Below are 144,179 nucleotides of genomic sequence, written 5' to 3'. Positions count from 1 at the left end.
TCATGTGGTTTTTTTTTCTCTCTCGTTTCTTTTAAGAATTTAAGTATTTTAGTACCTTGTCAAGTTCGAATGAAATTTGATGCGATGATTTTGTAAAAAGATTTCGCAATCAATTATTTATATTTAAGGAAAATTATTGAAAGAAATTGTGAAAATACCAAATTTTCCTTAGCTTTTTTGCTTAATCGCATCTTTTCTCATTTTATTTAATAATATTTATTTTTTTGGCTATCACATATTATTTGATTAGATCGCAAAAGATTTAACATAAACTTGAATAAGTACTAAAATATTATTACGAAAGAAGGTCATCAAGAACAATACGCCCTTGAATAAGTAATATTAGAAAGTTTTTGAATAGCGCTGTCAGAACTCAGCATAATTTTCTAAAAAATATCAGATTCCGCAAGAGATATGAGTACAGATAACAAATCTATTATTGCAAAAATTACCATATATATTTTTACCGACCGTATTGTGTATACAATAGGTAGGTTATGTGATGGCAACAAATTTTGCATTTAGAGTTTTCGGTGGGAATGCACTTCTCCATAGTAGGGAACTGTAAATAAACTATTTTTAGCAACCTGTCGGTCTGTGTGTGCACGCGTGTATCTCAAGTTCTGCTGAACCGATTTTGATGAAATTTTATATGTAAGTTTATTTCCACCATGACACGGATTGATAAACTTTTGGGATATATCATTTTTTTCTGACCGACATGCCAGAGAACCGACATTTTTCTCTGACCGACTTATCTGTTTTACATTTTTGAACATTTTAAAGAAAATATTCAACCGATTTACTTGAAATTTCATATATGAGCTTTGCTCGACCGTACGCTAAAATTACTAACTTTTGGAAGAAATCAGGCATCAGCAACTTGGCATTTACTACGGGCCAAATATACATTTTTGCGTATATAAAGAAAAATAATCAACCGATTTCATTGAAATTTAATATTTGAATTCCTCGTATTAAAACAATGAACATGTAAATTTTTTGGAGAGACCAGGGCTCGAAAACTGATCTGCGGGCCGATTTTACATTTTTTGCCATATCTACAGAACGAATTGATGGAATTTCTTGAAATTTGATATTTGAGTTCTGGTTGTTACCGAAACTAACTGGCGATCATTTCAGGGAATTCGGGTAGTACAAAGCGAAACTCTACTAAGAGCCAAATTTACATTTTTCTAAGTATATGTTAACTATAAGCTTACTAACGTCCTAAAAATTGGAAAGAAGTATTTAACAGACATTGTTATAATATTCTTTAACACTTTCACTTAACTAGACAATACACATTGCGGTCGGTTATGTGCTGACCACATCAGATTTTTTTTTTTCAAAAATACCAACCAATGCAACACAATAATTCAGTAGGACCGATTAAAACCAAATCAATTTCAACATATGTATGTTTTTTTTTTTAAATTTATAAATGTTATTTGTTGTTGTATTTAAATAAACTCCCATAAAGAAATACAAACCCTTTTTGAAATTTTTTTATTTCCAATAATTTATAAGTACTTTAATTTGAAAGTCGTCGTCTTTTTTTTTTGTACCATATAATTTACAAGTGAAGAAATCGTAGAGTATTATAAATTTATACTTCTATCTCCAACGTTGATAAAGTTTGCTATAAATCAATTAAATGAATTTAAATAAGAAGTATAATACTCGCTTATTAATAAGCGGTATATGAAGGCACAGCACAAAATATAATAAGATGGGACAACAGTATATGTCTAGAAGTCGATAACATAAGTTGTTTCAGAACATTTCAGAAATGTGACCAGTTTAAGCCTAAGTTTTTTAAATAATATTATCACTGATTTAATAGTTTTTAATAATTTTTTCAACATGTCAGGAGATATTGAAACCTATGGGAAGATCAAAAACTGGTGTGTGTTTGTAGAATCTATTGAATAGAATGCATAGGTAATACAAAACCCGTTTTGAATTTGGTAGCTTCTACTTCGAATACATAATTCAACCTGAATTTTTAAATTATATCATATTTATTTTTGGATGAAAACGAATAAACTATTTTGGTTGGGTTCAAAATGTTTCCGTTTCAAATTGCATTTGATTTGTCATTAAAGACAAAATTCACAAAATCTGTTTAATTTAATATCCTATAGTTGTTATCAGTTTTAGTATGAATTTGTTTATTTTATGTACTTTTATTACAAAAGTTTTTCTTTAATATAAATGGAATTTTTTTAACTTTTTTGTTTTTTTTTTTTTGTGACATTTTTAAGAATATAAACTTTTTGAAAGAATTTTTCATTATTGTACAACATATTTTTGAAATTGTTTATTTTTTGTTTCCTTTGAATTTGGAGAAATTTATTTAATTTTAAAACAATTAAATATAATTGATTTGCTAAATTTAGTCTTGAGGCTAAAATTTTAACAATATTTTATTATGTACGTACTATAAAATGATTCAAGATTTAAGAAATATGTACTCCAATAATACGTATGTATGTGTGTATATGCATAAAATTAAATCGTAACTTTAACTTTTATAAAATTGCTTTATGAGACTTTTATGGTGTGTCATTATTTTTAATTGTAGTCGAACATTTTTCTTGAGGCTACTTAAAAGAAAGCTAGTTGTGATCTCTAACAACTACCTGAGGCACTCAGAACATTAGTGGTCTATCAAACATATTTGTAAAAATGAGTTATAATGGCATAAAGAATTGTTCTATATTGTCAAAAAGCTTAGTTTACTCCTCTTTTCACTCCATTTTGACATAAGTTCGTTTTAGCCTCTTAAAAATTTTCTTAAAAATTAAATGTTTAAATATTTTAGTCGCAATTTACTCGTTATGTCATTTTTAGCAAGTAGGTCTCTAATGTTCTGAGCGCCTCACTTGACCAGAAATTTTTTATGAAAAATTTTAATTTCGAACGCTTAAAATCGGATTTTGGCATCAGAATATTACAATTCTTTTTGATATTAATTTATCAAGGACAAGGATCTAAAGAAAAAACAATAGGAAAATCTAATAAAGGTCTTGAAACCAAAATAATATCGTAAGTAAAATTTTATGCATTTTCCGACTAAAAGACGTCCCATTTTCACGAAATTCAATTTTTTTTTTCATTTTTAATTTGTTTACTTTTCCTAATCCCACAAGTGAAAATGCGTCTGTACCACATAATTTTAATTTAGTTATATAAGTAAGTGACATATTTTTTAAGCAATAATGCACTGCGTACGTACATATAAATGTTTCAAAGAACGCTGTCATACAACAAAAAAAAAAAATCTGATGTGGTCAGCACATAACCGACCGCATTTTGTATTGTCTAGTTAAATGAAAGTGTTACAGAATATTATAAAAATGTCTGTTAAATACTTCTTTCCAATTTTTAGGACATTAGTAAGCTTATAGTTAACATACTTAGAAAAATGTAAATTTGGCTCTTAGTAGAGTTTCGCTTTGTGCTACCCGAATTCCCTGAAATGCTCGCCAGTTAGTTTCGCTAACAACCAGAACTCAAATATCAAATTTCAAGAAATTCCATCAATTTGTTCTGTGGATATGGTGAAAAATGTAAAATCGGCCCGCAAATCAGTTCTCGAGCCCTGATCTTTCCAAAAAAGTTATATGTTCATTGCTTTAATATGAGGAATTCATATATTAAATTTCAATGAAATCGGTTGATTATTTCTCTTTATATACACAAAAGTGTATGTTTGGCCCGTAGTAAACGTCTAGTTGCCGATGCCTGATCTTTCCAAAAAATTTACATGTTCATTGTTTTAATACGGGGAATTCATATATTAAATTTCAATGAAATCGGTTGATTATTTCTCTTTATATACACAAAAATGTATATTTGGCCCGTAGTAAACGCCCAGTTGCTGATGCCTGATTTCTTCCAAAAGTTAGGAATTTTTGCGTATGATCGAGCAAAGCTTATATATGAAATTTCAAGTAAATCGGTTGAATACTTTCTTCAAAATGGTGAAAAATGTAAAATCGGCCCGCAAATCCGTTTTCGAGCCCTGATCTTTTCAAAAAATTTACATGTTCATTGCTTTAATACGAGGAGTTCATATATTAAATTTCAATGAAATCGGTTGATTATTTCTCTTTATATACATAAAAATGTATATTTGGCCCGTAGTAAACGTCTAGTTACCGATGCCTGATTTCTTCCAAAACACACGAATTTTTGCGGACGGTCGAGCTGAGCTTATATATAAAATTTCAAGTAAATCGGTTGAATATTTTCTTCAAAATGTTCAAAAATGTAAAACAGGCCCGCTAAAAAGTGCAGTTCCCGAGGCCTGATATATACCAAAAGTTGATCGATCCGTGCCATGGTGGAAACAAACTTACATATAAAATTTCATCAAAATCGGTTCAGCCGAACTTGAGATACACGCGTGCACACACAGACCGACAGACCGACAGACCGACAGACGGACAGACCGACAGACCGACAGACCGACAGGTTGCTAAAAATAGTTTATTTACACTTCCCTACTATGGAGAAGTACGTTCCCACCGAAAACTCGATATGCAAAATTTGTTGCCATCACATAACCTACCTATTGTTTACACAATACGGTCGGTAAATATTGCATACTTACAGGACAGGTAATCATATTTTTTTAAGGCAAAACATTTATCGGTAAGTTTCTTCTTTTATAGAAATTTTGGAAAGCTTAAAGTTTCTGAAACTCAAATTAGCGCCAAAAAGTGAAATTTTACTAATAGCAAAGTTTTGAGCAATTTTTGTTGAAAATTTTTATGCGAAATAAATTGTTTATTTATGTTTACGGGTTTGAGATAACGGTTGGTTTCAACGGCCATTTGGCCTTTGCAATGTTCACCTATAAGCTATTTTGCAGTAGAAAAAGTGTGTCGCTACCATTTAATGTTTATTGAATTAATAAAATGAAATTTTTAGAGCTTTGAGGGGGATACAACTTTTACAAGAGAGAGTTTGGTTTAGAATACGCTCTTACCTATTAGTTTTACAATCATTTTAACCTCATATGCTAATGTTTCAAAAAGAAGAAAAAACACGCAAACATACCATTAACAAAATTTGTTATTCCCACTTTATATTACTCAACATAACTGTATTGTACCTTTAAATATGCTATCAAATGTTAATTTAATATTAAATGAAAATAATATTGTTTCACCACATTTTAATAAATAGAGAAAATCCGAAACATTGTAAACTTGCAGTAAATTAAATTGCAACTGAACCAATAAACATAACTTGGCATAATATACATATTTTAACAGACAATTTAAAATAATATTAAAATCATATATAAAATATCCTTATACCCTTTAATAGGAACATTAAAACAATATACGGGAATAACAGTAAACAATGTTGTAATAAATTAATTTGACTTTACAATATAAATGCCACTAAGTTTTTTATATCTGTGCGCGTATAACATTCTTTAATATCAATTTGCATTTCTGATATCAACAAAATTTTTGTTAAAATAGTCAGACTACTGAGTTAAACTGAAAGTATTAACAGTAAGAAAATTCAAATTTTTATATTTTAATACTCACATTTTTTTATTTTACTTTTCCTCTTTCCATGTTCTACCTTTTAAAACCAATATGTAAAGTTGTCTTTCAAAGTTGGAACATTTAAGTAATTGAAAAGAATTAAATGACACGATTCGAGCACAATTTTCTGACACGGGCAAGCCAAATTTCCAAAAATTGTCTAATGAGTGTCCGTTTTTTCTGCCAAAAATGAAAACAGTTATACTATCCCTCAAACTACTGAAATCTTATAAACACCAATTTACGATCAGTTAAATCTCCGAAAATAACAAATTTATCAATATTCTCCAAAATTCAAATGATCGGAAAATTTAATAATCGCAAATTACATTCTTTTAAAGCTTCAATTAATTAACTGGCAGTCTAATACCCTTTTATTCCTCCTCCTAAACGTATGCAAATGCAACAAGATATCAGAATTAAATATTATTTCAGAAACCATTAGCGTTTCAGTCCTTTTAATATTAAAATTCCATTAGCGTATCTAAAAATATTAGTTTAAAATTATTAAATACGATGCCACAATCACGATGCTTAACTAATACAACAATCTTTTTTTAATCAGGGCTTAATTATAGTTTGTGGAACGATAATAATTCAATTTTCATTGTATATTATGGTGCAACATGAATTTACTTTCAATTAATTAATATTTTTACACCAACCTACAATCTTTCTAAACTGAATCACAATATTCTTAAACTTGTAAGTTACTTAAAATGGAAGATGATTGATTTTATTCCAGGTTTCTCACAGGCTACCTACATATACATATATTATAGTTTACAATATTAAACATTCGACTAGCTAAATAAAATTTTAAAAAACAAAGAACCGAACTCTTTCGATACTTTCAATATGTTCAATAAAAATATACACAATATAGGTTTTAAGATCATAAATCACATTTAAATGCAAATATTTGAACAACAAGTACTGAAACAATTTCAGAATGCTATCCTCTTGAAAATGCTGAAATTCGGTCCAATAACCTAAATTTTTTTCTCTCTCTTTCGACTTCGAAATCAAAAGTTTCAGAAATGTATTTTTTAATTAAAATGCGTCGTTTTTTTTTAATAATCGTGCAAGAATTTTGCAAACACAAACCTGTCAATTTATCCAAAATAAAATTGACTGAATTTTAGCTGAACTTTGTGTATTTTTTGAGAAAAGGTGAGATGCGTAATACGACAAACACTTCTTATATAAATTTCATTAATTAGAATATCTAATTCACACTCTTATTTTCTTCCAATCTGGTGAAGATCCAGAATTACGCCCATAAAAAAAGTTCACGAGTTAGAAATTTTCCTATAAAGCAGCGAACAATGTTTATGAATGTGCAAACGCTGTCTAAGAATTTTTCCATATTGTTTCCTTAAATAAATTTTAAAATTAAATATCAAAAAATAAATCGAATATATAGACACAGATTAACCTATTTGTTACACACTGTATGTGTTTTATTTAGATTTTGGGGTTTAATACGAAGCAAAGTTACTTCTACTTACTTAGTACACCATAAAATATCAACTTAAGAATAATAAGTTGTGATCAACCACTGCATTGTTTCACAAATGTTTGTTTTCTTTGTTTCATAATACCCCAATAGTGATTACTGTATGTATTGGCTCCTGTGTAACTATATAAAAATGTATTTTATATATATTTATACCATAGTATGCTCAACAAATAAAACAAGAAATCTGCAAACATAATTTCAATTTTATGTTTTAAATTTCCGGTAGACAACCTACTTTCATACTATATATTTGCATTCAAAACAAATAATATGAAAAAATGCATTTATTTTTATTCTTTCTTTTTTTTAAATTTTGTAATAAATATGTATGTAGCTCCCTTTTGTACTTGTACGGATCATATGCAATTACATCATATCCAAAATATAAGAGTAATGTACACAAAATCCAAGAGATTCTACATACTTTACATATGTATATAGTAAAAATTATTTACACAAAATATTGCAAGGACATTAATGGAAAATGCCAAAAAAAAAACCAAAAAAATCAATTTTTGCTTTCAAAATTTAAATAAAAACTTTTTATCAGAAGACTGTTATGTGTTTGTATATATATACAAGTACATAAAGTATTGTTAAGGAAGAAGTAAATATATAACATTGTATGTAGAAGCAAGAACTTATGAAAAAGTAATTTTGAACATTAAAATTGGATTTTAAGCAAAGGGTCTTTAAAAATTGAAGAGTGGTGCAGTTATATACGAAAAACATTTCAATAACTAATAAAATTGAAGCGTTATAAACCTGATTTATACGTGTCGGAAATATGATTTATTAAAAAGATTAACTTGTATCTTAAATTACAAAATGCTTTTTAAGGACGCCACCATTGAAGTCTTAAAAATCCACAAATACTTCTCTCTATTAGACTCGGGAGCATATTAATAGTATTTTTGGATATGAACTTTACCTAAAATTCATAAAATATTGCATCTTTTACGGCGCCATTACTCCCAGTTTCTGCAAAATAATTGATTGTGTAATATTTCTTCAACACAACCGAAAATTAATTAGTTAAAGTAAATTATGTAAGTTAAGACGAACTTAAGGCATTAGTTTCATAAAATGTTATTAGTTCACTTTTACGGACCATTATTAATAAGATTCATATTTTAATAGTCAGAGCAGTTTTCATAGTAAGATTACAAAACATTCATGAAATATACATAGCTTCTAAAATCATTTTCAAATTTATTAAAACTTGAACTTTTACAATATTATTTATGTTATAAATCAAGGATGCATACACAATACATCAAGAGAATAAACGTTTATTAAACAATTTATCAATTCCTTCGATTTCTTTCAAATTTTTTTTAAATTTTCCAATAAATTGTATGAAAATAAGCGATTCAAACTTTCAAAATATGTGGTACGTATATATTTTAGCAATCATAATGATTTTTTCTTTCTTTCATTACTCTTTCTTCTATGTGGACTATGTACACATTTAATACAACTATAATGCGTGTCATTAGAAGAAAATGTAAGGAAATTTTACGTGAAAAATTCTAAAGAAAGAAGAAATACATGATTGTGTGCTTGACCAATATGGTGATGTCTATTTTATGTTAATAAAATAATCGATCAGAGAGAATAAAATATCCAAGTCTGAAGCTTGTAAATGCATAGCTTTAGATAAAAATGATGATAAACTATCTATTAGAATAATTCCTTATAAATTCCTATACAGTTTTGAATTATTTAAGAAGAAATCTTGGAATGAAAATTTGAAAAAAATACCAATAATATATGTATTACATACTCGTATATATACCAATAAATACAAAAATTAAACTGTATTGGTATAATTAATTTATTTAAGGCAAATGTGGTATACTCATCGATAATAACTCGGGAGTTGCAAAAAATTCAAAAAATTTTATTGTAATAAAATAATTTGAGATTTTTCATTCTCTCCATCAATTTGAGATTTTGTTTAAGAATTTTGAATAGTGTCCTTCATGACATGATCATATAATCTAAAAATTGAACCATATTCAAAACTTCGTATTGATGACACACGAACATACCGAAATTATTTTGTGATTTAAAATAACATTTTATATCAGTATTTTTTTAAATGCAATAAAAATGCAAAAATTTAGAACTAAAAACATTTTTTGCAGTACAACAAATTACCTCTACAAAAATTTCAAATTTGACGTTTATGGAAAAAAAAGGAAGATGTTCGCGGCGTAAAATTGAAACTACAAACTTGCAACTGAAATCCCATTGTTCCAAATAATTTCAGTGAAAACCAATGCTGCCTCAAACTTGTATTTTCAAACCTAATTGATACTTCGTGCAGTATTCGTAAAAGTCCAATCTATTTTAAACGGAACATTTAAAACAAACTATAAAATTGAATTGTAAAAAAAAACACCCCAATGTAAGTCTAATAATTTATTATGCTCTATAAGAAGCTCAAGTTAATTCAAATACGTTACAGCTAGTACACACTAGTCCCAAATAAATTACGATTTAAAAGTTAAAATTTATATTTTTAAATTATTTACGCGAACTTCATTATATGATTTATTCGGTATAATACCTAAACTTTTAAATATACAAAGCATGCACCTATAACGGATACCATTCGTTAGAAAAGTTTTTATATTTTTGTTAGTTTCCTTCTATGTACACATTATGCATTAAATCAAAAACTTACTCAATCGAATTTATTTTTTTTTTTTATTTTATTTGAAAATTTTTTTTCAATAAATTCCCAAAGAATGTGAACTAAAAAAAAATGAAAACTGAGAAAAAAAAAACCAATTTACCTTTAATCTAATTTTAAAATTTTTGTCACCTTCTTCACTGTTATACAACCACCCTAAGTTAAAAAGGTGAACCTTTCTCATTCCATTTGCAAACATTTTTTATACTTTTTGTATGGTCGTGTTTACATTATTTTTTTTCTTCTTTCTATTTGCGATTTACATATTTTTCGGCTGAAAAAATAAAAGTCACTTCAATCTACATGTACCTACATTTTTTATTTCATTTCGTATTTCTTGAAGAAAACTAACAAAAGACAGCATTAAAATTTTTGTTTAAAAGAAGATACAGAATGAAAGAGAAAAATAAAGACGTGATTTAAAACACGTTTATGTGTGAGGTATAGTTCGTTGTTAAGAAGAATAAAGTTGGGTCAAACCAATGGTTTGTATTGTAGCACTTTTCCCTTCAACAAGTGAAAATTCTGCTTTTAAATACAGTCTGTGTATACCTACCACTCTTAAAATTATTTTCATTCATATACAAAACTATTTCTAGGATTGCATATATTTAGGATGACGCATATATGCAGTCTTTGAAATAAAGCAAAAATTAATATAAAAAGGGGTTAACATAATGCTCGATTTTAAGGGTTAATTGTGTGAGTTAAGAAAAATAATTATATTTTTTAATTTCAATTAATTTACCGTTAGCTTTTTGCGTTTATAAAAATTTGGAAAAGCTTGCGGTTTCGGAAATATAAGGTGTCAAAAATTCAAATTTTACAAATTTCAAGAGGCGATAACTTGAGAGGAGGTGGAGATGGAAAAAAATTTTCTTCTAACGAAATGAACTATTTGTTAATGTCTAAAAGCTCCTAAAATTTTAAGCTTCTACAGGCTGGGGTCTAGAAAAAAAACGACATCAAAAATTTGGAAAAAAAGGACTTTAGATAACGGTAAATTTCGACGGCCATTTTGTTTTTCTAAAGCTTAACTGTAATATACCGCGCTAGAGGAAGGAACCAACTGCCTTTCTGCGTTTGAAAAATTTCAAAAATGCTTACGGTTTCATTGCAACAAATATTTAAAAAAGGCCATTTTTAGGGTTTTGGGGGGGTATAACTTCTAGAGGGGGGGAGATAGGTAAAAATTTTGTTCTACGGAAGTAAGTTTCTAGTAAAGATCTATGTACATATAAAATTTCAGCTTTCTATCTTCAAGGGTGTAGAAGTTTTGTAAACAAAAAAAGTGTCCACGGACGGACGGACGGACGGACGGACGGACAGAGTGAAACTAATAAGCACTTTTTTCAAAAATTTTTTTGGAAAAGTGCTAAAAAAGAGCACTAATACTGTAAACATTAAAAGACAATCACCAGTAGTGGAGAGCAGCGTTACCATATTAATTTCACAGAAAATCTGGAAAATTTTGCAAAAAATTTGAAAAACTGAAAACATAGAAAAAGAAAACTGGTACAAAATCTAATAAAAAAAACAGCTTTTATATTTATTTTGATATTGTCATATAGCTTATATTTTTCATGAAATATTCTTTTTAGAATTAAATTTTCAAGAAAAATTTGAATTAAATAGAATAAAAAAAAGCTCTAAATAGAAAAAATTAATTATTTTGTTGATTAATTATTTAAAAAAAATAATTATACTTAATTTTTTTAACCAATTCAGCACCAATTCAGTAAGGTATCAGTACAAAACTGCACTTAAAATGAAGTTTATGTCTTGTATGCTTGTAATAAAATCAACCCTACTTTACATACAATATCAAAATATCAAAATCAGTACTCAATTAGTCAACTAGACAGTAGCCGTCTACCAGAATTCATAATAATATAATTATTACCCAGCTTACGCGTCACCTATGTGTCAATTCATTTGAAAATTAAATTTTTTTAAATATTAATTTTTGAAATACTGGATTACCGTTTGAGTAATAATAATTCACAAAACAAGAAAAAAAAATTGACTTGTCAGATTTTTCCCAAGTGAAAAATTTGGTAAAATTGAAAAAATCTGGCATTTTGGATAAGAAGTCCTTTAAAAATTCTGAAAAATCAGATAATTCTGGCAACATGAGAACGCTGGTGTAGAGATGTGAAAATGGAAGGAGAAATGTAATTGTCAAAATGTGAGTAACGAATATAAAGAGGGATGGAGTAAAAATTATCAAATTTTATATTTGTGTTAAAAATATAAAATTTCTGTTGAAATTGTTTTTTTTTCCTTTCTTTCATTTTCAAATGTAAATTTAAATCTATTTAACGACTTCAATCACATTAAAGTTTAAGGCTTTAGCAAGGTTTTAAATAAAAAGTAACCAGACTCTTTTAAAATTTTTTTCTAAAACCTCTTTGTTCGGATTTAATTTTTAAATTATGTACTAAATACAATAATTTCTTTTATTCTTTTCTACTCCCTTTGCAAACATTAGAGTATTTTGAAAGGCCCTTCATTTTATTCGACTTGGTGCAAGAGCTTTATTTATAGCTAGGTCTTGCAACTTTTTTCAATTTCATCCTACACTACGTTATTTTCGGTATTCTCACTTTCCTTTTACGCTGACAATCAACATGTACATTGTATTCCGAAGTTTTTCCCGATGATCTCTTTTCATACCTGGGTCTATAGTTATTACATTACCATAGACAAAGGAACTTGAAGATATTCTCTATTTTGAAAATTATCAAATTCTTTTTTAATATGTTTTTTATAAATTTAATATTTACAATTATTTGGAGACCGAATCTCAGTGTCTCTTTTTTTCTAACTCGTATCTTCTTCGCGTATCTTACGAAGTAAACATATCTTCTTGTATATCTTGCAAATAAAGCATGTTATTCGTATATTCGACGCTATCTTCATATTTTCCTTTTTCCGACTTTTTAAAAGCAAAATTCACATAACCATAGAATTTTATAATAATTTGAATATAGATCTGTAGTAAGAGTGTCTAATGGGGTCTGGTCACTCTAATAACGAGAATCAATACTAAAGTATAAAATGAAATCATATGAAAATGAGATGAGATTTTTAAAGAAAAGGAATAATAATTATTTTTGCAATACTTTTAGATTTATTTTATAATTTCTTCTATTATTATTTCGTTACGCAGAAATTATAATACATATGATAAAATTAAAATTTTGAAATCTCGCATTTTTGGGTATGTTTCTTGCATGAAAATCATAGAAATTTTAAACTCTTCTCTCAATAAATTATTAATAATAATTAACTTTAGATTTTGCTTTGAATTAAATAACAATATTATTTTTTGCATTATAAACTGATTTGGGCAACGTCCTGAAGTTTAAGTCTATGGATTTTTTTTTTTAAATTAAGTTATATTATACATTTAATTGCATACACCATTAAAAATTCTTGTCTATGCTTATATTTGTTTTAATAATTTTTGTTTTATTTATTTCTCCAGTGTTCATCCTTACTCAATAGTTATACTGCAACCACAAGCCAAAACGTCTTAATTTTTGATTTAAACCAAAAAACTATCGTTAAAAAGCTCGGATAACATCAAAATATGCCTCAAAATTCATGAGTTCTCTTAATAATGCCTTTCTCACTTGAAAAAAATGTTAAGTTTATTTGTGGCTCCTCTCTTTGTCGAGCTACTTCTCCTCAAAAATTTGCAACATGGGCAATTTTTAGCTGATTATTGATATAATTGTAGTAGCCACCCCGTGTCAATAATGAGAATTCAGCGAATATTCAATCAATAATTGACATCCCCACTTTATAGGTATTTAATAATTTTTTTTTAATTTTAATTATAAATTCAAAGCTGAGCAATATTTTTAAGTTTACTATATAATAAACCGAGAATAAAAAAAGGCAAATAATGAGAATCCATAATTATTTTTTGGGATTAAAAATTATAAATACTCGAAAATCAGGGTATTAATAATTGTACGGAATTATCAGATTGTCAATAGTTGTACCCATTACGGTAAATAGTCCCATTTTTCTCTGAAAAACTAAATACATATTATTACCCTACGATATGGCACAATTGATAGAATTATGGAGATCTCGATTTCGAGTATTTATGTTAATTAATTACAAAAATTAATTACTAGCTAACTATAATCTATGTTATGCAATTATTTAAATACCCCTGCACGTATACTTTAATTTTTCAACAATAGCTAGCTAGTTAGCTATTAAATTAATTACTAATGTCCTGTTGTAGCTAACTAATTTTAATATTACTTCAACGCTATTCCTCCAATATTCTATTCTGACATATTTGTAAATGTGATTTTAATTTGAAATCCTATGTAGCCAGCTATATACTAAAATGTGTAAATAAATTAACATTACAAAAAAAAAACAAAAAACAAAATGTTAAACAAATTCTTATGAAAATTCTTTTCATTTCCCAACAAATCTTCAACTAACATAATATAATAGCAATTCATTTCCAATTATGAAGAAACAAAATGTAAAACTTTTATGTGTCAACATATGTCTAATGATTTCTCTACATTTTATATGAATAAAGAATATTTTTTTCGAATTTTTTATTCTTGTGTGAATACTTTAGAATAAACTTTTATTTATTTTTTTTTTTTTACAAAAAACTTCATTGAAATTTCAAAAAGGGTACATATACAATACACAACAGCTAATTTAAATCTAATATTCAATAAGCCAAATAAATAATAAACAAAGAGAACAATCTAAAATCTGTACATGCTCATCGTAGTAAGAAAATTACTTCTAGATTACAACATAAAAATCACATCTGCATGACTGAATCAACTTTAAATCGACTTTTTTTTGGGTTTTAGGTATAGTAAAGGAAAAAAGAAACAAAATATTGAACTAAAGAAAATTCTTATATACTAAGATATTTTCATATTAAACTTTTATACTACTCACGCCTTACCAATTTAAAAGAAATAAACTAGAAAATTTACATTTACTTAACTTTTTGTTTTTTTTACTGACGACAGCATGAAGTAATAAGAGAAGTATTGTTTTCGAAGTGAATGCATTCCCCTGTATTAGAAAAACGAAAATATTGTTCTTAACGAAATGTCTTTTTTAAAACTGAATAAAAATTAGAAGTAAGACACTTTCTAAGATATTAGAATTTGAATTTTATGTTTAGCAAGGTCAAGCGTTTTTGTTCTTGAAAGTGAACCTTACCTAAGAGCCAATTTAATTTCATTTTCCTAATAAGATATTTTATAACACCTTTTCTAAACCATGCTATCGGATATACGTTGACCCCATCCAATATTTTTCCAGTGTATATAGGTAAATAAAAAAATCTGATGTGGTCAGCACATAACCGACCGCATTGTGTATTGTCTAGTTAAATGAAAGTGTTACAGAATATTATAAAAATGTCTGTTAAATACTTCTTTCCAATTTTTAGGACATTAGTAAGCTTATAGTTAACATACCTAGAAAAATGTAAGTTTGGCTCTTAGTAGAGTTTCGCCTTGTGCTACCCGAATTCCCTGAAATGCTCGTCAGTTAGTTTCGGTAACAACAAGAACTCAAATATCAAATTTCAAGAAATTCCATCAATTCGTTCTGTAGATATGGCAAAAAATGTAAAATCGGCCCGCAGATCAGTTTTCGAGCTCTGGTCTCTCATTGTTTTAATACAAGGAATTCAAATATTAAATTTCAATGAAATCGGTTGATTATTTCTCTTTATATACACAAAAATGTATATTTGGCCCGTAGTAAACGTCCAGTTGCTGATGCCTGATTTGTTCCAAAAGCTATGAATTTTCACGGACGGTCGAGTAAAGCTCATATATGAAATTTCTAGTAAATCGGTTGAATATTTTCTTCAAAATGGTGAAAAATGTAAAATCGGCCCGCAAATCCGTTTTCGAGTCCTGATCTTTCCAAAAAATTTATATGTTCATTGTTTTAATACGAGAAATTCATATATGTATTAAATTTCAATGAAATCGGTTGATTATTTCTCTTTATATACACAAAAATGTATATTTGGCCCGTAGTAAACGTCTAGTTGCCGATGTCTGATTTCTTCCAAAATATAGGAATTTTTGCGGACGGTCGAGCTGAGCTTATATATAAAATTTCAAGTAAATCGGTTAAATACTTTCTTCAAAATATTCAAAAATGTAAAACAGGCCCGCTAAAAAGTGCAGTTCCCGAGACCGGATATATACCAAAAGTTGATCAATCCGTGCCATGGTGGAAATAAACTTACATATAAAATTTCATCAAAATCGGTTCAGCCGAACTTGAGATACACGCGTGCATACAGACCGACAGACCGACGGACCGACAGGTTGCTAAAAATAATTTACTTGCACTTCCCTACTATGGAGAAGTAAGTTCCCACCGAAAACTCGATATGCAAAAATTGTTGCCATCAAATAACCTACCTATTGTTTACACAATACGGTCGGTAAAACAATAAGCTCTTTTCTAAAAAAAAAAACAAGAAAAACTAAAATAAAAATCAATATTCAAAAATAACTTTAAAAAAAAAATACCAAAAACCACAGAAAGAAAAAAAAAGTCAATCTTAACATCAAAATAAACTCACTTGGTAATAAATTGCTTATTCAAAGAAGAAGAACAAAAAATAAAGTTGGGTCAAACCAATGGTTTGTATTGTAGCACTTTTCCCTTCAGCAAGTGAAAATTCTGCTTTTAAATACAGTCAATGTATACCTATCAAACTATTAAAATTATTTTCATTCATATACAAAACTATTTCTAGAATTGCATATATTTAGGATGACGCATATATGCAGTGTTTGAAATAAAGCAAAAATTAATATAAAAAGGGGTTAACATAATGCTCGATTTTAAGGTTTAATTATGTGAGTTAAGAAAAATAATTATATTTTTTAATTTTATGGAATTTACCGTTAGCTTTTTATGTTTATAGAAATTTGAAAAAGCTTGCGGTTTCGGAAATATAAGGTGTCAAAAATTCAAATTTTACAAATTTCAAGAGGCCATAACTTGAGAGGGGAAGGAGATGGAAAAAAATTTTCTTCTAACGAAATGAACTATTTGTTAATGTCTAAAAGCCCATAAAATTTCAAGCTTCTACAGGCTGGGGTCTAGAAAATAAACGACATCAAAAATTTGGAAAAAACGGACTTTAGATAGCGGTAAATTTGAGCGGCCATTTTGTTTTTCTAAAGTTAACCTTTAGTATACCCCGCTAGGGGAAGTAAGCCACTGCCTTTCTGCGTTTGCAAAATTTGAAAAATCCTTATGGTTTCATTGCACTAAATAGTTAAAGAATGGCATTTTTAGGGTTTTGGGGGGGTATAACTTCTAAAGGGGGGGAGATAGGTAAAAATTTTGTTCCACGAAAATAAGTTTCTAGTAAAAATCTATGTACGTACAAAATTTCAGCTTTCTATCTTCAAGGGTGTAGAAGTTTTGTAAACAGACACACGGACGGACGGACGGACGGACGGACGGACGGACGGACGGACGGACGGACGGACGGACGGACGGACGGACAGAGTGAAACTAATAAGCACTTTTTTTTCAAAAATTTTTTGGAAAAGTGCTAAAAAGAGATCCTTTCTTTGTGTTTACATTTATTAGAGTCATGCCTAGAATACAATATACACACACGCACATACGATAAAAACCTATACTCGTATATGAAAAATTGTTTTATCGTTTTGTATTTTTGTTATTTAAGGTTACCTTTGTGGTTAACATGTAAAAACCTAAAATATATTTTATGGTAAAAAAGGTGAACAAAATTTTCAAATTTAAGAATTTTTTTTTTTAATAAAATTTTAGTTTAAATTTAATTTAATTTAAATAAAAATATATATAGGTAAGAATTTAGAAATAAAACAACACAGTTAAAAAATTATTAATTTTTAAACATAATTGAAAAAAATCGAACTGTACAAAAATATAAAGGATTTTTAAGGAAATGAAAAACAGAAATGGCAAATATTAAGTACTATTGCTAGAAAATTATTGTTCTATCTACAAGAGTAGTTACGTTTCAAAAATTTTAAAAAGTTTTAAACATTTAGATTTATTAGAAACTTTTTCTATAAAATTAATTAAAAACTGTTATATGAACATTTGTTATAATAACTGATAAAACCACAATGTTAAAAAATTGAGGTTCCAAAGCAACTCTCAGAAAATTTATTATAAAATTATTTGCTACACCAGAGTGAATTTCACAAGAACTGGTTTAAAAATTTTGAAGTAAAAGCATAATAAACCTTACCGTTACTAATTCCTACATCATCCTTCACTTACTATAGCAAATATAGATGAAATTCTTATAAAAGTATACCTGGTAAACCGTCTGCGGAAAACATATTTTTATTAGAAAAAATTTATTAATTATTTATTATTTTAACAAATAATCTTACGTTATTAAACTTATAATAAAAGAGAATGATTTCATTATTAAATTTAATTACATTTCTTAATTATCCATTGAGACAAAGTGTTCATTTACAAAGTTTTGTATTCGGAAAAATTTTAGCAAAAACTAAAACAGATTTGTATTCATTTTAGCAGTATTCATTGAAAAATAGTACTTTATGCTTCTATTATTTTTGAGGATTAAAATTGTAATGAAATTCTTATTTGAATTGTACAGCCAATTATAATAAATGAAGCAAAAATCTTAGAATTTTCGAAATGGTTCCTGATAATCTGTTTTTTTTTTTTCAAACACAAATCATACAGAATTACGATAATTTTATTTAATTTGTTACAGGGCTTTTTTTTAAACATTTTTCTTACACCATTGCAAATAAACAAATAAAAAAATAAAAAATCAGTTGGTTAATTTCAACCTATTTAAAAAATAATAATTACTGTATAATAGTTAAATTTTTTTCTGTTATTGGTCTAATTACAATCAGTAAAATTCCAATTCTAATCAAATTCCATTTAATGCTAGTACTGACCAAATATATTACAAATAAATTATTGAGGTTATGTATTTACATTTAAATTGTAAATTTCAATTATTGTATTTTATTATTAGTAAAATATTTGACTGTATAATTGCCTATAATGATGGTATACAAAATTAAATCCACATTTGCATGCAATAATTATACAACATAAAAATATTGCATTCAAAAAATTGAATAAACATAATAACCAAAAAATGGTTATTAAAGATAAATTGGTGTTAGATTTAAATATGCGGAACTATTGAAAGTAATAAACTGAAAAATTAAATGTAGAAGCCTTCCTCCTAGAAAATCTAAAAAGTTATACAATATATTATTATTATAATTTAGGTCAGTATTTGAAATACAATTGGATTTTGGTGGTTTAGCCTTCAAATTTTAATTTAATTGGAATTTTAAAAACAAAAATTTGAATAATTGCACTATGAAATTTTCATCATTTACAAATTTTGGTACATTAAAATCAAAATTCACAATTAATTTACCAAACCAAAAGAAAATTAGATTTTAACTTTATACTTATTTTAAAAGTTAAATAAGAGTTAATGAAAACTTTACGGACCACAGTTTCTCAACAGCAAAATCAAAGTACAAAATCAAAATATTTTAAATAAAATATTCAGAAAAACAAAAAAAAAACGATAGATAAACTTTTACTCTTTAAGTACCCACAGGAATTTTTAATTAAATATTATTATAAATAAATTACCTTTGAAAAAATTATTTGATAATTAATTAATTAAATAAAATTTAATAAAAATATATGTGGGTAAACATTAAATAGAAAAAAAAATCATGTAGATGATTGTTTTAAAGCTATATGTGTAAGTATATACCTATACGACTATATCCACTGTTAACTGAGGCGTAAAGAAATATTTGCAAAATAAAAAAATTTTAATTGCATATATTTAGGCGCTAATGCTACTACGTTATTCCTTCTTCTCGAGCTTAGCTTATTTTCGTATTAGCTACTAAGAACAAAACTATATTCTGAAAAATTCACAATTTAATTTCAATGACAAAAATGAAACTAAATGAAAATATTTGAAATATCGAAGGTAAAAGAAAACTCCTTATTAATTTTATTATTGATTCAAAACGACATAAAGAGAGACAACGGACAAAATTAAAATTATAATAGTACATTTTCATATATTATTGAAAAATAAGATTTTAAAAACATAAAAAAATGTAAGAGTTTCAAGTTAAGAATGCCCTTCGGGATGAAGAATACTGAAGTGATCATTTTTCTTACTCAATAATTAATTTGATATCTACAATCTTATTTAAAATAATTAATTAAAATAATTTAAAAGTATAAATTTTTAGGGAATTTCAAAACAGGAATTTCTTTTCAATTTAATAATTGTGAAGGCACTTTAATTGGCAATTTTACAAAATATTAATAAGGACAAAGCCCATTATGTCATATACCATTTCTTCTCAAAAACAAACCCATAATATGAAATTCTACAATACATGTAGCAATATTTTTAGCATTGGGTTCAGAATTTTTGATATTCCATTACTTTTTACAATTTTCAATTAAATTTTCATCTAAAATTCGAAAAATTTAAATTTCTTTTTCAATTTTGCAAAATTCCAAAAATGCATTTAGATAAAAATTACAAAATTTCAGTAACATTTTGTAATGCATGAATAATTTTTTTCTTTTTCATTTTACTTCTTTTCCTATTTATTTTAAAATTATTTTAATATTATTAATAAAATAAAAACAGCTATATTAAAATATAATATTGGAAAATGAGCCAACCACATTATCCTTGTATCATAAATTTTATTCTTGACTTAATGTTCCCACATCACGAAATTCAATTTTAGTTTTAAAGAGCTTTTCAGTTTAGCGCCCCTTCCTTCTTTTAATTTTCTTTTTATTTTATTTTCATTTTTATTTGTTCGTTTTATCCTTAAATTTTTTTTTAACAATAAGAGAAAAATATTTTGCATCCTTTCTTAACACATTTTAACTTTCTTAACACATTTGCATTTATAAATTTTATACCAAATATTACAATAAAATTTTATTTTACATAAATAAATAGAAAATTGTTCATGAATTTATTCTTTTACAGAAAATGTTAATAATTTAGATTATGTGTTAGTATATCATTTATTACATAATGATGTACATATAAGCCAGCGATGAAATAAGGTATAATATAGCAGGCTTTTAAAGTGTACACTACAATGATTCTTTATAACATTTAACAAATATTTATCGAAAAAATTCGCGAAACATAAAATAGACTTGCACACACGCTTTAATTTGAACACAGTTATTACGGCGTTAGCTATTTTATTTGAACCAGAAACTTAGCAAATACATAGTTACATATATAATGAGGCAGAGTTCGATTACAAATTCTAGATTAAAATGTTCGACCCAAAAAAATTTCAATATTTACGATCAAAAATCAAAGTTAAATAAATCATTCTGCATTCTGTTGTGTAATTTGAAGAAGTGATTTAAAAATATTACAATTTCTGCTGAAGAGATTCCCCACTGAAATAAGGTGTGCAATAAAAATACACACATAAAAAACAAAAGCAAAGCTGCGAACTTTGATCGACAAATACAATCAGTGGCAAGTAAATCATTTCAATAAAGTTAAAAATTTATTATTTGATATGTACAAATTTTATTCATACTACACATAAAAATTTACCAGATGAAATTACACATGAAATTTAGCTTTAAGATGTATATATTGTAAGCTTCAAGATGTAGATATTGTATTTTTTATAGATATCACTAAAATTTAAGGTATAAGAGCTGTAAAAGGTATAACAAAATAATAAATATAAGATATAAGAGCACTCTCTTATCGCTCGCCCAGAGGATACTATGGAAGTTGAAACAATACCTAACTCTCGACTTATCTCCATTTTAATAACTCGTTTCATATCATCAAATATCTATTAAGCGTCAAAAAATAGTGAATTGATTTTATGTTAACTACAAAATTCTACTGGTTCTACCAGATTGTACTGCTGTATTTGTTTTCTTCCTAAAAGTATGCAATAATAAGGCATTTTTTATACATTTTGTTTTCACATTTATTATAACAGAAAGTGTGTGTTTATATGTAAATTTGCTTTTATTAAAAAAAGAGAATTACAAAAAGCAAATACCTTTATTTTGAAGCTTCCAACCGACACAGAAACTGATTATGTTATAAATCTCTTCTCCAAATATAAATACCTTAATAATTTGCAATTCTTCTTATATCTCTATGCACAAATTAATTTTTCAATATACTAACAGATTAATGTTAATTCTAGAACTGCCCCTGACTTTAAACACAAGTCAATGATTTTATATTCTATAAAAACATACTAAAAATGTTTACACAATAAAAAGAATTTTTTAAACATAGCAAAATATTATCAAATATTTTTACCCTTAAATATGAAATTAGTAAATATATTCTTTTTATATTAAACACGCGGTTGGTATATTACAACACACACATATTATACATGTGTACATACATAATGCAATTTATGCTTTGAATAAAAAGTGTAACTTTTCGTCGATTTTTTCCTTGAAAAGTCATTTTCACATATAATTTAAACAAAAAAAAAAAAAAAACCAACCAACGAAGAACAAAATGCACTAGAATTTCAGATCAAAACCTTAAAACAAAAATAGAAACAAAAACAAAGAAAAAGGATAATATGGTGAAACAGAATTAAAATAGGGTAAAAAGTATACGGTAATACAAGTAAAACCAAGGCATAACATTTTATTTCTACGGTATCGCTTTTACCGTATTAAAAGGATTTTCTCTAAAACTCAATTTTCAATTTTTCCTTTTCTTTTTTATTCTCTTTTCTTTTATATATATATAATGTATGCATGTACTTACACATATTTTTTTTTTTTTGATATTTTCCACATTTCTGTTCTAATTTCGAAAAATCCTTGTAACTTAAGAGAAATTCCGATGGGACTGCATAGAATATATGTAAGTACACCATACACAATGTTACGTTTTCATTATATATAAATATATATTGCATTTCTCATATATACTCGTATATCTATGCATTATATATGAAACATCATTCTTAATACTCTCTATATAGCAAATAAAGGGTAACCAATATTGAAGAATAAAAAAAGGAATTATTTATATTTAGATAATATTAAATAAATATTATTTTATATAAAATAAAAGGATATATTCATAATGATATATATATATATATATATATATATATATATATATATATATATACATATATATATGCACTATATACTAAATTTAATACCCACGATATGTAAGTATGGTGTAAAAGTTTTATAATATTTTCTGATATATATGACGTATATATATAATATATGGAAAATATGAAGTGAATTAGTATTCTATACCTACGCTTAAAGTTATTTCGTCTTGACTGCATCATGTATTATAATATTATAAATATACGTATTACATATAGCACACATCTACACAAATATATTATTTTGTATTACTCAAGGATTAACTAGTAACCATAATTAGGCAGGATATGTCATTTATTAGTGATATATTATTTTAAGCATTATATAATAAAATCTTAAGAATTAAATTAAAAAATTTCAAACTTCTAGTATATATATACATAATAACGTATATAGGTATGTATGTAGATTGGTTTGATCAAATCAAGGAATTGAAATTCAAGAAATTTTCATGCAGTAATACTTCTAATACTATTATAAATACTTGTAGCGTATAATATTATTATTAAAGGAGATCTTTACAAAAATATTGTCATTCCTTTTATAACATAATATAATAAAACAAAATTATAATATTAAATTTATGGAAATTCTTTAATTTATGGAATTTCTCTCAACTGTTAATATTATTATTACTTCTAAATTATTTTAATTAAGCACATAAAAAGGAATGTCAAACAATAAAATTCGATCAGATGTATAAGAATTTGTTCGCAATTTTCAAATATGCCTGGTTCTTTTGTTAAATTTCATATTGATTTTATATTGTTTTAATTATCTAGGAAATTATCCTACATGTATCAGTATGTATAACAAATTCAATGACTATATAATTAAAAGCTATTATTAATTATTATAGTAATTTCATTTCATTCAAAAAATCCAAGATCAAAATTAATCGTTTACTATTGCTAATGCTACAAGTTGTTTTTACAATTTTACAAGATTCTCTTTAGAATTTTATTAAAACAATTGATAGTTTTTTTAAATAAATTTCGTTCAAAATTTCCATGTACACCATTGAACTTGTAAATAAAATAAAATCTTGATAAATCGTAGAGTTTCTTTTTTTTTCATACGAGAGCTCTCATTTTTGTTCAATTCCAATATATCAATACCAATATATATATAGGAATAGGAATATGTACAAAAAATTTCAAAATATAATTTGCTAGGCAATTTGAAAATATGATAGAATTTGTAGAATTTGCATGAAGATAATAAAAAGACATTACTATTTTAAATTATATTGCAATAAATTTCAAAATGGCTCAATAAGGTACTGAAATAAGTTCTATGTTATTGTTTTAATTTATTTATTCATCTCAAAATTTTTTTAATCGCATATTTCATAAATTAATTAAAACTATTATGACAATTCACAATATCTCAAAAATTTGCAGATTTTTCATTTGAAAAGCTTGGAAAAAATAATTGTGATTTCCTATAGTACAGTTTTTATACCCGTAAAAACCAATTTTACCATTCCATTTTTAACGCTATCCAGAAATATCCGCCCCAATGACACGATTTACTCTATATACTTTAATATCTCGTTTAATTTTGTTTTATTAGTACAAAATTTTCACTTTAGCACCACCCAATATTGGACAGCGATAATTTGATAATTTGGAGTTCATTTTGAACATGTCCCAAATTTAAAACTGAATTCGAATAAAGTAATTATACGTTACTTACGTGTAACTTATGCCACTTACATATCAATTTACTTTTATGTTTAACTTACAACTTGTATATTATAAGCTGTTCAAGGTAACTGAAAAATTTCCAATATTAATATAATTAAAACAACTAATTTAAATTGGCACAATAAGTATTCACTCTCTAGTAATATACACTTTTTGTACGAATTGTAAAGAGTGTCACAATAATGGCACCATATTCAGTTGCAGCAAATCATATTGAAATTTAATTCACTTACGAGTACATTGCTGTTTTAGATTATATTGCTTTAATTCAGTTTACCTTTACACATTTAATATTACAAATTATTACAAAATTAACTTAAAAAAAAAAATTGACTTTATTTATGTAATGTGAAAATAAAATTTTTATTCAACTAATATTCTGTTCAAGGATGCTATCATCCATTCACTTAACTTTAAAAATATTGTGTATGAAAGCGAATATTACACCATCAATTCAAATTTAAAACTATATATTTAAATATTAAAGAAAACTTTCACTGAACATAATATCCTTTTACAAATTTACATTGTTTGCAAAAAGATTAGACAAGGGATATGTTAGGCTAACACATGCACAATTGTATTATTTTAATATATCACCTTATATAATAAACACTTCTTAATTTTTTAAGCAAAAAACGCTTTGCAACGAACTAAACACAAACACATACACATGGATGATAGTATAGTTATAAAAGCAATTTTTTTAAAGAAATTTACTTTAGTAAACTTTACTATTAACCCTTAAAATAAACATGTTGCCATTACATAAATTCTTCAATGCGATAAGGATTAAAGTTTTTAAAAGAAAGTTATTTAAATTTAAAATTAACTTTAATGTTTGTAAATTGTGTTTATAAAAAAATTTCAAAAAATTACAGTAAATTATGCAATTAGAAATTAAAAATTAGAAAGGTCTACAACCTCAATTTCTTTTATAAAAATCTTTAACTGAAAACCTAGAATATGGTAGAATAGTGTTTCCTCTGAAATTCAATTCGAATCACAATGTAATTGGTTTTTCTATTAAAGAAATTCCGTGGCTTAACAGTTAGAAGAAGAGACAATTGAAGAAAACACAAAATAATGGGGAAGTGATACAGAAAACTTAATAAAAAAATTAAGCAAAAGTTTCATTGTTTCAAATCGAAAATTTTCTGAATTTTTCCGAAATTTTAAATCAATTTTTCGAATTTCCCATACTTTATTAACTATATTTCTTTTTTTATTAACAAATGAATCTTAATGTAAATTTTATATGTGAATATTGTTGATACCTTTAGTAACATTTCAATTAAATTGAGTCTCTAAATAGAATTGATTGAATTCACTTAAAAAAGAGGATATTCAACTACTGAATTCTTATTTCGAAAGTGACCCGTTTGTAATTTCATCTCTGTTATTTTTTCAGTCAGTTATTTTATAATTATGATTAACTAAACCTTGGAGTCTAACATCAAAAATTAATTTATTCAGTAAATATAAGAGAACTAACAAACCGCACTTAGCCTCTATACATTGCCTATACTACTATTAACTTATATTTAGATTAAATTTAAATTTATTATAGTATTACAGAATAATATAAAAATTATCTTTAATTTAATTAAGTGTATTTAATTTCATCCAAGGTAATTGATATCGTTTGAAATTTATTAATAAATTAATTTATTTTTTTCTTTCATAAATAATTCTGTTAAGTCAAAAGATTACTATATAGTTGATTGCTAATGTAAGGAACAGCTTGAAGATAAAATTTTCTAATTAAAATAAATATTTTAAAGTATCATTATATGTAAAACAAGAATTATCAACTAATTTATAAATTAAATATATGCCAAATAATAAATTACAAAAAAATACATTTACAACACAGAAGATATATTTTACAAAAATTAATATTTTTATGATATTTTTGGAAATATTGAGTGAAAAAAAATGATTTTTATTTATTTTTATAATATGGAAATAAGCCCTATACTCAAAAATCATAAATATTGAGTTATACAAATAAAAGAGTTATACAAATAAAAATTAGATAAAACAAATGGTAATGATTTGCTTAGTAGCACTTTTCCCTTGAACAAGTGAAGGCTTTAAAAGTTAAATGTTTATATTCAATTTGAATATACAAAATTAACACACACTACATATTATGTTGGACGTACATGACACACATATTTTATTTGATACACATTATTGTGGAGTAATTTGTATAACAGTTTTTTTTTCTTTTTTGTAAAAAGTTATTATACGAGTAATCTTTTGGATTTTATCAAAATTTTTTAGTGTACTTTGATATTTTTCTTAAATTACAGTATAAAGCAATTTTCTATTTTAAATGATTGAAGATTATATTAGATGAAGATCTTGAATAATCTTGGAATTTCGTAAGTATTGCAAATAGTTGCACATTATTAATTAAGTCTATATATTTGTAATTAACAGCCTAATTGTGTATCTGGCTCTTTTGCTCAGTTTTTATACACTTTTAAATCAGAATTCTACATTTTTCTAATTTATATTTCACTTTTCCAATAAGATTGCTCATTTGTTCAATTGTATTTTTGCATCTTATCTCAAATTATCGACTGAACCTCTCAATTTTTCAAAAACAATGTTAATAAATACATTTTAGAAAAAAAAAAATAGATATTTCAATACCGATTAATTCTTCTCACTCGAAAATTACATTATACAAATACGTTATATGACAGTTACTCACTTTCTTCTCACTTGCCGAGTAAAATACCGAGATAGACAATCAAGCTCTTAAGCAAATAATATTAAATTCACATTAATATATGTGAAAATATTTATGAACAATTCGTAATTTCTTAAATATTCAGGAGACACTGAAAACTGTTTAATTATGTCATTTTTCGTTGTTCCTGGTATTTTATCATCGTTTTGAGTCCGTTTCAGTAAAAATACAAATTTTGAAAAATATAATAGTTATGCGTGGTGTGGTATTATATTCGCACCACGATGATTATTTTCTTCGTTAGTTTTTATTTTTCATACATTTTTTATAAAAAATGATTTTATTGTTATAACTTCATTTCATTTTTATTTCTCTATACTGAATTAAATCCATCAGAATTTTGTTATATTTTTGTAAAAAATAATTGATTAAAATCATGAATACAAAATAAAGAATTTGTTGCAATGTCTCAAAAAAAAAAACCTCTTTTATCGTAATTCTTTAAGTAGAGATCATAAAATTTAATTCTTAAAAAAAATTCTCCAATGTTTAGTGCACATTTAATTCAATTCAATATTCAATGATTAAGAAATAAAATAGAGAATGCAATTTATATTCTGTTTTTGACTTTGTGTTATTAACATTTTTTTTTTGTTTTTTTTTGCTTCTCAAAATCAATGATGGTACTTTAAAATGCCCTACAACCATCTTAAAATTTAATTAAAAGCACTCGTGCCAACTATATATTATACTATTATATAGATACAATAAAGTTTCCCTTGAATTTTTCTTATTTCTGTTATTATTTTCCTTTCCAATTAATTCTGATTTAATATATTCAAAAATTCTTCAGACTTATATGTATATATGTTATTATATAAATCGCCTACGGTGAAAATATAATTGAGATATGTGTACATTCATCTAAGTAGATATATAATGTAAGAACAATAAGAAGGAAAAAAAAGAAGAAAAACAAAAAGAAGGAAAATCAAAAGAAAAATTTTTTCTACTTAGGCGACCCCCTTCCAATTAAGAAAACTTATATAATTTCTGCGATAAAACTAAAACGAATTTTCATTTTCTTTTATAATAAATCTAGATAAGTATACGCAATATAAGGTACACATATGTAAGTAAATTAACGAACTTGACTTAAATTCATATTTATATACTTATATTTTTGATTTTAATAAAAGAAAAATTTTATAATAACCAAACATAGTATAAGAAAATGACCTGATTCCCATAAAATTGTAAAAATTTTAATCAATCACCATAATGTATATAACATACCATATAATCAGGGTTCACTTATAAATGGGATGAATGAATTCAATTTAAAAATTTTCTGTTCGCAATTAATTTAACAGAATTAATTAATTATACAATAATTATGAAATAACAATGCGTATATGGGAATGTATAGAAAATAATAATAAACAAAAAAGAAGAGCAAAAATAACATAATTGAATCCCACCATTTACAAAGAAACTTTAATTTTTATACCATCACACATAGATTTTTCAGGTCTCCTATGTAAAGAAATGAAATATTATTCAATTAAATTGTTAAAATTTGAAATGATTAGAGGCTTAAAATGAAACAATTTAGAGATTATTAAGTGTTTTTGTTTTTTAATAATAAATTTTTAATGAATAAAAAACAATACCCTGACATCCAAAATGCAAATAATTGCAATAAAATTAAAAATATTTTGTTTTTTTTTTCTTTAAAACACAAACAAAGTAAAAATATTAATATTTTGGTTTTTGTCAAAATTGAATATCGTAATACTTTTATACGAACAAGGAAATCCACTTTTATTACAAAAATATTTCTCCTAAATTTATGCAAAATACATAATATCGTGTAATAGATCTGTCTGTTTCAATAGAACGTTTTCATTACTTAGGCTTAAAGAAAGGTAAAAATATAAGCTCTAAACTTAAATCATGTGATATTTTTCAGGTAATAAGTACAACTGACCACTCTTTTTTGATATAACAAAATAATAATTTTATTATTATGTCAAAATATTGTCTGGTTTTTCAAAAATTTAGTCTACAAAAAAAAATTAATTACCACCATTTTTTTTTACTTATTTAATATGAATACAAAATTATTCATTTTCTTGCGTTTTAAATTCTGTGGTACAATACAGTTTTTAAACAGTATCTTGGATGTCAGTGATCATGTGTAGTCTATGAATTTCTAGAATTATTTATTTGTATATTCATTTGTAACGAAGTTATTTACAGGCTAAAAAATAAACTTCATAAAGGGAAAATGAAAGAGAAGAAAACAAAAACATGCAAAAAAATTATGACAATTAATGTAGATAAATAAAATCACAAATTTTAATTAAATAAAAAAAAAAATTATATTAAAAAAATGAAATTTTGAAAATGCGTACGAATATCAAAACTTACTCTAATTTAATATTTACATGAGATTTATTGAGAAAACAGAGAATCAGAGAAAATAGTAAATAAGTAATGTCATATAATTGCAGAATTTAAATAGTGAATGGTACTACCCAATTGATCAATGTTCATAGAGATGATTTAAGTGCTAAGTGCATAGAGAATTTATGTGTATTAAGAATTAATAATTAATATTATAAATATATATATAGAGACTTATCAAAAACACAATATACGAGTATGTAGAAGCAAATAGTAATACAATAATTTACAATAATTATTTAAACTCAAATTAAATGAATAGGTGTTTTAGCCTATTTTATACATTATAAATACATTTATTTGCTAATCGAACATTAAACTTAGCTATTGTAATTTCTAAACATATTCACAATAAACATTGTGTAAATGTAGTATGAACTAGTTACAGAATATTTCATTCTTTCAATAGATTTAATAGTTTTGTGAGATAAAATTTCATACAGAACATACATACATATGATACACTTTGAGCGCCAAAATGAAAAAAAATTTTTTTTTTTAATTTAAAATTTCATCAACACATACATATACATACATACATAAAGAAGACATCAAAATCTACATATTTTATAAAATTTTCACGACCTAACTTAATATATTACTTTCTGTTTTATAATAAGTATTTATGCATACATATATACATACTAAACACACGTTCTAAATAAAGGAAAATCATGTAAATTAATTAATAATGGACCTATTTTGATAAGTTCCATTATTATTAAATATGTTTTGTATTCTGTAAATATCGCACGCATTAACAAATGGCTGAAAATTTTTTTTTTAATTTTTTACACAATTAATAAGTATATTACGCTTTTTACTTTTGTTCAATATACATTTGGAGAATCTAGATATTATGTGGGGTAGCCAATATTCTAGTCCCAATTTAATAGTCTATATGATAAAAATGAGAGATGAAAATCGCAAAGTAAACAAAATTAATTTTCTATTTAGTAAAATATAAAAATTAATCCTATTATATGACAAAGTTCTACTAACAATATCTAACTTGGACTATCTTATTTTACTTAAATTTAAAACCGAAAACCAGAATTAAAATAAATAAGAAAATTTTTTTAAATATGTAAAAGAAAGTATATTTGATCATAGTTTTCGAAAAAATAATTGAATTTGAAAAATTTTCTAATTTAATCAGAGTAAATTGCAATTAATAAAAATAATTTGTTAAGAGAAAAGTTTTCTAGACCTATTTAAAAATTTACGATACTTAGCTATTTCTATACTTAATTTCTATTTAAAAATTTACGATACTTAGCTCTAAATTAATTGTGTTAAAAATTTAATTTCTCTCTACCTGAAACATGGTATAGATTTAATTTTCTACATACGTTACAGAAATTTTAAAATTTTTAAGCACTTATAGTAAAATAAAACTGGCAAATAAAATATCTACTCCAAAGAAATAAGTTCAGAAATTGCAGTTGAGCCTAAATGTCTAAGCAATTTTTTAAAAATTAATTTACTTATCAAGCACATTTTTTTTCTAATTTCTTTCTTCAAAAACAAATATTTTTCGTTTTTTAGAATAGCCCCTCACTATTTCTAAAAAATTCGTATATTCAATTATAAATTATACAATGTTAAATTATAAGTTCTTAATTAAAAAATATTTCAAAATATTTTCAAGTGTGTTACTTCAAAACTTTTATACATATTATAGATAAGTTGATATATTTTTATTAATTGGAAGAGGTTATATATAGTATATTACAATACTTAGAATTTGTATTTTTTTTTGAATATGTAAAAGATTTTGTACTGGGTAAGGGAATTAATTACAAATAATACCGACACACAATGAAGCAGAATAATATCTGCTTTCGAGTAAATTGGGTTCAAATAATAGTTTTAGCTGTATAAATCATCTTTTCAATTACTTTAAATGTTACTTTCCCTCTATTTTCACTATTTCAGAAATAGTTTTACACTTGAATTTCACCATACTCATGCATTTATTATTGAGTAATTTTTTTTTCGAGTCTTTTAAACAAAATATACTTTCTTTTTAATTTTAGATCTTTATCCTTACGCTCCCATATTTTCGTAGGTGCAGCTTGCTAAAACAATTAATCCAAATTTTAACGTTAAAGATTCGTTCAATGCTTGGATGTTGTATGTTTCTATTAAGATACATTTAGTATCTTAATAGAAACATACAACATCCATCATGTATCATATAAACATCTACGTAAACTTGAACTTTACTCACAAATATTGAAACTCGTTTTTAGTTTTGAAGCACAGAATCCTCATTTTGTAGTTGAAATACATTTATATTTTAGTATAATTAATATTCTCTAGGAATAGTCAACTATATTGGTATTCTAAACTTAAAACTTTTAAAAAAGGAGATCTATTCCTCTAATACAAACATTACGATGGTATATAAGTATAAAAATGTAAACAAATATGTACTGAAAATATACAGGTGACTTCAAAAATACAGTACAAAAAACATGTATGGTGAAAACTGCACTATATTAAATTATTAAATTAGGAATTTTTTTACAAAATTAACTGTATAAATTAAATTAATTAATTTAAAAAAAAAACAGATTCCCAATCAATTTTATTATTATCATTATTCATAAATTTTATTCGTAATATTATCAAATTGTCATGGTTTTAGCTACAGGAGCTTAAATTAACATTTGCAGTTCTAACAAAGATCTGGAGTGGGAATAACATGTAGTAAGGCCATGAATTTTTAAAAAAACATTTTTGAACATGACACATCGTAAAATTTTACAAATTTCGTGGTTTTACTGACAATCAAAGACAATTTCGAGAAAATAGAAATATAATAAGAGTTTGTGATGCAAGTCTAATGATATCATTCCCCTCCCTAAAAACCAAATACATAAATGCGTCTATATTTTTTTATTTTCTTCTTTCTTTATTTTGTATTACATACTTAAGCACATTACAACATGAATTTAACGAATACATATTTTATGCATGAAATTATGCTTGGATTTTTTTTTTTTAAATTTGTTTCTTTAACAAATTTTATTTATGATCAAATCAGTCAATTAACGGATTTGTATCAGACCGTATCGTATTTTAAATTATTATAGTTCCGATTCTTAAGTAAAAAATAAATAATACAATATAAAATAAATAAATAATTAAAATAAGAAATTATTAATTTTCATAATGTTTTAGCACTTTAAATAATGAAATAAATTTGAATTTAATAATTGATTCGCGTATCAGAAATAATAAGAAAAATATAACTGCAAATCTGGAATTTTGGCGAATTTATATTTATATCATTGATATGATGTCAACAGAAGAACGGAAATCTCGACTATCTGTTTTAAAATTTATGGAATTGGTTCGAAAATTTATTCTATTAGTATATCCTTTTTCGTGTTTTTTTTTTGCGATCTTCGTAAACATTATATATTAATCGGGACATAATTTTTTTTTCTTTATTTCAATGCATTTGCATATTTTTAGGCTTTCTCAATAACTTGTTTAACATTACATTTTTATAGTTACAATGATGGTGATATTATGACTTCATTTTTAGCAACTGGAACATTTACTGGATTTATTTTAATAGTGCTTGGTGTTTTTGCAGGTATTTAATGCTAATATTGTAATATTTAATGATCTTAGGATTAATAATACTAAATTTAATTTTTCTGTATAAACCAATTGTGTAATTTAAGTTTTAGGAATTAATAACTCGCCAATTAACGACTTCAATAAGTTTATAACAACATAATATGCTCAATATAATGTAAAAAGAAGTTCATGGTCTCATTTTTTCTGGATATTTTATAGAAAAATAAGAAATCGTGAAATAATTTGGAGTTTAATAAACGCCTAAAATTAAGAAACGTTTTCGATGAATTATTAAAATGGCAGTATTGTCATTGCAAGGGGTCAGAGTTAGCAAATTTTCTTTTAGATAAATGAAACTAGAGCTCTTTGTATATAAAGCTTCAGCTTTACTCTACAAGTGGTGTTCAGCTTTCTTAATGAAAGAGAATTTGAATTGTTTCTTAATATAATATATTTTAATATACACATTACAAGTTCTTGAGGAAAGACAACAAAATTTTCTTAAATTTTCCAAAAACCCGATTCTTTTGTATTAAAAGAAAAAAGTATCAAGTTTCTTAGAAAGTTTAAGGAAATACTATTGTCTCTTCTAAATGACTTGTACGCGACATATAGGGCTACCAAATTTTACAAATTTCATAAATTTGTTAATACAATCGGTGATAATTTTCGATTATAAGAAATTTCTTATTTGTTATAAGATGACTTACAATATTAAAAGCTGGTATAATACAATATCTGCTTAATACAAATATAACTTATGTACGGATATGTACAGTAGAAATTTATTATGGTGAAATAACAATTGTTGGTTGGAAAAGCGTTATCTAAACAAGTTTTATTTATATAAATATATAGATACAAATATACATATGATATATAGGGAGGGTGGCGCAAAAAGAACGATATGGTTTGAATTCTTGATAACTTTTTTATTTAAATGAAAATATTAATTTTGTATAATACATACATATTAACGAATTTATTATAAAGAAAATCGTCTGTAACTTTCACTTATGTTAACGGCTTGAGTATATTATTTTACTTATTTTAAATTATTAATACCCGTATTCTGTTAGCCGTATCACATAGGGTGATGGGATATTATTGGAAGAATTTTGTACTTCAGTATAGAATTTCAAATTTTGCAATTGATTTTATTCAGGAAATCCCAATATTTTTGAATAATAACCCATCAATTCAAGTGATTCGACTAAAAGAAAATGAGTGTTAAAATTAATATTAAAATGTACGTATATGTAAACCTTTAATTATTTTTAAAAATACAAGTAGGTATAATATAATATAAGTATGTCATAATATTTTTTTCTATTTGCAGGCGTATTAATGAAAGCTCCAATTCACAAAAGGATAGATGTATTTTTTAGTGTAGTCGGATGTTCATTGTTCATTTGTTCTGGTGTTTTATTAATTGAAGCTTGGGAAAATGCGTTTAGAACGAGAACAAGAGATTTAGCCATGATTAAAGCATCATTATCAATTATTAATGGCGTTTTATTTGGATTTGATGCAATGTTTACATTTCGAGATAAATAATATAACTAAATTCATATATATTATATAACAAAATATGCACTATGGTTATGCACTATTAAGTGCCTCTATGGCTTCTATTATTTTGATATACATATATATGTAAATTATAAAAACGAATATTGTTATTTCCTACAATTCAAAAATGTTTTTTTTTTAAATTTCAATAAAAATGATTCGAAACTCCTTAAATAAACCAATGTCTTAATTTATTTAAAGTTCAAAATTTTTTCCTAGCGAATTTAATTGTTCACGTACCATAATATGATTTTGGCGAATATTCAAGTAAATTATTCGCTCATGGTAACACTATTTATATAGCGAAAAAATGTAAGTTTTAACTTAATTTATTTTTTAATTATATATTCAGTATTTTATGGTATATTTAGTAAATTTTGAAAATACAAAACAAAAATTGCCGACAGAATTTAACTTTTGCGAATATTCAAGTGTCCCTACTACTTGACACTTCAAGTTTGCAGCGCTTCCCTAAATGCATATTTTTTTGCAAACACATTGTCAAATTTTGTGCAAATCAGTATAAGTCAATAAAGTGACTTAAACCGAATAAGGAACCAGGTTTGATAACTGCTGAGATATTAAGAAAATTTCGCCGCTACCATATCGGAAGTTTTTTAAAATTTATTGTTAACAAGGTTGAAGGTGATAACAGAAAATAAGAAATTGGTTCCAAACCATCTGTTTGGTTTTAGAACAAAGCATGCATCAGAACAAGAAATATTGTGGAAACGCCGTTAAAAGAAAGGCAGATATATTCCACAATATTCCTATACATCGCCCATAAGTTCGATAAGATTTGCCAGATTTAGAGGGTATTACGTTACTATGGCTATATTTGTCGATGATACAGCAATATTGGCAGTAGGAGAATGTTAAAGAATCGACAAAAAAATACAGTATTAGTAAATGTACAAATACATGAAAAATAAAGCTAATTGAAAGTAAATCTATATAAGTAAATTTCACAAACAAAAATTTGGTAAACCACCATATTTGAATTTGAATGGTGTTAGTATCAATCCAAAACATAGTGAAATATCTAGGTATGATTTTGAATTGCAAGTGCAAATTGAAAGAACATATAAAAAAGAAGAAAAGAATATAATTAGGAAACAAATTATTTAATTTATTTAATTAGTTATTTATGGCACTATTTATATGACAAGGTATAAGAAAAGAGTGCTCGATTTTTTCGATACTCGATTTACTTTTATTTTACGTCTCCACCACGTATAAAACGCATTTAGGAAAAATGTACAATGTCAAGAGCTTTTACTAAACTTTTTGGAACTTGATACTTTGTAAAATTTACGTCGTGAGTGCATTATTGAAGCCACGGGTTAAAGTTGAATGCATAGGATCAAATATCAAATTCCACAAATTAAAATTGTGAAATACGGATCTACTATTTAAAAAAAATATGTTGTAAGTTCAACGCACTTTGATAAACCGTACTTATAAAATTATAGAAGTTTATTTTAAAATAATAATTATACACATCCATATACATATTTTTTATGCAAAATTCTTCAATTCTTAAAATTCACAAATTGGTACTGATATTTTTATCAGTACCAACTGAAAAAAACAAAACAATTAAAAAATATAGTTATGTATGCATGCACATACAATCATAAATGTTGAAAATATAGGAATATGAATCTGGCGACATTTTACATTGTTGAAAAATTACGAACATCCTGGCAACATTTTTTAGATTTAATTTTTATATCGCTCTGCCCAAAGCTTAACTTTATCCGCATATGACATAGCTTCCAAATCTGTTTGGTTATTAAAAGCACCAACAGTCTGTGAAAAATTAGAACCATTCCTAATTTTAGGATCTGATAAATGAATTTGAGATTGGCTACTTATTTGATGAGTGTAATGAGCATTTCCCCTGTAATTATCCCTGTATTCAGTAGCATACATTTCATCATTACGTTGATTTGAAGCGCTTTCAATTTTTTTTCTTTTTTCTTCTGGTGGCGTTAGCGAAATGGGTTCCTATTTTCAAAAAGAAATATGATCTTTTACGTTATTATAACTTTATTGTAATACTCACAGAAAAAACTTGTTGGTAATGAAGTCCTTTTATGAATTCAAATAAGTTGTTCCTTTTTTCGTAATACTGACTAAATTGTGTTAAATACTTAAAAAGGAGTCCTACGTTTATATTACTTTCTATTAAAAACTTGTGCATAGAATCAATTCCTTTTTTTTGTGGATTATTTCCAAAAGTAAAAAAAAACAATGATCTTTTCGTTACTGCACATGCCATTAATTGAAGAAGTACTTTCAAATCAGCATCTCCACCAAATGCACCGCATCCCCAGTTACCACTAGCAACAGGCAAAACCCTGCTGGATTTGTTATAAAAACCAACATATGCTTTATTTAATTCTCTGATAATGGATTGTTTCTCGTATTGTTGTGCAAAATCTGAGAGCTCGATAGCATCGATTGCAACTATAAATGACTTACGACGTTTACTACTATCAATTTCCAAATCATCTTGAAAATGTTTATTGATAAATTTAAAAGAATCCCCATACCCTTCGTAACAATTAAATCTTTCAGCACCATATACGATCAAAGCCTCATTATCCTGCAAACATTCCGTGAAAAGCCTGCTTATAATAAGTTCGGGGTGAATCAAAAATTGAATTTCTTCTTGAAGACATCCTCGACTAAGAACGCCACCTCCAACATATTTGTTGGCAAAATCAACTCGTAAAAATTTTTTCCCATTATCTTCAATACTACCTTTATGGTTTACAGCAATATTTATACTTGAAAAAGCATCTTCTCTACAGTCCCATCTTGGAAAATCACTCTTTGAAATAGAACGACGTGTAAATGTAACAACATTATCAGGTGTGCGACTACAAACTCGTCTAAAGTAATTTAATATACATAAAAGTTTTTCTTTAGCTTTAGGAGTGTCTAGCTCAAAAAGTCTAAAAATATAAGAAAAATCAATATGTAAATTTAATTTTTAACTTTTTATAGTGCGAACCTATTGAAATTTATATCCGGATATCGATCTGAAAAATTTCTTTTAGGAAATGTGCATAAAAAAGCATTCGCAAGCAATGAAGAAATTTGCTGTTGACTTAAGCTTATGGAAAAATCCAAAGTTTGTTCAGGTGAACCTTTTCTTAAAAATGGCACTCCAGTTTTTATTAAATTGGGCAATTCTAAGGCCAGTTTTTTAATTCTTAACAAAACATCGAAAAAATCTTCTAAACCTGGAGTGTGTTTATTTAAATAATTATGAAGTAATGCAAAATTTCCGATTCCATTACTATATTTTCTTATTGCGTTTTCAAAATCACTACTAGACTTTATTGGTTTTGATAATGACTCATGTATAACATTCCACAATTGCTGCTTGAATACCCCACCGCCTTGCTAAAAATAATATGTAAAAAGTCATATCATTTTATTATTAAATCTTAAATTTAACAAATCTACATAGTTTTCTTTGATTGAACAATCTGGTGAAAAAGGTAAGAGAACAAAGTCATTATTCCGGGAAATCCCATTTTTTCCGTCAAATGGTTTTGGTGGACCTCTGGTTTTAAATGGTAATTCATATAAAACTTTATGAAATTTTGATGCTGCAATAGGTTCACATTCCTGCGGATATTGGTTTCCTGTATATTCTTGGCCTAAAAATTATTAACAGTAACTTAAATAAATGCACTTTTGTACCACTACATACATATGTACGTACTTCATAAGTATATGTTTTGTAAAACTAAATACATGCGTATGTAGATAAGTACGCAATTTATCAAAACACCTTACCTGCCATTAATATTTTTTGCACTTTATCAAAAACAAAAACTATCCACTTCGTAACTGTAGCCTTACAAGAATTAATCGTAAACAACCAATAAAAATGTAAGTTTGTAGTTCCGATCAAACTCAAATCCCGATCAAACTTCAAATTGTAATTCTGAACTTCTCAAGACAAAATAAGTGTAAGAAATAGAAAAAAAATAAAGATGGGATGACAATGAAATTAAATGTTTCTTTTATTTTTCGGTAAATTCCCATTTTTTAATCACTTATCAATTTCGATGACGAAATGAAATGTTATCTACATAAATGTTAGTGATGGGAACTATCGAATATCCACTATTGAATTATTCGAACTGTTACGAAATATTTATTCATTTTAGACATTTAAATCGGTAAGATTGAATTTATTCAACATATTCGATACTGTTTATTCTATCAAATATTTTTAATTTTTTTCTTTTGTTAAAAGAGATTTGTTTTTTTCCTTAAACATTTTTAGTTTTCTTTATGTAAACTCGCACGAAACAACACGATAATATAAACATAAAAACATCACAAAAAGATAAAAGTTGTCAACTCAAATTGACATTATTCTCGAATATGCAAATCAAAGTAGCACTCCTCTAAAAGGAACTTCACACCGAAAGTTTTTTTTGTTTTTGTATATGTCTGAAAAAACGCGTATCGCGTATAACTACTTTTTATACGCTAATACGTTGATATTCCGACAATATAAAAATTATTTATTGAATAAGAAAAACCAAAATTTCAAAAAATAAAAAAAAAAAAACTTTTCACACCACACCTTGTTAGCTTTTAAATTTCAAAAATCCAACGTACAATATAATGCATATTTCGCACGTTGGAATTCTCATTTGAATATACATATTGAATATACAGATTGAACACTGTAACAAGACAGAAAGCATATAGTATAAATCTGTGAAATTTAAAATTTCTGATAAATTTGCAAAAAAAAAAACGTGACAATCTCAAATTAATAAGTATACTTTATTGTACAATATCAAATATACCTTATATTACATCAAAAATGTAACTTATCCTAATTAAATTATCACGTTTGTTTTAGTTATCCTAATTAAATTTATACTATATACCCATTATGTCGTATATAATATCTATTATAAAGAAACAAATTCATTACAAATATTGTTCGATATATTCGATACTGAAATATAATCAATATTCGTTTCTTTGATAGTGACAACTATTCAATATTCAAACATTCGATCCAAATCGTGCTCATCATACATAAGTGTAAACATTGTACTTCATATTATTTATGATTCAGGGTTGCCGTTTTAAAATATCACAGAATAGAATATTATGCAAAAAAATGCATTCTAGTTTAAAATGAACGGCAACCAGACTGATATACTTATTATGCTGAAAATATTGTAATTTGCGCAAATTTTTTAAAGACATTACTGTTGTTGTATTATAATAAATTTTTACCGATATTTTATTTCAACAATTCGATTGACTTTTCAAAGTCAAGTGATATACTTACATCTCAGAAAAGGAATACTAGACATTTATATATGAAATTAACTGCAATTTTTTTACTTTGCAATGGAAATTTTGCATTTGTTCGTTCACGTTGTTTTTACAAATATTAGCAATAAAATTTAACATTGTTACATTTACGTGCAAAGCCCTTGATATTCTGATACTTCGATTTAAACGTAAGAACTTTGCGATGAATCATGTTTCAATACCTGCTGTTAAATATTACAAAATATGAAAAAAAATTGTTTTATTATTACATAAAAACAAATTATTAATATACAACCAAATAATCAAACCCATATGGACCTACGGTATTCAATTACATTACAAGTACTACAAAATAGGGTACTGAGAAATATAACAGCAGCGCCGTGGTACGTTCGTAACAATATGATCCACCGCGATCTAAAAATAAATTTAGTAACAGAAGAAATAAAAATCCAGGCAATTAAACACAAAGATAGAACACTTCGCCATCCAAATATTGAAGTTAGGAGCTTAGTTCAGACTCCAAATCACAAAAGAAGATTAAAAAGACTGAAGCCGTTTGATTTGATTGAATAAATCAAGTTCAGAATAAACAACTAAATTAATTAAGGGGTTTGTCCACTGGGTATTACTCCCCTTCCTCCTCAACGTATCAGAACATAAAATTGCTAGATAGGTTACATTAACTTAGTTGCAATATAATATTGAAATAAAAAAAAAAAAAAAAATTTTTTTTATGAAAAGTGTTGCCAGAAATGGTTTGAAAATATAGTTAGGAAATATGAATATAGTTAGAAATTGATGTGAATTATTTTTTCAACAAAAAATTTATAACATTTCAGCAATGTATACATATTTCTATTTATAGACAAACATAATTATTTCTTCAAAATTAAAACAAATTATGTTTACTTAATATTTCTGTTCATTATTGCTTATGTGCATTACATTAAATTTTTGACCGGAAAACAAAATAGTTTTCGTTAGATGTTCGCTAATATATATTTTTTTTTTAAATCTAATGTTAAACAATTTCCTTCATGATAAAATCTAATTTTTACGTAATCAGATGTTATAATTCTTATTAAACTTAATCTCTAATTATATAAAATATCCAAATTGTGAACGTAATATTTTCAAAACTTTAAAAAAATTAAATGAAAGGGATTACGGAATAAAGTCACTGTGTATGGCGTGATATAAGTCGCCTCAAAAACGCTATAATTTTTATACATTTTTTTTTATATTTAAATATTTAAAATTACTTTCAATATCGAGTTTTATGAATATTCATATTTTATATATATAAAAAATACTTGTATACTAATTTGTTATTTTTATAATGTATTGTATATTGAAGCTATAATATTGAATATAACTCTTATAGTGACCTGACCGGGGTTTGAACCCGAGACGCTTCTGTTAAAGGACCGGTGCAATAACCACTGTACCAATGGTCAGGCCAATTTGTATATATAAGCTAGTGTAATAAAACATACTCATTGAATATTTGAATTTCGTTTACAGTTACATCAGGGTCTTGGAAGTACAGTATATCACAAAATGCTTAAATCATAACTGCCTTAAATGAATTGTTGTTGCGATTATTTCCTATTTAGCAAACAAAACAAACAAGTTACCTTTAAGAAATTATTTTTGCATCTACGTGTAGAATTATAAGCTATCTGTAAAGGGAATTATATCATCTAATAAGCTTTCCATTTTTAAGAAACATATATGAATTCAATCGCATAGTTTTGTGGTTATTTATCGTTGTTGTTAAATATTTTTAAAATATTTGTTTGCTTAGTCTATTAACAGGTAAAGTTTTAAAAGGAGAAATTTAATGTGTGTACAACAATAGATAACTTTAAAAATATTTAAAGCAAAATATTAGATTATTTACTGGTAAATCCAAGTTCGTGATTTTACCACAAAGTAAAAATTAATTTTTCCAGAAAATCTTCCTAATATTCGCAAAAAATGTAAATATTTTGAAATAAAGCCTCCACTTTGGCTGCATTAAAAGCAAGACACTTTGGTAACGCTAATATTTGCTAAAACATAAATTTGACGTAAAGGTACAGTGCGTTTTATTGCAGATATTCACGTATTATATTATCAATGGAATTTTTCATCATATTCAAACACAACAAAAACATTTCTGTACTATAAAGCAAAAAACATCACGGAAGTTATGAATTCAAGAATAAGCTTGGATATAAAATATTCATTATTAAAAGGAGCTTTTTGCATCCATAATTTACAATTTTCTTAATTTACCATTAAAAGAAATAAATATGTTTTTGTTCTTTCGTTTTAATGTTGATTTCAAGTTTCAAATCGAAATTTTCATAAAAATTATTTAAACTTATGCGCCAACACTGCATTTGTTTATATGTACATAATATTATGTTGACAAAAAAACATGTGATACCTTGGTGATTACCATGTAGCCGTGTGTTTATCCAAAGTTTTTGCTGTACAATTCAGGTTAAAGATGGATTTTATACGAAAACATCATATAGTTTTTAATCTGGAAATGTAACTTTGTAATACTGGATAACCTCTTTTTCAATATTATCTTGAACGGAGAGTCGAACTATTTATAAAATAGATTTACTTTGTCTAAGTTAAATTCAACATAAATTTGCGTGAAAAGGAATCAATATTTGTCGATTGTTCAAAAAAAATTGTAGGTACATACCATTTTTGAACTTAAACTTGAAATCTTAAAAGCCTGCACTCATTAGAAATGACAAATTCCAAAAAAAAAAAAAAAATAGTGATGTGTTTTAGACTTGAAATTACAAAAAATCTGTATTTCTGTCAGCCCTGGTTAAGTGGAACAGACAATGTTTTTAAATGGCTATGTACGTATATTTCATTTGTATGGTGGATTGAGTTATAAACTTCTATAATATAAATATGTCTGTGATCGAGTATTTGACTTGAATTTTCTATTTGCATACATACATAGGCATATACTGTACAAATTGAAATAATAGTTCTGTTCAAAATATATAATTGCAAAAACATTTGCAAAACATGTTTCATTATAATACATTATTCATTTCAACTACTTACGGAGGCCACAAGAGATCCCAAGTGAAAATATGATTTGCTCAATTTGAGGAAAATAAATAAGGTTTAATATAATACGGCTCTTAACATCATTAAAATGTTAAAGGTTATTTGGGTGTTTTTGACAATGCAGTTAAGTTTTTAAAGCTTCATGTACAAAGTAAATGTAGAGGTAGTAAAGCTTTGCAAATCTAGCCTTAGAAGCTGCATTTCATCAAAAACACGCTTTCTTTATATTTTTCGCATTGGTAAAAATTAGCAACCATAATATAAAATTGTCTACTACTACATGTGTATGTACATAAAGTACTTTAAATTTTAGAAAAATTCAAGGCGAAGAATTATTGTTAAATATTTATTTGAACGGGAAAGTTGAACTACATGTACATTATCTTTGGAGACACAGCATTGTTAGTAAAAAATATAATCGCAAATTTCGTTATCTTACAAATTTTTTTTATTACAATTTATTTTTATTTCAATACTATTAATTTACAATTAGTATGTACATACATACATATACCTTAAAACAAATGCATATAGGTATATAACGATATTTCAAAGTAATAAAGATAAAAAAAAATTTAACTTGATTGACAATTTTTAGATGAATTATTTTTGTAAGAAAATATTTTCCATTGTCCCGCTTCTAGTCGGGTTGTAAAACTTATTAAGCTATACTAGTACAAAATTTACAAAATATAAACCTGTAAATAACAAAAATTCAAAAAGAAATATGTAATAATTATGTTCAATAAATTTTCTAACGATCTACTTATGTTAGAATATTTTTAAAGAAAATCTAAGATGATCGACCATAACTGTGAACCTGTACGACTTCTGACTTTGTGTTTTTGCTAAGATTCTTATTAGGTTTTGCGCTCGTTGACGCTGTGTTTTGTCCAATAATTTCATTTTCAGATTTAAATCTTTTACTATCACTTTGTATCAAAAAATTATTTTCATTGTCTTGTGCTGATTCTGGATAAGTTTTGTGATCTGATAATTTTAAATCATTGGAAATAGATTTAGTAGATTCGCATTGTGATTCATAAAAATCTTTTTGCTGTAAGTTTTCATTATAACATTTTTCTTGATCAGTTGAAGAGGGAATAGGCCATGGATCCTGAATCTCATTGTTCAATACTGTTTCTTGGATTAATTTTATTTCCGAAGGCGATAAATCATTTTCCATTTCAGTTTTATTGATTTCGTTGTCAGTATGTGATTTGGTGTTTTGCTCATTTTTCCTATTGCACGACTGCTGTAAAATAAGTTCTGCATTAAATTTTTTGAAATACATATACATATAAGCAACAATGTATTTTTAAAAAATTTCTCTTAATGTGAATTTGGTCTAGTATTAATTTTTTGATTTAAAAAAAAAAAAAAAAGAAGTTTAATTTCAGCCAAATAAATACATATGTATATGGCTTGGAATAAGCAATATCCTTTATTCCTATAAAAAAATCATTTAACAAATAAATTCAATATCAAAATTTTGTAAAACAAATTGAAAATTAGATTAATTAGAATAAAAAGATTTTTATTTAATTTACAAAACTTTTGAGATTTTTGGTAAAATTACTTCTTAGTATGTGTACGTATTAGGTAGGTATGTCTGGGATAAAACTTGAAACTACTTTAAGAAGAATAATCATGAAATTTCTCGCAAAAAGAAAAAAAAATTTCACTTAAAGAGAAAATAAAAACTTAAAAACTTTATAAATAGGGTGATAAACATAAAATTTCAAAGTATTTATCAAATGTAAACAAATATTTTTTGGTTATACCAAACCGAAACCAGGAAGGTCTATTAATTTATAGAAAATTATTTACTTAATGTATGTAAGTGTTATTATATGTACTAGTATTACTTTAAAAAACTTTAACCAATAGTTATTAATTAATGAATTTTAACTTATATATGAGGATAATTTAAATTTATAATTAGATATTAATATAAAACATATAAAAAAGTATAAAAGTATAAAAGAAAAAAAAAGCAATCCATTATAAAAATGCAGCCAAACTAATCCAACTTTTCACGAATACTGGGTTATTGTATAATTTGTATGATGATATTGTTCTACATTATAATGTTCTGCAAACAGTGAATCTGATTATCATTTTTAAAGTAAATGAAACATCTACATACTTTAAAAATAACAATCCAATTTATAGCAATCTCCACTTTTATAATAAATTACATTGATAAAAATTATAAAGTTTATTTAAATCTAGGTATATGCATGTACATATGTGTATATTTATATGTAAGTAGTTTGTTTTTGCATACTCACATTGATCACTTTTCAAAAATGAATAGTTTGTTCTCGTGTTTCAAATTTAAAAAAAATAATTTTTAACTAATAAATAATTAAAAAATATAAATTTGTAGTACTTGTTTTATAACAAAAACTCATATTGGAAAAATTTTATATTCAAAATAAACATGCAAGACATAATTGTGATGGCTGAAGAGCATATTAATATTCTACAGTTTAGCTAGACAACCTAGTATCTAAAAAAAAGAATAATTATAAAAAAAAATATAAAACAAAAATTAATCGGAAATAAACATATTATAATTATAATATATTAATCTTATGTAAAAAACTGAATTAATTACCTACTTAATTTAAAAAATTGTTTTTGAATCACCTATTAAGACCCATTTTATAAAAACGTTATAATTCTATAAGTATTTAAAGTGATGCGGGTCATGCAGACTTATATAAATTATCGAACAATATTCAAGAACGACAACCTCATTGAATTTTAATAACTTAATTTTTCAAGTATATATTTTAATTATATATTATATATACATTATATTTTTGATATTTATATATTTACTTATTAAATACATATATAAAAATTGTATATTTTGCATGTTATATAAAATTTTTCTATATTTATTTTCAATAAAAGTCTATTTATGTTACATTTGAATGAACGGGTTCGCAAAACAAATTTGATTTTGAAAATGTCCTTTCGTCCGAAAAAGTTTGCTGACTCCGGATAAATTTTAAAGAATATCAATTTCAAAACAACAGTGATAATATCCCTTTACCTTAAAATAATAATCTTAACTTTTACCCACATAAATTCATTATGTACTTAAAAAGGTTTATAGAGTTTTAGAAATATTGGCATAATTAAAAGAATATTCAAAAATGTATTTAAAAGAATTTATGCTATACAACTTTATTACTCAATTAAAAAAAATAATTATTTTAATAATTTTTAGAAAATATATACTTGTTTCAAATTCATTTAATAATTCTAAAATACATAATTAAAATATTTTACAAGACTATGAACAATTTTTACATAATTTTTTTAAATAATATTATTTTTTCATAAAAATTTTTTATCTTACTATAAAGTCTACTAAATAGTCATACTAAAAATTAAATTCCCTATTTTTTAAATTTTTGAATTGAAGATTTTGCTTTTTCTTTTTTGTTATATAGGAAAAGTAAAAATAAATACATTTATAAAACACATCGGACAAATGGTGAAAAAATTTATTTTAATGGAGAAATTGTTACATTATGTATTTTTTTTATGTATTTTAAATATACATATGAAATTTATTCCATACTGCTTTTACATTTTTCGACCCAATAACTTAATTTACAAACAATTTAGTTTAATTTTTTTATTATGTAAATAAGAATTATGTTTTTTAATAATTTCACCTAAAATAATTTACGCATTCAAGCTAATAAAAACTTATATATTTTAAAATTTAAATATTTTAGAAAAAAAAAACAAAGTTAATTGTTATACTTATTAGGTGCATCTGCTCGAATTACTTAAGAAAATTAATTGCAAATATTTTTTTATGAAATACTTCGATTTTCACATCCTTTACTCATTAAAAATAGCAGCAATTCTTAATAAAGAAACGGCTTTCGACTTTTATATGAAATTATTTACGCTTTCGCTTCTTTTTGGCACTTTTTTTATTACAATTGACATCTTTTGATCGTATATCAGAGCCCCATTGTCCCCTCTAAGAAATTTTAAATTATTTTGAATAATAAGATAATATTAAAGTTACATTAAGTTTATTAAGTTACATTAAGACAGCGAAACAGATTAATTATAATGAAGTTTGTTTTAGTTTTTTTTAAATTTAATTATATGTATGAATCTGTTTTATTTTATTTTTTGAATTATTATTTTTATTTTATGGTTTTAATTTTAAAACAAAATCTGAATTTTAGTTTTGAGTTGAAATATATGTTATTTCTTATTAAATATGTATTTTATTTTGTAAAAAAACTTATTGGAACATAACCCCCAAATTTATATGAAAACTAAGTCTTATATAACGCGAATCACATAACGCGGAATTTCCCTGGAACGTAACTATCGCGTTATACAAGGGATACCTGTATGTAAATTTTATTTTTCCTACCTATTTTCACTTAATGTAACTTTTACCTCGTTTTACGTAATTTTAAAATAATTTAATATGCAATAATCTATTTTTTTTTCATTTAAATTTCTTTCTTTACCAACAGACAACTTACTAGTTTAGACAAATATCAAGTACATACATACATATTAGTCATATTAGTTTAGTTGGACCTCCTTTAATGTAATTTCACTTAACGTAAAAATTTTTCGGTCCCAAAAATTACGTTATAGGAGGGATTGCTGTACTTAAAATACATGAGTAGGAAATATGGTTTGCATTATTGTGATAGAAACTAATATTACAAGACCAATTTTCGAATTTGCAAAAAAAAAGTTTTAAATTTAAAATTATTTTTTCAATATGCGTCAATACCTACATATATAGTAAAATTATAAGTGTGATTATAATTAACCAAAAAATTTTTTAAACAATTTAACCTATTATAAATTTTTTATTAATTGTCTATGTGCGTCACTTGTAGGTTACTTATATGTTAAAAGAAATAGAATTTAAAAAATTTATTTGTTTTTGAAGGGAAATTATTTTGAAAGTGTGCTGAAATAACTGCTGACAGAAAATACCTACTAAAATATTTCGATTACATATAATCTAATTTCGATTCCGCAATAAATTAACTAAATATTTAATTAACTAACTTAACAACTATAAAATATTAGATTAAAATCAATAAAAACAAAAAAAAAACCATTTAAATTCAATTTATTTTCATTGCATCAAATTTACAAAAATTTTGTCAAAACAAATAAAATGAAATTAAATTAAAATGAAGTAAAAACAATAATTATGTATATTTTCTGAATTTGCAAACAAAATAAAATGTAAATGCTGAAGAAAAAGTCTAAATTACCAAATTTTTCTTTTTTCTCTCATTTTTTTGAAATGAGAATTGCTCAAATGGATTTCGTTTTCTTGGAAAATTTTCAATTTTTATTTTATTTGGTAATGCATATTCATAATTTTTTATTTCATTGTACCGCGGTACTCTATAACTACTATTAAGAAGTAAAGCTATGATTAGTAGTGCACTAAACCCCAATACAAAAGATGTTAATCCAAGATATTTTGCTAAAGTTTTGATTTCACTAAAACAAAAACTTTTGAATTTTTTACTTACATAATTACAAAATGAACTATTATCTTCCTGGTGCCTCCTCCTTATAAATGCATACAAATTTTCGGCTTGCTTCGCTTGTTCGATATACTCGCATAAATAATTAAATAATTGTCGAACGTTTATATTATTGTCAATTAAGAATACATACATTTCATGGATTTCTTTACTCAATTTTTTATCTCCAAATGTAAAGTACAATAAGGGTCTATTTGTTATTGTGCAGACCATTAATTGAATTAAAGCTTTTAATTGCGAATCCCCACCAAATGCACCACAACCCCAGTTTCCTGTTGCAACACCCGGTGGTAATAAAGCGGCATTCGAATGGAAAAAACCAACAAATGCTTTATTTAACTCTCTTTTAATAAAACGAGGTTCATATTGACGAGATGAATTTGGAAAATAACAGGCATCAATGGCAACAATATGGGTTAAACGACGTCTATTTTTTTGATTAATTTCAATATTATCCTTATGATCTTTAGAAAATTTAAAAGAATATCCATAACCAGTGTAACTACTAAACTGTTCTGCTCCAACCATAAATAGCGCTTCATTATCTTTTAAAAATTCTGTAAATAATCTGCTAACTATAAGTTCAGGGCAAATCACAAACCTTATTTCTTCTTGAACACAACCTCCTCCAAGAACACCACCACCAATATATTTATTCGCAAAGTCTACTTGAAGCAAACCGACTCCATTATCTTCAATTGTTCCAGCAGACGTTATGTGTATAACAGCCCTTGAAAATGGTTCTTTTATAGTACTCCAATTCGGAAAATCTGCAGATCTTCTTGAACGTCGTGAAAATGTTAAAACCCCGGTAGGAGGTTTTATGCAAACCCTTCGAAAGTAATTTATAAGGCATTCAATTTTCGATAAAACTTGGGGGCCCCTTGACTCGAAAAGCCTAATGAAAAATGCATAAACATTTTATTTTTAAAATTGAAAAATGCATTTTACCTATTAAAATTTATTTCCGGACAATTCTGCTCTTGAAGCCTTCTACTTGGAAAGGTACATAAGAATGCATTAGCCAATAAAGAAGCAATTTGTTGTTGACTTAAACTTATAGACTGATTATGACCTTGCTTTAATAAAGGTATGCCAGTTTTAATATGATGAGGCAAATCCAAAGCTAACGAAATAATTCTTTTTAATAGGACTTTGAAAAAGTACGTTGATGTTTCATAATTTTCACTAAAATATTCATGGAGTGAATAAAGCGTCCCAATTCTGTTATTATAAGACTTAATCGCTTCTTCCAATTCCCAACTTGAATCAAAATCTCTTGATTCTAAAGCTAATAAAATTTTCATCCAAAGCAATTCTCGCGTAGTTTTACCTTCTGTCTATAAAACAAAAGAGAACAAGAATGCAAATTGAATATCATTTAAGGGAAATTTATATTTCTTAACCATTTTTTTAATAAATATACATATGTATGTATGTATAATACAAAAACAGTCCAATATAAGCTTACGTCTTCAATTTGAATGACTGAAGTTTGGTAAAATGGTAACCGCACACCGTCTTTGTCTTCATGTTCTTTTTTTCTGCCATATGGCTGTGGTATTACTGAATCGCCAAAAGGATATTGGAATAAAACCGCATGATTTTTCCAAGGCCTTATATCCTCAATATGATCAAATTCATGTAAATAAGCTGCTTTTCTGTAAATCTCCTCTATTGAACTCCCAAAATAATTATCTAAAAACATTAACTAAATTTAACAAGAAATTATGAATTGCATTCTAAGCTGTTTACCTCCCATTTTTGGCTAAGTGAATTCTATTGAACACAAATTTTATAACTAAAGTTGATAAGACTTTTTTGATAAAAGGTGAAATCCCGTTTTCAGATATTCTGTTTAATTATAAATTTGATTGTTTTGATTTTTGATAATTCAGATGATGACTCAAATGTCAATTCAATGCTAAGTGGTAGCATTTTATATAACATTAACAGGGTTATGCCATTCCCGATTACTTCTTTAATGTTATTATCAAATCTGTTGGTTAATTTGTGAGTAAACGTAAATCGTTTTGCTACTTTCATTGACAGTCGAAAATTTTTACTTTTATTTAAAACTGTGTAAGAATTGTGTTTCCTTTAGGCTTACCCAGCATTTACACATACAAGTTACATGCAAGCAAGTTTGTATAATATTAATTGTCAATTAGTTTTCGAAATGTCAAATTACTTGCTATTATGACGTAGGCGTTTAGCAAGTTAATTTTTGAAAATGTCTTTGAGAAGAAAACAACTAGCAATATATATAATTGTTTATAAATTTTAGAAACCATAAGTTTGCTAAGTTTAATTTTTTCAAAACAAAATTCAAAAATTTTAAATTAAAAAAAAAAAAAATCAAAACAACATATTTTTTTTTGTGAATTTCTCAATATGTCAAATTACTTGCTCAAATTACTGGCAGCAAAATTTTCTTGCAAGTTGAACTGCAAGTAAACAAGCAAGTAGAAATATTTCAATGTGTTATTAAAATTTTTGTATGTATTGCAACTTTCTTGCAAGTAACTTGTACGTGTAAATGCTGGGTTAATGCATATAATATGCAAAATTTAGTTTCACAAAAAAATACTATTTCTGCACATAAGCATATGACTTTTTCTGCGGGATTTAAAGCCTACTAAAAAGTATTAATATAAGAAAAAAGGTCGAAATAAGTCTTACAACAAGGTCAAAATGCGTCAGGCCTGCTTATTTATTGAAGAACAATAATGCATTAAATATGCTTATTATTTGAAGTTCATTTAAGAGATCAACACCAATGGATGCGTTGCACTTACTAGGTAGATAGGAAGATACGTATATACGCATAACCTAACCGAATTAAGCACGTCGCGTAGTCTAACGTTTATGTATTATATTCTTAAATTTTTGGGTTTTTAAAATTCAATATTGTTTTCTCAAAGAAGTTAATATTGCTAAATTTTAGGTTCGTTACTTATGAGAATTGATAATGTAAGCAGTACTAAGAATGTAAGCAGTACTAAAGTAGAAAAAATTGAATGTTAACTTTTCTTATTAAAAATTTCGAAAAAATTGATCTTGTGGGAGATTTGTGATTATAAAAGTGCCCTCTATGGCTTCCATAAAAATATATGTAAATTTCTATTTTTATCAGCTTTGTAAAGCTTTTACTTCTAAAAAGTTTCTAATTTCTAAATTAAATAGGGCTTATAAAGGGGGAAGAATAGAGAGTAATAATGCTCAAACAACACAAATGTGCAAAGACCCAATAAGCAGATCATTGACATTGAAAAAAAAAACAGAGAAAAAATGTTTGTCAAAATCAATAAATCCAATACGCTGAGTATGCGCATAGGTCATTTAAAATCTATACATATCTGTACATTTAAAATGTACGTCCTTTTACGTTGATGCCTAAAGTTGAAAACAGAAAAAGAGTTATTTTGCGCGGTGAAATGTCAGAATTCATATAGAATACACATATTTAAATGGGACTGACTGCCCAGAATCAAGATACCGCCAATTTATTTATTAAAATAAGCTAAATTACTATTTTACCGCTTGCGAGTTTTTTTTGATATTATTTGTTTCCACAGTTTGACACAGTTGATTTTGAAGTACCGCTGTTGTTTTAAGTAAACAGCGAACATCGTCGTTGATTATATTTTTTAATGCCCACCAAGGTAACATGTTGAAATTATTTTTAGAAACAAGAAATTTACAATCAAGTATATCAATTAATTCCAATTTCCAGGAATAATACTCTAAAAAATTGACCAAAAATCTCATAAAACTCTCATACCACACTCGAATACACTCATAATTTTTTTTCTTTTTATGCAACTCTCGTAAGGTTCTTACAATAACGACTTAGCACTTGTATTGTTAAAAATTCAGCCACTCTCATAGCAGAACTACTTTCAGCAAACCATAAAAAATTTTAATTCTCATAAAGTATTTTTTATAAGATGTCAAATCTTATAGAATTTTGTTTTTAAAAGAATTCCTTTATAATTCTAGTTGTTAGGCACGGTCATTTTAGTATTGTAATTTTTCCTTATCTAAATTTTAAACCTTAATTGACTGAGAATTGTTTTTTTGGAAAGAAATCCGAAAAATATTTATTGTACTGAAATTATTAAATTAAAGTTAATGAAATGCAAATTTATAGTTTTATTTGAATATAATAAAGCTTTAGTTGCAACTTTTGTACATTAGTATATTTATTTTTTGTTTAACAATTCTTAAATTTTAAAATTTATGTAAAAAAAAAAAGAAACAAGATATTATAGGGTTAAAAAATATGCATAAAAATTTTTTAAATTTTTAAGTTGGCGTTTTTTTTTTTCGAAGTACAATATCAACTTTTATCAATAAAATTTTAATGCCAGCAACTTTTTTATTTATAATCATGGCAAAAAAATTATTTTAATTTCCCATATTTATAATTTTATATTATTAAATTTTTGAATACAAATATTTATTGATTACATATCATATACGTAAACATATGTACATTTTGCTTCATTTTTGTTAAAAAAATAATTATTAAAAATGGAACAGATATATTTTTTATAAAATTTGAAGTTAGACCGACAATATTTTTCTACAATATGTTGCTTTCTCCTTCTAGTAACACTATTACAAAAGGCTTGTAAGAGTTTTTGTAGCTCTCATACTAGTTTTGGTATGAGAGTTATATGCTTTAAAAACTCTTTTGATGGGAGCTTAACTCTCATTACAAGAATTAATAACTCTAGTAAATGAGCTCTTTTGTTCTTATAAAGATCTCACTAGGGCCTTTTAGTGTTCTACTACAGGGATGGCAAATAGGGTTTGATCAAAGTGCCAACATTTGGGGAAATTTATTGTCACACTTTTTCCCGTGCCAGCACAGTACCAAGTACAGGTATGGTTAGGTAAATACAATATTATGACAAGTTGTAATAATATTTATTTATACATATTATAGTTCAAGGTATAAAAATTAATAAATACAGATAGAAAAAATATTAATTTAATTTTTTATCAGAAACTTTTTGTTTCATATTACTTGCAAGAGTTTTTATGTCGGGCTGGTACATTGTTGACTGCAGAGTAATACATGCTGCCGAATCTTCCTCTGTTAATCTGTTTCTAGTCTTTGAATGTACATGATTCAAAACGGAAAAAAGACTTTCGCAAGAGTAAGTGGAAGAGAAAATCGTTAACAACGAGATTGCTAATTTTTTGACAGAATAAAAGGTATCTGGCATACTATTCCAAGCTTCTAAAATTTTACTTTCCATGAAACATTCTGATTCCACATTTTGGGATCGATGGCTTTCTAAATCTTCAACAAGCTTCCGCATATTCACAAATTTATTTACCCAAATTGGATTGGATTGCAGATCAATAATTTGCATTTCTAAATTATCTAATCGCATCCAATTAAGGAGGTTATTGTTACAATCTTGCATATCAAATAAATTTGGGTAATTAATAATTTTTAAAATATTTTCGATCCTTTTAAAATCGAGAAATCTTTGTGCAAACTGTTGCTTAATAGAAACAAGAATATTTGTAAATTCATAGGTGAAATTCCAATTAGTTTTTTCAAAAATGTGTATTTCATCAAAAAAAATTTTTAGTTTTCGGAAATATTCAAATTTTCCAGATTCGATATCTCTAATGAAAATATCTAGTTTAACTTCAAACCCCTTTATAAGTCCAAACATAACTTCAATCGTCTTCCCACGCCCTTGCAATTTTTTATTTAGAGAGTTTAAATGTAATGTTAAATCAGTGAAAAACATTAATTTTGTTAGCCATTCTATGTCATCAAGTTCTTTAAAATCGACCCTATTGTTTTCACGCAAAAACAGACGTATTTTATCCAAGCAGCTCACAAATCTTTCTAACGATATGGCCCGGCTCAGCCAACGCACGTAATTGCACATTAAAAGAGTGTCATATCCACAATCGACATCATTTAAAAGTTTTTTAAATTGTCTTTTGTGCATATCACGTGCAACAATAAAGTTTATAATTTTATTAACTTTTTCTGAAACTTCTTTTAAATCGCTAGTACCTACTTTTGCACAAAGCATTTGCTGGTGAATGATGCAATGAAATCTTATAATCGGATGTCCAACATGTTTTTGAAATAAATTAACAAACCCTGTTGCCGGACCAGTCATATTAGGTGCTCCATCCGTTGTAATAGAAACAATTTTTTTTAAATTGAGATTAAGGCTTTTTAATTCATTAACAACAACTTCACAAATATCTGCACCTCTTGTTCTTTCCGGTATATTTGCTAATTTCAACAGCTCCTCGCGTATTTCATTCCCTTTTGAATAACGTGCAAAAATTGCTAATCGGGCAGACGAGTTTATGTCAGTTGTTTCATCCAAACAAATTGAGAAGAAATCGCAACTATTAATATCGGTTTGAAGTTGTTCGGAAATATTAATGCTCATTTTTAAAATTCTTTGTTTAATAGTATTTCTACTCATCTGTAATTCTTGTATTCTTTGGAGAATTTTTTCCTTATTATTGAAATCTTGGAACAAACTGGAAGCAGCTTTTAACATAAGTGTTTTTATAAACGTTCCGTCAGAAAATGGTTTCGAGTGTTTAGCAATCAAATAAGAAATTTCAAAACTCGCTTCTGTTATATTATTAGGAGTTTTCACAAATCTTGAAAACAAATTTGATTGTTTTTCAACATCTTTTAATCGTTGTGATATTAATTCTCTTCTTTCGGCAATATTTTTTTCAGAAATTTCCATGTGATTAGTTTCAAAATGTCGTTTAATAGAAGATGTTCGACATACAATAACTTCGGAACACAGACCACAACGACTCTTATCTCCATGTTTAATAAAGCCGTAATCAATTGTCCAAGATGGTAAAAAACTGCGAACATCCTGTAGTTTTTGTTTTTTTATTGGTGACATGTTAATGGGGTAAATAATTAAATCTAAAATTACACGATAAAAATTATATATATTTAAATAATGTTTATTTGTTAAATTAGTTCATTACCGAAATCAAGTTTACAGCTGTAAAAATATTTAGCATTAGAAATTGGTCGATGTTTTTCATTCACTTTCTATTAGAAGTATTTTCAATTAAAAATAACGGTAAAAAACTAAACACGACACGTGTTGTGTAAACTCAGAAAAACAATTATGACATTCACTCTTGCTAACTTCGCTCCAAATGAAATATGGATAATTTTTCATACCCTAAAAACCACAACTTTTTTGTTTTAAAAAGAAAACTTCAAAGTTTACTATGTTTTTTCTTTTTTGAAATTTTTGAATACTCAATGCATTTTCAAAGCGGTTTGAATTTTTTTTCGTTTTCAATTTTTTTTCAATACTTTACTTAGTGAAGTGAAAAAAAAACAAAAATAAAAAGAATATAACATTTGAATATGTTTGGTTTTGAATATTTGTCATTTCGCTATTAGGAAATTATCATTTTTAGGAAATTTTTCATTCAATCAATTTTTCAACGAGTTTTTAGATTTTTTATTAGAAAAAAAATCTATATAAAAATTTGTCGAGGCACAACTATAACGTGCCATCAAATTTTTTTTCCGTGCCAAGTTTGGCACGCGTGCCCTTTAATTGCCATCCATGTTCTACTAGACTGAAATTATAAGAGTAATATTTTTTAAGAATTCTCAATATATCTTCAAGAGTCTTATGAGATAGCAATTGTTACCCAAGTAATTCCTTAACTTATATTTTTTATAAAGTTTTAATGATTGAGATTGATAAAAATATTAAAGATTAAACATGTAAACATCATCGATCAATCATTTTTAGCAAACTTATCATTTTTAGCAAACTTTTGATCAAAGAAAAAATAGATATCGGTTTTGTATCTGTCAATTATTTTTGACAGGATATAAACTGCGAATGGCTGTATTAATGTTTTTTCGATTTGTTGCGGTTTTTTATTTGATAGTGGAGTGGCAGTTTTTTAAATTTTTAATTTTAAAGTCAAATAAAAAGATTAACAAAGATTGATTGCAATGTAAACGTAAACTCATCTTCATCATTCACAATCATCATTTTCAATATCTTATTGTCATATAAACGCTGCCTAAAAGTGAAATTCAATACAATGTTCAGACTTTCGGAAAATTGTATTATTATACAGTTAAGGGAATAAAAATGTCGATATCCGAAAACTTGCTGGCACAATGACGTACATATATATTTTTATCATACACAAACAAAAATTTGTCAAATGTATATGTTGTGTATTTTTTTCAGCGATAACTTTGACATGATATCTTATAGGAGTTTATGCTTTAAGCCATAAAGCTTTTTAATGTGCTGAACATATTCAAAGTTCAACGTGTAAATTATGCTCAAAAGATGTTGGTTTTATGTCAGTTTCAAATGTCATTTTCTAAGTAGGTGAAAAATTGAATTTAAATTTAAAAAATAGGATGCGTTAATAAAGTTGCTTTTGTACTATTTTATTTTGCTTACAAAGAAATTTTCATAAAATTTTAAGACGAAATTTGTGATTTTGTAAATGGCCAAACATTGATATTGACGAAAATTTTGCAATATGGATAATTTAATAGACTTTGATACAAGCCCATTGCAGATTAATGAAAATCGTGAGAAATCAACCTTAAATAAATTTCAAAGTTTTTCAGATAAATTGAAAGAGTGTGATGTTGAAAAGGGTCTTTTTAACTCAGATGAATTCGAGAAACTACTTACTTTTCCTATTGAAACACAGCTAATAGAAAGTTCACAAAGCAGGTTGATAGCAACAGAGAGATTATATTTAAATAGTAATTATGGAGCGAATGATTTAAAAACATCAGAAAACAAATTCAAAATCGTTTGGAATTCCAAGTCTGAAAATAGTAGTAAATCAAAAGTAAAATTTTTTGATGAAGAGAGTAAAGATAGTAATCCGATCAGTTTGAATAAAACATACGGTAAAATTTTTAAATTTATAAATTTAAATTATTAAATATAAAAATATGCTTTAGATAATCAGCAAAAACAAGTCAAGCAGTCATTAAATTTTGAGGATAAGTGTGAAGATGCGTTGTTAATAGATTTTGAAGAAAAAACTTCACCCCCAAAAGATTATCAAAAAGATACAAATAGTAGCGCCTTAAATATTGAGAAAAATAGTCCACGAAGTAAAATTAATAAGGGTGATATGAAAAATCGTTTACTAAAGTTGAGCATTTCAAACGCCTTAATTCAATCACCGGTGAGTAGAAGAAACTCATTAGAGGATAAAACATCCTCAGAGCGTCTTATTTTTAATGAAGCTGCCAAAATTGCTAAACAATTATCCCAAACCAGTTTAAGTACACTTGATTCTTCACCTAAAGAGCGTTCGGATGATTCATGCGAAGATTTAATGCAAATCAACCCAAAATGGGTAGATTCTATGTCAGAGAGTGATATCTCAAAAGATCTTGAATTACTGAAAATACCTATGTTAGATAAAATATCAGAAGATCTTAAAAAAAAGGAATTGTCCGCAGCAGCAGAATTAAGTTTTATGAAACCAGATGCTGAGAAATTTGGCATAAGTGTTTTGAAAGAAAAGTTAAAGAACAAAGAAAATAAAAAATCAGCTGAAAATGTTGATCAATTGATATTTAACCTTAAAAACTATGTTATTAATAGCGAAACAGATCTTGAAAAAAAAAATGAAGCGCAAAAACTTTTAGATTCTTTAAGTTGCCTTTTAAAAAACGAAAATGGTCTCGGTAAAAGTGAAATCATTGAAGTGACAGAAACTAAAAATTTAGACAATTCAAGGCCTGTTAACGCTTTTGTTCGGCAAGCTACTTTTAATTATGATAGAGAAAGTAATATTTGCGAAACTAAAAAAAATGGAGAACGTGAAGTTCTTGATATAGAAATTCAAACAGGTATGCATATAATTATCTACGACTATTCGTCGCTAATAAATTTGCTTATATAACGTTACAGAGGAACAAGAGGATAAATGTGTACAGTCCGAGACACCGAATGAAATTAATTATATGGTTAAGCAAATAAGTAGAATGTTAGAGCAGAATCAAAATGATAGTATTGAACAAGTCGAATTAAAAAGCTCTTTGTCATCTATGACTTCAAAACCAACTATAATTGTTATGATGCGTAAGTTAAATCTTTTACATAGCAGTTAGTATAATGGTTTCACAAATAATTATAATTAATAATTCAACGAAATTTTAGCTTCCCCTAATCAAAAAGAATTTCGTAGACGTAGTTGCTCTTTGACCTTGATTGATAATAAAAATTTGCGGTTACTTAAAAGTAACAGTCATTCAAAAGAAAACATAAACCATTCGAGGGATCACAATTTTTTCAAAACACCTACTAGAAGTTATTTAAGTAGACGTAATTCCGTTTCAAGTGTAACTCCGCATAGCGATATGAAAAATTTGCGTCTTCGACGATCTATTTATGAAAATATTAATACTAATATTGAAAAATCAAATGAGAACGCTAATGTATTTGATAATATTCCAATAACATCTAAAATAAATTCTACTGGAGCTTCAAAAAATACCGGAACAAAATATATTTCTTCAAGAAGTGAGTTTAATGCAAAAAACTTACGATTAAAGTCTAGTGAAAATATACCAGTAAAAGGTCCAATCAAGGCGACTTTTCAGATAAACACTGTTAAATCCAGTACAAAGGTACTTCATTCAACACCAATTCAAAATTCTAATATAAGAAGAAAAAGTGTGTTCGGTACGAATTCGTTTTCGTTAAATACCGGAAATTGCATTATAAAAAATCCTCCAATAGCCTGTTCTACACCAATGAATGGATCTCCAACAAGCTCTCCTGTTAATAAAAAAGTAAATGCTCAACGTCTTTCAGTAACACCAAATTCGAAAACTCAGTCAAATTCTTTAAATGTATCAGGCAATTTCCCACGAAATCGAAGAAATTCCTTTTCAGGTTCTTCAAAATTGACAGGAAAATCCAGAAGTATTGTTCAGACTTCTCCTGGTTCAAAAGTGTCAATGGAAGCTCCAAAAATAATAAATAGACTAAAAAAAGTAAATTATTAAATACTGTTTTTGGATTAATTTAATAACTCTATTAATTTTAGCCTTCAACACCCACTCGATTTGCTGCTCTTAAAAAAGAAAATGTTGAACCAAAAAAGTAAGATAGAACAGTATAATAAACAACAAATACTTTAATACAAATAATTCTTCAAAATTCCTTCCATTTTTTTTTTGTTGAAATACAGAACAAACATTTTGATATTGAATTTGAAAATTTTTATGATAAAAAAATATGTTAAAAAAGTACTGATATACATATATAGTTCTTTTTCCTTTTTCCTAAAAATAAAATATTTTTTTTATTTCATATTTTATGGTTTTAAATTTCCCTTAAAATTGTAAATATTTACTAATAATGTAAAGAAATAAGACTCAGCTTTTTTTGAACCTTTTTGGGCGAACAATCAATATAAAAAGTAAAATATTTTTTCATAAATTTACGATCATATTATTAATATACTATTTTTGTAGTAAAAAGTTTAAAAATTTTATCTTATACATAATAACTATGTTTTCATTGAAGATACCGAACAATTTATTTTATTCGATACGCTGTACATCACATTTTTAAATTTGTTTTTGCAAATCTTCAAAGTTTTAAGAACTAGAGGCGAGAGTTTCTGGAAGTACTTGGGAAGGACGTGAAAGCTAATGTGCTTAATGTTTGATATCATTGAAGTTTATTCAAAAATTGTAAATACATAATTCATCACAGTATTTTAAAAACATTAAGTTGCATATAAGTTGTATTTAAACATTGCATATAAGTTGTATTTAACAAGTTTAGTTATGTTATGCTATGTTACGTATGGGGCGAATTTAATCAGCATCTTGGCCATAAAGGTCTTTTGTGCATCCCCGCGCCAGATCATTAGAACTCAAGAAATATTTTATCAGGTCCACCATGCACAACAATTCATGAGAATCCAAGGCCCGGAGAAATCTATATCTAGAGCGGGCCAAGGCATCTCACATCCAAGGACATGAAAGGAGTCCTCCGTGCCCCGATCGCAGAATCTACATCACTGCGTACATGATCTGCCAATTTTTTGTAAATATGAGCTAAAGAGCAAATGTCCAGTTACAAACCACGATAGAACTCTGAATGAAGAGCGACTCCGCCTTAAAATGTAAGTAATCTCCCTAATGATCAAAGAAGTCTTTGGATCGCGGCAGCCCCGCTTGGGAGCACTGCAGCTCCGAAGCGTGCCTTTTCACCCAGGCAGCCACCACCTGATTAAGATAGCTCATAGAATGGCCCACGCTCGAACCAGGCCCAATGAAGAAGGCGTTTGCTTCCAACTTCGTCAGATAATCGGCCTCCTTATTTCCAGGTATTCCTGTATGGCCAGAAGCCCACATAAGAGTGACTTTGTCACGTTAGTTAAATCAGGAGTAAATATTTACATCTTTTCTGCTGATATTGTATATCACTGATTGTGCTTTACAATATACTTTCTAAAAAATTTGGAAGTATATATACATATTTATTTTATTATAAAATTTTCTGAGTTCGTCTGAATTCTCTGGTTTCCAATCGATAAATGGTTTCAACTGAATAGTATGAAGAAAAAACATTATTTAATGTTAAAATATCTATATTTTCCATAATATTCCTTATTAAATTTTTTAAAAAAACTAGTGCCACCATATTTATTATTTTCCTATTCATATATTTAAATTAGTTAGTAAAGCTATTTATAATTCATTTTAATTTTAGTTTTTATGAATATATGTTCAATCTTAACGAAATTTGATTTCCCTAATTTTAATTCATTAATATAAATATCATATCACAATATTTTCTTTCGGTTTTGGTATAAAAAAACCAAAAAAAGCAGCTATAAGTAGAGAACAACCAGATATGTAAAATACCATCCTACAATTTACATTTAAAAGAAAACCGACCATATTTGATCCTGCTACACTTCCTAAACGTCCAAACATTAATGATATGGAAACAGCCATTGCTCTATTTTTAAAAATACAAATACATATTACAAATTTTTATATATTAAAATAACTTTGTACATTCTAACTTGTAATATTGTATCATTTATTCAAATAATACTTAATATATTATATAATATACGTACCTTAAATTTGTTGGATATAAGTCAACTGTGGCAGCATTAACAACTGGGACTGTTATTCCACCAGCTAATAAAATTGTATAAAAATAACCTGATATAGTAGGAGATGTTATAAAATTGCATAATAGTCCAGATATACCACATATTGATAAAATTATTACTATAGCAATAATAATTATTAGTAATATTGAAACATAACAAATTTATTTTTCGCTCACATAAAATATAAGTTTTTCCTATGATATTGATCGAAAAACCAATAACCGTAAAACCAACTACATAAAAAATTTCTAGTATAAGTGAAGTAATATAAGTTTTAATTTCAAAATCTTCCTGACATTTTATTTCTGAATCTTTCTGAAAAATCAAGAAAATGTTATTAAATTTTGAATAAAAAATGTACATATATGTATATGCATATATTTGAATTGCAGCTAATTAAATAAACAAAAAGTTGATTTTTTGAGAACTTTAAAGGTACAGATTTTAAAATAATGGTCTCTGTCATCATTGTCACAAAAAAGTGAATGATGAAAGGTTGTATCGCTCATTTTTTTAATGATGAGTGACAACTATTCATTTTTGATGTTGACATATGTTTTTCTTTTGAAACTATGTTGCTAGTAGTATTATGATCACATGCATTCTTCTCCGTAGATATGTACGTGTCCATTATTAATTATGCTTTTTAAATTAGTTTTTCGTTTGAAACAACATAGTTCGAAATTATTTTGCTTTGTTCTAATTTTTAAAATATAATGACAAAACTTAATTACCTGATATCCGTTAAAGATGATCTTATTCTCTTTAAAAGACATTATTTCACAAATTAATGATGAATTATTTGGATTAATTTTTTCAAACTCATTCAAAGTATTTAAAATGTATGGATACCAAACATATAAGCCTTGCATTGTAAAGAATATTATAAATTGCATAGTGGATGCAAGTAAAGTTGATTTTAAATATTTAATTGAAAATAATGGTGTAGTTTGACTTTGAATTATTTTAAGCAATTTAATTACTGGATTTAATGAGGGCGGTAGTTTTTTTATTGTGTGATTTTTTTCAAAGCATCTTTCTAATGTATTAACCTAAAAAAAAAAAAATAAAAAAGCAAAAATTAAGTTTTTAAAAATGGGTTTTAAACCATAACCGTGTAGCTACTTGTGTTTTGGTTTTTGCACAATGCTATCAGCTATATGTAAATTTTATACTAATAACTAATTATGTACATATATATGAAACGTATGTATACAAAGCATGAGGAAAATAGTTGGCCGAGGAAAATTGGCAATATTAAAATTTTACCTTAAAATTTGAGATTTTTTAATGTTATTAAAATTATTACAGTTCAAATTTCATACCCGGAAAAAATTATGTATAGAACCAAAAAAAAAAACATAGCCAGATTAACATGGTTGAAATTATTAATTTTAATTATATTGATAAAAAGTTTTAAACAAAATAAAACTTACTGGAAAATCATGTTTACTTTTTCCTGTATTAAAACTATACATTGTCCTTAATACACTTAAAGTTTCTTCCTTTTTGCCAATTGATAAAAGGAATTTCGGGCTTTCAGGTAATATCCATAAAAGAATTGAACAAATTAAATCTGGTATTGCATATATTATAATAAGTAATCTCCATGGTTTATACGTAATGTTAATTGCATCAATTTCGATGGACCATTTTTCATTTAAAATTAACCATGGCAATAATGGTAAACAAGTAGCTCCTATACCAAATAATGTTGATGCAGCCATAATTGCTTTACTTCGCAATTTATTACAATGAAATTCTCCAACATAAGCGTATATTGTAGCAGATCCCGCTGATATACTTAAATTTATTCATTTAAAGATTTTATTATTAAAGCATTTTAATAATTCCTCAGCTTTTTTATTGTATTTTTGTCAAATATTCTTTTAAAAAATATTGGGGCTTATTAATTTGAATATTAAACCAAACCAATATTAAATAAATTTAAAAAAGAAAAATTAATTTTCAACTGTTTACTATAGTGTTTCAATTATAATTACCCTGCGTACGCTTTAGTGCTGGTTCATTAGAACTAAATTAGTATCTTTGACTTTAAATTAAAACGATTTTGATTTTCTCTAATCTATTAAATTCTTTTTTTTTTCACCCTTCTTTTCAAACTATTTATTAACATTCGTTTTCTCGAACTTTTCCTTTTTACAGCGTAAATAAAAGTATGTATACTTTTATTTTCCGGTTGAAGGATTTAATTAGTGAAAAAACTCTTAATTAAAACCAGAGCGCCTATATATAAGCGTTCACTAAAGCAAAAATTGTTTAAAAACTAAAGTTTTAGTTGAAAATTAACATTATACATAAATGATTCGGATTAATTTCTTAGGTATTAATAAAATATAAGTTTTGGTTTCGAATACTCGTATACCTACATTAAAATCGGACTTTGATATTATAGACACCATGAATTTTAATTGTATTAAATAATGGTTAAATTTTAATTTCAAAGTCCAATTTGTTAATATTTTAATTTTTATATTCGAGTATATACATGTATGCGAAACCGTCTATTATTTAAAATATATATAATATATGTATGTGTAATTTTTAAATATTCTTACAAAAAACATGTGAAAAATCTGAATATAATTAGCATCCAAAAATTTGTACAAAAACTGGATATAACAGCAAAAATAAATGCACTAAATAAAGCTGGTGCCATAATTTTACGTCTACCAGATGTATCAGCTAAAAATCCCCAAAAATGTGAACTTATTATTATACCAATAAAACCAATTGATTTAATTAATCCTTTTTCAGTTGTTGTTAACATTATATCACAATTTGAAACTGGTAATACATAACTTATACCAAGAGTTTCTATTAAAGTAGTTGCCAAAACAAGTCCTGATACAATTATCACAACATAATTAAATTTTCCCAATTCTGTTATTCAGAAATAATTAATTTTTTTTTTAATTTTTAATTATGTAATTCTAAACAATAATACAGAGTGTAACATCAAAATAGTGTGAAAAAAAAATTTAAGGCAAAAAATTGAAACCAAATAACTTAATTGAAAGTTTTTTTAAATGTATTTGTATGTACATATACATAAGTACAAGTATATTATATTTGTATTAGGTATTGTTATGAAAAATATTATATAGATATATATAGCTTTTTTTAAAGTTTAAAAAAAAATCGCTTATAATGGTATAAATTTTTAATAATTTTAAATTGTTAATTGAAAGGCAAAACTTATTAAGTATAACATTTTCCAAATAGCTTCAAGGAACCTGATTTAAGGAATTCTAAGAAGGTTTAATGAATTTTCTAAACGATATATGTATACAAAAAATAATGTCTAATCAGGACGTTCAACTGAATTTTTGTAAAAATTGTAATTAATGAGTTTTACCTTTAAGCCGACACACATATTATCATGAAAATAAAAGAAATTACGTATGTATGTATGTATATGTGTTAAATTTGTAACTGTAAAGTCGATTAGTAAAAAAATTATATACTTTATAAAAAGATCTTACTTGTCTCTGCTAAGACATCTTCAAAATTAATTGACGATGAAGTTTGAGTAGGTAATTCAGCATCATTAATTTGCTTCACCGGAATGGTCATACTTTGTTTTAAAATTTGAACATAAATGAAGATTCGTTCCTGGAATATATAAACAATAAAAATATTATTTAGCTTGGCCGAACAAAGAGACAAATTTAAAAAGAATAAAATGCTTAAATGTTAACGGAATTTAGTATATTTTTTGAGAAAAAAAAAACAATAAACACTCTTCTAACTTGAAAATTATATTACGCATACAAATAAGTGATACTCACTAATTTTCCTCTCACCCGGCGAGTAAAAACGGAACATAAACAATTGAGCTTATTGGCTATTTATTTCTTATAGATTAGTGTAGTTTATAGCACTTTTCCAAAAAATTGAAAAAAGTGCTTATTTCCGTCCGTCTGTCCGTGTGTCTGTTTGCAAAACTTCTACATTCTTAAAGATAGGAAGCCGAAATTTAATACGTACATAGATCTTTACTAGAAACTTATTTTCGTGGAACAAAATTTTTACCTATCTCCCCCCTTTAGAAGTTACACCCCCCCCCCCCCCCCCCCCACCCAAAACACTAAAAATGGCTTACTTTAACTATTTGTTGCAATGAAACCATAAGCATTTTTGAAATTTTGCGAACGCAGAAAGGCAGTGGCTTGCTTCCCCTAGCGTGGTATACTATAGTTAAACTTTAGAAAAACAAAATGGCCGTTCAAATTTACCGTTATCTAAAGTCCTTTTTTTCCAAATTTTTGATGTCATTTTTCTTCTAGACCTCAGCCTGTAGAAGCTTGAAATTTTAGGGGCTTTTAGATACTAATAAATGCTTCATTTCGTTAGAAGAAAATTTTTTTCCATCTCCACCCCCTCTCAAGTTATCGCCTCTTGAAATTTATAAAATTTGAATTTTTGACACCTTATATTTCCGAAACCGCAAGCTTTTTCAGATTTCTATAAACGCAAAAAGCTAACGGTAAATTCCATGACATTAAAAAATATAATTATTTTTCTTAACTCACGCAACTAACCCTTAAAATTGAGCATTATGTTATATTAATCTCTTTATCTTAATCCCTCTTTATATTAATTTTTGCTTTATTTTAAAGACTGCATAAATGGTTCATCCTAAATATATGCAATCCTTGAAATAGTTTCGTTTATGAATGAAAATAATTTTAATAGAGTGGTGGATATACATAGATTGTTTTTAAATGCAGTATTTTCACTTGTGGAAGGGAAAAGTGCTACAATACAAACCATTGGTTTAACCCAACATTATTTATTGTTTTTAACCATATGCAAAATTAATTTTCTGTTGCAGATAGAAAATTACGGTTAAAACTAATCTTTGGGTATTGATTAATTTTAAAATAAATTTAAATCTAAAATTGAATAAACTTTCAAATAAATTATTGGTAAAATTTATTTTCTTAAAATTTTTTCTTTTTTAGAAATTTTTCTCTTATTTACATTATATTATATTTTTATAAAATTTTTTTAATAATAAAACATAATGTTACGAAAAAATGTTTAATGTTTCAAATACATATTTTAGAAAACGTCTGAAATTTGTCATATATGTATAAATGCAGTATATCACGATATAGTGAAAATTGTGCTATATTTATGTTTACAAGCAAATGGTCCAAACCTAACCTGTTTATAAACATTGCTAAATTTTTACTTTGTACCGAAATTAGTAGAAGTAGGGCAGTTAAATCATATAAACTGTTTTAATTTTATAAAATAGTCAAAAATATATTGCATATTCATCACATTATGTTTTTGCAGTATTGCACTTCGTATAGTTATGTTTTGCGTATATGAAAATCTCTCTTGTTTTCTGTTGTATTTGTTAAGTTTTTGATATTACGAAAAATAGTGGGTATATGCTTGTATATACATATATGGTTATCATAATTTTTACTTTATTCTAATAATTTTTTTTTGGTTAAATAATTATATTTTATAAATTTCTTATTAATCAATATGAAAACAAAAACAATTTTTACATTAAACCTGACAAAACTTTTTATATTTCCAGTGATTGTTCTTCAGTGAAGAATAAATTAAAACTGAATATACTTAATGAAATATTTGAATAACAGATAAATTAAGAAAATATATGTATGTATATATGTATAAATTTAAATTTAATAGTTTACGCTTCAAAGAGAATTTTGAGAACACATTTTAATAAAAACTGAATGATAAAAATATTTTATAGTAATTAAGAATAAATTGATGACATTTTTATAATGTTTTTTATTTTCTATTGTTTTTCTTCTCTTTTCTATATTTGTAAAGATTACAGTCTTGTACATAAATACAAAATGTTTTTTTTTTATAAATGTAACCCCTTTTATAACGTTTACCATTACTACCGTTTCCTCATTAACTAAACGTTTTTTTTACGACGTTCAACGTGCATGACTGTGTTTTTTCAAGAAAATAAAATTATTGAAGTTAGGAGAATCATTTAGTTAAATTACTTCAAAGGTTGAAATATTTCAAAAATATGAAACTATGTTTCAGAAAGATCCCAAAATGTTGTAATCAATATTTGGAATTGTATCAAAGAATACCAGAGTCATTCGAGTTTTTGCCCACCTGATTTTATTGATTGTTTTGTGTTAACAAATAATAAATTTGAAGAGAATAGACCTATATCTAGTATCTATGATTGATTTCCTAAAATTTTTTTGAAAAATTTTAACAATCGCAATCAAATATAATTTTGTTCTTGCGAGCAGAATGATAGGCTACATTTTAAAGTTGAATAGGCCGCATGTTGTCCATAGTCAGTACTTTACCCACTGCTAGAGGATTATTTTTTATCTTAAAATGCTAATGTATCGGCAAATATTATTGTAATATAAATACGTTTCATACGATTTCTTGCTAGTCAAACTAATTTTATAACCATAAAACACCTTAATAAACCTGGTAAAATGTAATATGGTACATGGTACTTCTGTTTTTTTTCCAAACCTCTTTTTAACGTAATTTAACGTAGAAAAATATACGTTATAGAAGGGATTACTGTATTACTTTTTACAAAAAAAAAAGGAAAAAAAATTATCTACTACCGTTAAAATCTTAGGCAATCTTCAAATACGTAAGTAACTTTAATTCTTAACAAAATAATTCATAATAAATAAATAGATTATGTTATAAATAAAGTAATATAATTATTTACATATATATTGTTTCTTTTTGCTAGGTCTGTGCCTTTATGATATTAAAGTTTTATTTCTGGTTAAAAAAACATTAGTGGATTTTTTCATATAACAATCATAATAATTAATGGTACACTTTTAGAATTTATATAAGAAAACAACTAGGTTAATTTAAGACACATCTGTTTATGTACATATATGATTTTGGATTTAAAAAGAATTAATAAAGTCGGAAAAATTGAACATAGGCAAATGCACACTGCGCCAAAGAAAATTACATTTAGTTTCGATTTCTGAATATTTGCGCTTCTTCGATTTTCTTTTTTACCGACCGTATTGTGTATACAATATAGGTAGCTTATGTGATGGCAACAAATTTTGCATATTGAATTTTCGGTGGGAATGCACTTCTCCATAGTAGGGAAGTGTAAATAAACTATTTTTATCAACTTGTCGGTTTGCCGGTCTGTCGGTCTGTCGGTTTGTCGGTTTGACGGTCTGTCGATCTGTCGGTCTGTCGGTCAGTTAGAGGTTAACTACGGGCCAAATATACATTTTTGTGTATATAAAGAGAAATAATCAACCGATTTCATTGAAATTTAATATTTGAATTCGAGGTGTTAAAAGAATTAATCTATAAATTTTTTGGAAAGATCAGGGCTCGAAAACTGATCCGCTTTTACATTTTTCACCATATCAGCGGAACGAATTGATGGAATTTTTTGAAATTTGATATGTGAGTTCTGGTTGTTACAGAAACTAATTGGCGAGCATTTCAGGGAATTCGGTCTAACGGCCTAAGTACTTACAGCCAAATTTACATTTTTCTAGGTATGTTAACTATAAGCTTACTAATGCCCTAAAAATTGGAAAGAAGTATTTAACAGACATTTTTATAATATTCCGTAACACTTTCAATTAACTAGGCAATACACAATGCGGTCGGTTATGTGCTGACCACATCAGATTTTTTTTTACGTTCCTCAAATGCAATATTATAAATATGCATAAGAACTACAGTTTAAAAGAGGGTAAAAGAAGGCATTAACATAACTATATATATATATATACAGGATAATTCAGAAATTTATACAATAATATATACCATGGCTTAGAGGATCGAAAATGGGTGCAATTTTTGTTCAAGAGTGGATCCCAAATGTAAAGTATTTCCAAGATATAGGTATTTTAAGCAATTACTATGAAATTTCTACTTACCCGAGTTGTTTTACTGATAACTTCTAAGTTTTTTGCTGATAACTTTTTAGTTTTGCTGACAAGTTATCATATTTTATTTTTAATAGTCAAAATAATTTCCAATTCTTCTAGGATGACATAAAAATTTTCCGAGAGAATTAGACTACCCAAATTTTTACGCTATACATAGTTTTTGCCTTTTCTTAAAACAAACACTTTTTAAAATTTTAGCAAATTGGAATATATTTTTTTTTGAAATTCTGAAGTTTTTTCAAATTTCAATAAGAATAAAGAAATAAAATGTTTTGTTAATAATAAAATGAAAGAAGTAATTGAATATATTTTACTTCTGCTGGCGTTACTTTGGAAAATATGCACTGTCACGTCATGTACACTCTGAACTATTCTATTTTATTTGAACGGAGAGAATAAAATCATTAAATATGTATCCTATATTCGTATAATGTAAATATCAAGTGAAAAGAATGTCCTTCAAATTATGTACATGTGTTCTCCATTCTCCAAAAATAACCGAAATTCAGTTGCTAGTATTTAATATTCAAAGAGAACAAGTTTAGTCTATATTTTAAAATTTTTAAAACGTATATTTGGAATTGATAAGGGTTAGTCAGATAAAATCAGTTGCCTGTGGGAAACTATGGGTATTAAGGGTAATAATTAGTTACCTATGGACACTATGGGTATTAAGGATAATAATCAGTTGCCTGTTGGAAACTATGGGCATTAAGGGTAACAATCAGTTGCCTGTGTGGAACTATGTGTATTAAGGGTATAGTAAGATAAAATAAGTGTACTTGTTACAGATTATCATTTCTTTTGCATGATTTGTTATCATTAAAATAACGACTAGCTATTTACTGTCAAATTTCGTTGATAGTCACATTGACATTTTGGGTTTTACAAATTTCACCTTGGGGTAACGGTATTCCAACTTTTCATTGTCCTAATCCTTTTCATTGTTAAACGAGTTTTTGTTCTTTAATATTAACATTTTTGATTTTTTTTTGTCCATTAGAGACATCATTTTTAGCGATTTCTTTTGCAGTTATAAATGTACTTTAACTCTTATGAATTTTATTTTCTTTCTATTGAAGTTTCTCTACGGTAGGCTAGTCACCTACCTAGCTAACTCTATGATTATAGAAACTAGAACATGATAGATATCATGCATTAGCTCTATACTCCTTAAAAGGAGTGAAGAAGGAAAAAAAAAAAATATACATATACTTAAACGAGAAAAAATAATAGAGTTGATTATATCAATTTCAATAAATATTTTGAAATATAGCCAAATGGCAAATAACTTTGAAAGTTGTAGAACAGCTATTCGAAGCACTGTCTCGATCACATTTAATTTAAACAGGGTTCCGGCATTTACTACTATAAATCATATCTGAAAATTTGGTGTGCTTAGCTCAACTTATTTTTGAGTTGTCATGGGGTCGGACAGATGGACAGACAAACAAACGGACAGACAAGCAAACATGGCTAAATCAACTTAGAATTCGACGCTGATCAAAAACATACATATATGTTCCGATACGTTTTTCCTTTTTACTCCTTAAATGTAAACAATTGAATTCTTAGAAATAGTTAAAAACTTATGCAAAAGAAAATTTTCGCCAAACTTGTGCTGAATAAGAGGAGAAACTATATTAGTTGCTTGAAAACAAATGATAACAAAAAAAGGTTAATTTTATTTATAAAATATTCTCAAAACTATAATATTCTTTCCATACCATATTTTGTTATAATCAAGTTTCTTTCAAATGGTTCTTGTTATGGAAAAACTATTATATGAGTAGAACATTATTTGTATATCGATTTAAAACTCTCAAGTTTTTATTTATTTTGGTTTCTATTTTTATATGATAATGGTTCAGATTTTTTATATTTTCAGCTTCTTAATTAACTATTTATATACAATCATAATAAATTACAGACTTTTCTTAAATTAAAATTTATATAAAAAAAATATTCATAATGTCGATATCAGTCAGACTTTTATAGTTTGATTGTTTTTTCCATCATATAATTTTATAATATATGCACTTTATATGATTAATTGAGAACAGGAAAATCTTTTTATATTATATATAAATTATATGTATGTGATTATAAAATTAGTAATACCTTACTGTATTTATGCAGACTATTTATGTGAATTTTTAAGCAGACTTGAAATGAATATATATTATAAATATTAATCCATATTATATACGTTATATTAATTAACATTAAGGTGGAGAATTTCCCGTCATTGATACAAGACTACTTTCTCTTGATCTTAATTCCATATTTTCTGGTGGTTTTGGTATAAGAAAACCTAAAAATCCCCCTAAAATTAATGTTAATCCAGAAACATAAAATGTTCCTTCACAGCTATAATCTAAAATTGATCCAACAACATTAGCACCTACAGCACTACCAAGACGTCCAAACATTAATGAAATACATATTGCCATAGCTCTATAAAATTTTAAGAATAGAAATTTAAATTGTTTAAAGAGATAAGTAAAAAATTATATGACATACCTTAAATGTGTGGGGTATAAATCAACAGTAGCAGCATTAACAACTGCTATTGCTAAACCACATACTAATAATACAATATAAAGATATACGGCTATAATTGGTGTTGTTACATATATGCTTGCTATACCACATAAACCGCATCCAGTCATTATGAAAACTTTTGAAATATTTTTAAATTTTAAATTAATATTAATTTAAATTTTGTTTTTGTGCATTTATATTCGAATTTAATGCAATTATATATTAAAAGTATTACTTACAAAGTATTGGAAGTTTTCCAATTGTATTAATTATAAATCCAATAATTGCAAAACCTACAGAATACATAACTTCTAAAGTAAGCGAATGTAAAAATGTATCGATTTCAAGTTTCCCACTGCAAGTAAGTTCGCTATCATCCTATACAGAAATAAAAATTTAATTAAGTTATCATAATATTAAAGTACTCGTAAATATTTTTAAAAATGAGGTGCTAAAAGTTGTATAGCTTAATTTAGTTCAGTAGTATACTAATATGATTTTCAAATCTCATTCAATTGAAATGTGAAGAAGACAATCTAGTAAAAAATTTCTAGCTATCAGCACTGTTTAATGCTGCTTGGGTTCTACTTTTTGTGGCGAATTACGCATTTATGTAATGTAAATTAGTCTAGGGATTGTTACGCTCTTGATTTGCGTTATTTTATAAATTTTATATGATTGTCTGATTGTAATTTATTAACAATTAATTAAAATGTAAATTTCATTAAATATTTTTAAAATAATTTTCAAACTTACTTCCAATGTTTCTCCAATTGGTAATTTTAATAATTTTTCATGAACAACATCACACATTTTTACTGATTGTCCAGGATGATTTTTTGAATATTCCATCATTGTATTTAATATGAATGGAAACCACATGTACATACCATTTGATGTAAAAAATATTGAAAATTGTATTGTACATGCTAAAATTGTTTTTCTAACAAATTCTTTTGAAAATAATGGTACTGTTTGATTCCACATTGATTTACAAACAAATGTTAATGGATTTGATTTAAGATTTGGAATATTTTGACGTTGTATTGTACTTTCTAAGTCAGGTGCTATTGTTATTATCTGTATATTGGTATATATAATTGTTTATTATGAATGTTTATAAAATATAATTTAAATAAAAATCTTTTTTTTTAACTTACACTAAATTCATCTTTATCTTTTCCAGTATTAATTGCGAAAATATTTTTTAATATATTTAATGATTCTTCTTCTTTACCAATTGATAATACAAATTTTGGACTTTCAGGTAATTGATATAAACATAATGCACTTAATAAACCAGGTAAACCTAATACAACAATTAATAATCTCCATGGTTTATAATCAATACCAAGTAAATCAATATGAAAACTCCATTCATAATTAAGAATTGCCATTGCTAATAATGGTAATACCATAGCACCCATACCAAATATAACTGAAGCACCCATAATAGCACGACTTCTTGTTTTAGCTGTATGAAATTCACCTAAATATGCATATATTGTTGCTGAACCTCCGGATACACTACATTTATATATTATAATTTTTTTATATTAATTATAGAATTAATGAAAAATTAAATAATTTTGCTTACAAAAATCCATTAATATATCTGAATATAACCATTGACCAAAATTCATTTGAAAAACTCGATAAAAATGATGCTATAAAACCAGAAACTAGAGTTGGTAAAATAACTTTACGTCGACCCTTTGTATCTGCTAGAAAACCCCAAAGATGTGAACTTGTTATAATACCAGCAAAGCCAATTGAATGTAAAATTCCTTTCTTTTGTGTTGTTAATTTTAAATCACATTGTGCCACTGGTAAAACAAAACTAATTCCTAAAGTTTCTAATAGAACATTAGCTAATATGACACCAGATAAAAATATTAAAATATAATTAAATTTTCCGAATTCTGCAAGGCAATAAAGAAAAAAAAAATGGTTAAATATGAATTTATATAAAAGATTAATATTTAATTCTTATACTTGTTTCACATAATGCTGTTTCAAATGTTGCTAGTCCCTTTTTTCTTGGTTTAGATGATCTTCTTTCTGTACTATCAACAATTGCCATTTTTCAATTTGATTTTTTAAATCAACTAAAATTTAAAGAAATTTTGTAATATGCAATTTTAAATTATAGCTAAAATGAAAACTCTATTTGAGATGAATTGGAAAATTTTATAAACATATGAAAATTCTACAACAAGTAATGATTTAAATATAACAGTGTTCACAGCTGTTTTTGTTCATGCTTCAACATTTTATATTAGCTTTATTATTTTATTTTCGTAAAATAGGTTTACTAAGTATTGAAGTAGTTAATTATGAAAGGAACTGCAATGTGTTTTACTGATGTGTTTAACAGATCGCACAGCATATTTTTTTCCTATTAGTTAAACAAAGTTTATTGAAACCAGTGTTACTCTTTTAAAAATTACATCAGGATTTCTTGTGCAAAAATTATAATTACATTATTTCTCGTGCATATTATAGAAAATAATCTGATATTAATTTGAAATTCTTTTCATCTTTTCAGAATGTATTAAGGAACAAGTTGGAGTGGCGAGTTTATTTGTGATTTTCTAATTTTAAAATGGATTAAAATAACGATTATTGAGAGTTTTAAAGCTGCAGCCATCTACATATATATTATATATAGGTATATACATACATAAATACATAATAAAAATATGCACAATTTTTTCTAATAATATATTCCTAATTTTGATTTTTTTTGCATATATTTAGGCGATGATTTAATATATTAATATTTTGTATTAAGCTAGCTTAGTTATTCAAATCTATTGTGTGAGTAAAATTTGAATGATATTTTTGTTTTAAAGATAAAAATTTCAACTCATTTGGACGTTTAAGTGAATTAATTATGATAATCGTTCCTTTTTTCTTATGGAAATTTGTTCCATTTTTCATATTTTATGATTTCCTTATTTATGAAAATAAAAGGTCATAAGTAAATGCAAATTTATATAAGCAGTATTTGCAAATTAGTCAAGAACATATTTAGATTTTATTCTAATGAAAATTTAAAACAATAATTTCTTAAGCTAAAGGACAATGAGAATAAATGTAGGGTTCTTCTGAAAACTGACTTCTATAATTATGTACTTAGATTGCAGTGTGCAATTCTTTTAAAAATGAAGAACTGCAAGTATTATATTTCCACCAACAAGTTTCAAATTAAAAAAAATTTTCGAAACTTCCCTTTTTTAATTTTCATATATACACTGGCAAAAAAAATAAAATAAAAACTTAATTCGAAAAAGCAGTACTATTGTGCCATTTAAGAATATAATTTTAGTAAGCATTGCTCAAAAAATTAAATTTCACTGAAAAAAAAACTCATATCTACTAAAGTGGTCATGAACTATTTCGAAAAATTCTTGCTGTGTGAAAAAAAAAAATATTTGATAACTCGTAATATTTTTACATAAAGTATAGAAATAATTTTTATTTTAGCGCCCCAAAATTATTTCAATTGTGGGTAAAATAAAACTACAAGATATATAATACGTTGTATAACAATTTCGTTGATAATCCAATTGTAATATAAAAATTTTGCAACAAACAAAATTTTTGCATAAATAGCTCGTTTTGTAATAGTCCTTTTTTGTTTTTCAAAATAAAATCTAGCTGAGTAATGGGCATAAGTTTACCGGCATTTGATGGATACAAGTTTATTCGTATTAAAATAAAAACATTAACAAAGAGAAGAGAATATATTTGTAAGTGTGCTGCACGTTAAATATTTCTCAATTCTTCGAAAAATATTTTAAATTTTAAATTAAAAATATATACGAAATTATTGTAGCTCATTGAAAATTTTTTTTTTATTCTAACTAGATAATTTATTTTCATAAACGGCTCAAAAGTATAACTAATTTGATAGTAGTATATTTCTAAAATTGTTTTGAATTACATTCAATATAAAAATAAAGGGGTAGGAAGTACATAATAAATGGAAATTAGTATAAAATGTGGTTATGGTGTCTTTTATCTTTAAAAAAAAAGATATCTAATTTGCATAAAATTTTTCTCAGTGTTTCTTTAAATTTTTTCTCTATAATATTAATAGAGTTTTCCCGACTTGCAAATTCTAATATGACAAAAACTCGATGCAAATTAATTTAAAAAAAAAATTTTATTATTTTTATATTTATTTTCCTATAGAACACTATCATTGTGCAGTGTGTCTTATTTTAGTAAAAGTATTTTAATTATTGTAATTTTTTTCAATAAAATTATTTGGTCATATTTGCACTATATATATATATATATTATATAATATATTAATTTCAATAACATTTAATTATTAATTAAACAATATTCCATTTTATTTGAACTTACTTTTAAAAGAATATTATTTGAAATTTATAAAAAATTTAAAGGAAAATTTTTTTTTCTTCAAATCATATGATCACTTTCACTCTAATAAAATTTTATTAAACATTGAAAATTATTCTTTCTTGTGTATATGTGCTTTAATATATATATAACGTTGTTTTAATGGTATAACAAATATAAGGTATATATACATATATATGTATAACAAAAAATCAAGAAAAATTATTTAATATTATTATACAAATTCACATCTTGGTCGAACTATTAAATTTTTATTACTAATTCTAAATTTTAATATTAATTTCGCTTTTATACTTTAAAAAAAAAAATATATATATATATATGAAAATTTAAAATTATAATGTTATACATATAACGTATATATGTAGATATATTTTTTTTTTTATTATTTATTTAAATAAATATTTTTAATTTAAAATATGATAAACAATTAGTAGATTGTCACATAATCGCACATTATTTTTGTATTGGTCTAACGATGTATATAACATAATATATAAAAATATATATGTTTATATATTATGTTTTTTATTTATAAGTATATAATGTATATATAAATATGTGATAAAGATGTTTTGTTTTATTATTTTAATGAATAGAAAGATTTTTATTTATAAATTAGATTTTTATTGTAATTAGCTTATAAAAAGATCCTTGAACAGTTTTTCTCGAATGAAAATATAATTTTCAAAAATTATAGGATTAAATTAAGTAAATACTTGCGATTCCTTCATAATTACTTTTCCTTTTTATTATAATTATGAATTATGTAAATAGAAATTTTATGAATATTTTAAAAAATTACTAATTAAAAGTATACTTATACATTAATTTCGAAATTATGGCAATTCCCTGGTATCAATATAGAGGATTATACCTGTAATGTGGTATAATCTCTGGGGGGGGGGGGGGGAGGCAGAAAAGTGGGACAATTTTATGAAAAAAATTGTTCGTGGGGATTGTACGGCATTTACGATTGGCTTTTTGTTTCTACAGAAATTCACAAAAGATTACATTTTCAGGAAAACAAAGCGTCAAAATTATTTAATAATTACTAAAAACTGCTAAAATTTCAGACTTCTAATAGCTTAGTATCAAGAATAAAAGGGAAAGATCAAAAATTTGAAAAAGAAAAGTTTTAGAATGATTTTTGCCACTACAATGCCTAACTGTACTTTTATGAGGTATAGCAAGTATGTCGTTCTGTCAATAAATAGTCAGAAAAAGATATTTTAAGACTTTAGGGGCGGCTATAATTTTTAGAGGAGGATGATATAGTAAAAATCTTGTTTTCTAATCATGAATTGGACAAAATTTTTGGTGGGTCCTTTTACAAGTGCGGTTTCTTACAAAACTTTTACACTCTTTCAAAGAGTTCTAAAGAGTTGAAGTTTTATAATACATAGTGTTATACTTACGAAATTTTATATACAAATTTTTTGAAATGTAAGTTTAAGACCTCAACAGTTTTTTTAGAAGTGAACAAAATTGTTTATTTCCTTTCAAAATAGGAAGAAATTCAAAATTCTTTATGTTTCTACTAATTTTAAATTACAATAACTAAGTTTACTAATTTTAATTAAGAAGCCAAATTTGAACATTAAGCTAAGGTTTCTTTTAATATTTGCTGACACCTGAAAGTATGCAAAAATTCTTTATTGTATAATATAATTTTGGTAAATTAATGGGATTAATTTACTTAGAAGATTGCTTATTAAAAGAATCATTTTGCCATATACAACGAAATTGTGCTGCTTTACAAAATATATTCAGTCGGACCCGAATTCATTAATAGTTTTTTTCATTTGCTCATAGTTTTCTTTCGTTTCTCATTGAATTTTTAATAACGCTTCGTATTCGTACAATATGCTATTGAAAATATAGAAATTTTACTGCAGATTACACATGTCGCAAAGTCTGAACTGAAAGTTTTACATGATTTAGAATTTACTGTTAAATTATAATTTCTCATAGAGTGTGTTGTATTGCTTAAATATTTGAAATAAGAATATTATTTAGGTACAAGTTAGTTATGTTAGAATTTGTGAAATTTAGAAAGATCTATGCTTAAAACAGATTATTTCCTTTTTCAAGAATTAGTAGCCAGCATCACCCCAAATATAAATTTTTTTGTGTGCTCAATTCAAATTTTTAAATATTAGTATTACAAGTTGTTTCCACTATCAAACTCGTGTAATTAGTTATATTAGAAAAACATCTAAATTTTATTTAAATTAGAATTCTTTTGATAATTATTTGAAGCGAACAATTGTGGGATTGTTTTTGAAATTCCATATTTGTTTTAAAATAATGCACTTGTTTACAACTTCCTGTTATAAACAAGTGTATTATTTTAAACAAGTGCATAACTTCCTGTTTATGAAGATAAAACTAATGTGGGTTCAGCATATAATCAATCGCATTTATTAACATAAAGAAATTTGAAATTTTTTTATATTCACGAATTTTTTGAACACCTGTATATTATCGGAATTCGGGAAGGTACAGTTGGTATTGCGAATAAACTTAATTTTTCTTAATGTTTTATCTGGCAAGACATGTTCTGAGAATTATATATACAAATTTTATTTATTTCTGGCAAGCGAAGGTTTATATTTAACACTATTTTAGGACTACGTTTCTTTAAGATATAAGAAATAAGAAATTTAACAACTTTTTACATAGTTCGAATGTATATTAAATGTAAGACGCACAATCTGCCATGATTAAACACAAAAAAAAAAAACATAATTACAAATGGTTTAATTTTAAAATGAATTTTTTCAATTTAGTTGCAAAATTGCCATCTCTAGAATTTATGGCCTTTTTAAGAGGAATTAAATACGCGTATTTGGTTATAAATTATGACTCTTATATACTCTTACTGTTATCAAATGAGGCATGTGAGTTTCTGAACAAGTATTTCAACGATTTAGCAAAAAATTTTAAAGAGGCACTTTTATTTCCTTATGAATACGCGGAACAAAACAGAAACCAGACATTCAGATTATTATTTGTAACCTGATACCATGAGGGTATGTTCTATAAAATTTTTTTCTAACTTTATAGAAAATTCAAAATCACTTTTAATAAAAATAAAACCGTAAATCTTATTGTGAAATTCCAAGATAATCTCAACATTTTAAAGAATAGTATGCTTATAATCAGATCTCCAAATCAACTTCAAAATTTTAGAATCACCTCTTAATGGATCTTAAATATGATGTAACTAAACATTGTATACTGTAAGGTCTCATTTTATGCGGTGGACACGTTCTGAAAAAACGCATTATTCTAAAGAAAATTTATTAGAAAAATTTAAACTTAAGAAATTGAGAAAGCAAAATTTTCCTTTAATGAAAAATAAAACTTTACGACACTCACTTTAAATTTTTCAAGAGAGAAATCAAAATATACTGCCTATACTGCTACTTGAAACATTATGAAATTTAATTTCAAAACTATTATACTTTTCACCTTTCAATGCGAAACTCAGAATGGTGCAATGCGCAAATTTTAAAAGTAGTTTCCTAAAGAGTTGAGGTTGATCTAGCTTTCTTTAACATCCAGAAACATTATAAGTCAGTGGAATAAATAAAATGAACTTTGAATGTCCCATGATTTTTAGAGACTGTCTACGTGCGACCTTCCTAAAATATGTATGTTTATATAAAAAACTTGTGGATGAAATACATAAAAGAGCTTATATAAGAGAGAGGAAGATACATAAGAGGGACCTTACATTATTTGTATAATTCCAACTAGCGTAATAAATAGAATTATGAACATGCACTATGGTGTAGAAATGAACTAGCTTAAAGCAGTTCGCTCTTAACTAAATATACAGCATGCAATTATTTACAAAACGTGTTTATATTGAAAAACTTCTAATTATAGAAATAAAATATGCAGCATCAGCTTCGTAATTATTAACAACACGTGCTTATAATGAAAAAGTTGTAATTATTTCCAAAAAAATCAATGATTATTGCAAATTATTCTACATACATTTATAAGGACAAAGTTGAATGCAATGAAATACATATTAGAGTAAACAAGCGAAATTTTCTTCTAATGAAATAAACTATTTAGAATTCCAACTCCTACATCTAGAAGAAAAACGATACCAAAAATGGGATTTTTGGTAACTGATAATTTTAACGGCCATTTTGGTATTTTTATGCGCAAATATGTTATGTCGTGATAGAGGGAACCGTAGCCACTATCTTTCTACGTTTGTAGAATTTAAAAAATAGTCAATAAATGTGGCATTTTTTTTTGGACTTTGAGGGGCTACAACTTTTAGAGAGGAAGAATATAAATGAAAATTTTCTGCTACGAAAAAAAATTTCTGAAAATCTATTTATATATAAAATTTTATTTTTCTCTCTTAATGGATAAAAGTATTGAGAGCCGGACGGATAAACAGACAGAGATAAGCCAATAAGCTATTTTCTTTTCAAAAATTTTTTTAAAAAAATTGAATTGTCTAAAAAAACCCAATTTTTACATCAATATTTTTTTTTTTAAATTTGTTTTGCTCTCCTGAGAGTTTTTTTTTTTTTGTTGTAGATAAATGACTTTTTCGCGGAAATAACCAAGTCGTATAGATTATAGAAAATTATTGATAAAAATAGAAGTGAAAAACTAGCTTTTATTTTTAACTGGCATTATTTTTATGCTAGTGTTGTTTTTTTGTTTAATTATATTTTAAGTTTGAAATTGTTATGCTAATATAAGTGCTGTTGTTATTTAAACAACAAGTGTATAGCATTTATTGCAAGTTTTAAATCATTTGTAGTGCGAAATATTTTGTGTGGATATAAGGTTTTTAATTCTGTTCAATTCTGTTCTTCTGAATTGAGAAAACCTAAGTTAAAAAATTAAGAATTTTAGATATCATTATGATACAACAATCTAGATTAGGCGCACCCAAAATCATTTTTCTTAAATTTATTTACTATCGCAGTTATTGTTTCATTATTTTACATAGTTATTGGGACGAGAAATGTTCACATTCGATTGTTATTCCGAACTGACGATATATAAATTGATGATGAATAAAAATTCTAATAATGAACAATTTTAATATTGTCGATTTTAATTGTCATTGGTGATAATTTTTACAAAATGTGCATAGCATAACTCAAATTTATTCGTATTTGCGTAATATTAAGAAAAATTTTATAATATTAAGAAAAATTTATTTGCAAGTTATTATAGAAATCTGAGCTAGTTGAGTTTCTATAGCAAGTATCTGGAATATTTTATAGATTTTAGAACTTAAATGCAAAGCATATATAATTATTATATTATATTACTTAAATGGGCTTTATAATTATTATTTATGTATACAAGTATATTTTATTTTTTCTAATTTTGAAATATTTTTTCAGGTCAATCATAATAAAAATGAAAGGTAGTAAAGTTTTTATAAATTCATTATAGTAAAGTTTTTATAAACTTCAAATATTTCATGCACGCCATAATTAATGTAAAAATGGTGGTGCCGCGAAATATGCAATTTTCAGTTTTTTACATTGTAGTAACTTTATTTACAAATGAATTTCAAATAGACATAGACATAGCTGACGCATTGCGTACAATAATGGAGGTTATGCGTGATGACATTATATTTCGAATATCAAGTTTTCGGCGGAAATGAAACTTAGTAGGGAACCCTAAATAAACTATTTTTAAAGAGATGTAAGTTTGCCGGCAAGTGTGTGTTCGATCGTATCTCAATTTCGTCTAAACTGATTTTAATAAAATTTTATGTATGAGTCTATTTTGACTGCGTCATAGAAGCTGAGTTTTTTTGCTTCTGGGTTTTTACAGACACATTTTTTTTGTGCATACGAGTATAAAGAAAAATTATCAACCATTTTTCTTGAAATTCAGACTGTTATAAACAACGAACATATAAATTTTTTGGGAATATCAGGACTCAGAAACTGAGTTGGAGACGACTTTATGTTTTGCACTGTACCTAAGAAATTCAATATTTGAGTTCTGTTTGCTACCGCAACTAATTGTGGAATTTCTCAAAAAATTCAGACGGCATAAAGTGAACCCCTTCTAAGAGCCGAATTTCCATTTTTCTAAAAAAATCAAGTCCTCAAAATTTAAAAGGTGCATTTTCATAATTTTTTTCAACATTTTCGCTAAACTGGACAAGGTGTCGGTTATGTTCTGACCACATCGGACTTTTTTTCTTCTTCTAGAAATAAATGTTTTTATTTTTCATTAATATGAAGTCATAATATAAATTTTAAAATGAAAACAGTCTATTTCGGTCATTACCATTATTATAAATGTAAATATTTTACATTTAAGCCTTTTTAATGTTTTTTTTTGTTAGTTCAAATAGATTACAGAATGAAATCAAATTTATTCTAAAAAGGAATGTACTTTAGAATACTAGAATGAAAAATAAAATGACCTTGAATATATGAGTTCGAATAATAGTAGGGCTTTGCACTTTTTATATACAATTAGATAGATAAGATTTTTCACTTCTCACATTTTTCATTAGATTTTATTATTCTAAATTAAAGTAAATATTATATATATACAGGGTTATTCTAAAAGGTATACAACAATATATACCATTCTTTAGAGGTTCGAAAATGGATAAAACATTGGTTCCGGAGTGTGCGCCAAATATCAAGGGTTTCCGAATTTAACGAATTTTCACGGAATTTTTACTTATTCAAGTTTTTTGAATTATAACTTCCATTCTGAAAGAGATAGGAACTTCAAGCAAACAGTTTCTGAAAGGCCTCGTAAAGAGCTTAAAATAAACATGTTGCTTGATTCTGTATTTTATGTATCTTTAGAATATAAAGCATTTGAACTTTAGGCAAAATCAAATTTTTCTAAGTTTATAAAAAAAGAATTTTGCCTAAGTTTAAGTTTTAATTTAAGCCGTCAAGTATTAAAAAATTTATTTTACAGAAGATAGGACACAAAAACCACAAATATTGTGAACCACCAATTCAATTAAAATCAAACCAGATGTTGATAAAACTAAAATTAAATTCAAATTAATATTCCTTTATCAAAAAATTTATAAATTTCTCAAAACAAACACCAAATTCTCCTTGAAAATTCACCTCATTCGGCAAAAATTTATATTTTTCCACTGTCAAATCTATTTCTATTCAATCTTTATTCTTTAGTTCCATCAACCGTATACCGAATTTATTTTTTCTAGAAATATGTTGAAAATTTATTGATTCACTTAAATTTTTTATTAATTATTTATTAGTTTAATAATGTTAATACCATATCATTTACAAGCTCCATTTTGTGTAAAAAAATTAAATTTTCCTATTAAAAAAAAATTTCTTTATTAAAATAAATGTCAAAATTTATATGTCATGTCTTTAAAAAATGCTCCAGCTGCATAATTTTAATAACTTCAGATGCCAAATGCTGTCTGGATTCCGAAAATATTTTTTTCAAATTTTTAAATTGCATCCAATCTGAGAAAAATGCATTTAAAAATTTCAAACCATATAGGTACCATTTCTTATAAAAACTGGCAAAAATTAAAAACCTATCAATTTTTTTAACCAAGAAAAGTTTCGAAAAAAAATTTTTGATTACTAGATTTTTTTTTGTTCTTCCTTATACAAAATTCCAGTTTTTCTTTTCAAAAATTTCAAATTTTTTAAAATCAATTTTTGTTTTTCAAATTAAAAGTTTGTATAAAATTTTGTTTCAATTTTATTATTACTTGTTACATTTCAACAAAAACATTAAAATTCAGATTTTGTAAAAAAATGACGGCTCTTATAAGTGTCAACTGTTTTTTTGAGTGACTCTCGTCATCCAAAATTGGTAATAGTTGATAGTTACAGCGCTTAAAATAAGTAAAAATCAAAAATAGTGGAAAATAGGGGCTTTAAAATCTTGACATAGAGATGGTTTCTGTGCTATATCTTCTGTACCATAAAAAATTTTTTAATGTTTGAGGACTTAAATTAAAGCTTAAGCAGCTATGCAAAACTCTATTAAAAAAAATTTCTTACGAAAATATCTAGTTAGAAAAAACTTAAAAAATAAAACAAGGGAAATGCTTAAAGTTCGAATGCTTTGTATTCCAAAGATACATAAAATACAGAATCAAGCAACATGTTTATTTTAAGCTCTTTACTAGGCCTTTCAGAAACTCTTTGTTTGAAGTTTCTATCTTTTTACAGAATGGAAGTTATAATTCAAAAAACTTGGATAAGTAAAAATTTCTTGAAAATTCGTTAAAATCCCTTGAACTTAGAAACCCTTGAGATTTGGCACGCAGTCCGGAATAAATGTTTTACCCATTTTTCAATCCTCTAACCAATGAAATATGTTGTTGTATATCTTTCAGAATCACCCTGTATATATATGTAAGACCTCATATTTTACATCATAAATTTTGTAATATCCACCTGTAAAATTCAGAATTAAGAGAAAAAAAAGAAAATACAGTCATACATTCTGGGTAATTTTACAAGGGAAATTGAATAAATTTTATTATACATGTGAAGCTCACACTTCGATGAAATACAAACACTTGTATTTCATCGATTATTGATTAGTAGCTGTACCTCACAGATTAACTCTATAATTAAATAAATAAACTCTATAATTTGCTGATTATGAAGAAGTGCATTGTCAGCAAAGTTATTTATCAGTTCAAATTTTGAAATTTTATTGAATACACCAGTAATCGGTCGGAGTTTTTTCCTACATAATAATTCCCAGATGTTTGAACTAATGTTATTATTTTTGTTATTTTGAGTTCTTTTAATAAACCAAAGTGGCTTAATCAATTTTGTCGATTCCGTTTAACTTGCTCTAATAAAATTACAAAAAATTTTAAAAATTCATCTAATTCATTGTGTTATATTGTTATATAATACGAAAACAAGGCAGCCAACTATCCCACAAAAATTTAAATAAAACGACAAAAGCCCAAAAATGTGGAGCCATTAACATAACGAGTCGATGATTAGGGTTGATATACATAAGGTTCATTTGCTAAATCTTTTTTTTTTTTGAATACGAGTATTACGTACGAATATTGATTATTCTAAATATTGATTTTTGAATCTTTAGAATGCAATTAAATTGTAAATTACTTTAACATCTTTCTGTGTCATAGACTCTGTAACAATTGCTGGCATAGTAATTAAGAGATAAAATTAACACATTTTTCTCAAATATGTTTTTCTTAGACATGTTTTGTTATTTTCATATTGTAATTTTTTTTTCTAACTTAAAAAATTCTATTTAAAACGCATATGTTTACATATCGATAATGAAGCGCAAAGATATGCTAAGTAGTAAATTTAAAATTTTGCAGGAGAACGTTTTAAAAGTTTCCAAATTTGCGAAAAGAAACCTGTTTATTAGAATATCGTTTTTAAAATTTAATTTTAATTGTTTATTTGTCTTTTTAATTAAACTACTTAAATTAGTAGTAAAGTTTTAAAAATTTTAAATAAAATTTGAGTTTTTGCACAAAAGGAAAAGGAGAGAACTTAGCATAAAATGGCTATAATAACATTAAACTTGCTATAGGTTTTTGTAACAGAAACCCCTTAGCTTTTTTCTGCTACTTTGAGCTTTTACTTAAGCCATTTGAATCACACCTATCTCTCCAACAAAGAGGATCGTTCGAGATTAGTATTGGTGTAAAAAATCGCATTTTGAAAAATTTGTTACTTATAGCTTTGCACTTTGTCATCTTTTTATAGTATTAATAAATATTAATTTTGACGAAATTTTAGGGCTTAGGCAAATATCTAAAAATCTAAACTATTGTGTCAAATCAAATCGATTGGGTTAACTATTAAATTGTTAGTATGCGATAATAGAATTGCATGTGTATGCGATTGGAATTTAAACTTATGGATACAAATAAACAATCAAACAGCAAAACTAAAAATTCCATATCTGTCTGAGAACTTAAAATTATTAATTATAAAATGGCACAAAAATTATACTCAACTTACTCCAGAATTTCTTCCATATTCAATATTTTTCTATTTATAATATTTTTGCCGTAGTTACGACAAATTCATTTCGAACTTTAAGTCAAAACTGTCATTTTCGAACATACTGTTTTTGTCCAAGAAACGTATCGAGAACATGTTATTTTTGCAAATTTTATCGTTTCGATTTATCGAACGTACTTTATATTAAGATCTAAGTTACAACTGAGTTATTCAAAATCCTTGTTTTTATAAAATTTCTTTCTTGTAATAATATTACTCCTTGAATATTTTAGTTATACAATATTATAAAATAGGACATTCAAAATGAAAGAGCATTCCTTATGAAAATTTCAGTAGTTTGGTACATAATTATTGTTACAATTAATTATTGTAATAATTTGAATATCCTGAAATAAAAACCAAATTACATTTACATATGTGGTTATATCAAAACAATAATCTGTGTAATTGTTCGAAAAATAATTTTAATATAATTTTATCGATAACTATTGTTATACCTATGTATGTAAATGTTTTGAGTTTGAACTGTGAATTGTGTATGTATGCTAAACAAATTAAAACTGCATTAGAATATGAGAAATATTTAATTATTTACATAAAAATTTAACATGATATTAAAACTTAATCACATAATAAGATTATCGAATTAAAACTAATATTTCAATGAGTTGAAGTTAAATTATATGTAACTTGTACCACCTAGAATCTTAATCTAATGCTATTGTCGAAATATATACATACTTATTTTTTTATGAATGCTAAAAATTTTCAAACAAAAAATTTGATTTAAAATTGAATTTTATTTCAATTACAGAAATTAAGTTTATTAATTAATTTTTAAATTTTCCGAGTAAGAAAGTAATGAGTATTGTTTAAGAGTTCATTTAACTTTAATAAATTCACGTTGTATTGATTAAATCTTGTTCTTTTTCAAATTTACTTTCTCTACAAGAAACCATACAAGCAATGGACAATATTTTTTACATTAATTATTAATAACATTTTTTATTTCCGAAATTGTTTAAAAACTAAGTACAAAACCTTATGTAACACAAAAAAATTTTGCATATTAAAGTTGTGATTTCCGATAAAATGTGCCTAACTGTACGTTTTTACTTAAATTTTTATAATTAATAATTCAAAGATTATTAGTTATTCAAAGATATAAAGTTTCTATTTTTAAGGTAACTAATAAGTTTTAAGTATAACGTTAGGAAAATGTTAACAACCTTATAAGTTTCAATAAGTTGTTAACATTTTCCAGGACCTGTGACGTATTCGAAAAGCAATTGTAAATACAAAAATTAATTTAAATCAAGTATCGGAAATGGGATGTTGAGATCCGAAACAATTTTAAGCATTATACAAGGAACCACTTGTTTCCGTTAGTATCAATTTAAGATAAAATTTTTAAAAATATGATGGAGTTACGAATACCTTAATATTGTTGCTAAATATAATTAGAAAAATCTGCTTAGATTCGAGAACATACTTGAATATTTATTTAAAAAGCACAAATTTTAATTCTTAAAAAAAATTTAGATGACGCCAAAATTTTTGCATATTGTTTTTTTTATAAATTTTTTTAATGGGTGTGCGTTCTTTAACAAAAAAGAAAACATTATCAAAATGTAAATATTACAAGTTTTTTAAAATTATAAATCTTTTTATTTAGATTACGATAATAATTTGAAAACAATGAAAATGCTTTTTTCTTTTGCGTAAAATCTTCGCAGGGTGCTTCTGTGTACGTACAAACAAAAATCTTAACAAAAAACTAGAATTGTTTTTGTAAATTTAGTAGTAAATTAAGTTTAAATTAATTTTTGCAATATAATAATTTTTATTCACTGTTATATGAGGTAATTTGTGAGCATTGCATAGAAATGGCTCTGCAAATGCATAGAAATGGCTCTGCATTTGGTTAGACCGTATCGAAAGGTTGTCACTACGAATAGAGAAATTCATTCAAAAGCCTATTTTTATGACACGAAAATAATTTTAGTCTTATAAGTAAAGGCTACATTACATTTTTTAGCGATTAGAGAAAGAAACTGTAATTCAAAAATGGTACTACCTCTTACTTGAAAATTTTTGTTGGACAGGTTCACTTTTAGGAACATTAGAACATTTCTTTTCTATTACATAACAAAACAAATTTACTGTGTAATAAAATTTTACTTTACGTTTTAGTTGTTTCTCGACAATCTTATTTTTCAGATTTTTAGTATAATTACTAAAATTCTTCTAAATTTTTAAAATTTCAAAATTAAATTCTGTTTGCGTTTTGTTTTAAAGCTATTTAGATGTAGTTTTAAAAATTAATTAGCCAAAACAAAATTATTTCAATAAGCTGATGAATTTTCTTAATTTTTTTGTTTGTAATTTTCACTTTTTTTAGCACTTCGAAAAATTATAGGAAAAAAAGTGCTTATTTGTTTCACTTTACCCGTCAATCGTGATGTTTACCTCTATACCTTTTAAAATAAAAAGCTAGAATTTTGTATACAAAAGGAAATTTGCTAGAAACTTGTTCCGCTAGAAGAAAAATTTTAATTTATCAAAGTCCTAGAAATGCCATTTTCTGACTGTTCACAGACTGTATCGAAATCTTTCGAAATTCGTAAAATTTGAATTTTCGGTTTTTATTTTTCCAAAACTGCAACTTATAAAAACAAAAAGCTAATGGTAAATGCTATGTCATGAAAAAATATAATTATTTATTTCAACTCGTTTAGCTCGGGTCTCGAGGAAGCGCTGCAGGCGGAACATTATATGCATAACGAGGTTATTATTTACACATTTATACGATTAATCATCGGAAGAAAAAAATATATGCATGTGTTATTTCCTTTATATATTTTATTAGTTTTAAGAGAGTATACATATAATTGCAAAATTACCTCGACATTATTTAATAATAAACATGATATATAAATTAAGCTGCAAATTAAATAATACTTGAGAATTATATATAATTTAATTAATAATAAAAGCAAAAATAATACAGCCATTTATTTCCGATTACGTTGCTTTTGAGATATAAAAATTGTAATATGAAAAATAATCAAATAAACACTTTTGTTCACTCAATGCTTCCTACTTTTACATATACTCTGCAAGTCAATGCATGAGTTTGCGGTTTTTTCTTCTCTGGAGTATTGGTTACTGTATTAACATAAGTGTATTGTATAGTAAATCCTAATATTACATCGTTTCCAACTTCTAAATCATCATTTGGAGTAAAATTTAATTTAATCGAAACTTTGTTTGATTTTCTCCAAACAATAAACCTGAAAGTGCAAAAATAAATTTATTTTGTACAGAAAAAATTTTGAGAAACGCAAGTCAACTCACTCAGGCTCTTCTTTTTCAATTTGAACCTCTTCATCGAATTCGGCAGAGTCGTCACGGTGATTTAATATGAATGATGAATCCAAAATTTCTAAAGTAGTATTTGTTCCCACATCAACTGGTCTCGGTTCTTCGTTTAAGGAAGGTTGTCTAGAAAGGCTAGTGCCTAAGGTTACTGGAGTTGATGTCGGCCCTGTTTCCGAAATTTGAACTTGTTTTTCAAAATCATGTTTTATTTCATCGATTAATTGGGCTTCCTCGCTTTCGCTTGGTAAATCTTCAATTGTAATTGTCATATCTTGCATGGTTGGATTCGAAAATTTTAAAATAACTTGATTTTTTTCTCCGGGTGTTAGTTTTACATTAGTTAAAGATACCAAACGAACTTCAGGAACATGATAACTTGCAAACAATTGAATACGATACTTAATTGAACAAGGATGAAATTCAGGTTTAATGACATTGTGCTCACATTTACGACAACGAAGCGAACGTTTAATCCAAAGAGATTTTCTTTGTGGATATAGCCTATCAACAGTATATGGTTGCTCAGCTGGTTGGCCATGTCTCTGCTTAATGGTAGTTACTATAAATAAAAATTAAATTGAATTAGAAACCAATAAAACGAATCACATACTTAACTTATTGTAGAAATTTGTCTACGTAATAACAAGTTCAATGCATTTTGTATGAATTAAAAGATTATGTACATACCATTTTTTAAATTAATAGGCTTCGTAAAAACGATTTCAGGTAACTGTTGCACCTCTTCAGATGCTATAGAAGGGCTTATAGATGCTGGTTTGGCTTTAATTGGGTTTTTGTCATTCCAACCAATTTGTCTTCTAATCATCGAGACTGTCAATCCAGTGCGATCCTAAATCGAATTTTTCATATACAAACGTGTTGAAATATATTTTATAAAAATTATCGTATTACGGTCAGTGAAGGATATTTATGAGCCTTCGGAGATTTTCTTCTCCAAAATTCTCGCTTTTCCTGTTTTTCTTGAAGAACAACTGCTTGATAATATTCAAAAATTGATGTAAATCTGGCTTGATTGGAATATTCAAGATCAGGCCAATGTCCAGTAGCTAGAAAAGAGAAAGTGTAATCTCTTAAATAAAGGTAAACAAACTGTTACTACTAGAACTTTGATCCGGAATTCCGACGTCTCTCGAAGTCCATCGGCACGCCAAACATGTAAGAAAATACATTTTCTTTTGTTGAGTTTTAGGATCTTCACCTTCTTTTACTGGCTCATCTTGTTTTCTATAAAAAAAAATATATCGAAATGTAAAAAATATTTAGCAAACTTTGTTATACTATGTCACCTCGGTACCGTTACAGTAGCTGCTTTTGCTGATAAAGTGTGATTGCAAGAAGGGCAAACATAACAACTGTTGCACCTAAATTTTTTATGCCTTGCTTCACTTGAAGGTATGTTCTCCAAGCAGTTAGAACAAAAGTGAGAATCAACCTTAAAAAAAAAATTTTTGATTTTTACGTACTTCAATACAAATAAGAGTATTTAAAGTTCTCATACTTACTTCATGGCAAACACAAAAGCCACACCTTAAACTAAGGCAATGCCGACAAAAATATAATTTCGTTATTGGGTTAAGTATACCACACGAACATACATATTTTACAGGACTTTCTTGCAAAAAGTTTGCCATGGTTAGGGCTCAAATTGAAATTATAACAATATAATATGTATTATTTATTCCGAGCAAGTAATATTTAGCCTCAGCCGATGTGTCATATGTTGAGTTTGACACTTGACAAACCATTGCTTTCAAACTTCTGGTATCAATGCTTCTCAAAATTTATTACTTATTAGCTTAAAATAGTGCTGCCGTTTAATTGCAAAAGAATTTGTGATTTTGTAATGACGACGGAAACAAAATGTAGATGGTTGTTAAAAAATTTGATTTCTTAGAAATAAACTACAAATAAAATATTTTAACACTCAGAAATTAGCTATATTCTATGTTTTGAGTTATAGATAGCTCGAAACATCTTTGATTCGAAAGTAAAATTAAAATAAGCTTTGATTAAAAGGATTATTATTATATAAACTCTAAAAATTATTTTAACCTTAGTTGGTCATTATTAAAAATTATTATAGTTGACTATAATGACAACTATAGTTGCTATAGAAGAGATATGCAATACTGTAAAAACAATAACGTGAGGAATATACGTTATATTTTTAACAGTTCTATAAAATTAAAGCAGTTCATATGATTTAACTGCGGTACACATAATAATATTATTATATTCCTAAAATTTAGCAAAATTTATAAACAATGTAAATGAGTAATATTTCTTTATGAACATAGATATAATCCAATTTTCACTATATATTGCGATATAGTGTGTACATGAAAAGTCCTTTCATCAACTAATCTGTAATCGAAATTTTATTTTAATTATGACGACTACAGCTACAATTTTAATATTAGCATAATTAAAATACCAATTAAGGTGTTAGTCAATTTAAGATATATGTTATATGTTTGTCGCAAACATTTTTTTAAGTTACATATGAGTCGTTTTCAGAGAATTTAATGATATGAAATTATTCCTTTATTTTCAATATCGGTAAAACAAGCTATTTTATGATTTCAAAAATGAAAAAATTTGCATAATGGTTTATTTACGAAAAAATTCTCATATGTCCAGCATGTATAAACATTTAAAACACTAACTGTTGTAGGAAAATTTTGGTTATTTTATGTAATATTTGTAAACTCTGTTATTTTCATTCATAATTATATATTGTTTCATGATGAAAACTAGTGTGAGTAAAATTTAATTTTTCTAACTTTTACTCTTATTAAAATTTTGCCTGAGTTTAAAGTAATATGGAGATTAGCCTTAATTTTAGAATTTGTCAAACAATATTGCTGGTGATAATAAACTGTCAAAATAAAAATATTGAACTATTGGCCTTACAAATGGTTTGCGTTTAATTCTATAAATTAAAAGTTATTCAGATTTTTACATTTTTTTATTGTTTTGGTAAATATATTTTTTGATGGAAATTTTTTCGCTAGATTATTAATTACGTAATTTTTTTAGCATATTGAAGTTTTTCCTGTTGCCTAAAAATGCTGGTCTGAAACTGGGTTATATATACCAACTTATAAATATTTTACATGAAGTGTTTTTATTGAATCGTCCAATTTAGAAGGAATTGATAAATTGATAAAAATTTAATAGCGTTAATAAAATAATTGTGAAATATATCTGTCAAACTTTCAAGTAAATAATGTCAAGTGGTGAAGATTCTGATTCAGATAATACCCCGGAGCTTCGAGGATATTTATCTAAATGGACAAATTATATTCACGGATGGCAGCCTCGATATGTCGTTTTAAAAGACGGCACTTTATCGTATTATAAAAGTGAAAGTGATAGCGATTATGGTTGTCGGGGTGCCATAGGTCTTCACAAGGCTACTATTACCAGTCATGAATTCGATGAAAACAGATTTGATATTGCTGTTAATAATTGCGTATGGTATTTGAGAGCAGAAACTCCTGAAGATAAAATTCATTGGATTGAAGTTTTACAATCTTACAAAACAGAAAGCAGTACTCCCGAAAATGTTTCTTTGAGACGTCATGGTAGCACACTTTCCATTGAATCTAATAATTTGTCAACAGAAAGTACCAACAGTTTGAAGCGAACCCAAAGAAATTTAAGAGAAAAAATTAATGAAATTGAAACATTTAAAGATATTTTGTATGGACAAATAGAAAATCTACAGAAATATTTTGATGCCTGTGCAACTATGGAAAATAACGACAAAATTATTCCTCAAAACGGGATAAAACCAGTTGACTTTAAAGGAGAATCAATCACATTCAAAGCGACAACATCTGGTGTTATGATAACCTTGCAACATTGCCTTGATATTATTACACAAAAAGAAGAACTTTGGAAGCAAAAACTAGATAAAGAAATTGAAAAAAGAAAGCGAGTGGAAGAGCTTTGTAAAAAATTTAAAGATGAATTGGAAAAAATAAAAAATTCTTCCTATCCTGGTCCAGATTTAGAAGAAGGACCGCATTCCACTATTTTAGAAGATGAATTTTTTGATGCCCTTGAAACTGGTTTAGACAAGATCGAAGAAGATCGTCAATTACGAGTAAAATTAAAATTTCAAACCCAACAATCTCATACAAGTACATCAAGCTCGCTACCTGGAGATAATACAGAATTACTGGAAGAATTAAATAAAGAAAGTAAGCCAGTAGATCATCCATTATGGCCAGAAATAAATAGAATTTGTGAAGAACAACTTCACTATGCTAGAGAAGGTGTTGGCGAAAGTACAAATGGCTGGCAATTATTTGCAGATGAAGGTGAAATGAAAATGTATAAACGTGAAGAAGAAGTGAATGGTATGGTTGTTGATCCACTTAAAGCATGTCATATGGTTAAAGGTGTTACAGCAAAAGAAATGTGTCATTTCTTTTTTTTCCCTGAATATCGTCATGATTGGGAGACTACACTAGAAGAATGTACTGTTATTGAAAGAGTATCAACCGATACATTAATATTTTTGCAAACACATAAACGGGTATGGCCAGCTAGCCAGCGCGATGCATTATTTTGGTCACATATGACTAAAATTACTGATAAGAAAGATGAAGGAGCTTATGATACTTGGATTGTCTGTAATAATTCTACGGAACATCCAAATTATCCGGCCAATACTGGCAAATGTATTAGGTTATTTTTAACAGTTATATTAGTTTGTAACACATATGTGAATAAAGATAAAAATAAAAGTGGACCAATTACAAGAGATGACCTTACATGTAAAATAACATATTGTTCAGTTGTAAATCCAGGCGGTTGGGCACCAGCAACAGTTCTAAGAGCCGTCTATAAACGCGAATATCCTAAGTTCCTAAAACGTTATACGCAATACGTGATAGAACAGTGCAAGGATAATCCTATAATGTTTTGATATTTTATATTTTTAATCACTTAAGAAATTGTATTTTAAAATAGTGAAATCGAAAAGTTGCATCTTCATACACTAAGGATTATTTATCATTATTCGGTTTAGTTTTTTTTTGTTTATTTGCTTAAAGTTTTTGTTAAAAATTTATACTTATACCAAAATAATTAGGTTTACTATATATACATAACTCTACATAATATATTTTTAGTTTCAAGAAAAAAAAGAAGAAGAACTTTCCACATAATAACTTAGGATTAATTTTTGTAATTTGTAAATGTTAAAGTATATATAATTTTCATTGATATTTGTTATTATTGCATATACATACATATTATATACATACATTTATTATATTTGTTTTCAGCATAATTTTTTTTGTCATTTTTAAGGTAAATATTTTTATTGTCTATGTATTTTACATATTGTATTAAAATTAATAAAAAATTTATGAAAGAACTGTTTTATAAATTAAAAGAAAATGTTGCCTAATATATATTACATTTACAAACAAATTCATGTGAAATAAACTAATTTTCCGATCAGCGGACGGAAGCCTATTTAAACAATTATTGTATGATCACGAAATGAAGAATTTGGAAAGAACTATTTCTCGAAAAGAAATGGCATAGTCAAAGTTACGCTTTACGATCAATTATTAAATATTCTCTTGAAAATAGTTTTTATGTAAGTAAATGTTATGTAAGTGTTCCTGTTTTACATGTGTTGTTCCAATAATTTAAAGTGGCGTGATTTACTTTTGGATTATGTTGTTAAATAATTGATTTTTGTAACATTCAAAGATATGTATATGAAAATAATACAAGGCAATATGCAATATCAACACAATACACAAAATTAAATATTTTCTTTAAAGTTTTTCGATAAAAAGGGTTCTGTTTCGGTCATATTATTTTACTCTTACTTTCTGTTTTATATTAACATGATATAAATATATAATTAAAATACTTTTTTATTAATTTTATAAACAAAGTGATAAAATTAATTAGATCCACAGCTGTATTTTTGTTATATTATTGAGTGTAGGTGAAGTTTTACTAGGAAGCTTGAATATATAGGAGGTGCTACCTTTCATTTAAGTGAAGTGTAAATCTAATATTCATTGGCAAATAAAACAAGAAAATTTTCAAGTAACTATATTTGTATATTTAATGTATTATTGCTGTTTATATGGGCAGAATTGCAAACAACGAGCAGTGAAATATATAACAAACGAAGATAACTTATTAGATGCAAATAAATTAACATATCAAGAAGCTAAGATCAGGTAATAAGCAATAATATGCTTTAACGATATTTATAAGTAGTAAAGAGGTTCAATAAATAAAACAATGATTTTAATGATTATTTACTTTATTTTAACAATGTAAAAAAAGAATATAAGATTTTTATTAAACGTAACAATAGAATATAATATTTAACAAATAATTTTTTGATATTTTCATTTATAAAAACAAATCAATACTGATTAAGAGTTAATAAAAACTTTTTTTTTCTACACACAATCCAAACATGTTTAATTATACCGAAATATTCAATAAATTTTTATTATTATCTTAGCAATAAAAAATTTGTTTAATAGTACAGAAGATTAATTTTTCTTAAAACAATATTATATAACAATATATTGGATTTGGTTTGGATCAACTTAATTTTCATTTATTACAATTTACAATATGTAGGTAAAATATGTTTCAATATTATTTTATTTGCTTTCTATATAAATTTTTAATTAGAATATTTACTTATTTTAATGTAAATAACAATTAAAATATTTTTAAAAAATTTGAAACTTGTGTAGAAACTTATGTGCATTATGTAAGTGAAAATAAATTAAATGAAAATTGTTGCTAATATTTTTATAATAAATAAAAATTAAATTGTAAATTATTTTTTAACAGGCTGTATACATAAAATTACGTATTTTACAATTACATCACATACTAAGTTTCAACAAAAAAAAAAAATAGGTTTTTGTTCTTCTATTATGGCACTAATTGCGTTCTGGGATCATCGTCGAAATCTCCCAAATCTCTGGATGCATATTCATGTTCTGTTGATTCCATATGCTTCCCTGTTTTATATGTAAAAGATTTTCTTCCTTTAACCGTTTGTATTGTAGTCTAACATATACATAAATATATGTGCGAATTAAAAATAATAAGTAATTTTTTTTTTATTAGTCACCTCTGTTGAAATTGTTTTATAATTTAATAATATGACAACAAGAATAGCACGATATGAATAAATACTATGTATTTGGAGAAGATTTTTTTTTAGAAATATAAATATGATTTTTAAAATTCAAAAAAGAAGTTACTGATGTACAAATTAATGGTTTTAAATTATATTTTTGATACTGTAATAAAAATATATTTTAATTAAAAAACTAACTTGTAACATAGCTCATATGCAAATACTAAACTGAGATGAGGTATCGTTATTGTAATATAATTAATCGATAATTTTAACTTTAAACTTGAAAATATTTTATATTTCAAATCAATATTATTATATTTTATTTTCAATTTTTGTTTTTATATATATGTATATATATACTTATTGAATTTGTAAATGTTTGCGTCTATACATGTAGTATTAGAGAAACAATTTATTTTTAAAATTTGCTATAGATACAATTAAAATTTCTTACTATATACTTAAAAGTTACATGTATCTACTACTAACTAAGAAACATATCAAAATTTAATATGTTAGGTACTTACAATAATTTGTCTTTTATTTTCTGAAGATTGCATGGACATCTCATTGTATTTGTCTGAATTGAAAAATTTCTGAATTGGACCATATAATGGTAATTTACTAGCTAATGTATTAATATTACTTTTATTATCATTTTTATAAAAACGTGTCGAAACTGATGGACTACTGCTAAAATATGAATTTTGTTGTTGATGATGATTGTTATTCCCTAATGTATCATCTTGATTGCTCATGTTGTTTGTATTGTTATTGTTTGTATTATTATATAGTAAATTATTATTTTTTGACAAGGGATTTTGAAAATGCATATCAATGGAAAAGTTTCCTGGGTTATATTTTTTGCGATAGTAAATATAACCAGCCACACTACTTAATAACAAACTTGTAATGCATGAAAATGTTATTAATGTTGGTGATGTTTTTGATGATGATGTAATTTGATCAGATTGTACTTCATCATTAAAGCTATTATATTCAGTTTGTTGTTGAAATGATTGGGAACATATTTCACCTTCTTGAGCATGTTCACCATTATAACAAATACATTTGGATCCTAATTCAGCATGGATACACAATACATTGCATTTATTTTTTTCACATAAATTTTTCGTCTTTAATTGACGCGATGCACCAACAACAACAATATCTTCTGCATTATATACATTAATATTGAACGCATGACATTTTCTTTCACCATATAATTCACATTTAATCGCTTCCGATGATCCAGTATTAACAATAAATGCCATATTTTCATAAATACTCAAACCTGTTGGATATTTAATAGCATTTTCTTTTTTAATTAAAATTTTTGGTTTGCTATCATTTGCATTATATCCAATTGATTGTAGAGTTTTTGTATGAAAATCAATAAAATAAACAATTTGTTTATAAATATCCAATTCAATACTTGTTATATGCATTTCATTTGAGAGCAAAGCTATGGATTTTTGTCCATCTAAACTTGCTTTATTTAATGTTGTTTTTGGTTGACCAAATGTTGAAAGATATGTAACGGAATAAAATAGATAACGATTAATCGGATCAACAGCTATAGATTTTATAGAATCACGTGAACGCATTTTTATAATTCTTGCACATTTTTTATTGTCAAAATTACAAACTTTAATTGAATCTATTCCTGTATTAGATACAACATAAATATTTTTTGTTATCCAATCAACAGCGATTTTTTTCTTTCTACCAGGATCAGTTAAAATTCTTTTTGCACCATTAATAGTTGTATTTAAATTGTATTCGTATATGCTACTTGAATCTTTTAAAGTGAAATATGCTTTTAAATTATTAACATCAACATCTAATCCTTCTATTTTGGTATCGTTCGCTGACCATGCCAATTTTATTGATATTGGATTTTCACTTATAATTCTAGCTTGATCAAAGGATGAAAATAATAGATATGGGTTACCTTGAATTGATTTACAGCTAATTTTATCGGGTCTTAACATAAATTCAGAATAACAACTGCATCGGAAACTTCCATCTAAATTTTCACATATTTGTGCGCATGGATTTTGTGCATGGCATTCATCAATATCACTACATGTTTTTTTATCATGATTTAAATGATATCCTTGCTTACAGCTGCACTCAGATCCATATGGGGTTGGCGTACAAATATGTTGGCAAGAATTTTTATTTTTACTACATGATGTTTCACAAAGTGGTCCTTCATCAACTCCATTTGTACAATCTGTGATACCATCACAAACTTTAGATTTTTCAACACATGAACCATCTTTGCAAGAAAACATATCAACATGGCAATTCGATGTATCTTGATGATGAAATTGTGCATTTGTAGAGGTTTTGTTTTGTGATGTTTTACAATTTAGTTCATCACTTCCGTCATCACAATCCTTTATACCATCACATAACCATTCATTACGAACGCATTGTTTTGTCGAAAGGCATTTAAATTCGTAAATGCTACAAGATGAACAATCAGTTTCATCTTCCCCTCGCGGACATTCTGCTGTACCATTACATCTCGCCGATGCATCTAAACAGATATCAAGATTTGAAGTGCATTGAAATTTTTTTAAATTTCCAAAAGCGTCCTCTTCATGACCGCAAGATTGCTTCTCTTTTTTCTCTTCTTTACAATTAATTTCATCAGAATTATCACCACAGTCATCATTTCCGTCACATAAAAGCTTCGAATCTATACATTGTCCCGATCGACATTGAACAGAGCCTTTTGGACATATATGTGCTATAACTGCAATATAATATTGATAAAAGTAACAAAATTTGCATTTTGGTGTATTAACATTAAAATTTACCGCATTTTTCATGCTCATCAGATCCATCGACACAATCTATGTGGCCATCACACTCCCAATCATGTGGAATACATGAACCAATAGAACATTGGAAATAATTTTTACTACAACCTTTTTTGTTCTTGCTATCTGTTCTAACTTCACAGTTCTTTTCATCTGAATTATCGCCACAATCATTAAAGTGATCGCACACGGAAGTAACATCAATGCAGACAGAATTATCGCATTTAAATTGGTTGAATCGACATTTAATTTTTGCATCTGTAATTGTTCAATATTTAAGTGTAAGTATGTAAACGAAATATTAAAAGGCTTTAAATAAATTTACTATATTTTTCACAGTCTTGTTCATCCGAGTCATCAGTGCAATCCTTGATTTTATCACATCTTTGATTATTTTCAATACATTCAGTACCATCATGACATCGAAACTGATCAAATCGACAAATTTTTTTTAATTTTCCTTCACATTGAACTTCGTCGGACTCATCAATACAATCTTTTTTTCCATTACAACGTCTTGATAGAGTAATACATTCACCAGAAGTGCAACGGAATTCACAGTCAATTGATTCAATACATGTCATATTTGAAGGATCTTTAAAAACAAGTCCCGGTGGGCACATACATTTTGAAGAGAATGTTCCAATGGAAACACAAATATGTGAGCATCCTCCATTTCTAGTTAAACATTTATGTTTATCAGAAGAAGCCGATACAATTTGTTTATTTGATGTTACAAAAATTTGGTCTGATGGCTTTGAACGAATATTTAAAAATGGCTGGTCAACTTCTAAACGCTTAATAGCCCCTAAACCGCTTTTATGAGTCCAAAAAATTGTTCCGGAATTTTGTTGACTCCAAAAAATGTCGTCGTCTACTATAGCCATTGTAAGCGGATCTGAAAGATCATTGCGGAATAGTTTGCGTGAAATATTTTCATACTTCGTATATTCTATTCTAGACATTTCTTGGTCAAGCCAAAAGAGGTAATCTTCATGAGCATATAATTGTATTTCCCCTTTACCAAAGTTTCCATTGAATGTTTGATATGTTTGACCGCTTGTTGTTAAAGTATCAATATGTGTACCATTCGGTGAAAATACAGAAACATAAAGGTGTCCTAACTCTGGTTTAATAGCTAATCCTATTGGTTTTTCTTGCCCAGAAAAGAAATGGACAAGAGCTCTTTTATATGTTTGTAAAGAAATAACTTCAATCGTATGAAATTTTGAATCAGCCCAATAAAGATTATGCGACAAATGATCTTAAAAGACATCATCAATTATATTTAAAATTATTAACTATTTTATTCACGGTATTCAAATTGAAAAACTTACCAAAAGCCAAAGCTGACACATTACCCAAATGTGTTGTAACTAAAGTTTTAATATCTTTACTAATTGGATCAAACTCAAGTATTTCTAAATTTTTATTGTCAGCTATAAAAATCGTTCCGTTTACATTATTATATTCCATTTTACTAGCATATATCGATAGTGGATATGCTCCAGTGACTCTATGCCGACCAAAACTTTTATGTTCAATTTCATATATATTATTACTAACACTAACATATAACTTTTGAGATTTCTTTATTTTAGAGCAAGTTCTTCCGTCTGAATTCAAATCCATGTCATCGGGACAGGCACATTTAGCAGTTTTGCCAGCTAATAAACAAATATGTGAACAAGAGTTATATTTGCAGGGATGATTCGCTTTTGGTTGAATTGATGAATGGTAAACATGCACGGCATACATAGGTTTACTATCTTTAAAAATTACTTCATGATTTTTTCCATTAAGTTTGTTGCACACATTTATGGTTTCTGTTGACCAATCTGACCAATATAAACTGTCTTCAAATAATGCAATTCCATATGGATGTTTGACTATGCCAGAAAGAACCGTTTTACGGTCTGTTCCATCTAATTTTGAATTTTCAATAATTCCTAACTTTGCCTCTACCCAGTATAAACGTTTAGCTGGATAATCAATTGTAATACAATTCGGCCATTGAATTTTAGTAGTAATTAATTGCTTTACATTGGAACCATCCATTTCAGCTGTTGCTATCATTGGCTTTTCACCCCAATCAGTCCAAAACATTTGACCATTTTGTGGAAATAATGCAACACCTCTTGGAGAATCAACATCAATATGAATTAAAGATTTACAATAATCTCCATGATTTGTACAAACTGCGATATGGCGTTTGATATTATCTGAAAAGTATATGTTACCGGTTAACCAATCTAAAGCTAAATCTTCAGGAGCTTCTAAGCCAGTTGTTACTAAACTTTCTTGTTTACTTCCATCTTCTCTAGCTCTAACAATACTCTCGTATCCATATTTTATATGAGTCCAATAAATACGTTCACCATCATATGCAACACCAACAGCTTGTTTTAAATTTTCTGCTACTTTGTAAACATGTTTCGAATGTAAATGCATTCCAATAATAGAATCCAGTTTTGTGAACAATAACAGTGGTTCACCTCCTTCAACAGCACAAGTTCTATTGTCGTTTTTCAATTGAAATTTATCCAAACAACTACATTCATATGAACCATTTGTGTTAGTACAAATTTGTGAGCAAATTCCATATTGATCACATTCATTTATGTCTTCACATTTCTGCGTAACATGATTATAAGTATAACCTTTAGGGCAAATACAAACTGGCCCAGTTGGTAAATGAAAGCATTTACTATCGCTTGGACATTTAAATTTTTCACAAGAGCTTTCTTTATTATAACATAAACCGTTTTCATCACTTTTATCAGCACAATGTGGTGTATTATCGCAAACGTTTTTTAAATCTATGCATGTGTCATTGTCTTTACAGAGAAATTTTCCTTCTTCTAATTTACAATTCCAAGCTAAAAATAAATGAAAAAATATGAAATTACGTAATACATACATACATATTTACGTCTGTTATTTCAAAACATACCACAACCATGCTCATCACTATTATCACCACAGTCATCGATTCCATCGCAAACCCATTGATGACTTGCTAAACATTTTTTGTTTAAACAGAAAAAACCTTCACACGTCAATTCAGCGTGTTCACAACCTATTGTTTCATCGGAATGATCTCGGCAGTCATTTTTTCCATCACAGACCATATCCATCGGAATACAAGTTTTATCTTTGCAAGTGAATTCAGTTTTACCACAAACTTGAGGCACTTTTTTAACATTATCTGGGCAATTATCTTCATCTTCGCCATTTAAACAGTTTTCTTGACCGTCACAAACAAATGAGTGATGTATGCATGTTTTAAAAGAATCCTTACAATCAAACCATTCTGGTGCAAGACAAGTATCTGAGAAAATTAATAAAAAGGGTTTATATAATTTTTATAAAATATTTCATATTGTTTTTTTCTTTATTATTAAAAATTAAATGTCATTAAATCATCGCATACTGTGGTTATCTAGCCTTTTATGTTACACTAAGGTTTTAAAACGATTTTTGACATTTTTTAGAACCTATATTAAAATTGATGACAAAATTATCAAATATCATTATAAAGTGTATATATTATATATACATGCATATATACATACATACATACATACACTAGGGTTCACGTACATGCACTAGGGTTATTTTAATATACAACCGTGATTTAACATAGAATTAACATTATAGCGCTATGAGAATTTTCCAATATGATTTTCACCATATGAAAGCTTTATTATTTGCATATTTTCTTATCGCATAATATAGGAATGACTAAAAATGTCAGTAACAGTAAAATTAAGAATTTAATTATGTATTTGGAACCAACCATAGAATTTATGTATTTTCAGTAAATCGTTTTTTATCTCCAACAAAAAATTAATATCTACCTAGCACACGTTATGTTATGCTCTACACAATTTTCAAAAATTGAATGAATTAAGTGAAGTAAGTTAATTACTAAAGATTTATTAAGGTAATACTTACATAATAAACACCTAGCTTAGGGAAAATTTTAATTTGCAAAAAATTTCAATATTTCTATAAAACATCTATTTTAGTTAAAATATTTGAAAACGGAACGCGATTCCTAATCTAACACTATTTAAATTTAAACGTTTTAGTTTTCAAATATTAAAAATTGTGAACAAAAAATTTATAAATTTCTTCTGTGTTTTAGTGATTTTTCTGTAAAAGAAATTCTAAATTTTGATTTCTCAAATTAAAATTTGGCTATTTGCTAACTTCCATTATTTTTAATAAAAAAAATTTACAGTAATCAATAGTTTAATGCACTTCCTCCATTTTATTTAAGCACCATTTCTATACGTAAGTAAGCTTTTTTATGTAATTTCAATATTTTGTCTACCACATGTTATTAGCTAAATCGCTTTATTAGTAAAAATTTGAATATTTTATTCAAGTAACTATGCAAAAAAATTTAATTATTTAATATTAAAATTTTATATATTTCTCACCACAATCGTTTTCATCAGAATTATCATCACAATCTTTATTTCCATCACATACTTTTGATGAATCTATGCATTTTTTATTTGAAACACATTGAAATTGATTTTCTAAATCGGAATTACATTCAATATATTTGGTTGCAAAACAATTATCACAATTTAATAAATAAATAATTAAAATTAAACGAGCACATGTGGAAATTTTTTCAGTTTTAGCCCTGTAATAAAAAAAAAAAAACAAAAGATATTAAGTTAAAAATTAATAATTTTCTAAAAAAAAATAAAATATTTAATTGATTATTGTATTTAAAGTTTAATATAAAATTTTTTTTCAAAAATTTATTTTATTAGCGGGCTTACATAATGCACGTATTTTTAAATATATATGCGTGTATGTATGTACTCACATTTAATAAAGTGTTTCAATAATTAAATTATAATTTTTAAATGCAGTGATGATATTATTTTGATGAAAGCCAAGAAGTAACTAAAATGGAGATTAGGTCAAGTTCTAAATTTAATGCTTGTAACAAAAAAAAATAAGTTTTGTTGTTCTTATTTTACACTATCTATATTACAATTAGGGTTGCCATAAGCAAAGCAATTAAAAATGATAATTTTCGTTTTAAAAAAAGTTAAGAAAAAATCTTTTCAAAATAATAAGGTCTTGCTACACCATATTACACAAAGTGTAAAATACTGATGTGGCCAGCATGTAAGTAATAAAATATGTTTATTTTTTTGTTTTGCGAAAGTGTCATACAGGATTACGAAAATATTTTTGAGACACTTTTTAAATTTTGAAGAAAAACAACACATTTAATAAAAAAAAATTTTTAAAGCTCAGTTTTTTTAGCAATTCTCTATCACTGAAAAGTGCAAGCTTAATATGTGAATTCCAGTACCTTCACATAACCTCCCTTATTGTACGGAGTGGAATCGGTAAATATCCAATGCTGACACAACATGTTGTATGATGTATATATATTAATCTTTCTTCAAATGAAGCTCTTAATGTAAAGACCATATGTAAAAATTTTCTTTCAACTGCAACAGAATAACTTTTTAAAAATTAAAGTTTTAATTACATATGTATACATATGTTTTCAAACCAAAGAAAATATTTTAGAAAGTTTGAATATAAAAATACCAAAATGGCAACCCTGATTTCACTCATTAAATATAATTGCAAGACAAAATGACTCAAAAACATTTTTGTACCGTTTTATTAATTTGGTGTTTTACAAAAAGATCATAGTATTAAAGTATAAAAATTTCGAAAAAAATTGACATTAAAAATAATTAGAAATGGTACAGGTGTTTTGCTCTTAAATTGTTAAAAAGTTAAACTTTGGAATAATGAAAAAATAAAAGTATTTTTTCATTATAAAATCGTGACTTTTTAGAATCATAATTAATTTGTACATATATTTGTTTATTATTTGGTAATAAATACTTTTTCTCTTATTAAATAATAATTATTATAAGAGCAAATTAAAAGGGACTTATGCATATGGAGATATTTCTATGGCTAGTAGAGAAACGATTACTGAAGGTTTTGAATTGAAATAAAATATTGTGAAAGTAAAATATCGAAAAATTTGACTGAAAATAATTTTGTGAAAAAGAGTATGAAAAAAAAAATTATAAGAATATGAAAATTTAAGTGAAAGAGTGAATAAAAAATTAGCTGAAAGAGCTAGGGATTTACGATCATTCAGTTCTATTTTAGGTCCTAATATAAAGCACGTTTGATAAATCTAAACTGCAAAATCTGCAAAAATAACAGTGGTGCTTAAAGTTCTAAAGGAATTTTTAAGATTTTTTATAACTACTGCAAAAATATCGTAAATTAGAAGAGCAAAATAGAAAAATGTTGGATATTAAAGCATTTACCGCGTATGTTACAAATATTCAAATATAAAATATTCAGTTTCTGCGGATTTGAGAGTATAACTGGAAAAACTTTAACGATTTAATTTAAAACCTTCAGTATATGAATATATGATTCTTGTTGAAATTCACATAATGTCATTGTGCATATACATACGTAGTTTATATTGGTATACAGAAGAAAACAAATTTTTTAACTACACAACTATTTTTTTGAGGAGCACCAGTGAGTAAATAAATTGTTTAATTTAAAATGTAATTGTGTAATTGTATTTAATTGTAATAATATTTAAGAAATAATATATGAAAATTTTAAAAATGAAAGCATAAGTAAATTATCAAAAATTTCTCGTTCAAGCACAAGTTAATGGTTGTCTTTATAAAAGTACAAATAATACGGAATTTCGGTGTAATGTATAATTCTCGGTAACATATACTACATAAGTATCGCGACAATAGGTTTCGTATTCAGTAACATCGAAGTAATATCGTAATGTTGTAGTTTGTTTAGTTAAAAAATTTTGTATACTTTTGGGCAGAATTTTGACATTTACAAATTTCTGATTCAAAATGTAAATTCATTATATTATTTTCATACAATACGAGTATATGTAGATATATATATTTTTTAATATTGTTTTTAATTTAAGAGATAAAATTTATAAAATTTGGACATCAAAATAAATTTTTCGACGTTTTTTTTTACGTTAATGAAAACATAAGTTTACATACAATTTTTTGGTTGTTTTGCATGGTCCCACTATTTAAATATAATTTTACATTATATTTATCTAAAAATACATATTTGTATACATACATATATAATTTGTTTTTAAATATATAGAAAAAATCTAAAGAATATGTGAGTGATTGTAAAAATAAAAAATTTATTGTTCTTGTTTTATGTTCTGCATTTACTAAAGTTATTTTAATCAATTTTTTTTTTAAATAATGTTCTTAATTTTGTCCAATATCTTAAAATACATGCATACATGTTGTTTATATCGTTTTCCTAAATAATTGTATATAATTTCAATCACCCTACTTATCTAAATTAAATAAATACATAGTAGATTTTTTTCTCAAATATTTCAGTCTATAACGTTCCAAAATTAAAAATCATCCATATTTTTATCATCCATGAAAATAATATCTTATAACTCGTGTTAAAAAATATAGATTCCGGTATGTGTATACATATATGGCGTTAATAATATACAAGTTTAGTGGTTATTCTTTTTGTTACTTGAATTATCTTAACTCCTGATTAAGTTGTATCAGTTAAGGTGAAATAAATTTGTTTAACATAACCAATGATCTTAAATTTAATAAAATACAATTGTATGTAACAAACACTTGCTCTTTACACAAGGTAGAATTGAAAAAAGAAAAAAAAAAGAAATGAAAAATGTACATAATATGAATTCATAGTTGGCAAGTAAGTTATTGCGTGTTTAAGTATCTTTCTCTTATATGAATGTAATCATACTTAAATTTGTAATAATTAAACGAATATAATAACACAAAACTACACTATATAACTGGAAGTAGTTTCTAAATTAATGCAGTTTTATATGAAAATACCGTTATACATATATGTACATACTCGTATGTATAAAAAGTAAAAAGTATTCTATTAGTTTAAATATTGAAGAAGAAAATTTTGATACAATCTAGCGGAATTAATGTGTGTTAATTTCTGTCAATTGATTTTGTCAGTGTTATCTATAATTTTTAGAAGCGTGCTCAAGAAGAATGTTCTTCGCAACATACATATTATATTATAGTGAAAATTGAAAAAAATTCGAAAGTAACGACTTATTTTATACAGATTGCTTAGTCGAAGTTTCAATTTTATTGACAATGATATGCATGTATGTAAAATATAATATATAATTCTAATTTTTTAGGAATAGTTATCCAGCAAGCAATTTCTTAGTTTTCAACGACATTAAACCTTATTGTATAAGTACATTTGAATATAATATATTATGATGTATCTTAAATAATATTGGGACATAATAATAATATGTGAAAAGAAATGAGACTTAAACAGCAACAACAACAATATAATATAAAGTGAGTAGCTAGTGCGTTTTATTTATGTTAATTTATTGAAAATGTTATTCGCAGATATCCTAATTTTGAATTCAGGGTCATTTTACATGCAAAATAACCTTTATTCTTTTCTGATATTTTGTTGATATTTTGTAATGCATTTCTGCTTTGAAAAATGTGTATAGACTGTGCGCATCCATATAATATACATACTCATATCTACATCAACTACAATAATATTAAAAAGAGTAGTTTGCTCGGAGATATGTGCATATTTTTACTTGTATATCAGAAATCTTTCTCTCCGTATTTTTTAACTTTATATCTTTTTTAGTTTAGTTTGGCACATTATGCAAATTATCATTTCAAAAAGAATAAAAATAAATAAACTTAAGTAAGACAATAATAATAAAAAAAAAAAAAGAAATGAAAACTTATCTTGAAAGATATAAAAAACGTAATGCGCGAATTGCGCGTGCTTATTTATATCTTTATTTTAGCAAGTTATTGTGTGTATAATATTTGAAGTTTTTTATAAATTTATGAAACCAATACAGTATTTTTATATAACGTTTATGATATTTTTATTTAATTTTATTGATATTATAAAAATTATACTCAGAGTGTTCCATAATATAATTTTAAATTATAATATTAACATACAGCTTCAATATCGTACTGAAATAATATCGTAATAAGTACATACTGCAAATAACAAGACGGGAAGGTTTCATTTATGCACGCAGTGCTGAAAGTTAAACATTAGACCTTAAATGTCTAAGCGGCAGTAGAATGCAAAAATTTCAGCTAATTTTTGCAGTCAAAAAATTCTGCATAAAATCTAAATAATCAGTTTTTCGAAAACGACATAAATAACATTTACCCCGTTTACATACAGCATATCCGAAGCCTATTTTATGTCCATGCAAGTTCATACAAGTCAATCAAAACAATTTTTTTACTTGACTTGAAATATGTTAATATTGACTTGGAATGTAATAGTTAAATGCTATATTCGAGTTTTTAAACTGACATAGGAAAAATGCAGCTTGAGTTTCGAGATGATTTCATGCTAAGTATTCAAGCTGCTATATAAACGTGCCAATTTTTATAAAAATTAAAATTTTGAATTTTTAAAATTATTTAATTTAGCGAAAAAATTTGAACCAGATGCCTGCTACATTTCTGACATTTCTTTATTATGGAATGAATTTTCGAACGTAATTTACGTATCGTGAGTAAATTCCAAAAAGCCTTTATTTTCAGAATGTGCAGAGTACAATTTTTGACTGTACTACAAATTAAAATTATTCTAGAACTGAATTTTTAAAAACACTCTTCCACTGATTGTTTTGACTTTAATCACTTTAAACTTAATTAGCTTCTATTGCAAAAATTTTGCGAAATTAAGCAAACTTCGCAATTAATGCTTGTCAAAGATAATCAAGAAATGTATAACACTTATTTGAAAAATTTACAATTAGTTCAGATATTAGTAGGCTCTTTTTATTGTTTTAAGTGATTTGTTCGAACATAAATAGTCGTAATTCAATTAAAAAGTCAAAGTGTAATTCAGGGGCCACAGATTTTATGGAAATAAATATTGTATACAAAATCTAATTATGCGTTGCGTGAACTTATTTTAATTTGCGCATCTTTACATTTCCAGTCTTTTTGTCTTTTTTTTTCTTTTGATACCCCAGACTTAGATGGTATTGATTTTCATATAACAAAATTTCTTTTTTTTTGCATGTTTTAATTTTTTTTTTATCTTTTTAGCTGGAGTATGAAATAAAAGTGCAATTTATGTTTGTCTATGTCCAGATTAAGTTGGTTATATTCATAAAACGATTTGAATATATTTTATCAATTGATAAAATATTTAACATAAATTCCTAGTTAGGAAAATTCCAGATGTCTTTTTCTTCTTTTATTCTAAGAAATCATATATAAAAATTGCTTTAAATTGCATTTTTTTTTTTTTTGGATTTCAGTTGTCTTAATCCATTTTAGGAGAAAGGAAAGAAGTTTTTTTTCCATGTACGAGTACCTATTTGAATATTTTTTTTTTTTGTTTTGACATTAAACATTAAATAGATCTTTTTGGTATATTTATGTATATATACAATAATACTTTATCATTATTCAAATAGAACGCATTATGTTCTAAGATAAATGGTTATTTGTTTTACTGAATTTAAGATTAAATAATTAATTCTATATTCTTTTATAGATAATATTTCATATATATATGTAGATAAAATTTTATAGGTATACAGATATAATAATAAAATGAAAATATTAAAATGTTATTGGCATTACAAACTGGTATAACAGCATTATTTTCTTTTTCATATATACATATGTGCCCTATGGGTTTTTTTAATTCTCAAAAGGAATTTATTTAAATAAACTTGAATTATTTAAACAGGAATTTGTATATTTATTGTATATAAGAGCAATCTTATTATTTTTTGATGATAGAAAAATCTTAAGCTTGAGATTTTCTTTTATACTAATTTTTGTTTAATATTTATTAAAAAAAATTAATTATGTTTGATCTACGCATTTGCCGAAGTAAGTTTTGTTAAATGAAAGGAATTTTAGTAAGTGTTATACAACTTGCAGTAAGTATTTTACTTTTTATTTAAAAGTATAATAAAACTCTAAGTATGTATGCATATAACACTTTATATATTCATCTCTATATATAAAAAAATAATTGGAAGGAGTAGCTACGTAAATATTTTCCGTTAATAAAAATTATATACGTAATCAATTTTAATCAATTTTTTATTTTTAATTAACAAGATTTCCATACAGTATAAAAGTTATATTCCCAATAACTTCAGACTAGTTTCAAGTGTTATATTCCTTGAAAATGAAACCAGCTTATTAATTTAGTTCTGAGCAAATCTTGGAATTTTTGTATTGTTATATTAAAATTGGGATAATACGTCTAGTGCAAAATTCAATTGGAACAATAAGATTTTACAAAATTAATATGGTTTACTTTGAAGACCAATCGAATCTATTTTAAAAATAACATGTTTATATTTTAAATTTATATTTTTAATTTACAATAGATTTAAAAAATAAATGAGAAGAAAGTTAATGAAGCAACTCGACGACCAATCTGTTGCCCAAATTTAAAAATTCAAATCTTTCAAAGAAATTAATATTGTTCAAAACTATTTAATAATCATTTATGTAATGGAATTTCTATGATTTTTAATTATTTTTTAAAAACAATTTATAATTGTCCGAGTATACAAAATAATGCTGTGTATAAATTGGTGGCCTGGGTTCGTTCTCATGCGTTTATAGCTATAAAGTAATAATATTGCAATTATTACAACTCGAATATTTAAAAATTTTGTTTTAAATTTTTCATTCCATTTAAGCCCCACTTTGTTTTAATTGAAAAAAAAAACGAGTATACTATTATACGAAATTATTTTTTCCATCATAAAAATACAAATTTTCTTATACCTGAATATATCAGTTTTTTTTTTAAGAATTTTCCAAAAATTCATGATTGGTTTTTGTCTTAACAAATAAAGTAAAGGAAGAACACCATTCCAAAACAAATTTTTTTTAAAAACAACGCTTTCAAATACCGTTTATAATACGTTTAGTTGTTATACAACTGTACTACTACTATAAAATCAAATTATTACAAATACTACTGGTATGCATATAAGAGTTTTACTATTAGTGTAAACTAACTATATACGAATAAAAAAAGTAAAGCTAAAAATTATACAAAAAAATCCATCAAAATTTCTTCTATTTTTTATTTTGTATATGTGAATAACTGCACATATATAAAAAGGTAGGGCTGCGCATCCTACATATCTATATAACATATGCATACATAGTACAATATGTTAAGTTTAATGTCTATTGAAGGTACAAAAAAAAATATAACAAAATCAAAAACAAAAGTTAAAGAATAGTGAGCTCAAATTGGTATGGAAAACCTATAAAAAAAATGGTAAAAATAAAAACAAATAAGAATTAAAATAGAATGACCATTTAGACTCCCTACACACAAAGATTTGTATATATGCTTCTCAACATTATTTATTGGTGATGGATTCTGTTTCTGAATGATGAATTTTCCTGGATGGGCACATCAAATTTCCATTCATATAAATTTTGTTCAATTTTTTGCTTTTTTTTTTAATTTTATTTTTTATTTTAAACATTCGCATTATTTAAGGTATAAGTTTTATAATAATATAAACGTACATAAGAACATTTCACTTAATATGTACGACCATATGTAAATTAAATATTATATTCAGTGACGTGCGGTAGATTTTATAGTACAAATCATCAATTGCAGAACAGGTGAATGACGTAGCCAAAGCAATGAGTCAAGGTAGTAAAATTAAAAAAAGTTTTTTCCGGGACTGAATTCGAGCCCAGGATGCTCTACTAACTGATCTGAAGAGGTATTAAGAAATTATTCGTAAATTTTTTTCCAGATTCCTTTCTTTAAATTAAAAAAGATTTTTAATTTTTCATAGCAAAGGAGAAATTTTCAAGGGGGATATGGCATATTCTATGTACAATAGTGATCGCACGTCACTTATATAATCCAAAAACCGAGAAAGAGAAACACTTGTAATGTAGAATGGGTAAATTTTCTAAATAATATCCTAAAATTGATTTTGCTTTCATAACATTTTATTAGATCGCTATGAAATCGCTATTTTCTCTGTTATAAAAAATTTAAACAAAAAACGTAAGCAACAATATGGCATAACTAATTTGTAATTCAGAGTTTCAAAAAAGTTACGTACAGCATACTTAATCGCATAAATTTGTTAATTATCTTATTTTTATTTTAAGTAAGTTGTAGCTAAGTCTGTTTTTTTCATTTCGCATTGTTTTTTCTGCTTGAATATTTTAAGAAAAAATATTTCAAAAAAAAATATTATAAGCGGCCTGGTAAAACTCAAAAATATTTTAACGCCTAAAATTCTGCTTTTTTTGTATAACAGTTTCAAATACTATTTTGAATTGAGATCTTTCGCTATTATTGTGCTTTCCAATTTTAACCTCTGAGTTGATGGTATTCCACTGTCATTATATAATTTTTATTAAGAATTTTTTTAAAAGCAGGTTGTTTTTGTTAGATTTACTATTCTAAAATGTAATTGTATTACTTTAAAAATGAAATTTAAGAACAAAAATAAAACAAAAAAAAAAAGAGAAAAGTAATGTTTTGTTGAAAAATTCGTGGCGTATAGCATAAGAATAAAAATAAATTTTGCAAAAAAAAAATAAAACTATTAGAAAAATCTTTAGATTACTCATATGTTAAAATAGTAAAATAAAAATAAAAAAAAAAATTAGTCAAAGTATAGAAAAGAAAAGAAGATAGGTATGTAAACTTGATGTGCTTTTATGTGTACATATATACTTTCATATCAGTTACATTTTTGTATATTTGTAAAGAGATTGCAAATAACATTGTAGATCGAAATTCTGAACAAAAAAAACTAAATAGAATCAAAATAAAAAATGGAAATGACAAGTAATCCATGGACTTTTAGTTACAAGATTTTCTTCTATTTCAGATAATCGTAATCTTTTTTAATAAGTAAAAGCCAAGATGTAAGAAAAATATTTGTATGGTAGCAAGTATGAGTTCCTTTTTTTTGAGGGCATTTTGTTGAGTTTGTGTTTCTTCCATTATTAATTTAAGTTCCTTAGAAGTAGTCCATAAGGCGTCATTAATCAGGTGTAAAATAATAAAGAAGCTTCCGTCATTTGTTATGTCATATTATTTCGTTAAGGCGGGACTATTTCGTTAAGGCATTCATCAAAAATGGACTGAGATATCTGTCTCGCAGTATTTAATATATAGTAACAGCCACAAGTACATGAAAATAGGCTAAAATCGAAAATTGAGTATTCCTGGTTTTATATTGCAATATTTAGCTTATTATGTTAGATAAACAATTTTGAAGTTCACACAATTTATTTAATCGGGAATTTGTAATGCATATTCTCTATAAATTTAAATTTCTCCAAAAATAATTATTACTTAGCATATTTGGACTACATTTATAATAATTTTCAGGCAAATAATTCGGAAAACTTACGGATTTACTATAGTCTCTCCATTTGTTTAAATGACTACCTCTGTTATATTCAAAAACAAATTCTGAGTTTAATTTCTGTTTTAAATTTTACATTTTTACTAGCGCAACAACACTTACTTATTAAAAAGATTATTGTGTTTATTAAGAAAGGTAAAAAAAGTTTTTGATGTTGCATAAAATTTGCATAGAGAAAAGTATTACATACTTCTTCTGAAAAATCTGGGGAAAAAAAAAAATACAGAAAAGAAATGTTAAAAAAAAAAAACAGAAAAAATGGAAAACAACTAAAATTGAGATTTTCAGTTTTTCCTTTTTGTTTTTTTGTTTTTTTTATAGAAAAAAAAAAATAAAACGACAAAACGTTAAATCAAATCATTCATTTACGTTGAAATATGCAAAGCGACTAAAATTTACGTATTCGAATCGAACATATTAAAAATCAAAATAAAATAAACAAAAAAAAGAGAAGACAAGGAAATTAACAAGAAAAGAAGTCGTTTTTGATGTTTTAATCAAATCTCGAAAAATTGAAGCATTTTCGTTTTTTACACAATATATTCATATACATCTGTAGGTATGTAGGCACATATATTATATAGAATGTAAGAATGCATAGTGCATTATATTTAGTAGAATATGTGTGAATTAGGATTGCCATCAATTTAAAATTAGTGTTATAATTAATGTCCATGTGGTGGATATAATTTTAACTTTTGTATTGCTAGAGATTCAGAAATTTCGGATGTCGATTTTTCTCCCTGAATGCACTCTTCCATGATAGGGAAGTGTAAATAAATGCTATAGTTCAGTGTGTTTGTGTGCACTTGTGTATTTCAATTTCGGCTGAAAAGTATTTCATAAAAATTTATACCTGAGTTTATTTTGGTTATGCCATGGATTATTCAACTTTTGGGATATATGAGATGCTTTTGGGAACTGGTCCTTTACTACAGGTCAATTTTCACAAGTCACCTATTTTTGCAAGAATATTGGAATAGTGGTCTCTTACTATTAGCCGAATTTACAATTTTTCATATCCATATATATATAGATAAATAATCAGCTACATTTTTTTTAAAAAATAAAATATTTGAATACTGGAACTAAAAGAGGAACTAAATAAAAGATTATTTAATTTTTTTAATTGGGACATTTAAAAATAATTTTTTAAAGCTTGTTATGCCAATTAAAAATAAACATTTAGTTATGAATAAAAATTTTTGAGTATAGGCATTTAGTAAAAGTAATGAGAAAGCCAAGTTTTTCAATATTGTTAAGTAATCATGTTAAGGAAACATGGTTATGTTAGCTGCCTTTCTATAATATTAATACAAAATAGAGAATGAAATTATTCTTGGGTATAAGATAAGAATTGAAATGTGCACATTGCGAATTGTGTTGACAATAATTAATAAAGTGAGATAAGATGGCAATCTCAATTTATGAATTTACATTGTCTTTCATTTATCCATAATATGTGCATTTGCATATAATATTAACATAAATAACTATAATACATTCTGGTATACTTTAAAGGTAGAAGCTTACATATAAACATACACAATATAAATATATACATATATACAAAGTAAATTCATATTCAGCATTTTTGAATATAGTTGAAGTGAGAAGGTGGATTGATGTGAAAACAAAAAGAAAATGAAAAAAAACAAAAAAAAAAAAAACATTTGGAAGTTATTGTTTCTGGTGGTATTGGTCTATAATAAAATAAATGAAATGAATTACATTTAATATTTTGCATTTTCTACTCTTTGGACAACATTGAAATTTGATTTTTGATGGTTGAGAAATTGTCATTTACGTTTTTGTAAAAATAAATTTTCTTTTGTTTTTTTTTTGTATAAGCATAAAATTTATTCTGAAAGATTATTTTTATATTAAAAATAATTTTTTTTTTCTTAATCCATAAACCAAGAATAATGGTAATGAAAAATGACTTAATTTATAACAGATATATAATGTAATAAATACATTATTATATATGCATCGATTACGTAAAAATTTTCCGTGTGAAACTCACAATAGAGTGTGAGTTTTCCATTGGAATTGGATGGTAAATGGAGCTGATAGATTAACAACTCGAAGCTCATATAAAACTACTACTACTAGTTTGATTTTAAATGATGAATTATATGGAATGATTCGAATTTGTGGACCTGAACAAGTTGCTATTGTCATATACTGATAAAGAGCCGGTTTTTTTTTGGAAAAGTTACTTTCGGATAAAAACGGATATTTTATTAAAAAAATAATTAATAAGCAAGAATTTTTTAAAATTATCTTTACTTTCCTTTATGGTTCACGCAAATAGTTAAAATTTGATACATATATACATTACATATTATTAACATACTTACACGCAAAAATTCTACTCACTTTCAATAAATTGCTCCATCCTCAAATTTTAGTTCGAGTATATACACTTAATACCACATAATTTTGCATATATTTGTGAGTAATTGCAAAATTTACACAGTTTAGTTTCAAAAAACCTTATATAATAAGTACGAGTAAGTAAGCTTTAACCAGAAGAATGAATTATTAGTTTGCTTATTAATTTTTTTAAGCCGCACTTTTATCCGATTACGGTAAAACTTAAATTGTTGAAGAAAATAAATAGAGATGCAAAAAAACTAAAGAGGGAAAATATTTTCTCAAAAAATTACTTCTTTAGGAATTAAAGTGTTATAAATTATAGGGGTGGAGAGGTTATATTAAAATTTTGTTCTAATAGAAAAATAATGCCAATAAGTATGTAATTATTGTAAATTGTGTTATATTGGTGTACAAAATTTTAACTCTCTATCTCGAATGGTAAATAATTTTGTTAACAGACAGAAAGATGAGGAGAAAAAAGTGAAAGAAAATCATTTTTTCTAAATCAATTTTGGAAACAATAATTTTTATTCTTAAACTCTTGCGTATACTGTTAATGATATTGAACTTAACAGTAAGCTCAAGTACACTTTAACGTTTAATATTTAAATTCCATTGCAATTTGTTTCACTTTTTATTTATAATTATTGAAAAGATCATTTCTTTAAAAATCTTCCGAATTTTTCAAATTTTACATAAAGTTTTTTTAATGACCAGTAGCTTTTCTTAATAATTTTCTTATTTTAGAGCAAATTTACTCATATATATATGTATGTATGTAGTATGTATAAGAGTAAATACATGTTTGATATCGGGAGCACGTCCATAAAACTTATGTACTTGTACTATAGAAAACTATATAGGTTTTATGTTCAGTTATATTAAGTACGAGTACATGAATGTAATTTCAAATTCATTCAACATATTGCACATTTTGGTAAACTTTAGTTTTTAGTTTAATGTAGCTGTTGTAAAAACAAAAACTACAAAAAAAAATTGTTCGATTCCATTTGAAATTCTTTCACTGATTTTCAATTTTTACACTATAAAAGTCTTTTTTTTGTTTATTCTTTATGAAAATTTACAACTTATGTAAAATTTCACCGCAGGGGCTCCATTACACATGCATATTGTTCAGTATTAAACAAAAAAGTTAAATTATATACTTTTTTCCTATTACATAAGATTTTAAGAAAAAAAAAACATTCTCACATATGTGCACAAATCAGAACTTTAGGTTTCGAAAGAGATTGAGTGAGGGGAGGGGGGAAGGGGCAATGAGAATTTTTTCAATCTCAATTGAGAAAATTTCTTTTCGCTATTTTTTGTTTCGTTTTTAATTTTATTTTTGAATTATTTTTCTTTTTTACCTTTATTACAAAAAAAATATATACGTATGTGTGTATATATACAGTAATCCATCTATCTGTAAGGCAAAAATACAGAAAAAAAACAAAGAATGAAAAAACGTAAATAAATATATTTTGAAATTTTTGGTCATAAACCTTTCTTTTTTATTACAAGTTTTTACAGCACACATATACTTATTTACTAGCAGTTTATCTGTAAAGTAAAGAGGTTGATTTTTCTCCGTCCTGCGGCTTGAAAACATTGTTTTTTTTTTCTTTTAATGTCCTATAAAGCCATAACATATAACTGTTAGAAGAAAAGTTATTGTAGGAGCTCTACATTATTCAGATATAATTTTTTTCGTTTCTTGATTCATGTGTGTGTGTATATGTTCATAAAAAGGAATCAAAATATAAGCTGACAAAGAAAATAAAACAATTAAATTTATTTATATAATTGTATGTGTGTGCCTGAGTGTTAATGTGTTTGCTTTTTTTTGATACACAAATATCCATACATATACTTAGTAGTTTTTTCTATAATTTTTTTACGAAAATTTCAAATGGATCTTCGTACTTGTTGTATACTCACCGTTACTTTAAAATTAATTAATACAATAAGGATGCTGGTATTCTTATATAAAATTGAAGAAAATATTTAAAATTCTGCAAAATATTGACGAAATTTTTGAATAGTTAATTGAAAAATTTATTTTTTAAAAAATTTTTTAACAAAATTTATCTGGATCCCAGTTAGATCCCTGACTATTTTATTCGAAAATTTATATTCGAAAATTAAAAGCTTTTTTCACACTTTATTTGAATATTCGCTGAAAGTTAAAAAATTTTGTTAAGTCAGGGTAGTGATGAATTTTCGAAGAAGCCTCTAGTTATCAGTCTTAAGCTCTTTGTGGTTAAAAGGCATGTCTGAAAAATTTAAGATGTCTAAATACATATGTATATTTTTAGTCACATATGTATATTTTTAGTGTTTATTCACATTTTTTAAATATTGGCAAAAATTACATTGAATTGGGTTTTGTCAATTCAACAAACAAATATTTTACTTCCCGTATTTGTTTTTATTACATTACCGTATACGAGTTTATTTAAAGTAATTAAAAATCGAATATAGTGATAACTTCAAATTATTTAGAATAGCGACATACGAAAATTTGACATGAGACAAAAATAGCTTTGAATTGGTGCAGCGGTTTATACAGTACTGAAATTAATAGCTTTTTCTGATATATGTATGAAAAATAGCGTACTGTAAAGTATATAATTCGTTAACAGTTCAAAAGTATTCTATTATTTACATATTTATTGACAAGAATAGTTAAAAACTTCACACTATATGAAAATTGACAAAATTTGTGTCTGTTATTTTATTTAGTTTAAAAAATCTGGCAACTCTTTTGATATATATATAATTTATAGTATATAAACACGTAAAGAGAATGTTATAAAATATAGATGTTTCTTCAACTAAAAGATAAATTGTGCAACTTTCAGATAAGAGTAGACAAAAGAAATAAAATTTTTTTGACAGACATGCAAAAATTTAAACGGTAGTCATGGTATAAATAATAAATATTAAAAAAATAGAAAAAAAAAATTATTTATTATGACGAAAAATAAATTGATAATTCAAAAACTTAAAAAAAATAAAAGTGTTATATTATTAAAGATATTTTTGAGCTGCTCATTCGGCTTGAATATTAAAAAAATTTTGACAAGTTTCGAATTATACCAGAACTTAATTTTTACATACATAGTCTTTTCATATATACATAACTGGTTTTATATACCACCACTCTTTTATACTTTAAGTAAGTGAGGTTAATCTTCGGTTTACTGTTCCTTAATAATTTATTATACATTTTTTAGGCAACTATTTGCCCCGAAGCATGCTTATTTTATAGTTGTCATAAACATCTACGCTAAGAAATATTTGTATAACGAACAGAACATGTTAAGTATTCGTTATATACAGAATGTACTGTTGAAAATTTCTGCATACCAAATCTAATTTTGTATTAATTGTATTCATAATACATATTTATTTAAGAATTAAGTTTTCATTGTTACTATAGGTTTTCTAAAATGGAATTTTTAATATATAATTATAGCTTAAGTAGCCTAATTTATTCCAATTTCATTCAGATTACATCATGTTAATTTTTCAAATTATTTATTATATTATATAAAAGCAAGTACACTATCTCTCTTATTTACAGCAATTAAAGTATACTACCCTAAATTAGGTGACATTAAATTTGTATTTTGATGAACTCTCTCAAGTGTCAGGCCATTTTAGTTTCCTATCTCATATGAATTAGAATATGAAGAAAAGATAAGAAAGGGAATTTAACAAAAATATTATAAAGAATTTTATTTTAAATTGCAATATGTTGAAAATTCTCACAGAACTGATCAGATATCAAAACTTTTTAAAATTAAAGTAGTGTAATGTATGATTTTCCATTACAATTTTGGTAAAAGTATACTCATATCAAAACTTGATATCAAACTAAATTTGTGAGCGCAAACGATGTAATGTTTATTGACTCCTACTGAATGATTTTTATAACGTTAACTAACATTTGCTTCGGGAATTATTCTAATTGTTAATTATTTTTGTTCATTCAATAATTATAGGAATTTTAAAATTATTTATTTTTGTTGTGGAAATTTCATTAATTTAAATATTGCAATACGCTTAAATTTCGGTTTTTTAATTTCTCCTAAATGTATGGAAAAAATAATTGCAGAAATTATACAATTATTGTAATTCATTTATTATTGTTATAAAAGAGGGAAGTATACATCTTTCTTATATACATCTATTGAAAATTAATTTTTTTATAAAAAATAATCGTTAATATTCTCTTTTAACGTTTATAACACAAAATTTATTATTATAAAGGTAAATAGAGTAATTAAACGTTTGCATTTGGCATACATTTGTGTTGAGTTTTCAATTACCTTTTTCGAACATTTAGGCGTTTGATAATTTTTGCTTTAAATTTTCAAAAAATTCATTAACTAAAACACGCAGTGTTGCTTTTTTTTTTGTTTTTTTTTTAAACAATTTACATACAAACTTAAACAAATCATCGATAAAAATAAAAAATCCACAAAAAAATCGATTCACAATGGGAGGCCTCCATTTATTTCCCTTCTTTTTTTTTTTGTTTTGTGTTAATGAGTTCCTCATCATGTCGAGAATGACTTCAACTTGCAGCAGTTTTTAAAAGATTTTTTAATTTGATTACCTAGAATTTTGGTTTTTTTTTCTTCTTTTTAAAAGGTAATTTCAATATCATAGGCCTTTTTTTCAACAACCATGCTTTAATTGTTATAAATGTTTCGATCAGATTAGAAATGATCTGGAAGCACACACATTTCCAGCTAATAAAATGAGAAAAAAAAAATATAAAATAAAATAATTAAAGAAAAATAAATAAAAGTAAAAAATGTTGTGATATTAAAACTCACAAGTTATGTATGAGCTAAAAATCATCGTCAAACTTAAAATGAAAAACACAAAAATAAAAAAAAAAAAACATTAAAAAAACGTTTCTGATTTTTTTGGTTTTTTTTTTATATTTCACGATGATGTTGATGATGACAATGTTGATGACGACTTTTCTTGCAATTTTTAAAAAAAAAAATCTTGACTTGTTGTAGTTTTAAAGTTTTGGTTACTTATTTTTTATTTTCTGCTTTTTTTCTAAATTCTTAAAAAACGAAGAAAAAATCGTGCTCGCATTTTATCCTCCCACCGTTCATATCATTCGTGTATCATTTTTTCTCTCTCTTATTTTAAACATAAATATATACTTACATAATATATATACATATAAATATGTATAATATTATATAATTTAATATACATGCATCAAAATGTTTTATTTTGAAGTATTGGCAAAAATTTATTGAAATAAAGAGATGGAAACTTGATTAAAAAAAAATTTGTGTCCAATTTTTAAAATTTTGTGATTTCAGAATATTGGGAATGTTTTGACTGAATGAATTAGGAATAGAAAATTCAAGAATTTGTTTTGCTTATTTTTTTTTTGTTTTATCGACATTAGTTGCAATTTTGTTTAAAAGAACGGTCCTATAAAATTTATTTCTAGAGTACAGGCAAAAATAACCATTCAAGCTAAACGCAATAATTTTTTAAGTGGAGCAATGATTGGAAAGCACTGATTTTTCTTATTTAAAATATCCTTTAAAATAAGAAAGAAAGATGAATTTATTTTAAATAGTTATACATATGTGTACATTAAATTAATGATTCCTGTAATACATACTTTTCTGTGAGATGCAATGCAGTTAATCGTGATACCGGGCTCCGACTGTGTTTTTTGATTTTGGTTACAAGAGATTTTTTCCTATGGTTTTGCACATGGAAAGTATTGCTAATGTATTCATCTTACATTCATTATTATTAGCCATATTATTTTGGAGTGAAATGAAATGTATGGCCTGTATGGCCTGGCCTTAAAATAATTCTAATTTTAATTTAACATCTCATGGTTTTATAAATTAAAAATCAATAAATTTGTATAAAATTGTAAACAAAATGGCTTTTCATTTACAAATTGTAACAAATGCAAAACTTATTACTTACATTCCTTTTCTGTTTAAATTACCATGATATTGTGTTAATACGAATCTCAAAATTGAATATTAAGAAATTGAACATTAAATATATTTTGAAGGAAATTTTGAAAAACTTAATATTTTTCAAGTTATTTCTTTCATGATACTTGAGAAGATTTTACTCAGAGATGTTTGTCGATGTTTCAGTCAATGAAAATTTTTGGTAAGTATTGAAAAAATATTCTTGAAACAGAAATTCTATAACTGCAATATACAATTCTATATAGTAATGGAATGCAATCTACATGAACTGTTTTCTTACTCGTGACTATATTATAGAGATCCGTTTTTAGAGAAAACTTGCCTTTCATTACCAAAATTAAATTGTATAAATGAAACAAAAGTATTTTTAAGTACGAGTTTGAACTGAATTAAAAATTTGAATAAACTTTATAGCATGTGTAATTTAATTAATATAGTTTGCAGCTTTTTAATTCAAAGAAATTCAATTTTTACTTATATTTTCTTATTACGCTTTTTATTTTTTTATTATCCAATATTCTTATGAAAAACTAATAGAGAGTTGAATATTTGCGCGCCTGACTAAATAGCTTTAATTTTTTTTCGCAGCAAATCGATTACAATCCCCATTAAACTAGTTTTCATTCCATAATTTAATTGACGAATGCTGATCAAAAAAATTGTAGAAAATATATTATACATATCTACATATATGACTAAAAGAATAAGTGAGAAAATAATAACATATACATATTTGACAAATTATCCAAAAATATGTATGTATAATGTATGTTAACTTTATATTGAATAACATTTTTAAATAAATAACTTTTTTTTTTGTAATTCAATAGACTACAAATTCATTATTATTTAATAAAAACGCAAAGAGGGGGGGGGGCAAATTCTATACAATAACAAAAAACTGTTTTTTATCATAACAGTGTTTTTAATTTTAATAAAAGTTTTTAATGCAGTTGCAAGGGTAAATTACTTGATTCTTAATTTCTTATTAAAGAAAAGAAGCAAACTTAGTAAGATTTAAAACTATGATCAATGATTTTATAAAATTTGAATCCAAGTATTTTTCAATTTCCCTACGTTAATTTAACAATGTTTTTAACTAAAAATGAAAACTAACATTCCTCTTATCTAATTTGAGAACACTAAATTGCATCACTGAAGAGCAGCTAAATCTTTGGGAAATCCTTTCTCGTGACAAATAGAAATTACTTGCCAATGTCTTTTTGACCAAAAATAAAAAAAAAAAATTAAAATAAAAACCAAACAAAGAAAAATTAAAAAAATTTAAAAACCTAAACGATAATAAATCGAAAAAGGAACTTGCAATTCAGTCAAAGCATTAAAATTAACCATAGGTACAACTGAAGAATAACGATAATAATATGAGAACAGAATATTGTGTACCCTTTATTACTCTATAAAACGTGTGTTTGTATGCATATATATATATAAATTCCACCAAATGGATAAGAAAGAAGTTAAAAAAGTTTTAGAGGGAGTTTTAAGAAAATTTGAATCGTGGTTATCTAAACCAGAAAAAAAAATTTTTATTTCATTTAAAAAAATTGTTTCTTATACCTTATTCTGTTTTCTTTTCGCGGTGCGTTATTTAAATATACATACAAATGTATACGAAAAACCCAATATTACCAATTTTTTCATATATGATTAGTTTTTGTAGTAAATCTCATTATATATTAAAATAGTTGAAAATTTTTAAGATAGATTCAAATTACATTGAATGCTTTTGGTTTGAATTTTTTTTAAGAAAACAAAAATTTTATAATATAATGAAAATTGTACTAAATATTGCTGAAATAAGAGTATAGAAAAGAAAAAGTCTTCGAGAATGTTAGAATTTCAAGTCTGAGACGATTATTTGCACATACATACATACATACATATACACGCTTTAATATTGAGAAAAGACATGCCAAGGGTACATAACAAAAATTATAAAGGTAATGAAATTAAAAAAAAAGAGGAAAAGAAAGATAAGAAAATTCGTTTGAATAAAAATTGCTGAAATCATAGAAATAAAATCAGGTTAAAACAATTCATTAGTGAAATTTGAATTTAATGCAATTAAAAACTTAAATATAAAATAAATAGGATGAAAATAATTTTGATTAAATTTTCAAAATAAATTTGTTTAAAACATGCGGACGACTGACTCTTTCAATAATAAAATGAAAGCAAAACAAAGAACCCAAGAATAAAATTGGAAAATAGAAGGAATAAAAATATTTGTACAAAATTTAAAGTTAAATTAAAAAACCTATTAGTGATTACGGTATTAATTACCGTATCGGTATTTTTATTTATTTATTTATTTTTTTTTTTAAATAAATTAATTTCTTCTATATTTTTATTTTATATCGCACATCTAAATGTAAACGGAAATACGTTATTAATTTAGTAAGAATACATTCGTTTTATTTTTAGTCGCCATTTTTTATGGTGAATTTTGAATATTTGTGCATAATATGTCAAAAAATTTATATGAAATGAAACAGAATTTCTCAAAAAAATTTAAAAAGTGGTATTTGTCATAGTATGTATGAGGCGTGCAGAAATAAAACGGCCTTAATCCACATAAATTTTTAATCGATATAATTGAGATTTAATATTTTATTTTCTTAAAATACTTATGAAATTTTTCACGTTATGATTTTTTTTTAGAAAGGAAGAGATTAGGAGTCGTTTACTTTTATGGAGATGTCATTATTTTTACATAATTTTTTATAAATTTTTAACAAAAAATCAAAAATTTGGGAAATGATGGTTAGGCCACTTTGCTTCTGAAGCCCTGCTTCTGAGAACATTATTCTTTAAAATCGCTTACTGTTCAATTAGCATCCAAGATTAACTTCAAATTTATTTTACTAGGCCATCTTTTATTCAGTTTATTCGATTATTTTGTTTGATAAGATCAGAAAAGAGCAGTTTATGTTTGATCTGAAATCGTGATGAAATTCATACTCGTAAGTAGCTCAAAAATTTTTTATATTTGAAATTTAATATATTTGAAAAAAAAATACTTTTGTTTACATTTAGAGGTGCGACTTAGTTTTATTGCAATAATCGATTTTAGAAATGTATTATAATGCAGGTACATTTTATTATTGGGTAATTTAATTTTTTTTTTTCAATTTTTATTAGAACTTTGTTTAAAGGCAAATTGGTAATAAAATGTTAGTAATTGATTATATATGTATGTATGTAATTAGATTTGTTTCATTCTTTTATTTTCTGTGGCTTAAAAATGTAAAGTACAAATACAATTGCAATGTACAAATGCAAATATTTTTATAAGCTATTTATATTGATTTATATAAGAATATAAGGTAATATTATTATTCGGACTGTATAATGTGTATGTAAATACAAAATAGATAATGTTAAGTTAGTCAGACTAAATTATTGAAAATTATGTTTAATACGGATGCCTCACAGCTTATGCTATACCTCAATTGTTTTTGATGTCAATTTTTTTAAAACCAATTACGATTATTGCATTGATCAATATTTATAGTTCTAAAGGGGTTTTATTTTAATAATATTTTAGGATATATGGACAAATCAATTTTCTAATTTATTTGTAAATTTTTAAAAAATTTCATAATACAATCTGGGAGAATATTGGTCATTGATTTGATACTATATTGAGTCTAACAATTTTACTCGAATTTTTCAAGAAAGTATAGGTTTCGAGGGAGTACCTTAGAGGAAATGCTTCACAAATGCTACTTCTAAATCTAATATTAGTACAGATTGTATATGTATGTAAAAAATATTAAATGGACGAATTAAAATCATGCCAATCAAGATGACCATAAGCATTAGGGATATATTGGCAAAGAATTAAAAGAAATATGAAAATTTTCTAATTATATTTTATTTCTTAAAACTTTTGAACAAATACTTATGAGAATTTCGAAATATTTGATTTGAAAATAAAGTTGAGTCAAACTTTAAAGTTGAGTGCTTTGTAAAGTAGCACTTTTCCCTTGAACATGTGAGCTTTTTAAAACAATCTGCTAGACACTATTTAAATTATTTTCATTCACATACCAATTAAATAAATTAAATTATTATATAATGAATATATAATATATTAAATTATTGCATACATTTGGGATGAACGAAAGAAAAAAATTTAAAGAACCGTTAACATAATGATTGAATTCGATACTTAGGGAAGGAAGTTAATAGGTGTAAGGGAAGTAAATAATTAAATTTTTCGATGAGATGCAAATTACTGCTAGCGTTTTGCTTATATAGAAATTTGGAAAGGCTTGCAGTTTCGGAAATATAAAATGTTTGTTGTTTCGATAATTATGTCATTGCGATGAAATATGAACCGCCCCCGCCACCGCTCCCGCCACCGCCTCCGCAACGCCGCCGCGCCCGCCGCCGACCTTGCTCCTACATCGCCACCTCGATCCCCCCAAACCCTTACAACCTGTTGCAGCTCAACTACTCTCACAACCTCCCTCTATTACATATCGCTTTATTTTTAAGTGATGTTATTATAAATTCTAGATCAATTCCGTTATACCTACCCCAAATATTTTTTACTTCTAATAATACATTCTGATGTGACGTCATTATGTTTTTATTTTTTTCTATAATATATTCTAATCTGACGTCATTATATTTAGTATCCCCATATTCTATCTACTTAGGTAACATACTAAAATTATATTTAAGAAATACCAAAACGAAAAAGAATTTAATAAAGTTGGGTCAAACCAATGGTTTGTATTGTAGCACTTTTCCCTTCAACAAATGAAAATTTTGCTTTTAAATACAGTCTATGTAGTCTATGTACCTGTCACACTATTAAAATTATTTTGATTCATATACAAAACTATTTCTAGGGTTGCATATATTTAGGATGAATGATTTATGCAGTCTTTGAAATAAAGCAAAAATTAATATAAAATGGGGTTAACATAATGCTCGATTTTAAGGTTTAATTTTGTGAGTTAAGAAAAATAATTATATTTTTTAATTTCATGGAATTTACCGTTAACTTTTTGCGTTTATAGAAATTTGAAAAAGCTTGCGGTTTCGGAAATATAAGGTGTCAAAAATTCAAATTTTACAAATTTCAAGAGGCGATAACTTGAGAGGGGGTGGAGATGGAAAAAAATTTTCTCCTTGCGAAATGAACTATTTGATAATGTCTAAAAGCTCCTAAAATTTCAAGCTTCTACAGGCTGTAGTTTGGAAAAAAAAACGACATCAAAAATTTGCAAAAAAAGGACTTTAGATAACCGTAAATTTGAACGGCCATTTTGTTTTTCTAAAGTTCAAATATAGTATGCCGCGCTAGGGGAAGCAAGCCGCTGCTTTTCTGCGTTTGCAAAATTTCAAAAATGCTTATGGTTTCATTGCAACAAATAGTTAAAAAAGGCCATTTTTAGGGTTTTGGGGGGGTATAACTTCTAGAGGGGAGGAGATAGGTAAAAATTTTGTTCTACAGAAATAAGTTTCTAGTAAAGATCTATGTACATATAAAATTTCAGCTTTCTATCTTCAAGGATGTAGAAGTTTTGTAAACAGACACACGGACAGACGGACGGACGGACGGACGGACGGACGGACGGACGGACGGACGGACGGACAGACGGACGGACGGACGGACGGACGGACAGAGTGAAACTAATAAGCACTTTTTTTCAAAAATTTTTTGGAAAAGTGCTAAAAATGAGTCTTTTTCTACTTAATTAATATTTTATTTTGAGAGAAAAAAAGAATTCCAAAAAATAAAATTTCTTTTTAAAATATTTTTTTAAAATGCATCAAACTGTATGCACGATGAATAAATATCATAAAGTATATAAGAATGACTGCACATTGCTGTTATCTGATATTTAAATGCGTATATGTATATATATATTTAAATTTTAATAAACAGATATTGTGTAAAGAATACCAGGAATTGACACCTCCGTGCAAGCAATCCAACTTCTTCATCAGCCTGTAATCTTAAGTCTTAAGTCAAAAGTTAAAAATTAAAAAAAGTAAAACAAGTTAAAAAGCACAGAAAAAAAAAACAAATCTCATACACCATTAGCACTAAACATACTTCGCTGGATTTTGCCTTTTTTCCTTTTGCTCTTTTTAGTTATCCGCATTAATGTTCATGTTATTCAACGTCATATGGGATTATGTAAACGCATATGGATTTTATTTAAATTCAATTTACGTATATTCTTTGTGAATTTTATTTCGAATTATATTTACATACATATGTATTTATATTGTTGCACATGTGCATAATATAATAGAAGAATATTATACAATATAAATTGGAATATCCCCATTTATGTTTATGTACATATGCATATGGTAGATGCGTATGTATATATATATGAACACTTATATGATATTTAATTAAACTCTATCTTAATGATAGCAATATTACCATTAAAGAGTGAGGGATAATGTAAGTTCTTTGCCATGGAACGTATTTTGATTTGGTTTAATACGCTGTACAAGTTGAATGAGTATTTCAATGGCAAAATCATAATTCTACAATTAGTCATCATATTACCAAATATATTGCTTACACAATAGGGAAGGTATGGGACCCTTTTTGGAAGCACAGATGAATGGGCAAAGAGTGAAACTAATAATGAAAATTTTTAAATTTGAGATTTAAAACATTAATTTTAAAGAAGGTTTGACTTTTTATCTTGAATATAATATAAGGGCTTCACGTTGAATTTCTAAGTGTGCTCATATTTAAGGATGAATTTTTTTAAAATTGCTTTCTGCATTCGTTTAGGGATGGATTTAACTGTCCGTTTTGTAAATTTGCTTAAATTAAGAACTAATTAGAGTAAAATCACCTAGTAATTTTCCTTACTATTTCAAAAGCTATATAAACTTTCTTTCAATATCCTTATACATAAATATTTATATTTTATTATAACATTTATGGAAAAATTTCAATTTAAATTGTCAAAAAACATAAATTTTAACAATATTAGGAAAATTCCTGGAAAATTTTTAGCTAATAAAAAAAGAAAACAACAACATGCATAGCCAAATAAAAGAATTAAAAAAAAAGAAAAACAACAAAGTAACATTTAATCCATTAACAGGCATATTTTCACAAAGGTCTTAAAATCTAATCCTTTGCTTTCTTTTTTTTTCCTCAGTTGTTTTTATCATACATAATATTTTCCTTTTTGTATTGTTATTTTAAAAAGTTTTACAAAACCAAAAATATTATTTACGCTTTATTTACTGTGTATATATGTAAAGCAATGATTCATGCATGACAAACTTAGAACTTAGATTTCCATTTAAGCTTAAAAAAATCCTCCAAGACAATATAGAAAACACCAACAAAAATTTAAAAATCAAAAAAAAAACGTTCCAGACATTTTCCGATAAAATTTCGGACAAACTATACATGAATAAAAAACCGAAAATAACGAAATTTTAAATAAAAAAACCGAAAATTGTAATAAAAGAAAATATAGAAAAACCTAAACAGTTCCGTTATTTAACGGAGTTAGAGACATGTACAGTACGTATGTCATGAGGTCCCCATTAAATATTAGTGAAAGAATAAGTAAAATAAAACGGAAAGCAACGTTTTCTTCGTACTTTTTCTCTTGTAGTAATTTTTTTTTTTCATTTCTTTTGTACTAATTTGTGTTTTTATTTTGCCAAAAAATATTTTTGGTAATTTTTCCGGTTGCCAAAAAAAAAAATTATAAAAAGAAAAATATTAAAGAAAAAATTAAAAATATATGAAAAATAACAACAGCAACAAAAAAACCAAAATGAAAAAAAAAAACAATTTCTTCCGTAAAACGAAATTCAATTTTTCACCATCCTCGCTCTCTTTATTTCTCTTCTATTCTCATTTATATTCAAAGAAAGAGAAAAATGAGGGAAAATTTCTTAAAGGGTTGATTTTCAACTTTGAAATTTTTTTCTATTTTTGTTAATTTTTTTTTTTTTACCTTATCCAAAATAGAATAATTTTTTCTTCTTTTTTACCCCTATTTTCTTTCTATTTTATATTATCTACCTGTAAAGGTAAGCAAAGTAAACATATATCAGTACATATGAGCACAAATGCACTACATACATATGTAGTACTACAATGGTACCAGTGGTGTCATCTGTAAATTAAAATTTTCACTAGTTTCTCCAGTTTTCAATTCGAATATAGCTTCTGTGCATTATCTATTATGTGTATTTGGCAAGGCTCTCTAAATCATCTGCCTTTCCTGAGTGATTACCCGTAAAACATTGAAAAATGTCAATTTACGGTTCTTAATTTTCTTAATTTACGGTTCTAATTAATTAATCTTAATTATTGACACTTAATATTATTAATAATTTTACCGGTTACCCTGGTAGATATAAACTTTTTCAAAATTATAACAGTAACATTTCTCATAAATTTATGCAATGATAATAAGGGAATGATTTTAGTTTAATATCGTTTTCATTATTGAGATCAAAAGCTTTATTTAAATGCAATCTCTAGAATTACATCTTAAAAGAGAAATGTGCTTTTTTATAAATTATCGGATTTGATCAACTACATTACATGATTATAATTTCATAGTCTAATATAAATAGGATTATGTTACTAACTAATCAAATTATGTTTCTGGTATTTCTTACGATTAGAATGTAAATTATTTTAATCAACATATCGCCAATGATGTGATTTACATTTTCTGAATTATGTTATTTTTTATGTATATAAAGTTTATTCAAGTATAGCTAAAGAACTCTTATTGAATAGAATGATTGTAAAACGTATAAACATATCAGGTAAATTCGATGTAGAAAAAAAATAAAATGTTATTTTAATCCACTTTATGGGAACCCATTCTGTAAATAATTCAAACCTAAATGAAATTTATGTATGCAGGTTTGTATATATGAGGTGAACATATTATAGAAAATAATGTTACATTTGTATGTGTTTCTTTGAAATGTTCTCCCAACTGGCTAACTCATTTTAGTTATGATGTGAACAAAATCTAGTATCTAGACCTAATTTTTGATTTAGGACGGTCTACGGATTACATTTAAATTACGATCGAAGCTTCTCACACCGGATTATGTGTAAGTTGAAAGTTTTGCTATATAATGAACTATAATTCTAACTAAAATTTGACCATTTATTGAAAATTAAATTTATATTTTAACCGACACTATCAAGTTTTTCTTTAGACCGCTCGATACAGTAAATTATGTACCTTAACTGTAAAGAAATTGTTTTATAGTAAAATGGGCTACTTTTATAAAAAATATGAGCTACTTTTATAAAATAAAGCAATATGGCGGATCGTTGCTTTATCTAAACCGCAATTGGTAACCTTGTATTGGAGGTATACATGCATTTATACAATATTGAATGACGAATATGCCGACTTTATTCATTAGAGATGTTTGGTGGCATTCTTTTTATTATTACTATTTATTTTTTTTATTTCGGTTTATAAATGTTTGTATAATTTTCTTTTACATTTTGTTAATTTTTATTTTTATATTACATTATTTCTGTCGAATCCATAAAACCGCGAATTTGAATTTATATCCAAATTACACGATTGGTACCGTTACAAGTACTTTCATAAAAATTGAAACAAAATAAAAAACATAAAAAGAACTAGAAGAACAGGGGAAGAGAAAAAAAAAATAAAAAAAACTATAAGGATTTTGCCAAAATTTTAGGATTCAAGTAATTCGTATATTTTTAAGGGTTCTTAACTTTGGTATGCTCGCATAATACTATACTTGTATGTAGGTATAAGTCTAATGAAGATGTACATATGAGTTAGTACATATGAAATTTATTTATTTTATTCATTATTTAACAGGTATAAATATTTAAGATTTAACATAGTATATGTATAAATAAAAGAATAATGATTTAATTAGGAAATTTGATAAACTTGTGTAATTAAATTGAAATTTGGGTGTGATCACTGCTTTCCAACTCGATTTTTTATAAATGGAAAATATTTTGAAGGAATAAAAATGCACTTCACCAGTCATGAGCCATTGTAAATATTTTTATCTATCACATTGTATACAATAAGAGAGGTTCTGTGATAAATCAAAATTTCGCATGTCCAGTTTGCTGAAAATGCACTTATCCAAAATCCGGGTTTTACCCAACTTTTGGGGTATGCCAAGTTTCACATTTTAAATATTATTGTTAATAAAATCACCAACGGATTATTTAACGAGCCATAGAACTTTTAAAAGAATTCAGGTGTCACCAACAAGACCTTTACTATTTTATTCACATTTGTTCCCGTATATAGAGAAATCATAAACCAGTTTTCTTGGAATTTAGTATTTTAATTTGTAAAATAATTAATCAGCGAATTTTTTTTGGAATATAAAGAGTAGGAAGCCAGATTTTACATTTTTCGACATATTCAGGGAACTAATTGACGAAATTTTTTGAAATATGGATATTTGAATTGTGTTTGTCAAAGAAACCGACTTGTATATTTACTTACATTATCAAGTCGAGTTTTTGCTTACAATATAACGAAATAAATACTTTTAATTGTATAGTAATAAATTTTAGTTGCCTTTTAGTTGCAATTTGAGAAAAACTTAAAATTTATTAAATCAAAACTGAAATACAGGACTTGCAAAAGACGAACGACAGACGAACAGTTAAATAACTACTTTTTTACAAAATTTCATTCTATCAATTTCTGCCTTTACATGAAACTTTTCTATTAAAAATAAAATAATGATCAACATTAAAAATTTAACCAGCGTAACTGTATTTACAGAAAAAACTGGGCAAATTTACAATCTCGATATTGCTAATGTATGCCTGCTAAAATCGTCAGCGGTCTTAGAGTATTGCAAATATAGTTTTTGAGTACGTAAAAACATGTATATTTAATTGTATATAATATACACTTTTCTTATTTGTATATGCTGATACAGGTTTAATATTATCAGTACAACTTACTGATTTAAAATCACATAAACGTGAAATGCTCTGCTTTGAAGACCTTTATTACTTTTAATATTTAATATATAATTTCAAAATGAATAAAGTGATTTTAAATCAATATACAATTATCGGTTTTAAACTAAAAGGATTAAAATTTAATTATAATAATAAAATTTCACTATAGAAATTATAGTGAGCAGTAGGTTCAAATGAAAATATTAACTATTGTTAACAATACCGTAAATAGTGAATAAAAATTTTTAATGCATACAAATTATAATTTTAGTTTGTGTAGGGTTCTCTTTTGGAAGATATCCAAATAAATTTTTAAAATTATGTTTAAAATATTTACAATTTATTTTTTATTCATTATTTTCATTACATTTAATAAATTTCATTGTAAAAATACATTGAAATTGAAATTTCCTAATTCATATTTAAATGAAACCATTGTATATAATAATTGTAATAATTTTGTAAATTCAATATGTAATTTAATTAAAAAATCTGAAATAAATTTAATTAATTTAAATTTAAGTGATAATCTTAATTATTGTCAAATATGTGTTAATAATATAATTAAATGTTTATCAGAATCATTAATGGTAAATATAGTTCTAAATAGAATTAAAATATCATATTATTTTGTTAAACCAATTTCTGAACAATCAACTATTTATATATTTTTAGTAGATGAATTAAATGAATATGATATTGTAAATACATTTTATATAAATCCATATATAGATAAAATTAAATATAAATTTATAATTATTTTATTGAAAAAAACTACAATTAAACAAAAATATTTAATGGAAAAATTTTTGAATTCATTATGGAATTCTAAACAAATTATTGATGTAATTATTATTATACAATCTGAAATCAATGAAAAATCAATGGAAATTTTTACATTACATATTAATATGGCAACACTTGATATGATTCAAATAAATGAAAATCTGAATTTAACACAATTATTTTATAATAAATTAACAAATTTATATAATAGAGATTTTCCTGTATCAGCGTATTTAGATTTTATAAGATTTTTTCAAATAGAACGAAATGGAACTTTAGATTATGATGGGGTTGATGTAAGATTATCAAGAACATTTTTAAAATTTCTTAATGCATCATTAAGATTTGTATTTGCAACTGATAATTTAACTTATGGTGTAGCATTAAGTGATAATACAACGACTGGAGTTTTAAAAGATATCTCTAATAATATTACTTTGTATGGTAAGTCTGAAGTTAGAATATTTGTAACTTTTTGATAAAATACAATTTTGAGTTATGTAAAATTATTTTGATGTTATATGAAAATATTGCATATGTGTAGGAGCAGCAAAAATTATTAAAATATTATTTCATATTCGGCTTACACATTCGACGGTTAATTAGAGTTTCGAAATTTTACTATTTTTTAATAACTTCATGATGATAACTACAGATGAACAAGTTAGTAAAAACTGTATGGAGAGAGGGAAAATAAATTGGAGGGGGAAATTTATTTTAATGAAAAAACAATTTGTTTGTAACAACAAATTGTTAAAAATTGAAATTTCTACGGTTCAAGGTTTAAGACCAGATTGAAATCAAAAGCTTAACAAAAAATTTGTTTAAGATAATGATTAATTTAGTCAATTATTTGGTCATACATACCTTTTCCTCTATTTTTAAAAGTAGAATAAAAGAGCCTTCTTATTTCTTCGTTACCTGGGCTCAAACGGTTTTAGTGGTTCCGAAATAAGTGTCAAAAAAACTGGGTAACTTTAGTGACAGAGGGTTGCTTGGCCCCGTCACTCACATAACACTCATACGTTGGAATAACAAGAAGATAAATTGGTAACGCTCAAACATTTAACAGCCGTCACATCAAAAACAGTTACCTAAAAAAGTAAAAACTTCCAAACAACCCATTGAAACCAATCAACATCCAACACAAAGCCAATATTTTCTTCAAACAGTCGTATAAAAAGCTCTACAAGTAATTTTTATGACTTAAAGAACTTTGAAATGTGAGGTAGATAGATCTTTACTAGAAAATTATTTTCGTAGAAAATAATTGGAAATGTTTTAAAAATTTCAAATATCTACGTATTAATACAATTATTTATTCTTATTTCAGGTGCAAATGGAAGACTTTTAGATAAAGTAAAAATGTCAAAATATACAATTGCACAACAAATTGATCAAGTTAAAATGTGTGTAATGATCCCAAAAGCAAAAGAGATTTCCAATTCCTTAAAATTGTATAAAGCATTTAAATATCGGCTTTGGATAAGTTTATTATTAAGTCTTGCAATTATAGCTTTAATAAATCGTTTCGTCTATTACTGCATTAATAAAATTTATGGAATTAAGGAAAACTACAATGTTATTCATTCAATTACGATTTTATTTGAAACTTTATTAAGTAAACCTGTTCATAGGTTACCAACAAATACAACATTACGTTTAATATTTATTTTTTGGTCAATTTTCACGTATATTTTAGCTACAGCATATCTTGGTAAATTAAGTTCAATATCAGTGACACCAATATATGGGAAAGAAATTGATAAATTAATGTTTTTAAAGAAATTAAAAATAAAACTTTTTACATATGACACTATGGATTCGTTCATTAAAGAACAATACAAATATGAACCAGATTTATGGGGTTTATTAGGTCAAATGACAATAAAAAATTTAACATTAAAAGATGCATCTGAAGATATTACATTATGGCCTCCAAAACAAGGATTTTTGTTACGTAGCGATGCTTGTAGAAATTTAATGATACGTACAATTCAAAGAATTGATAATCGTCCGTTTTATCATAGAATACCAGATTATCCATGGACCGGTTCATTTAGTCATTTCTTTCAACTTGGTTCAGCTTATGTGGAAAAATTTAATTATGTTATTCGTGCATTATTCGAAGGTGGTTTCTTACGAAATTGGCAATTATCAGTAAATCATTTGAAAACTTTAAAATCGAAGGCATTACAATTAATTAAGGAAGAAAATAATGATCCAGAAGTAATTACTGTAAATATGTTAGTGGGAACATTTATTTTATATATTTCCGGCTGTTTAATATGTTTTATTGTTTTTATAGCAGAAGTATTGTGGTACAATTCACATACTTGAGTTTAATATAAAGTATCTTATTTCTTGGATTGTGTATTGGTTTAAATCCAGCTCAAATTGTTACCGAATATTCTGTAAATATGAAATTTAATTTTTACGTATTTATGATTTCATTGAAGAATTAAAAGCCTTTGCAAAGGATACTAATAATGTACTTAAAATTAGAAGGCATTAACATGTGGAAGTAGTTGAATCTCAAATATCTACTTATATGATTAAAATTTTGAGCTATTATGTTAGAATTGAATTATGTATACTCGTATTCTTTGATATTATTTCCAAAAAAAATTGCAAAAGATTTTAATAAATGCAATAAAAATGTTAATTGACTTCTATTCAAATTTAGGTTTAGTTTTTCAGTAAAAGGTATAATCAATAATTTCAACTGCTTCCAAAATAAATTCTAAAATATTGACAGAAAATAGACGATAGCTGAAATCTTTTCATTATCTGAATAAAATTAATAACTTTGTTAAAAACAAATTTCTTTTAAATTTCATATTAAAAAACTAGGAACTCAGAAATTTTTATTTTCATTGACCTTTTTCAATTCAAATTCAGTTTTACGGAACCAGGATAGCGGATCTCTTAAGAAGATCTTTGATGGCATTTTAGAAAGAATCGACGTTTATTAAAAGCAAAGATGAGGGTTCGAGATTAGCCCCTTACCCTCATTTAATTGGCTGTTCGAGTCTGGTAATACTTATTCTCTTCTTGCTATATAAAAAAATTCAAAATACCCCTGATATGAAAATTTTAGCGAACTGTGTAATTGTAAGCTCATATTTAATTGTACATTGTAAGTTTATATTTATCATGGCTATATCATTGAATATAGTTAGCCGTCTAAAAAATTCGGTTATTAACAATTCACTTGATATGATTTTCATAGTCTAACTACCTGATATTCACAATAATAAACACTTCATTTAATTGTAATTCACAAAGAATTTGTAATTTTGTGTTAAATAAAATTAAAGCAATATTTTATGTTAAGGAAAAAAAAATATTCGCAATATTAATTTTTTTCTATTTATTTCAATTTGGTAAAAAAATTATTAAACTTTATTTAGGTGTCAGTAATTAATAAAAACATAAAGCCAAAGATTCTTTTGTAAATGAGCATTAAAAAGGAAAAATTCTTTCAAAGGATAACACCATTACACCGTTTTTATTTTCTTTTTTCTTATTAATTAAATTATTCGGTAGGTTCAAAATGAACTGAACTATAAAAATTTGAATGCAATTGCAAAGGTGTTAAATGTATTCCTGTATACAGAGTGAAAAAAATTATAGAAAAACCAACGTAAAGGTAGAAATATTCAAAGCCAAAACAGTTTAATTGAATTACATTAGCATTACAAGTAAAAGGATAAAAAAAAATTTCCTTGATGAGGACTAACCTTTCATCATAAAATAATGTTTTTTTTTATACTGGCCAATACAATAATAGAAAAAAAAAATTTTACAGAATTTATTCGTCTGGAATAAATTTTTAGTCGCAACAGGCAGACAAATTTATTTTTATGTTTCCTTTATAGCTATTATAATATTGATTAAATGAAAACGCTTTAGTCCGAGAATATTTAATTTTTAGGAATTAAATAGGAAGATATGTTGACTTTCTCATATATGACGAATATACATATATTCTTACTCGGGGTCAGATTTTGAGTCGACCTATACGTTTATCAGTCGGTCATTCTGCTGCTGCAGCGCTCATTTGAGAATTGAAAAAAGTAAAGACTTAAAATTTGACACAAACGGACGCTTTTACTGCATGCAGATTGATTTTGATAATGAGCAATATTTCCCAACTGGAACTGGAATCTCCCGTACGAGATGCCGCTTAAAAAAAATTTACTAGATTTGCGGTATATAGTAGAAAAGTTTCTCGAAATCTCTCAGACTTTCGTTTCGTTTCTCATAGATTCTGAGAAAGATTTTTTTTGAAAAATTGGGCTAACATGACTGTGCTGTTTATTGTTGCAAAACTCTACAAAAAACTTTACATGAAAAGGTTAAATTTATTTACTTAAAATAGGCGGATATTTAACTTAGGGCGGCATAATTTGAAAGGTTTCTGAAACAATTTTTGTTGGAATAAAAAACAGCTACTTTAAGTCGCACAGTAAAATTTTTCAAGATACTTATGTAAAATCTTCATTTTATAAACTATATTTCCAATTCAATTATTATTGATAAAACGGTGGGTAGCAATGAGTAAAATTTCTGAAATATTTTTATTTATGGGAAAGAAATTAATTTTATAAAGTTACTATAACGAAATTTACTCAGTTTTAAGTTTTAGTGCAACCGAAATCGCAAATTGTTGAGCTTAGTACTTTAAGAATTTATTGTAAATTTATAGTTAAGTGGTTTATATATTATTTTTCTAACTGGACATGATAATTTCAATTAGAAAATGTGTTGTCAATGTTAATTGAAATTCTTATTACAACTCCAACTATGTATTAATCATTAAATTGACTAGCTAAGTACCCTGCAAAACAACTAAATAAATTATTTTAGGGTAAAATTACTAATCTGTTATTAGTGGTTGCATTATATTAAACTTAATTAGAGGAATATACAAATCCAACATGTATAGAGAATTTTATTCATATTTGTAATTTTTAAAATTTTTTGGCAATTTAGTATAAAATTTAAGCCAAGAATTGTAACATTTATGGCCCATTAACCTTTGGCAATTTATTAAATTCTTGATATAATTATTTTTACATACATTACATTATTTTTTATACAAAAAAATATTCCTGTTTATGCGAAAAATCTCGCCAACTTTTACTAAATATATTAATTTATTCTTAAGATTTATTTTAATACATAAATTAAGAATCATCTAAATAAGCTTAATAATGGCTATTAATATTAAATATATACAAATTGTATATAAAGATTAACTATGTACATACTTGTGTTTATGAGTAATTTAAGGAAACATCAATAATAATATTTTTTTATTATCTCTATTGCATGTGTGCATGTTTGTTTAAATAAATAATGCTAATAAAAATAAATTATAATTTTATAACTATAAAACATTGTCCTATATAGAATTTTCAGTTGTTTTTTTTTCTTATATACATGATTTTCTATTTTGGCGTTATCCTTATGGTTTAATATTAAGTCATATAGAGAGAGAAAGAATTATTGGATGGGATTTATTTGCCAAACAACTTGTTCATTTATAATATCCTTTTATTTACATGATAATAAAATAAGTTCCAAAAAAATGTTAAGTAACCCGTTTAGAAAAAAAAGGCCAATTATTTAAATTAAATGGTAATTATAAATGTAAAATATAATTGAAGGGGGTTAATAAATTAAGAATTTAAGGGAAATTTTACTTAAAAACAAGTAACAATGCAATTTCAGTTTTCATAATATCTACGATAAGTGATTCTGAAGAAATTGAATCTCTACGAGCTCTAAAATTATTAAGCTTTAAAACTTCTTGTGCCCATCCATTTTCCATATAATTTTTACAAATCTCTGGAAATTTTTTGCGGAAATCTAGCTAAGTTTCTGTTTTTATAACCCATAAGTAGCCATTTTTTCTAAGGTTCTATATTTTATAAGGTAGCAACAATCTTTATTTGAAATATATCGTACATATTTTGGTATAGAGTATAACAATTTTTTTGCTAAGTGACGTCGATACTGAAGCATTTTCAAATCGAAATCCTTGGTTTCTTGTCAGGTTAACAAAATAGTTTTCTAGATTTTTGCAATCAATTTTATTTTAAATAATCTTTTCTAACAAGCAAAATTTTACGGTTCTATTTTTATACATTGAACTTTAAATTTATTTCTATAGCATATTTCTAGGTTTTTGATAAAACTTATCATTGTAAAAATTATGAGGACTTCGAAATGTTTTGTTCTACTTAAATATGTTTTATGGGATGAACAAAACTGAATTTTAAATAAACTATAATAAGGATAACTTCTCTTTTTTTTTTACAAAATGACACGTATACACTTTAAAGGAACACATTAGAAACGATATTAGAATATTTTTGTATGTAAATATTATATAATTTTTGATGTGTACACACTTATGAAACCAAATTATTATAAAAATCAGAAGAACAGAAATGGTAAAAATTTGAGTATAAAAAAAAACATTATCCTTGAAAATGCATTCTTTTTATATTTGTCTTGTATTTTTTTTTTGTGAACAAATGGAGAATGCATAAAAAATAAAATTATGCAATCGCCCTTTGGACTATAAAAATATTAAAATAAATATGATATAAAATCAGCGTCGGACCGGATATTATTAGTTTACGAAAACAAGTCAGTGTTTACAAATTTTGTTTTTAAAATACAAAGATGGCTAATTTTTGAAATGCTTTAAATACTTAAAAATTTTGAAATTACTTCAATTAAATTATATAGAATGAAAACTGCGGGAAATTTTTTATATTCATTTTTCATATTTATTTGGGATGTGCAGAGAATGGTTTCCGAACCACACACAGTTTCTTTCAAAATATATGATAAATTTAGTCAGTACATATTTCAAGACATTCAAAATTGAAAACATGAGAAATCAAACCAAATTAAAATTATAATACGACCCTTAAGTACAACAGAAAACTTTCGAAAATTTCTTTGAATTCAAAAGGAAAATTGTTTAGAAATGCGGAGTCTTGGTGTGCTGTTTAAAAATATTCTATAATTGACTGAGGTTTTTTCCATGCAAATTTAAGTGACGAATGGGTATTCAAATTTATTATAACATTTATAATTTATAATATAATAGACAATTTTATTAATTTAGTCAACAGCTAAACTGAATTTGACTTTTTGCTATTAACTGCAACAATAATTTTGTTATCCGACACTGTTAAACCACTTTTAAGGCGAAAATTTTTATCAAAACCAAAAAAAAAAAAATAAAATTAAAATTTTTTTTTTCAACAAAATTAATTTGTTAGGGATCGAAGGATATAAAGAAAGTAGCACAAATGTAAAATTTATTTATATTAAAAGTATAGAAAATATTTAATAATAAAAATAGAAAGAGAAAAAAAAAAGAAAATTTTTTCTTACCCCTTTTTTCATTTTATTTCAAATATTTTTAGTATTAAAAAAAAATTCCCTTATTTGGTGTAGCTTACAATTTTGCATGAATTTCTGTGGGTGCCTCAATTTTATTTTTGGAGCACCCTAAAAATTATTCTCTTTCCATCGTTGCTCTGTAATGTGGACACTTTATTCATTTCTATATTTAAAATTTTTATTTTGCATTTTGTTTCTTTTGATTTCTTGTTGTTTTGCAATTTTGAGCACTGGAGTACTGGAGAATTTTGTTGGATCATTTTCAAAAAGGGGTATAACAAATGAAATATAATTAAAAAATAAATTGATAAAATTAAAAAAAAAATTTTTTTTATTTTCTTCAGAAATAAATTTTCCTTGAGATTTCCCTTAACATATTTTTTAATTTTATATTTTTCATGTGATTTTAATAACGTTCATTAATTTTATTTAAAATTTTCCTTTGAATATGAAAAAATATAATTTTAATTTTTTTCGGTTTATAACAGAATCCTTAAAGTGTAATTTTAAGTGGAAAGTTTATTTTGAAAGTGTTGTTTTAAAAAAATTTTTATTCTTTGGAATTATTTGTGGTGAGTTGACCTGGTTTTCAGAATTTTCTTTCGTTTTAATTTGTATGGTGAGTAGTACAATCTCCCTGTTGTTTTAAAAACGATTTCATTTATGAAAGCTAAAAGATACTTTTTTCTCACTATAGTGAGTTTCATGGAAAAATAAAAATTAAGTTTTGTTGGTGGAAGTTCAATTATCATGATTTTGTCTGTCTATTAAATATGATTAAATAAATTATAACAAATTTTTTGTTCCTTTTTTTTTCTAAAAAATGAATTTGAAATTGATTCGTTTGAGATTAATTGTTCAATTGTACGTTTTCGTGATTGGAACGGATTTAAATGAGAACTGTTATTTTATGTCTATGGTCTTCTATTCATAAGGTATTTAATAAATAAATATTAGAGTCGTTTAAGAAAATGCGGTTAATAATTTATGGGTCTAAAATAATTAAAATATTTATCTAATTCCCATCTATTGAAAGACATTGAATCCGCTTAAAATCAACACTGTAAAATAGTAAAACTACGGTAATATTCGCAATATTTTTGAACATAAGAAAAATCTCCATAAACTTCTTAAAGTTATTAAACTTCTCGATTACAAAAATGTGTAATTTCATTCAATAACAACTCATTTTCTAAAGAATAACGTATAAATCTTTTGCATATTTACGGAAATTTTTTTATTCTAAAAAGTTCTTAATTTTAAAAGTGGTTTTTACAAAAATAAATGAAATTAAACAAAGTGCGCGGATATTTTTAAATTATTGTAGATTTCACATAATATGGATTTTTTTGACCATGGCTTATTTTCACAACCTTGCGATTGCATATGTTTAGGATGAAATTTGTAAAAACAAATTGGAATATTATAAAGTTTCAATTTTATTGCCAATTATTTTAAAGATTTTGATTCAATTTTCCA

General features: G+C 25.7%; 11 protein-coding genes across 17 annotated transcripts; 4 read left to right on the top strand and 7 right to left on the bottom strand.

Moving 5' to 3' along the window:
- The first annotated feature begins 32,983 nt into the window (after window positions 1-32,983).
- On the top strand, window positions 32,984-35,267 carry LOC129619065 (uncharacterized). Of its 2 annotated transcripts, none has more exons than XM_055534143.1 (3): window positions 32,984-33,314; window positions 33,419-33,542; window positions 34,869-35,267. In XM_055534143.1, the coding sequence occupies exons 1-3, from the start codon at window positions 33,237-33,239 to the stop codon at window positions 35,084-35,086; spliced, it is 420 nt and encodes a 139-aa protein (XP_055390118.1). In that variant the 5' UTR covers window positions 32,984-33,236; the 3' UTR covers window positions 35,087-35,267. The 2 variants fall into 2 exon arrangements, with proteins under 2 accessions (XP_055390118.1, XP_055390119.1); XM_055534144.1 differs by having other exon boundaries at window positions 32,987-33,293.
- Window positions 35,268-37,130: 1,863 nt separating this feature from the next.
- LOC129618990 (poly(ADP-ribose) glycohydrolase-like) lies at window positions 37,131-39,187 on the bottom strand. Its single transcript, XM_055534035.1, has 4 exons — window positions 38,918-39,187; window positions 38,582-38,778; window positions 38,124-38,518; window positions 37,131-38,064 (listed from the first exon to the last, which is right to left on the bottom strand). Exons 1-4 carry the CDS (start codon window positions 38,922-38,924, stop codon window positions 37,146-37,148), a joined length of 1,518 nt encoding a protein of 505 aa, XP_055390010.1. The 5' UTR covers window positions 38,925-39,187; the 3' UTR covers window positions 37,131-37,145.
- A 4,865-nt stretch (window positions 39,188-44,052) lies between these two features.
- LOC129618771 (poly(ADP-ribose) glycohydrolase) lies at window positions 44,053-51,156 on the bottom strand. Of its 4 annotated transcripts, none has more exons than XM_055533746.1 (5): window positions 50,857-51,156; window positions 50,573-50,799; window positions 50,053-50,441; window positions 49,087-49,999; window positions 44,053-44,780 (listed from the first exon to the last, which is right to left on the bottom strand). In XM_055533746.1, exons 1-5 carry the CDS (start codon window positions 50,861-50,863, stop codon window positions 44,319-44,321), a joined length of 1,998 nt encoding a protein of 665 aa, XP_055389721.1. In that variant the 5' UTR covers window positions 50,864-51,156; the 3' UTR covers window positions 44,053-44,318. The 4 variants fall into 4 exon arrangements, with proteins under 4 accessions (XP_055389721.1, XP_055389722.1, XP_055389724.1 ...); XM_055533747.1 differs by having other exon boundaries at window positions 44,053-44,777; XM_055533749.1 differs by lacking the exon at window positions 44,053-44,780 and adding an exon at window positions 45,923-46,040 and having other exon boundaries at window positions 50,857-51,152.
- Window positions 51,157-52,632: 1,476 nt separating this feature from the next.
- On the bottom strand, window positions 52,633-56,024 carry LOC129618909 (zinc finger BED domain-containing protein 5-like). Its single transcript, XM_055533938.1, has 4 exons — window positions 55,346-56,024; window positions 55,043-55,270; window positions 54,137-54,535; window positions 52,633-52,847 (listed from the first exon to the last, which is right to left on the bottom strand). Exons 1-4 carry the CDS (start codon window positions 56,022-56,024, stop codon window positions 52,633-52,635), a joined length of 1,521 nt encoding a protein of 506 aa, XP_055389913.1.
- Window positions 56,025-57,660: 1,636 nt separating this feature from the next.
- Window positions 57,661-60,346, top strand: LOC129618908 (uncharacterized). The gene is made up of 5 exons (XM_055533936.1): window positions 57,661-58,042; window positions 58,097-58,999; window positions 59,061-59,231; window positions 59,310-60,148; window positions 60,202-60,346. Exons 1-5 carry the CDS (start codon window positions 57,661-57,663, stop codon window positions 60,259-60,261), a joined length of 2,355 nt encoding a protein of 784 aa, XP_055389911.1. The 3' UTR covers window positions 60,262-60,346.
- Window positions 60,347-61,836: 1,490 nt separating this feature from the next.
- Window positions 61,837-67,976, bottom strand: LOC129619082 (synaptic vesicle glycoprotein 2C-like). Of its 2 annotated transcripts, none has more exons than XM_055534165.1 (8): window positions 67,852-67,976; window positions 65,802-65,931; window positions 64,875-65,199; window positions 63,732-64,098; window positions 63,030-63,347; window positions 62,472-62,610; window positions 62,257-62,413; window positions 61,837-62,132 (listed from the first exon to the last, which is right to left on the bottom strand). In XM_055534165.1, exons 2-8 carry the CDS (start codon window positions 65,890-65,892, stop codon window positions 61,949-61,951), a joined length of 1,581 nt encoding a protein of 526 aa, XP_055390140.1. In that variant the 5' UTR covers window positions 65,893-65,931; window positions 67,852-67,976; the 3' UTR covers window positions 61,837-61,948. The 2 variants fall into 2 exon arrangements, with proteins under 2 accessions (XP_055390140.1, XP_055390141.1); XM_055534166.1 differs by lacking the exon at window positions 67,852-67,976 and adding an exon at window positions 66,108-66,207.
- Window positions 67,977-72,094: 4,118 nt separating this feature from the next.
- LOC129618978 (synaptic vesicle glycoprotein 2A-like) lies at window positions 72,095-77,426 on the bottom strand. Its single transcript, XM_055534021.1, has 8 exons — window positions 77,163-77,426; window positions 74,781-74,893; window positions 74,383-74,707; window positions 73,946-74,312; window positions 73,542-73,865; window positions 73,025-73,163; window positions 72,765-72,921; window positions 72,095-72,698 (listed from the first exon to the last, which is right to left on the bottom strand). Exons 2-8 carry the CDS (start codon window positions 74,866-74,868, stop codon window positions 72,467-72,469), a joined length of 1,632 nt encoding a protein of 543 aa, XP_055389996.1. The 5' UTR covers window positions 74,869-74,893; window positions 77,163-77,426; the 3' UTR covers window positions 72,095-72,466.
- Window positions 77,427-90,035: 12,609 nt separating this feature from the next.
- Window positions 90,036-92,308, bottom strand: LOC129619026 (dynactin subunit 4). Its single transcript, XM_055534087.1, has 7 exons — window positions 92,092-92,308; window positions 91,876-92,021; window positions 91,689-91,813; window positions 91,481-91,635; window positions 91,256-91,418; window positions 90,545-91,127; window positions 90,036-90,480 (listed from the first exon to the last, which is right to left on the bottom strand). Exons 1-7 carry the CDS (start codon window positions 92,218-92,220, stop codon window positions 90,273-90,275), a joined length of 1,509 nt encoding a protein of 502 aa, XP_055390062.1. The 5' UTR covers window positions 92,221-92,308; the 3' UTR covers window positions 90,036-90,272.
- Window positions 92,309-93,443: 1,135 nt separating this feature from the next.
- Window positions 93,444-95,771, top strand: LOC129618873 (ceramide transfer protein). Its single transcript, XM_055533897.1, has 2 exons — window positions 93,444-93,568; window positions 93,629-95,771. The coding sequence occupies exon 2, from the start codon at window positions 93,819-93,821 to the stop codon at window positions 95,526-95,528; it is 1,710 nt and encodes a 569-aa protein (XP_055389872.1). The 5' UTR covers window positions 93,444-93,568; window positions 93,629-93,818; the 3' UTR covers window positions 95,529-95,771.
- Window positions 95,772-97,173: 1,402 nt separating this feature from the next.
- LOC129618864 (putative vitellogenin receptor) lies at window positions 97,174-105,494 on the bottom strand. 2 transcript variants are annotated; one of them, XM_055533887.1, is made up of 8 exons: window positions 105,426-105,494; window positions 105,025-105,236; window positions 103,530-103,907; window positions 101,914-103,455; window positions 100,902-101,840; window positions 100,574-100,834; window positions 98,270-100,509; window positions 97,174-97,666 (listed from the first exon to the last, which is right to left on the bottom strand). In XM_055533887.1, coding segments are annotated over exons 1-8 (5,712 nt in total). In that variant the 5' UTR covers window positions 105,428-105,494; the 3' UTR covers window positions 97,174-97,528. The 2 variants fall into 2 exon arrangements, with proteins under 2 accessions (XP_055389862.1, XP_055389863.1); XM_055533888.1 differs by having other exon boundaries at window positions 105,379-105,464.
- Window positions 105,495-106,610: 1,116 nt separating this feature from the next.
- Window positions 106,611-137,671, top strand: LOC129618907 (uncharacterized). Its single transcript, XM_055533935.1, has 3 exons — window positions 106,611-107,137; window positions 136,603-136,986; window positions 137,107-137,671. The coding sequence occupies exons 1-3, from the start codon at window positions 107,023-107,025 to the stop codon at window positions 137,607-137,609; spliced, it is 1,002 nt and encodes a 333-aa protein (XP_055389910.1). The 5' UTR covers window positions 106,611-107,022; the 3' UTR covers window positions 137,610-137,671.
- Window positions 137,672-144,179: the final 6,508 nt, after the last annotated feature.

Source organism: Condylostylus longicornis, unplaced genomic scaffold, assembly GCF_029603195.1.
Source record: "Condylostylus longicornis isolate FDR11 unplaced genomic scaffold, ASM2960319v2 ptg000010l, whole genome shotgun sequence".
In the NCBI taxonomy this organism is placed as follows: domain Eukaryota; kingdom Metazoa; phylum Arthropoda; class Insecta; order Diptera; family Dolichopodidae; genus Condylostylus; species Condylostylus longicornis.
The sequence above is the reverse complement of the archived record's forward strand: the minus strand, read 5'-3'. Positions and strand labels throughout refer to the sequence as shown.

Coding starts and splice junctions, on each gene's coding strand:
- LOC129618908 (XM_055533936.1), top strand. CDS start 57,661: ATGGATAATTTAATAGACTTTGATACAAGCCCATTGCAGATTAATGAA. Junction 59,000..59,060: donor TGATATAGAAATTCAAACAG/GTATGCATATAA, acceptor ATAACGTTACAG/AGGAACAAGAGGATAAATGT. Junction 59,232..59,309: donor AACTATAATTGTTATGATGC/GTAAGTTAAATC, acceptor ACGAAATTTTAG/CTTCCCCTAATCAAAAAGAA.
- LOC129618873 (XM_055533897.1), top strand. CDS start 93,819: ATGTCAAGTGGTGAAGATTCTGATTCAGATAATACCCCGGAGCTTCGA.
- LOC129618907 (XM_055533935.1), top strand. CDS start 107,023: ATGATTCTTGTTGAAATTCACATAATGTCATTGTGCATATACATACGT. Junction 107,138..136,602: donor TATTTTTTTGAGGAGCACCA/GTGAGTAAATAA, acceptor TTCTTATTTCAG/GTGCAAATGGAAGACTTTTA. Junction 136,987..137,106: donor TTTAGCTACAGCATATCTTG/GTAAATTAAGTT, acceptor CGTTCATTAAAG/AACAATACAAATATGAACCA.
- LOC129619082 (XM_055534165.1), bottom strand. CDS start 65,892: ATGACCATTCCGGTGAAGCAAATTAATGATGCTGAATTACCTACTCAA. Junction 65,200..65,801: donor AGATGTCTTAGCAGAGACAA/GTAAGATCTTTT, acceptor TCTGAATAACAG/AATTGGGAAAATTTAATTAT. Junction 62,133..62,256: donor TTATATCCAACAAATTTAAG/GTACGTATATTA, acceptor TTTTAAAAATAG/AGCAATGGCTGTTTCCATAT.
- LOC129619026 (XM_055534087.1), bottom strand. CDS start 92,220: ATGGCAAACTTTTTGCAAGAAAGTCCTGTAAAATATGTATGTTCGTGT. Junction 92,022..92,091: donor GCTTTTGTGTTTGCCATGAA/GTAAGTATGAGA, acceptor TTTTTTTTTAAG/GTTGATTCTCACTTTTGTTC. Junction 91,636..91,688: donor AATTCCGGATCAAAGTTCTA/GTAGTAACAGTT, acceptor TCTCTTTTCTAG/CTACTGGACATTGGCCTGAT.
- LOC129618864 (XM_055533887.1), bottom strand. Junction 103,908..105,024: donor TTCTGATGAAAACGATTGTG/GTGAGAAATATA, acceptor TAATTTTCTCAG/ATACTTGTCTTGCACCAGAA. Junction 101,841..101,913: donor TGTGTCAGCTTTGGCTTTTG/GTAAGTTTTTCA, acceptor ATGTCTTTTAAG/ATCATTTGTCGCATAATCTT.
- LOC129618990 (XM_055534035.1), bottom strand. Junction 38,519..38,581: donor GTTCAATCAAAGAAAACTAT/GTAGATTTGTTA, acceptor TATTATTTTTAG/CAAGGCGGTGGGGTATTCAA. Junction 38,065..38,123: donor CCGGATATAAATTTCAATAG/GTTCGCACTATA, acceptor TTATATTTTTAG/ACTTTTTGAGCTAGACACTC.
- LOC129618771 (XM_055533746.1), bottom strand. Junction 50,442..50,572: donor CAGTCATTCAAATTGAAGAC/GTAAGCTTATAT, acceptor TTTGTTTTATAG/ACAGAAGGTAAAACTACGCG. Junction 44,781..49,086: donor ATAGTTCATTTTGTAATTAT/GTAAGTAAAAAA, acceptor CTTATTTTACAG/CAGTCGTGCAATAGGAAAAA.
- LOC129618909 (XM_055533938.1), bottom strand. CDS start 56,024: ATGTCACCAATAAAAAAACAAAAACTACAGGATGTTCGCAGTTTTTTA. Junction 55,271..55,345: donor AACAAGAGGTGCAGATATTT/GTGAAGTTGTTG, acceptor CAACGGATGGAG/CACCTAATATGACTGGTCCG. Junction 54,536..55,042: donor ACTTTTAAATGATGTCGATT/GTGGATATGACA, acceptor TTGATATGCAAG/ATTGTAACAATAACCTCCTT.
- LOC129618978 (XM_055534021.1), bottom strand. CDS start 74,868: ATGGCAATTGTTGATAGTACAGAAAGAAGATCATCTAAACCAAGAAAA. Junction 73,164..73,541: donor CAATTGGAGAAACATTGGAA/GTAAGTTTGAAA, acceptor ATTTCTGTATAG/GATGATAGCGAACTTACTTG. Junction 72,922..73,024: donor TGGAAAACTTCCAATACTTT/GTAAGTAATACT, acceptor ATATTTCAAAAG/TTTTCATAATGACTGGATGC.
- LOC129619065 (XM_055534143.1), top strand. CDS start 33,237: ATGATGTCAACAGAAGAACGGAAATCTCGACTATCTGTTTTAAAATTT. Junction 33,315..33,418: donor TTCGAAAATTTATTCTATTA/GTATATCCTTTT, acceptor GCATATTTTTAG/GCTTTCTCAATAACTTGTTT. Junction 33,543..34,868: donor AGTGCTTGGTGTTTTTGCAG/GTATTTAATGCT, acceptor TTCTATTTGCAG/GCGTATTAATGAAAGCTCCA.